At 37.5% G+C, this 121896-nt stretch overlaps 9 protein-coding genes and 1 long non-coding RNA gene across 18 annotated transcripts in view; 7 read left to right on the forward strand and 3 right to left on the reverse strand.

The window, feature by feature from the left end:
* Positions 1-9241, forward strand: part of kcnq1.1 (potassium voltage-gated channel, KQT-like subfamily, member 1.1) — a 38167-nt gene extending 28926 nt beyond the window's left edge. For 2 of the 4 annotated variants that reach the window (XM_051901493.1, XM_051901495.1), the window contains 5 exons: positions 2168-2243; positions 4566-4660; positions 4900-4946; positions 5140-5201; positions 8575-9241. In XM_051901493.1, the coding sequence (XP_051757453.1) occupies positions 2168-2243; positions 4566-4660; positions 4900-4946; positions 5140-5201; positions 8575-8790 (496 nt within the window). In that variant the 3' untranslated portion in view covers positions 8791-9241. The remainder of the gene's footprint in view (positions 1-2167; positions 2244-4565; positions 4661-4899; positions 4947-5139; positions 5202-8574) is intronic. The other 2 variants (XM_051901496.1, XM_051901497.1) reach the window with 2 other exon arrangements.
* A 4885-nt stretch (positions 9242-14126) lies between these two features.
* On the reverse strand, positions 14127-15739 carry cdkn1ca (cyclin-dependent kinase inhibitor 1Ca). Its single transcript, XM_051900062.1, has 3 exons — positions 15048-15739; positions 14825-14936; positions 14127-14602 (listed from the first exon to the last, which is right to left on the reverse strand). Coding segments are annotated over exons 1-3 (648 nt in total). The 5' UTR covers positions 15583-15739; the 3' UTR covers positions 14127-14601.
* Positions 15740-18313: 2574 nt separating this feature from the next.
* trpm5 (transient receptor potential cation channel, subfamily M, member 5) lies at positions 18314-32675 on the forward strand. The gene is made up of 26 exons (XM_051900063.1): positions 18314-18402; positions 19911-19978; positions 20381-20531; positions 20644-20824; positions 20907-21073; positions 22238-22415; positions 22512-22576; positions 22691-22876; positions 22964-23060; positions 23203-23321; positions 23421-23759; positions 24508-24651; positions 25012-25135; positions 26084-26229; positions 26310-26422; positions 26519-26617; positions 26699-26954; positions 28914-29032; positions 29113-29245; positions 29331-29505; positions 29840-30008; positions 30244-30422; positions 30592-30724; positions 31317-31389; positions 31655-31745; positions 31913-32675. Exons 1-26 carry the CDS (start codon positions 18376-18378, stop codon positions 32023-32025), a joined length of 3645 nt encoding a protein of 1214 aa, XP_051756023.1. The 5' UTR covers positions 18314-18375; the 3' UTR covers positions 32026-32675.
* LOC127515906 (proline-rich protein 5-like) lies at positions 32116-40484 on the forward strand. Its single transcript, XM_051900061.1, has 9 exons — positions 32116-33216; positions 34195-34261; positions 34594-34674; positions 34751-34799; positions 34920-34977; positions 35055-35155; positions 37034-37174; positions 37258-37357; positions 39717-40484. The coding sequence occupies exons 1-9, from the start codon at positions 33204-33206 to the stop codon at positions 39977-39979; spliced, it is 873 nt and encodes a 290-aa protein (XP_051756021.1). The 5' UTR covers positions 32116-33203; the 3' UTR covers positions 39980-40484.
* traf6 (TNF receptor-associated factor 6) lies at positions 40227-46439 on the reverse strand. The gene is made up of 7 exons (XM_051900060.1): positions 46288-46439; positions 45078-45376; positions 44648-44798; positions 42980-43138; positions 42597-42668; positions 42397-42474; positions 40227-42027 (listed from the first exon to the last, which is right to left on the reverse strand). The coding sequence occupies exons 2-7, from the start codon at positions 45374-45376 to the stop codon at positions 41158-41160; spliced, it is 1629 nt and encodes a 542-aa protein (XP_051756020.1). The 5' UTR covers positions 46288-46439; the 3' UTR covers positions 40227-41157.
* A 10394-nt stretch (positions 46440-56833) lies between these two features.
* On the forward strand, positions 56834-72163 carry acana (aggrecan a). 2 transcript variants are annotated; one of them, XM_051898994.1, is made up of 19 exons: positions 56834-57230; positions 59972-60054; positions 60181-60564; positions 60665-60839; positions 61171-61298; positions 61377-61670; positions 61839-62186; positions 63033-63207; positions 63643-63770; positions 63990-64283; positions 64409-64507; positions 65177-66781; positions 67399-67512; positions 68278-68391; positions 69437-69595; positions 69690-69772; positions 69923-70067; positions 70152-70334; positions 70819-72163. In XM_051898994.1, exons 2-19 carry the CDS (start codon positions 59979-59981, stop codon positions 70890-70892), a joined length of 4578 nt encoding a protein of 1525 aa, XP_051754954.1. In that variant the 5' UTR covers positions 56834-57230; positions 59972-59978; the 3' UTR covers positions 70893-72163. The 2 variants fall into 2 exon arrangements, with proteins under 2 accessions (XP_051754954.1, XP_051754955.1); XM_051898995.1 differs by lacking the exon at positions 68278-68391 and having other exon boundaries at positions 56835-57230.
* A 987-nt stretch (positions 72164-73150) lies between these two features.
* mfge8a (milk fat globule EGF and factor V/VIII domain containing a) lies at positions 73151-84744 on the reverse strand. Its single transcript, XM_051899003.1, has 10 exons — positions 84585-84744; positions 83116-83241; positions 82536-82667; positions 78193-78306; positions 77802-77983; positions 75982-76137; positions 75749-75893; positions 75439-75641; positions 74976-75131; positions 73151-74195 (listed from the first exon to the last, which is right to left on the reverse strand). Exons 1-10 carry the CDS (start codon positions 84724-84726, stop codon positions 74052-74054), a joined length of 1500 nt encoding a protein of 499 aa, XP_051754963.1. The 5' UTR covers positions 84727-84744; the 3' UTR covers positions 73151-74051.
* Positions 84745-84772: 28 nt separating this feature from the next.
* On the forward strand, positions 84773-96388 carry cpt1aa (carnitine palmitoyltransferase 1Aa (liver)). 5 transcript variants are annotated; one of them, XM_051899000.1, is made up of 21 exons: positions 84836-84880; positions 85080-85177; positions 85473-85507; positions 86121-86282; positions 86399-86541; positions 86680-86851; positions 86958-87062; positions 87518-87655; positions 88111-88188; positions 88392-88499; positions 89257-89341; positions 90655-90850; positions 91039-91227; positions 91343-91448; positions 91888-92004; positions 92130-92294; positions 92408-92539; positions 92652-92804; positions 93372-93485; positions 94862-94954; positions 95478-96388. In XM_051899000.1, the coding sequence occupies exons 4-21, from the start codon at positions 86142-86144 to the stop codon at positions 95565-95567; spliced, it is 2325 nt and encodes a 774-aa protein (XP_051754960.1). In that variant the 5' UTR covers positions 84836-84880; positions 85080-85177; positions 85473-85507; positions 86121-86141; the 3' UTR covers positions 95568-96388. The 5 variants fall into 5 exon arrangements, with proteins under 5 accessions (XP_051754961.1, XP_051754960.1, XP_051754958.1 ...); XM_051899001.1 differs by lacking the exon at positions 85473-85507 and having other exon boundaries at positions 84773-84880; XM_051898999.1 differs by lacking the exon at positions 84836-84880 and having other exon boundaries at positions 85141-85254.
* A 5196-nt stretch (positions 96389-101584) lies between these two features.
* igf2a (insulin-like growth factor 2a) lies at positions 101585-106805 on the forward strand. The gene is made up of 4 exons (XM_051899004.1): positions 101585-101791; positions 102159-102291; positions 103078-103253; positions 105248-106805. Exons 1-4 carry the CDS (start codon positions 101732-101734, stop codon positions 105482-105484), a joined length of 606 nt encoding a protein of 201 aa, XP_051754964.1. The 5' UTR covers positions 101585-101731; the 3' UTR covers positions 105485-106805.
* An 8320-nt stretch (positions 106806-115125) lies between these two features.
* On the forward strand, positions 115126-120846 carry LOC127515949 (uncharacterized). Its single transcript, XR_007930893.1, has 2 exons — positions 115126-115177; positions 119378-120846. It is a non-coding gene; the product is annotated as an uncharacterized LOC127515949 (long non-coding RNA).
* The last annotated feature ends 1050 nt before the right edge of the window (positions 120847-121896 follow it).

Here is a 121896-nt window from a genome sequence, read left to right on the forward strand (position 1 = left end):
CATTTGACATGAGAAAGAAGTTATTTCCTCACAGTTTCCACAAAAATATTAAGCAGCACAACTGCTTTCAACAGTGATGAGAATAAGAAATGTTTCTTGACCACCAAATCATCATTTCTAACAGTTCATGTGACACTGAAGACTAGAGCAATTGCTGCTGCTAATTCAGCTTTGCCATCAGGAATATATTATATTTTAAAATACATTAAAATAGAAAAATTGTCATAATATGTAACAGAATTACTACTTGTGCTGTATTTTTTCTCAAATAAATACAGCCTTGGTGAGCATAAGAGACCTCTATTAAAAGCATAAAAAAGTATGTCTAAAAGTTTGGACGCACCTGCATGAGTGAATGTTTCTCATGGTCTAAAGATTTGTTGAGGTTATTTAAATTTAATATTTAAACATTTACATGCTTGAAATTAGTTCAAATTAGACAAATACAAACTGTGCCAATATTAATTGCTTTACAAAACTTCATTTTATTTTTTTTAAATAGATAAGTTGGACTGGAGAGTGAAGAAAAAGCAGTTTTGATTTAAACATGGTTGAACACTGTTAGTTACAGCATAACTCCTAAACTTCCATTTTTGTTATAGGCCTACTAGTTTTGATTAGTTACATTAATGATAGCTAAGAATGTGTAGCTGTGTCCAAACTTTTGACTATATATGCATGGAAATAAAATATAAACTAAGTCATACTAAGTATGCAAAATAGCTTCCGTTTTTGTTATCTGGAGTTTTCCATAACTACCTTTCCTCCTCTTTTAATGCTAACTTGACAGACATTTGCATTGCTTTGGGTATGATAATGCTCAAAGCTATGAAGGCTATTTAACCATTGGCAATATTACCTAGAGGGATGCTGGTTGAAGTCTAGAGTATGGCACCAAAGAGCAGTAAATTGGCAGTTGCCTGGAGCACGGCATATGCCTTATCCCTCATTTCCCTGTAGCCTGCAGCCAGGGAGAAACCAGAAACTGTCAGCCAGCCATGTCCATTAAGTCAATGAGGCTTGATAGCCTGCAGCCAGTCTACTGCTAATGCATTTTAAAAGAACTTGTGTGAGTGTGCTCCGTCTTTTGTCAGAGTGACATGCAACAGACATGAGCCATAGCATGCTAACATGATACAGGCACGTATCGCATATAGACTGGCACGCGGGAGCCGACGTGCAAGGGAAAGTGTACTTCTCATACTTCGTCTTTCTTTGAGACAATGTCCCGTTCCCTCTAGATAACCTTGGGTCTCCTGGAGTCAGTTCCCTTCCCCCCACCAAATCTCAGTGCTGTGGTTTTTGAAAGCTTTGAAAAGCAGAGAGAGAGCCTTGTATTTTCTCTTAGACACTGTGTCCTGTTCATGACCCTTGTGCTCAATGGCCACTTGCAAAAGTCCTATCCACATAAACAGCATCTGGAGTGGCTCAGGGCTGCACCTGATGGCCTGCCGGAGACTGATAGCATTGTTTTGCAAATGATATTGAAAATGTGTTGGGTCAGTGATTGTGCTATGTTAATTAACGTTGACCGAATCACAATCTCATGGCAGTTCATCACTATTTTACATTTTGGCAAAGTGGTGGCTATTTATGAATTCGTACAATCTCATTCGTACATTTTCGTATGATCTGCTTTCTCTCCAGTGATAGGTATGTTTTTGGGATGGGGTTAGGGGTGACCTTACCCTACCCTAACCTTAACCTGCATACTTTTTTCTAATAATAGTACATTTTTATATGATTCACATCATACAAATTCATACGAAATCACCACCTCGTAACATACTGACGTTTTCCTGTGAGATTAGGTTGATTTTAACAATAATATTATACATTTCTTTGATAATCTTATAATAGTTCATCAAAAAATGACATTTATTTACCCTCATGTCATTCCAAACCTGTATGACGTCATTCCTTCTGTAGAGCAAGAAAAGAGGATATGTTGATGGATATTTTGAACGATATATTGACTTAAATTTTATGGAAAAACACTGACATTTTTTTTTCTTTTTTCTTTTTTGTTTTTACGGGTTTGAAATGATATGAGGGTGTCAGTGATGACAAAATTTTCATGTTTATGTGAACTATCCCTTTAAAATCAAACTGTAATGTAAATGTCAAGTATCTTTCTTAATACTAATCACAGCGCATAAACACACAGGTTGCGGGATTCCCATCGAGCAGCCATTCGTGTGATCCAGAGAATGTACTACTTTGTGGCCAAAAAAAAGTTCCAGGTAAGATTTTCTTTTTCTATTTGCAAGAACAACCAGAATTTAATCGTAATGTTACAGTGCTAAAATGAGCAGAAATGCAGATTTTTCTTCTCTTTATTGTGGTGCAGGGGCTGTTTTGCTAATTTATTTTTGATCATAAAGAAACTTTCAAATTTGCGTTTCCAATCATGAGCATTCCTTGATAAAATCCAGTGTAAGTAGTAAATTAGGTGTCTTTTAACAAATACAGTCAAACCAAAATTTATTCAGACACCTTGAACATTTCATTCATTAATACAGTTTATTCATTATAGTTTAAAAAAAAAATGGTAATAAAATATGACAAGATCTCAGAGTTAAACTGTGTCAGAAAAAAATAATCTTAATTATGTCAGATAACACTTAAGCAAAACATGGTCAGGTCAAAGTGTCTGAATAATTTTTGGTTCCAAATTTTTATCAGTTTTACTGGTAGTCCACTTTATGAACAATTTTTGGGTATAATATGTCACAGTTTACTTTATTTTGCTATTCTCACTTACATAAATGAACTATAGTGTCCTGCACCCACTAGTAAAAATATATCAAAAATATCAAAAATGTAATTTTTGGTTTGACTGTATTAAAAGGTAGACCTTGTGGTGGGCCTCAGTGAGTCACAGCAGATGCTCTGCCTGAGTCCTCAAAAATACATGCTAATGTCAAAGGATTACCTTAATAGCTGTGCTACACACTTTCTCCTCCTTTGTGCGATTGTGCGACACTTGATACTCGTTACTGCACTTTGTTTGTCTTCTCTCTTTACCCTCTCGCCATCCATTCATTTGACCCGCTTGCCTCAGTCATCTCTCAATCCCCTTATTTTCTCCAAGTCCTTCTGCCCTCCTCTCACACACTCTTGCGACACAGAACACACACTTTGGAGTGTTTGTCAGATGCTGCTGGCTAGATTTGCTGTGTCTGATGTCATGACAATGTTTACCCTCCTTTGAACAGCTCTAGCTTCTCCTGAATTGGGTCATTTGTGCCGGAGATGTGTGAATGTTTGGTTATTTCACTGATGCTGATCAAACTGAGCTCAAGTTCTTGGAGCTTGATGCATCTTCCCTATGTTAGTCAGGAAGTTCAAATTAATTTAAATAGCCGTAAGCGTCATCACCTGTGCTTAATCCACCCGAAAGCAAAGACTGAGTGTTTGATCAGGGTGTACTTTTGGTTTCAGCAGATGTGAATCACTTTCCTCAAAGGTGACAATCAGAGGAAATATTTCCCCTCTGGGCTTCTTTGATTTGGGGCTGGTTGTATGAAGTCAAGAGAGTTCACCCTTATGATGAACTGATTCTTTCAGGCTTTATTCATAAAGCTTCACTCAAATACAGAGCCAATTAGTGCCTGTGGGGACCTAGGCAAGATCATATCTTGTATGAGATCAGTGTATGAGAGTATAAGGCAAAGTGTACATTTAACATTCTTTTTTTTTTTTTTTTTAATTCATTTTTTTTTTTTACATATCTTTTGCAGTTCATTGAGTAGTCCTGTTCTGTGAAAATTTAAGTATGAAAAGTATCAACAATTTATATGAATTCATAGAAACGGCCCCATACGTGTGTGTGTGTGTGTGTGTGTGTGTGTGTGTGTGTATTTATTTATTTGTTTTTGGATTATGTATTTTTTAAATATATATATATACATATATATATATATATATATATATATATACATACACACACACACTATCATTCAAAAGTTTGTTGTTTTTTTTAAGAAATTAATACTTTTATTCAGCAAGGATGCATTAATTTGATCAATTTGATAATTTGATCTTGTGACAGTAAAGACAGTAAAGACAATTTCACAAAATGCTGTTCTTTTGAACTTTCTATTCAACATTTTTTCTAATCCTGAAAAAAAGTATCACGGTTTCCACAAAAATATTAACCAGCAACTGTACTATAATAATAAATAAATATAATAACCAGAAATGTTCCTTGAGCATCAAATCAGCATATTAGAATGATTTTTAAAGGATCATGTGACACTGAAAACTGGAGTAATGATGCTGAAAATTCAGCTTTTCCAAACAATATTACTATATTTTTGATCAAACAAATGCAGCCTTGGTGAGCATAAAGAACTTCTTTCAAAAACATAAATAAAATATTTGACCTGAAACTTTCGAACGGCGGTGCATATTTATTATATATTAGTATTTTATTATAATTATTATATGTTTATTTAAAAACAGATCTAACTATATGCACAGACAGAAAAAGCAAATACAGTAAGTGATGAGTACAGATGTTATATCAGCTGGTTTTCAGCTGTATATATGTGTTTTTGCAGCAAGCACGTAAACCGTACGATGTGAGGGATGTTATTGAGCAGTATTCTCAGGGTCATCTCAACCTCATGGTGCGCATCAAGGAGCTTCAGAGAAGGTGAGACGAGGACTCACTTTATCACCTAGCAGCAGCTAAGCATATTGGGAAAAGTGTTTACTTTAACATGGCTATACATGAATTACATTTTATAGAAATAATAGCAATATAAATGACTATTTCATGACCTTTGGATAAATAAAGCTGGGGAGTTAAGAGTACATCCATACCTGTCACTGTTATTCACACTTTTCATCTGCCATTTCTGTGCATTACCATTTCATACTCGGCCCTAACAGACTGGATCAGTCCTTAGGGAAGCTCTCCCTCTTCCAGACAAGTTCAGGTAAAGCTAGGTCATTCATTACACTTTCTGCTCTCACATTCCTCAACCCCACACCATGTTTTGCTATAATTTGACCCCTTCGTTGTTCTTAATGTTGCTGTTAGTTTATTGTTGTCTTGTAGTCTTAGTGCACATGTGTGTTTATAGAGAGTTTGTATTATGTTTTTCTTGGCACCATTCTTGTCTTCTGTAGACCGCATGAAAGACAAAGGCACAAACACTATTGGCTCCAGACTCAACAGGATGGAAGAGAAGGTAAGCACTTGAATATTTGTTCTACATCCCGAGTAGGGTTTAGTTAAACTTAGTAAGAAGGGCATTTATATCATTTTTGTGTTGGAAAACATGCTTTTACTTCATAACTATTGAGGGTTCCAGTATCTGAAGCAAACATTAAAAACTCACAATGCCTAAAAAAGTCTAAAATGTCTTTGTACGTAAGCCACAATAGGCCGAAAGTTATTTTAAAAAAGCCCACAGAATATAAAGGTGAAAAAAAAAAAAAAAAAAGACAACAAAAAAGCCACAGATTTACTGAGCAAAATCTGTGTTTTTTCTCACATTTGCTTGTTTGGATCAGTATCTCTTCAGACAATATCACACGCTCTTAAATTTTAGCAATATGTAGAAACCAAGTGCTTCCAAAAGTTCAATCATTAGTAAAACAATAACAAGTTCCAGGGCTTTAGTTTAAGTGCACAAGTTGGTCCAGCAAGGATTCTACAGATAAAGATCTATAAGCTTCATTCATCAAGCCTTAACCTGGAGGCAGAAGGAACCTCTCTCTCTTTTTCTGCCTTCAGTCAAACTTCACTTTTTGAAGACTTCTCAAACATTCTCCATGAGTGATGGGTGCTGATAAGGGTGTTGTGACTCTAAAAAGAACATCTTGCTTGTGTGTGTGTGTGTGTGTGTGTGTGCGTGTGTAAAAGTGAGAGGTCTATTGGCCTCCAAAAATTACAGGGATTCAGGAGCTCTACAAACACTCACTCTGTTCATTTGCCACTCCAGCCATAAATCCTTTTACAAACAGCTCTCATCCTAGACACAAACTCGAAACAGCATACTTGTTCACATGATCTCTCTCTCTTATACTCGCTTGCTCTCTTTCTCCCTCTCTGTCTCTCATAGAAGTACCAAATTGACTCATTTTATGAAATGCCAGAAAAAAGGCCATGTTTTAAATTCTTTTCTGAGAATGTTTAGAAAAACATTTTAAGAAGAATTCGATCTTTTTTTGCTGTTTTCATAGCTAACATATCTTTAGGGAGCGTGCTGCCTTTTATTCATTTATATAAAAAGTGAAAATTAGTGGACTTCAGGATTGTTTTTGATCTCATTGTCTCATTTTATCGTCTTCAGCATGCTAGCCATATCTTTATGACAATGCTAGCCAAATTACAAGTATTTCCCAGTAGGACACATAAAGAACTGCTTGAAAATGTGCCATTAGCTGTAGAGGCTGTGGACAGGATACCCTGCCCATTACAGTGTCATTCTTCTTCCCATAATTCTGTGATAAGCAGGAAGTACACAGTGTCTGGCATAAACAGGAACAAATAGCCTTAACTTTTATGCAAACACCCATCTGAAGAAACTCATTACTGCATCACTAACACAGTCTTCTAACACAGTCTTCTGTGTCTGTTCTCTTTACATTTAGATCATCCCTTTTTTTAAATATTGAAGATTAAGATTTTATATTTAATCATACACTGTTCAAAAGTTTGTAGTGTGTAAGATATTTTAATGTTTTGGAAAGAAGCCTCTTGTGCTTAAAATAGTATTATTGTGAAATATTATTACAATTTAAAATTACCGTTTTCTATTTTAATATATATTTTAAAATGTAATTTTACATTTTCAGCATCATTACTCCAGTATTCGTCACATGAACTTTAAGAAATCATTCTAATATTTCTTATTATTAACAATGTTGAAACAGTTGTGCTTCTTAATATTTTGTGAAAGATATATTTACATCTGAAATAGAAATCTTTTGTAATATTATAAATGTCTTTACTGTCACTTTTGATCAATTTAATGCACCCTTTCTGAATAAAACTTATTTCTTAAAAAAAAAAAAAAATCTTATTGACCCCAAACTTTTGAACAGTAGATTTTTTTTTTATGGAACAAATATTTAAAATCCATTTAATCTGTTTATATAGACTATGAGGAGCACTGTATGACCAATTATCAATTTCCCAATTATAAATATTTCCCCATCAGATTTATTTGTATGGGTTTCTAGCATTTAATAGAAAATAGAGTAACACTTTGTTTTACTGTCCTTGTTACATGTTACATGTAGTTACTATAGTAATTATAAATCGTGCATAATTATATGCAACTAACCTTAAACCACTAAAGCTATAGTAAATACATGTAGTTCTTCTTATTACTCCGTACTTAATTACATTGTAACACAGCTTAAAATAAAGTGTAACTGAAAATAATTCTATAGTTTGTAAGTACAAACCAGTAAATGTGACCTTTTATGGTATTATGATAAACTTGCACGTGAGTGTGAGTAAATGATGAAAGAATTTTCATTTTTGGGTGAACTATCCCTTTAAGTTTCGACTCAAGATCTTGTTTTTTCTCTGTGGTTAGTAGCGTGCATGTTTGTATTCATGTCTATATGGGGAGCGACTGCATATGTTTACATGCCCGAGTCTCCTGCCGTACGCTATATGTTTGTGCATGTGTCCATATGTTTGTATGTGACTGTGGTGCCACTATCATTGTGTAAACTGTGGTCCAGCATGGAGACACTCGTCTGGTTATTTCTAATGGGGTGTAGACAGCGCTGGCTCCACACGTCACTTAGCTTTAACCCAGGGGAAAGAATCTCATGACATTTGGCTCCCCAACTGTAAAATGAAGAATTACAAATATTTCTCTTGACAGTTTTCTTCCTCTCAAACATGAATCCATTTAAATATCTAACAACAATTCCCACTGGTCTTGAAATATGTAGCTTTTTTTTAGGCGCGTAGACAGTTACATAAACAATACTGTAAAAAAAAAATGTTTCAAAGTTAGAATATTGGACTACGTTTTACAAGATAAGTACCATGTTAGTCTTTCTAATTTAAAATTTTGTGTTTAATTGTATGTTAATTGCCTTTTTTTGTAATTAATTGTGAAATTTATTATTTCTGAGTGAAAATTGCTTTTACACCATTTTTTATTGAGCTCTGACACATTTCAAAATAGTTTATTATAGTTATAATATAAAAATATGGCATGATGTGTCACAGAATTAGTTTTTAAATAAGTGTAGTTCTGACTGGATGATAGTTTTCACTCAGTTCAACCATGTGATTCAGTTATAACAAAATAGCATGGCCTAATCTTTTCATTTAACTGAATATTTTTCAACTATTCATTATCACCTCTTTGATCAAAGTTTAATCTCATTTACAGCATATAGAAGAATGGATTTATTTCTTTTGCTAGACTGTTTATACAGATGGGACCTTTTATCAGTTGCTGGTGGTTTACGGCTTATATGGACACATTGTCTCTTGTTTATGACGCTATTTACACAGACGCTATGACGGCGTTATTTTAGACAGTGTTTTGAAAGATGTGCTGAGGCCACACACTCGTTTCCCCACAGATCACACACATGGACAGGACACTTAACAGCATCGCAGAATCTCTCAACCTCATGTTGGCAAGGGAGAGACGGGGGGATCTGGCCAGAGGGAAGGAACAGCGTAGCAGCTTCCAGCGACAATCAGCCACCCTCAGCCTGTCAGTGCCGGAAAGACAGGACAGCCTGCCCAGTTCTGAGCAACTGTCCACACCAACTGTTATTCATGAGAACAGCTGAGTTGCTAAAGGACCACTACATCACAAAGTGCCTGATATTGGGTCAGTTTTGGCTAGAGTTAATGTAAGATATTAGATCTGGCTCAGGTTCGGCCTCAGCTAATTTGAAGATATCTTCTTGTCTGACTAAGTCTGTTGATCTTTATATTTTGTTAAATTTCTTAGAAAGCAAAACGTAAAGAAATATTAAATATTTTAAGCATACTATTGTCTAAGTGTGACTTTGAGTTTTTTTATATTGATTATTCGGTTGTTTTTCTTTTAAAAGAAGAGTGTTCCATACTTTTTGTGAGCAGTTTGCCCTCTTCCACTCCACACTCTTAAAATAAAGGTTCCAAAAGGGGGTTTTCGCAGCGATGCCATAGATGAAAAATGTTTGGTTTCCCTAAAGAATCTTTCAATAAACAGTTCTTAAAAAAACCTTTTTTTCTTAAAGGATTAGTTCACTTTCAAATGAAAATTACCCCAGGCTTTACTCACCCTCAAGCCATATGACTTTCTTCTTTCTGATGAACACAATCGGAGATATATTATTAAATATCCTGACACATTCAAGCTTTATAATGGCAGTGAGCGAGGATCAACAAGTATGAGCTGAAGAAAGTGCCTCCATCCATCATAAACGTACTTCACACGGCTCCGGGGGGTTAATAAAGGCCTTAAATAATTAAATTTAAATATCCACTTGTTAAATATCCATATTTAACAAGTTATGAAGTAAAATATATAGCTTCCGCCAGACTGCCTTCCGTATTCAAATTACGAAGAAAAAAAAAATGGAACTGGTGTCAGTTAAGCTTTTTCCATAAGTTGAATATGGAAGGCGGTTTGGCGGAAGCTTGATATTTTACTCCATAACTTGTTAAATATGGATATTTTTTTTACACAAACACTTCGCTTCAGAAGGCCTTTATTAACCCCCTGGAGCTGTGTGGAATATGTTTATGATGGATGGATGGATGGATGTGGATGGAAGCACTTTCTTCAGCTCAAACTCGTTGATCCCGCTCACTGCCATTATAAAGCTCGGATGCGTCAGGATATTTATTAAAATATTTATTAAAAATTGTATTCATCTGAAAGAAGAAAGTCATATACACCTAGGATGGCTTGAGGGTGAGTGAAGCTTGGGGTAATTTTCATTTGAAAGTGAACTAATCCTTTAATGTGAAGAACATTTTTACTAATCTAAATAGCCTTTTCCCTCTATTAAGACCTTTTGTGAAATTAAAAGTTTCCATGAATGTTAAAGGTTCTTCGTGGAACCAAAAATGCCAATAAAGAACCTTTATTTTTAGGATTGCAGATGTGAATATTATGATGTTATTTTGGAGTGTCATGAATTGATGAATGTTTATAAATGATTACTGTTGACAGGAACAAAATGTGTGCTCCTTATGTTTATGAATCACTAAGCTTTTTAGAGCCACATATTTGTGAAAACTGTTTAAATTCAGCTGTATAACAACTTTTCACTTAGCTCTGTCTTCTCAATCAGGTTTGTATTTATGTTCATTCACTAATGTGAATGTTCTATTTTTATAAATGTGAAATAAATACTGTATCATTCGATTCTGCTGTAAAAATCCATTACAGCCAAAACTGCCCAAAAGGCCGTAAAACGTGCTAATTACTGAAGAAATTTATAGACAAACAAATAACTTTGGTGCATAAGCTCAAAACCATATCAAAGTTCAACATATACAACACTGATGACGATGTAAATCGAAAACTTTTTTGTCTTTGTATTTGACCTCTAAAAAAGGTTTTATTTTTTAGTTATTTTTATACCAGTCAGTAAAATCCATTTTCATGAAGTGCTATCTCCTAAATAAACATCTTGTTTCTTCTTTCTCATGTTTGCAGTGCTTTAATTTCCACCATGTTTCCGTGGGGTCAAACGTCTTGGCTATTCAAACACAAGTGTGTGGGCAGCCCGGCTTCCCGCTCTTTTCCTTCACCATCAGGCCAGAATGGTGCTATTTATGCCTGTGTGGAGGCATTTATGGCATTCAGGAGCAGTTGTTGTCTTTTTTCTAAAAGTCTTTCAGTGACACTTTCAGAATTCCTTTAGAGCATCCCGACAGATCAATGACTTATGCAGCACACGACCATATGGGGAGCACCGTGACCTCTGATCTTATGACAATACATTTGCTCTCAGGGGTGAGGGGCTTTGTTGCTATGGGGATGACTACATGCGCACCCTTCGACCTTATCCTGGGCAGGAACACGGCTGTCCACTCTGCCATTGTTCGCACACAGCTTCTTGTACGGACCATTGTCACCTGTAATATGTGCAACAAATCAGACATTCCATCACATATGTATTCATGAAAGCATGACAGTTTTGTCTTTATTATCTCGCTAATCGAGGGTTTAGGATTATATCTCAGAAAAGATGAAGTAGCAAACCAGGATGTCAGCTTCATCTTCTCTATTTATGCTGACTTAATCTTAATTTTATAAAACCATATGCCATATAAAGTTCCACAAATAATATCCCAAAGTCCCAAAAGGGCAGAGGAATAAGACACTTTAAAGTATAGGACAACTATGTCAACAACGGAATCGACGGGACAACAGTATTGGCAGACAGCACAGAGAGCAGGCCTGCTACAGAGGGGGTCTGGCCCATATGCCGCCAGATAAATGATAAGCCTTTGTTATTCGTTTAAAAGGACGTACTGCTGTCACTGTCTCTGGGACTGCTGAGCAAACTTTGGGACCAAATGCCATTAATCCAAGCTAGTGAACCCATAGAGGTGTATCCAGCCTTGAAGACACAGCTTGCCAGTGCCTCCGCTTGTTTTATGGGTTTTATTAGTGAAAGAGAAACAGCTCTGCAATGGAGAGGGCTACAACACTGAGATGAATGGTTTGATGGTTTTGCTGCAAATTGCAGATGTTTGTGTCAAAAAGAGTAGCAATGTTTGGAAAGTGATGTCCCTGTTATATAGAAAGAAAAATAAATGTATAGCAATTGAGAGAGGAAACGTGAATTGTTAACTCATCTTTTTTTCATTCTATTACTTTGTTTTCATTAGGCCTAAGTGAACTAAAAAAAAAAAAAAGCTGTGTAGTTTTTGGATAAAAAAAACTTCTAAAGAAATCATCAGTCATAGTATTTACACTTTAATTTTTTAATTTAGATTACTCATATTTTGTAGTTTACTGCGTAGGCTACTGTGCCGTATTTTGTATTCAGGCGCACCGTATTTCCTGTTTTTTTTTTTTTAGGCAAATAAACGAGCATGATTTAAATAATGTTTTAGTCAGAATAAAAGGATTCGAATTGAACTCTTAACTTCATTTAATGATGTACAGACTGCATGGGCTGAATGAATGCGTCTCTGTGGGATTTGCTGATAAAAGTCGAGGTCCCATGAGCCTGAGGAGGTAATCCATCTGGCCAGGAAACCCAGCTGAGCTAGAACGGAACATATTGGAAACCCTGTCAATCTGGACATAATGATTTTAGTGTAAAAGCTCAAATAATGAGGTCCAGTTAAACTCTGGAGGATTCCTCACATTACAATTGCGTTTATTAAAATCATCGTTTTCCATTAAAAATTTTGAAGCACGGTGGTGTAACAATATTAAGACAATTTCATGTCTGTTAGGCTAGATGTTTTAGAGATAGCCTGCATATTCAGCTTTCAGTGGTAGCCTATATCATATTTTAACACGCGAAAGATAAAAATTCGTTCAGTAAAATAGAACAATTTGATCATGATGCTTATTACCGCATAAACCTTCATTCAAAAAACCTACATCGGTACTGAGTAATACAAATTAGCAGGCTACCTCATATAGGTAGGCCTAATTTTGGCCTGCTTGTAAATAAAATAAAACAGCAGCTAATTGTTAATTATTAGTAGCCTATTATTGTTTGCATTATTATTTTTGTTAACTTGCACATTTACACATTAATTTAAAGTGTTCCCAAACAATCTTTATGCAGTTGCATTTCACGTCTCCGAACATTATTCGTTTCTTCATTTGAATGATGGTCAGTCGTTGGCATGACGGACTGGAGTATCTCTGTTTTCTTGCACACGACTAGATACGGACTAGAAACAAAAGCAAACAGGATTTGTGAGCACCGAGTGCTTCTATGAGAGCACAAAGCCTCATTTGCAGGTGAATGCGATGGCACTCGCTTCGCCTTACGCCTTTAGCTGCCTTTGTTCCATTTCGCCTTTTTTTGGTGCCAGATGGTCATGGAAATGGGAAACTTCTTTAGAGAAAGGCTATATCTAGCGAAACACTGGCACTCTTCACCTATGCCAAACGTGAACGTCAGAAATTAAATATGTAAAATTCGTTAATAAGCATATTCCTGAAGATTTATTTGATTTTTCTGATAAAATATGAATTGTTAAAGGCCCAAAGTTGCTCGTTTTTCCGTGTAAAATCCCAAGAGTAGCCTAAACTAATTTTCCTATCGCGAATACATTTCCAGTCTGTATGATCAAAGTTTCAAAGACTATTAGGCCTACTTTAAATACAAATGTAGCCTAGTTGTTCATAACACTTTATTATTCTTCTTATTATTTACATTGATTTATAGGCTATTGCTGTTATTCGTCATTTAAAATACAAGACATTGGTGTAGCCTCATTAAAGAGCTATTAAAATAGAAGTGCATACTCTGAAATTGGTAAAACTGAACGAAAGTTTATCCAAAAATCCAAATGGATACAGCCTATTGCAGTTAAAACTATATAGAAAAGTTTGAGCCTACCTATTTTGCTCACAATTACATTTCGTTTGGTCACTATTTTATCTATACCGTTTTTGTTCTCGTCTTTTTCCATTAGCTTTTCCCCTAACTCAATGACATTATAAAGATCTGGCGTGTGGTGGTATCTATAGTAAATGTTATTCACAGATAGTGTGTAGGTAGGGGGAGGGGAGGCAGGTGGTTGGCGTGTAAATAGAAGGAGCCCATTTTGTTCGAGTCTTGGTAAGTGTTTCATTAGCGGGATAGCTGAGAGGGTGCTGAAAATGAAGGTCTTATGTGGACAAAGCGGGGTTCCAAGGGCACCTGCCTCCTTCATTATGGAAAGAAAATGGCATTTAAATCCTCCCTATAGCACGCAGCTGCCCGCATATCCCTCCCCACAAACACTGAGGGCGGAACAGCTGAGTCCCTCCTGTTTAGAGGCCAAAATGTCCTCTTTTTGTCACAGGCAAAATGTTGACGACTCAAAAGTGCGGCCAATTATTTATTTTTTCTGCCGTTTACCAACATCCCATGATCCACAATAATGAAGTTGAACAGTATAATAGGCATATGTGACTTTCACAAGAACACACGTGAATACGACCAAGTTAGCAAAAATATAATTTAATTTACACTTTGATTCAAAGGTACAACGTGAGCTACAGAATATATTTTAACAAACACGGCTCAGAAACATTCTTTGCATGATGCTGCATACAAAACTTAAATAAAACAACTTAAAATATGGCCGAAATAATTAAAAATAACAATAGCTGTAAATAATAGAGTAACCAACTATTATGAACATAAATAAAATAAGTTAGTATATTTAAAAAAAAAACAAAAAAAAAAGTATTGCTATTTAGAGCAGTATGGCCTAGCCCTCTACACAGTTGAAATACAAGAAATATAAAATTGCACCGTTTAGACATTGTAACACTGCAACAAAGTCTCTGTTGGCGGAGCCATTATTGCTACATATATTCAGAGAGAGAGAGAGAGAGAGTAAAAGTCTCGTCCCCTTGTTTTCTTTCATCCGCTCTGCAGATAAACACAGGTGGACTGCTGCATGAAGTGCAAACATCTGTAAAGCAAAGAATATGACAAAATTAACATTTGTTCCACAGCTAAACAGCAGCTTTACACAGAGGACAGACATTTAAATGAAGGCGAATTAAACTGAATTCGATGTTGCCAATCACTTAGGCTACACGTTTAATGCAATTAGTAATAATAATTATCATTATAATTATAATAACAATAATGCAACGATAGAGACAGTTATAAGGACAGAGTGGATACGTACCATCTTATTGTTTTACGTGGCGTTACTTCAATGCTGGTGGATGTGCCGGCTTGAAGGGAGCTGCGTTCATCCTGTTTGGACTCCAGGGTCCTTTTTCTTTTCGGGAAGAAGTCTGGTGGAAATCAATGTTATATGCCGTTAGACATGTTTCGCTTAAGATCACATTAAAAATTGAGACACGTAAGTTGTCCGTTACTTTTATTTATAGTTTCAGTGCATTTACCTGTAATTTGTGGCGTGCTGTTTCTCGTGGTCTCTGGGAAGAGTGACCTCTTTCGTCTGTTTCTGAGGACTGAAGCGCGAGCTGGTTTTGAGTTGAGTGCACTAGAGAGGTTCTCCTGGTTAAGCTCGGTGGGTCGACTTGGGACGTCCGCGGATTCTTGAACTACCGGACTCCTGGAAATCCCGTGTAACCCACAGTCAACAGTGCTGGATGAGTCCCCTGTTGCATTAACAGACGCCGCGGCGCGAGCTTTCTTATTTTGCACTTTATCCTTGTAGAAAAATGGCATAGTTTCCTCTGAAATCGCCTCCCACTCGTAATCTCCAGGCAGAGGCGAGCTGGTCTCAAAGTTAAAATTCCACCGGCTCTGGTCTCGCTCGGAGATCTCCTGGAGTTTGCGTTTCATTTCACAGTGCAGCTCCTCGTGGTCTACGGGTCCGAAAAGGTTACGGCAGACCTTCGTGCGAGCGAGAAGAGGAAACGTTCTCCGTGCAACATGACGCTCCAGATTGCTTGATACGTCCACGTTTGCCATGATGCCTAAAAGTCAATGCCGTGAACTGACGCTTGTTTAGTTCTTGTTGTTTGTAGTCTGTTTATATCCGTGCCGGTGGTTAAAGGCCAGCGTTTGTACGAGCAAAGGCCTCCTATTGGCTAGATGGACACCACGCCCTGTGTAATAAACCCCCCACCAGTTTTAGCAAAGTCACCTTCCCCCCTCATTTAGAAAACCACAGTCCGAAAATTATGGCCCATGCATGAAGACCATGAAATAAGTGATTTTTTTTTTTTTTTCTTTTCTGAAAACAAAGAAAAAGAAAAAGAAGAATGTTACAATGTTAAAAACGTAGTAATTTCTACCAATGTGTTATAAAATTATATAGTCCTAATAAATAAATGAAAAATATAATAGTCTCTCTATATTATTTATAATAGGCATATATAATAACAATACGATAAAAGTATATGCAACATAAATATTACAACAATATAAAATTATATTATGATATGAAATTAATATAATACAATTATACATTTGATTATTCTGAATATTTGGTCGCCCAGGATTTAACTAGTCTGAGGTATTTGTTACTATTACCTTTATCAACAATGTCTGGCTCAGTAGCCTATAAACTTTATTTACTTCTATGCAAATTATAGCCTAGTTTTGATTCAGTTGAATCCTCCGGGGCGCCGAATGTTAAGGAGCATAGGACTAAATGCTACATTTAGTTTGACTAAATATTTAAAATGGTGTGTTTTTCAGTTTCAAGGCTTAGAGTTAGTTTAGTATAGCAAGGCATTATATAGTAGCCTATGTATATGCTAAATAAGCGTTGCATGTTGAAATGTAATACCGAAATCGAAATGATATACAGATTCCCCCCTTTTCTATGGCGAGCAACTTCTATGTTGGGCTTGTTCACACAGTGACAAGTCAAGAATCTGAAGAAGAACGATTCAGTGTAATTGGCGTTCGCTATTCATGCTGCACTTGAACGCCATTGCAAAACTTTTTTTTCCTGTTGATCTCCCCACACTTTGAGAACCACTGGACTAGAGCATTTCTGACGCCTCTAGGCGGTGTCAACCAATGGCGCGCAAAACTCAACCAATCAGCTGACTCGAGTGTTGACGTCAGGTGCATCCGCAAGATGGCTGCAGCGCGTGCAAAGTCGTCCCTGAACAGACTGAGCGATCTTGAACTGACGACGAGAGCCGCCCCAATGTATTATTACTACTATTATATATTTTATGTGATATGGTGTATTGTTCTGTACGGTTATGCCACTATACACTCTTGGAATGTCCTCTGCAATAAAAACAACAACAACAACGAGATCTGCTTAACGAAATTCAAGGAATAAACCCCTCGGCGAAAAGGCCTAACTCGCAATGCCAACTACACTCACCCACAAACAAAAACATGCTAATTAAGTTTTGCATGAATTATACGTTATCCACAAATGTATTTTAAGTTTCCAAAGATACTGTGAACATAAAAACGATCGCCGCACATCCAGCTTGTTCGCTCTGGGTGAACGTTTGTCTTCACTCTTATTGCAACCATTGCATGTTAGCTGTAACAAGGTTATTTACTTACAATACAGTTATATACTTATTTCACATTTAATAACTTAAATATATGACTTTATTTTTAACGTTTGTTTCTTAAATAATTAGATAAACCCGAATGTTTAAAATTGCGTTTTTAAATGCTTGAGATGGACTGCTGTCTAGTCAGCAAAATGGTGATTTTGTATGGTGATATACCTCTGAGGGAAACTGATTTCAGACCATCAAGGAATCTTGACGCCTTTCTGCTACCATATATGCCTCATGAGTCAGGATTACAACCCGCTGTAGATTTGAACACATTTTAACAATGACCTCGACAACGTCGAGCCTTCGTGCTTAATTTTCCTTGGAGTTGCTGACACCTAGTGGCTGGTTAGAGTAATTGCAGCTGTTCTAAAACGAGCCTGACGTCAGATACACTGGACCTTCAGCTGGTGACGAAATTAATTTTCATGCGCAATGCAAGACACTACAGGCAAAACCATAGTTTGTTTGTTTTTTCATGCGGATTTTGGACTATTTTGCTTTCTACTTTCTTTTTTTCAGATAAGTAGAAAGAAAGAATCCAAAATAGACATTTTGTCTATTTATTTCATTACACTTTATACATTTGCATGTGTAGGCTAGCTAGATTTCATTTACAATACATATCTAATGAAATGCCGCTTTCTCTAAATAAGTTTTTTTTTTTTTTTTGTCATACACTAAGCCAGAAATCTCCTACTTCCTAGCACTTTCCAATTTTATTCCTATCAATATACTGAAAGTTTTTATAGAGGCGTTCATATAATTTGCCTGATTTATTTAACATTTTATTCATAAAAACATGTTTTGTTTTTTTCTGAATTCTGAAAAGTGTCGACAAGCTATTTTTTAAACAAATTAACAACATTGTGTTAATCACTACGTTTAATTTTGGCAAGACCTTAAGGGCATTGTAAACTGCCGAACTGTCAAAGTTTCACAAGTTTCAAAGTCTAAATCAAATGATTCCCCAAATATTTGGGAAAATCTTAGTAAGCATGGAAAAAAATACCCTGGAAGATATTTTCCTGTTGTAATGTTTATGGTGGAGATATTGGGAGGAAGGCAGGTAAGTGGTTGAGCATATAGCAGCGGTTGGTTAGGGAGTGGTTTTGTTATAATAAACCTCCTGATTCACTTCCTGGTGGCACTCTAGAGCTGGTCAAGCTTGTATTGGCCTACAAAATAAGCTCAGAGGATCCAAGAGCAAAGCCAACATCCAGATATGCTGGGGCACCAGGATACTCCTCTGGTAAGTGAACTCTTTCAGCACAAAACCTGGCATCAGATTGCAGGTCATTTCTGTGGAGTTGTTAAATTAAATTGCTGAGCAGATATTTATAGCAAAAGATGTAAAGATGCAGTCAAATGAATAGCAAGTATTTTTAGACATTATCTTTAAGACATTAATTGCGATTGTTAAGTTTAGCATTTGAAATTATTATTCATATACCTCCACAGACTTAGATGCTTCTGAAATTTCAAGGTAATGGTTTCAAGACAGAACTCTGGTTTTATTTTGTGAATTCAGTGAACTGACTTTTTTCAAGTACAACTTGACTCTGAAGAAAATGTTTTGTTCAAAAATAGAGATAAAATCATGTTTTAGTAGAAAAGACAACATTAAATAATGATAGTTAAAAACAAAACATTAATTAACGAACTGCCCCATTCATTGCATTGAAAGTTTTTAGAAGATTTGTTTCCTGATGCATAATGTCATTTCTTTGTGTGAACTTTCATGCAAATAATTGTGTTTTTGTGCTGTGTTGCATACAGCTTTTTCCTCATACACCCCATCCCTTCCCCTAGTCAAATCACGGGCAGCTCCTGCACCTCTCTACAAACCCACACACATCAGTCATGTTTGCATACAAGACTTTTCAATACTTAACACCTGACTATGTCCTCCCTCTAAGAACCAATTATTATTTAAGCCATGTTTAACATAATCTTTTTATTTATAGTTAAACCACAGCTTTACAGCTTTCAATGACTGCTTATTGACTGAGTAATTGCATGTTTATTGATCAAATCAGATCAAAATGTCTCTTGTTTGAAAACAATAAAATTAATGGCAACCATTAGGAAATTGGAGGTTTCACAATAAAAAGGGCTGGCATTAAGCATGCAGGCAAGGTGACATGCATACCTGAACCTGAAAACTAATTGATTGAAAAGACATTAATCAGATCTGATTACATCAATCACATGCTGTTAACCTCCTGAAATGTTTTTATAGCATTACATTTCAGTTCCTGACTGCTTTTACTATGACTCTTTTGGTCCGTGCCTCTTCAACCACATGAGGAGAACTGAGCTCGAATCACTGTTGACCTGGATGCAAATAACTCCAAGTGGTCAAATGCATAGAGAACTTCTGTGGGTGATCAATTTTTCCTGCTATCAGTGAATAATTTTACGAGGGTGTTTTATGATGTTTATGCAATATACTCAAACACCATGCAGTTGCAGTCTGTCCAGTAGTCTTTTTTTCTTTCTTTCTTTCTTTCTTTCTTTCTTGCTTTCTTGCTTTCTTGCTGACACTTACTTTACCTCAGTTTGGTAAAAAGCAGGTCATTTTCCCAATTCATGTGTGGCTCAGTCTTTACCAGGAGGGAGGGCACGTTTGCATGTGTGTAAAGAATGAAAATGAAAATTGCTTCTGTTTTACATAAAGATTTCCTCACTGAGCAGAACAGCAGCTCCTATAGCTGCATTTGATTGGACTATAATACAGCATTTTAATTCTGTCTCTAGGTTGTGTTACGGCAGGGCAGAAGATGTCTGCAATGTGGGGAACTGTTGAATGAGTCCCAAGAACACAGGTGAGACTGGTGGCACGACCGCACATCCTTTTTTTTGCAGAGTTAGATGCGTTCCTGAGTCAACCTATTTTGTTGATCCTGAAAATTTAGTCCTAACCATATCCCTTCCCCTAAACCTAACCCTACCCATAAGTTATCCCTAAAATCAGAGGGAAATGATAGGTGAATAACACTGATGTAGAAGCTATTAACCCTGATTGTAAGCCTAAATTTGACATAAACTGTGAGCTTGTCCCTCAAATCTGATTGATTGATTGATTGGAATGTTGTTCCAGGATCAACGAAGATGTTGATCCAAGAAAATGTTGTACTTAGTGAAATCAGGTTCTGCAGCATGACTTATCACTATTAAATACTTAACACATTTCAAAATGCTTGACCTTTTTTTGTCACTATTTGCAGTTCTTTAGTGGGATGTCGGTGTTACACCCCACTTACCGAGTCTGCTGTTCGTGTTGGAGAGAAGGGCAGTGAGAGATCTGATAAACCCCACTGGACAGCCGGACGTTTGGGAGATATTGATTTTGTCGGTGTCAGTCGGACCAGGGCCAAGGTATATAAGGACAGATATTTACAAAATCATTTTGTTTCAACTCAAAATCATCATTGTTCTTGATGGGTTCAAGCTTGTGCACATTACTCACAGACTTTATTTGTCAGTCCAGTTTGTTAGGGTGACCAGCTCCACAGAACCAGCAGAAATCTATCAGATTTTGACTCAGCAGTGGGGTCTGGCCCCTCCTCATCTGGTGGTGGCACTAATGGGCGGTGATGAAGTAGCTCAGCTGAAGCCCTGGTTGAGGGACACACTTAGGAAAGGCCTTGTAAAGGCGGCACAGAGCACAGGTGGATTATTTATTGTTCATTAAAAACAAAAATTAAAATCTCTTTTTGATTGTCACAGACCTTTGACCCTTGACCTTCTTAGGAGCGTGGATCCTCACCAGTGGTTTGCGTTTTGGCATCACCAAGAACCTGGGTCAGGCCGTAAGGGACCACTCTCTAGCGAGCACTTCCTCTAAGGTGCGAGTGGTGGCCATTGGAATTGCTCCCTGGAACATGATTCAGAACAGAGATCTGCTGCTGTCTGCAAAGGTGGGGACAATCTACTCACATGAATTTATTCTTAGACAGGTCTTCTCAAAAGATTCATCTCAATGGCAAAAAGTGTCCCAATCAACCTGAATTACTCCTACATTTTGATGGTTTCATTTATCTGATGATTTAGTTGCATGGAAAAAGCATGTGGACTTTTTGTTAAGCAATAAAGTGTTGCAGGAATGGGACCTAAAACCTGGGAAAGAGTTAGCATTTTAGCACTTTGGTTCCATTGTCCTGAAGTCAATGAGTTTTTTGAAAGGGCATTTGGTTATATGCCTGAAATAAGGTCTGTGGTAAACAGAAGTTCAAGATATTTTCACGTTGAACATTTATTCTATGACATAAAATACATCAGTAATACCCTACTCCTGCTTTTTACATGTTTTGAACTAGGTTGCTAACAAGTGCCTAAATGGGACTACAACATATTATGCTGGTTAGGTATGTTTTAAAGCATGGCAGCTAGTTTGAGCTGGTATATGCTGGTCCTTAGCTGGTCATGAGCTGGTTTAAGCTGGTCATGTGTTGGTCCTAAGCTGGTCCTAAACAGCTAGCTCCAGCTCAGGACCAGCTTAAACCAGCTCATGACCAACTAAGGACCAGCATAAACCAGCTCAAACCAGCTTCAAAACATACCTAACCAGCATAATATGCTGTTTTTTCAACAGGGAAAAGTTGTCTGGGACATTAAACGTCATCACCGGAACAGGAAATTATATATATATAATATACAGGAAATACTATTTTAACTCAAACTTTCCAACTTGTAGATTTAATAAAGATTGAAAAGATTGCCAGATCCTGAGTGGCGGTTATGTTGAAGTCACTGTGGTGTTTATTGCTTTACTTTAGCTTTTTAATTCTAGACATTGTATTTAGCCTTCAAAATTCACAAAAGTTGTGATGATTATCTTGATGAACAAAATGTGGAAGAATCGTACATTTTTGTTGGTCACAGGGCTTATTTTCTGTATTAATCCAAAAGCCAATGGAAAAATCCTATTGGCTTTTTGTTGAGGGAATCAGAGTGGTGCTTATTTCCGGGTTGGCCTACAACTCCTATTATTAACTTAATTAATAATTTTAATGTTTACTTTTTACATCACTTTTTATAAGAAACACATTGTTTAATTTTTATAAATTGTTATTTTTATTTAGCCTGATCATCCAACAACATACCCATATGAGGATCTTCCCCACGGTGCAGTGTACTCCTTGGACTGCAATCATTCCCATTTGATCCTGGTGGATGAGGACCCCCAGAGACCTGGAACCACTGCTGAGATGAGAGTCAAGATGCTCAAACACATCTCTCTGCAGCGCACAGGATATGGGGGTAAGTTAAGACACAGTTTGTTTTCAACCGCCTTTCTAAATTCTGCAAATTTTTATCTTCTCGTGCTCTGAGATAATGAGTTCATTGTTCTAACAGGCACAGGCAGTATAGAAATCCCTGTTTTGTGTCTTCTGGTTCATGGAGAGCCAAGGATATTACAGGTCACTTTATTAATAAAACATATCTAATGAATTGATACTGAATATTGTAAGTGTTTTATTGTGGCATGTTGTTCTCCCAGATTGGTAATATCCACTTTTATTCCCGTCTTACAGAAAATGTACAAGAATATTCAGAATTCAATACCCTGGCTGATTTTAGCTGGCTCAGGAGGAGTCGCCGATATTTTAGTGACCCTGATGGACAGAGGATGCTGGGATGCTGATATGGTGCAAGAACTGTTGATAAACACCTTCCCTAATGGCCTACACAGCACTGAAATCCCTTCCTGGGTCAAACTGGTAATGGACAACTGATAGTTAGATAGTTAGTTTTTTTTTACAACATATAGCTACTTTTTGTGAAAATTCTCAGATTTTGTCTATTAGATCCAGAGAATATTGGACCATGGTCACCTGCTGACAGTGCATGACCCAGAGCAGGATTCCGAACTGGACACAGTGATTCTCAAAGCACTGGTTAAGGGTGAGTAACCATTATTTTATTACTAACTAAAGCAAACAACTTGAGCAATTATCTTTCTCTTATTTGAATGCTTTTAAGTGATAAATTTCTGTATAATGATGTAGGTGAGTCTATAATCGTTCTTGTCTTTGTCTGGGCTCAGCATGTAAGAGTCAGAGTCAGCAAGCGCAGGACTTCCTGGATGAGTTGAAACTGGCTGTGGCCTGGAATAGGGTAGACATCGCTAAAAGCGAGATCTTCAGTGGAGATGTGGCATGGAGTGTGAGAATTAAACTTAAAACTAAAGTTTTTTTTCTTTGTTTTAAATGATCAATACTTGTTTTGGATTCTTATACACAATATTTCTTTATTCTCTTTTAGGCTCAGGACCTGGAGGAGGTGATGATGGAGGCACTGATGAATGACAAACCTGACTTTGTGCGTCTGTTTATTGATAATGGTGTGAACATAAATGAGTTCCTAACTTATGGCCGTCTTCAGGAGCTCTACTGCTCTGTGTCTGAGAAAAACCTCCTTCACACTCTGCTCCTGAAAAAGCATCAGGAGAAACAGGTTCATTTGGCCAGCAAACGGATGTCAGGGCACCCCCACACTGAACCAGGTGACCGCAGGCCTCGTTTCACCTTCCATGAGGTCTCCAAAGTCCTTAAAGACTTTCTTGATGACACCTGTAAGGGTTTCTACCAAAAACTTCCAGCGGTGAGTGAGCCTTTAAATGGTTAGGTTACCCAAAAAGGACATTTCTGTCATTAGGTACTCACCCTCATGTCATTCCAAACCCGTAAGACCTTAGTTCATCTTCGGAACACAAATTAAGATAATTTTGATGAAATCCGTGAGGTATCTGAACCACACATAGGCAGCAAAGTCATTGCACTTTTAAGGCCCAGAAAGGTAGCAAAGACATCGTTAAAATAGTCCATGTGACTACAGTGGTTCAACCTTAATATTATGAAGCGACGGAAATTTTTTTGTGCGCAAAAACACAAAAAAATTGTTTCTTCCCTGTCATTCTCCTACAGTTTACGTTGTAGAGACAGTGCAGCGTTTCTGGGTTCTACGTCAGAACGCCAACTCAGTATTGGCCGATGTTGTACACGTGAGCAGCTGTTTTGTTTTGTTTTTGCACACAAAAAGTATTCTCGTTGTTTCATAACATTAAGTTTGAACCACTGTAGTTACGTTGACTATTTTAACAATGTTTTTACTAGCTTTCTGGGCCTTGAAAGGCGCAATGACGTTGCTGCCTATGTGTGGTTCAGAAACCTCTCGGATTTAATCAAAAATATCTTAATTTGTGTTCCGAAGATGAATGAAGGTCTTATGGGTTTGAAATGACATGAGAGTGAGTACTTAATGACAGAAATTTCATTTTTGGGTGAACTAACCATTTAACCACATAACACATCATGCTACCATCCTGCTATATTATGTGTATCTGCTGCAGGAAAGGATGGGGAAAGGCCGGCTTTTCCACAGCCAGAAAAACCTCCCAGACATGGACCGACGTTGTGAGCACCCTTGGAGAGACCTCTTCATTTGGGCTATTCTGCAGAATAGGCAGGAAATGGCAAACTACTTCTGGGCCATGGTGGGTCAATAAACCAATATAAGCGATGAGCTAATTTTCATGAACTAAGTCCATTTACATGCTCACAATTTGTTCTTTAGACTGTATCAGAAGCTACTTCCTGAAGTCCCACTGATTACCAGTCAAGTATCACAACTGACCTCAGTAGGGTTTACATATCAAACTTTATAAGGGTCAATAAACATATAGCAATTTGAATGGAAAAAAGTGCTGAGAAGCTGATAATCAACACTGAATGAATTTACTGCTTATGTCTTTGCAGTCTTGCAGTTCATAATTGTGCTTATTTCTACTTTATGTACAGTACTTATTCAATGCATTATTGTACATTCATCTTTAATAACCATTTGTGTGTTTTAGGGCCCGGAGGCTGTGGCAGCTGCTCTGGTGGGCTGTAAGATCATGAAGGAGATGGCCCATCTGGCTACTGAAGCAGAGTCTGCTCGCAGTATGAAGAATGCCAAGTATGAGCAGTTTGCTATGGGTGAGAATCACACCACTACCAACCACAGACTCGCTGCTAGTGAAGAGCCCAAACATTCAAACATTATATTAAATCATTTGAGAGGGGACTAGCTAACCATATTTTAAAGGGATAGTTCATCCAAAAATGATAATTCTGTCATTATTTACTCACCTTCATGTCGTTCCAAACCTGCATGATTTTCTTTCTTCTGCAGAATATAAAAGAAGATATTTTTAGACGTCTCGCTGTTCCTCCATACAATGGTGACCAAAATTGTTTGGTTCCCATCATTCCTCAAAATACCTTCTTTTATGTTCCACAGAAGAAAGAAGGTCATGAATGTTTGGAATGACATGACGGTGAATAAATGACGAAAGAATATTCATTTTTGGGTCATTTACTCACCATCATGTTTTAAGCCTGTATTACTTACTTTTATCTTCGTAACACAAAAGAATATATATTGAAGAATGTTAAGATATTTCTCAAAATGTCTTATTTTATGTTTGGCAGAAGAAAGTCAGTCATACAAGTTTGGAATGGCATATGGGTAAATAAAGTAAATGATGACCAAATTTTAATTTTTGGGTAAATTTTTCAGTATTGCTGGTCACCAGCATAGGTGTGTTTTGCATGCTGGGACCAGCATGGGATGCTGGTTGCTGGTTTGCTGGTTCCCAGCATGGGAAGTTTGAGTTCCTGTGGAGCTACACCAGTTCAGTTGTGCTAGAGAACAGTATGACTATTCTGGTCCACCAGCTAGACCAACGCTATACCAGCATAAACCAGCCTGGACCAACATGGAATTCATCCTTGTTTATGCTGAAGGTTTTTCAGCAGGTTTAATGACAAAGGTTGAGTAAATTACTTATTATTGGGTGAACTATTTTTTTAAGCTGTGCGAAGAGCCTGTATTAAGTGTAACTACCAGAGCGGTCAGTCCTGATACCTGCACTTTTCTGTCAGATCTGTTCAGTGAGTGTTATTCAAACAGTGAAGACCGAGCCTATTCCCTTCTGGTGAGGAAAACACGCTGTTGGAGCAAAGCAACTGTCCTGAATCTCGCCACTGTGGCAGATGCCAAATGCTTTTTTGCTCATGATGGTGTCCAGGTAACAGCTTATGCCTAATTCTTACATTTTCATGCCAGCCTTATCCCTATGACCAACCTTACCTGGATTGTCTTGCACAGGCCCTCCTGACCAAAGTCTGGTGGGGAGCCATGAGGACAGACACTGCCATCTCTAGACTTGTGCTCACGTTCTTCATCCCTCCCCTTATTTGGACCAGTCTCATCAAGTTCAAGTGGGTATATTTGTTGTTATTAATTCCATGTATGACATTTAAACTGATTTTTGATTCATTGAGTGTTATGAGCATATATGTGTGTATGTGTCACAGTGCAATAGAGCAAGTGAGCCAAGGTGAAGGGGAGCCGTTTGATGAGCTGGACAGTTTGGAAACAGAGCGAGCCTTGATGCTCACAGACGAGGACCCGGTGTAAGTCTCTATTTCATACTGGAATAGATACAAACTACAGTGAAGAACTCTACAAAACTGTTTTCATCTTTTTTTCCCCAGTGAAGGTGGCGGTGACCCTACAGTGCAGAGCTGCAGTGCAACCTTCATTCATGTTGTGCTGCGACGGTGGAATCGTTTCTGGAGTGCTCCAGTCACTGTGTTCATGGGGAATGTCATCATGTACTTTGCCTTCCTCATTCTGTTCAGTTACGTGCTCCTCCTGGACTTCCGGCCCCCACCACCGAACGGCCCATCTGCAGCTGAGATCATCCTCTACTTCTGGGTCTTTACCCTGGTGTTGGAGGAAATCCGACAAGTAGGACTAAATGTCTATGGTCTATAATTTAACATATGTGTGTGTGGTTGTTTTTATATTGTGCTTGTGTGTATGTTGTGTCTTGCATGGTTCTCTGTTGATATTGCTTATAGAAGAAGTATGGCATATGTGATTGCTTGATTTATCCAATATGATCAGAAATATAATTCCAGTATTCTAATATTATGATTCTTCAGAATATGTAAAGCAGTGTTGTTATTGTTAACTAAAACTAAAACTGTTTTCGTTAATTGAAATAAAGCTAAAATAAAATAGAAATATTTGATGAGAAAATGTAAACTAATTTTAGAAATGCTGCCTTGGCAACTAACTGAAATAAAATAAGTTTATGTTTACTGAAACTAAAACTGAAATAAAAAGTCAATCCAAATAGAAATATTAAAAAAAATAATAAACATTACATATTCTAAAACTACTAAATATCAAAATTAATAAAACAAACTGAAATTACTAAAAGTAAATTTGTAAAAGCTAATTTAGAATATTAATAAATACAATAATAGTAAGTAAATAATACTAAAGTAGCATTGATTTCAAGTCACGCACCTCCAGAACAGCACAAGTTTTGGCAGATTTTCACACATTTACTCTTACAAGGTTGTGCACCATTAAGATTTGAATTATGAATTACTTATGAATTCAAAATTGTTTTTAATTTAGCCAGCGAACAAGGTGCAGAACTGTAATTTCTGTGCTTTAAGTGTAGATTTTAATAATAATAATACATTTCATTGTCCGGTATAAATTAGCCATAAGTATTTCCTCAAATAGAAATGTGTTAATATTATTTATGAAGTGCCTTTCAAAAGTCTAACAGTCTGAGTTTACAACTTCAAACACCAATACATGACAAAAATACAGTAAAAAATGCAATGCACAAAACATTCATCATACAATACAGTACAATACAAAATGCCATATATATTATAATACAATACAATGCAGGAAAATACACAAAATATATAATACACAATACAATACTAACAATGAACACACACATACAGAGTGGAGTGTAGGGTTCACTTGAAATAACAGGTACAAATGCAGATTGGCAGTAAACTGGCCAGTGTCCCCAAGCAGCTGAACAAACAGTGCCAGCAAAAACGAGAGAAGGGTTAAGGAGCATATCCAATTCAGGGAAGTTGTTCATAACAGTGGCAGCAAAGGGAAATATACTGTGTCTGTTCTTGTTTTGATGGATCTGAAATGATCATTTGAGGTATGAGATTTGGTGACCAGGGTGTAAACTCACATTGATAATCTTACCTACCCATTTTCCAGACTCTTACTCATTGTCTGAGTCCTGGAGGAATGATAAATGTCAGCCAATGATTGATTCTTTCTGCTGGGTGCCTAATGTGCAGAGGTGTGGCTTCTTCATATGTGATGATACAAAATATGCTGTATCAGACAGTTATTATGGATGAGAAGAGTACAGATTCAATGACAGAGATGCAGAACTGGTTGATCAGGGCGTGTGGAGCACTAAACACTGAGCATTTCAATCAGTAAATTCAGTAACACTTTATTTTAGGGTCTTTTAACTAGTTGCTTATTAGCATGCATATTACTAAAATATTGGCTATTTATTAGTACTTATTAAGCACATATTAATGCCTTATTCTGGATGACCTTATTCTACATTCTTAATCCTACCCAATACCTTAACAGCTACCTTACTAACTATTAATAAGCAGTGAATTAGGAGTTTATTGAGGGAAAAGTCATAATTAATAGTTTATATGTGTTCCCTATACTAAAGTGTTACAGTAAATTCTTTACTGAGACCTTTTCTTGGTGTCATATTGGGGAGAAATTAGTTGATGGACCACCTAAAGTCCACAATCTTTTTTTTCTTTTTTGTTGTACAACACAGTACAGTTGTATTGTGCAAAGCTGCTATTCAGTGTATGATTTTTAACACTTTCTGATGCACAGAGTTTCTTCACGGATGAGGACATGAGTATTCTAAAGAAGATGAAGCTATATGTGGAGGATAACTGGAACAAATGTGACATGGTGGCCATCTGTCTGTTCGTGGTGGGATTGTCATGCAGGTATTTTGATCAAATAGTGCTGTTTTATGAGCAGTGTTAGGAGTAGCATTGTGCTTCATTTGAATTCTTTTTGTCTTAAGGATGGCCACAAGCACCTATGATGCTGGCCGAACTGTTCTTGCTTTGGACTTCATGGTTTTCACCTTAAGACTCATCCACATTTTTGCTATTCATAAGCAACTCGGGCCTAAAATCATCATTGTGGAAAGAATGGTAAAAATGATCATTGTCTGATTTAAAATGAAAAACTATAAAGAAACATCTGTTTAACCCCATGTGTTTTTTAATGATTTTACAGATCAAGGACGTGTTCTTCTTCCTCTTCTTCCTCACCGTGTGGCTGGTAGCGTATGGAGTGACGACACAGGCCCTTCTGCACCCCAATGACCCGCGCATCGATTGGGTCTTCCGCAGGGCGCTGTACCGCCCATATCTTCATATATTTGGACAGATTCCTCTGGAGGAAATAGATGGTACACTATATATTCTTTATACAATCTTGCTTTGAGCACATTGTAGCTCACTGTTGGGGCTGAATTTTTATAGCTTTTATTTTTTATTTTTTATTTTCAGTTTTCATTTCAATTTTAGTTTAAATTGTAGTAATTGTTTATATGCTTTTGTCATTTTTGTTATTTTTTTATATTTCTTATGTTTAGGTTTTAGTCATTTTAGTACTTCAACTTGTAGACTTATTGCATCAGCATTTGTTCTTTCATCTAAATGAATTTGTAGTTATTCGACTTGACCTCTAGGTGGAGCTGTTGCAGTTTATTCTTGACTATATTTCTCCACATATCTTCACAGCGGAAAAGATGTCAGATGATAACTGCACTACTGATGTGCAGGAGATCATCTTAGGCACTCTGCCACCCTGCCCAAACATATACGCCAACTGGCTGGTCATTCTGCTGCTCGTCATCTATTTGCTGGTCACAAATGTGTTGCTGCTCAACCTTCTTATTGCCATGTTCAGGTCAGAGTCCACTTTGCAAGTAACTTTGCAAACTCTAACCCAAACTCTAACACCTAACCCTAACCTAAAAGTCTACTAACAGACTACTAATACTCTAATGAGAGTTAGTTGACATGTAGGTGCAAAGTTACTTATAGTTAATAGAATGTCTAAAGGGGACCATCAAAATAAAATGTAACCTACTTTTCCAGGAAACATTGTCATGAATGTAACCAAGCATGTCACCTCTCCACAGCTACACCTTCCAGGTGGTGCAGGAGAATGCAGACATCTTCTGGAAGTTTCAACGCTATAACCTGATTGTTGAATACCACAGCCGCCCGGCACTAGCCCCACCCTTTATCATCATCAGCCACATCTCTCAAGCTCTCCTCAGCCTCGTCAGAACAACAGAAACCAAGCAGGATCTGCTTGGTAAGTCATTCGTCACACTGGTTGTGTACTTCCTGTACAGATTATTTTGATAATTCATAATACTTTTGATGAAGTCAAGCAAGTACCAGTCTAAATAACATGACAGGTCAAAATAGAACAAGTCAGGAAATTTGTGGTCAAATGTTTGTTCCTCTATTCTTGTGGTCAGAGAGGGAACTACCATCTGGCCTGGACCAGAAGCTGATGACATGGGAGACAGTGCAGAAGGAGAACTACCTGGCTAAACTGGAACGAGAGCATAGGGAGAGCAGTGGAGAGAGACTCAGATACACTTCCTCTAAGTGAGTCACATTCAAATGCTATACACATATGAGATGTATTTGTATAGCGCTTTCCACAATTTTGTTTTAAAGCAGCTTTACAAAAAATACTTGTTTCAGTGTTTCAATTTAGGAAGTATTCTGTTATCAGCCAGAGATGAGTGTAGCAAAGTAATGTTTATATGGCAGTAATATAGAGCTATAATATAGTACGCTATGTGGTTAGTTAACTTCATGTGTTTAGTTAAGCTAAAATAACAAGCATGTTAGTTATACTTATGCTTGTAATGCTTGTAATGTTTTATTGAAAGTTTTGCGTGTCAATCCAAAATTGCCGTAATCTGAAATCTTCGCAATTGTCGGTTTTGCCTGAAAATGTTGCAAAAGGCTGAATCCAAACTGGAGCTAGTGCAATCTGTGGTAGAAACCTGAGGTAGAAACAGGGAAGCAAAAGGAGAGGAATTAGCATAGCTGCAGTTCATAGCATTTAAGCAAAGTATGACCATGTGTATTTGGCACTATTTCATCAGATAAGTGTGTTAACTGCAAGTCTATGCAGAATGAGTGTATTAATAACCATTTTAATCTACTTTTTGCGTGTATCATTTCATAGGGTACAGAGTTTGCTGAGGTTGGTTGGGGGTTTCAAGGATCAAGAAAAGCGCATGGCAACAGTGGAGACTGAGGTGAATGAACTTAAAGTCACCATGAAATCAAAATTGACAATTTTACTGCAGTATTTATTATAAATATTCATGTGCTCTCGTAATCTTTTCCACAACAATCCAATTATCCAATCAATTCCCAATGGACAAAATCACGCCCTGCCCTAGATCACAATAGGGATAAAAAGACTATCGTAACTTCCATTTCATGCAGACTTTAATGTCTTTTGAGATTCGTCATTTAAGATGTTAAATGACTTCACTGAACATGTAACTTCATCTGTAGGTGAGGTATTGTGGAGAGGTGTTGTCTTGGATTGCGGAGTGTTTCCACAAAAGTACTCTGAAGTGTGACAGAGACGCGCCTAAAGCCCCACGTGAGGCTTCCTTTACTATTATGCTGCCCTTCTTCATATTGTGTCTTCTTCCTTATCTTTGTATCTTATTTGTTCTCTCTCTATAACTCTGTCTGAGTGTCTTCTTTCCATTGTCACACAGTTTTTGTTCGCTCAAGGTAACACTACACTACCTTTGTGTTTCACAGGGTCCATTGCCAGCAGCTCCAGAAACCTACAACCACAGGAAGCCAAACAACAGCAGCCATCAGGACATTCAGGATATGGTGCCGAAAAGAAACTGCCTTACATTGATCAGTGATCTGGCTATATTATTATGCATTTTTTTATCATTTACTAGAAATAGGATATCAATAGTTATAGTATGTCATTGTAATTGAGAGTCCAGGCAACAAAATGAAAGACAAAATATGTGCAGATTTTGTTTTTATTTTGATTTTGCCGTTATTTCTTGTACAAATTTTCTGTTTTGTGTCTTTTTTGTAGCTATATAGCACTATATAATAATTATCACTATTAACATTTGCTAACATTTTTCTAGGTAGAAGAATATTAGATTTTTCTTTTTCTTCTATCAACACCCAGCCAAACTGTTTCAGTAAAATGAACATTTTAAATTGAATTACCATTTTGAGGAATTGTATGAATGCTACACAGTCTGAGCCCTTGACGTCCTCATTTCAGTTGACTAGACGTACATGTACACACTATCATTCAGAAATTTGGGGTCGGTAAGATTTTTTTATGTTTTTGAAAAAAGCCTCTTATGCTTACCAAGGCTGCATTTATTTGATCAGAAATACAGTTTAAAAAAACAGTGATATTGTAAAATATTAGCACAAGTTAAAATAACTGTTTACTATTTGAATATATATTTTAAAATGTGATTTATTCCTGAGATGGCAAAGCTGAATTTTCAGCATCATTACTCCAGTCTTCAGTGTCACATGATCCTTCAGAAATCATTCTAATATGCTGATTTGCTGCTCAAGAAACATTTTCAAATTATTATGAATTATCATCTATTATTAATTTTGAAAACAGTTGGGCTCCTTAATATTTTTTTGGAAACCATGATACTCTTTTTTTGTTCAGGATATATATATATACTGACCCCAAACTTTTGAACAGTAGTGTATATTCTTAAAATCCTTCACAGTGTAAACGTCACACTGTTTCACACAGGAAGACACTGATTATTCATTATCAAGAATGACCGATACGGTTCTCATAGCTAATGAATCAGTAACCAGTTGACTAGGCAAATTTACCCAGTGTGCACAGGGGATGTCAGAACAAGCCTCAAGGGAAAACAAGGATTTTGAAAAGTCTGTTTTCAGTAAGAATACCAGAACTACGTGAGGACACATTCACTCTGTGTGAACCCACAGTGTTTTTTTTAAGGCAGAACACCTGTTCTAGATTATGTAGTGAAGCTGAAAGGGACTCTGCTAACATCATACTCATTTCTGCACTGTGATGGACAGGCTTGGTATGTACTGTATTACTTTTGTTCCTTTATTACAATATGTGGAACAATGTTTTCTGTTCCAAACATTTAAAGTGAATTTACTTACTACAAAAGTGTGCTACAAAAAAATCTATACTATAAATGATTTCTTACTATTTTTTTGTAATAATTTATATGGTTTGATGTAACAATTGTTGAGAATAAAGAAAAAAAGTTAAATGGGAAACTGTTGGTACAATCTGGTATACATCTGGTATAATTTGCCTTCATTTCATACCAAGTAGAGTGTCACACGTCCTGATTTTGCAGAGTTAGACATGTTCCTGTGTCAACATATTTTGTCCGAAAATTTAATGCTAACCATATCCCTACCCCTAAACCTAACCCTACTCATAAGTTATCCCTAAAATCAGAGGGAAATGATGAAGAACACTGATGCACTTAGAAGCACTTAACCCTAGTTGTAGGCCTAAACGTGAAATAATCTGTAAACCTGTCCCTCAAATCTGATTGATTGGGATGTTGTTCAAGGAGAGTAGGAGAATATGACCAGGACATGACCCAGATCTAACTCAAACCTGGGTATCACTGATCCTTACACATCCTGAGCATGTGCACAGTCCACTGCACCACAACCATAACTTATTTTAGTTGTATTGTATTGTAGTTTTCTGATATTATTTTGCTGTATCCCGCTGTGCTCTTGTCAGTGTGCCAGATCCTCAAATGAACAAGACGCAGTGTTGAGTTGATTTGAGGTTAATGAGTGAACAGATGTAAACAGAACAGGACAGTTAGTAACAGGAAGTTGGTGCACCACAGGAAGTAGATTCTCAAACAGTAATGTGTCAGATCCACCTGTCTACTTTCACACAGCTCTAAAAACCTGGAAATGGCATTGTCGCTGTGAAAATACATAGCAGTCGGTTATGTAACATGTCTGAGCTATGAAAAAGAAACTTCCTTACAGGCTAATTCATTGAACTCTTGCTCTAACAGACCTCCATTCAGCAGCTCCATCCATTGACACCAACCTGCAGGGTCCCAGCATTGCTCTTACAAATAAGTATAGACATTTTCATATTTCTTCTTTTTGCCTCTAAAGGCCGAATTCACACTGCACAGACAAACACAGACAGTCACCAGATTGCATGTCACTTCTCACTCAGACATTCTAATTCTCATTCAGCATGTTCAATTGGTGAAAACAAGCTCCGACAGACACCAACGGACTCCAATGGGTAACACACTGATCTGACAAAACCTGACAAAGTGTCTGTTTCAGTTTATCAGTGCAGTGTGAATTGGCCTTAAAGGTATATCTGTATTTTTTGTATTTCTGTTGTCTTATTTCAGTATTCAAAAACATTCAAATGCATAATGCTGTTTCTTCTTTAGAATCTCTGCTGCTGTTATTAAGGTGTTCAAGGGAGAACAACTACAGCCGAATGAGCTATACGCATTGAATCAAAATACCAGGTATAAACACATGATAAAATCATATTTAAAATGTGTAATAACTACATTAAGCAGATGTTTGCTTTCATCCATGCAGGCAGCTTCTAAGGACAGATATGGGCTTCTTTATCAAAGAGTATTTCCAGGTGCTTTAATTTGTCAGTTCCCAGAGCCATGCTGTTCTTTTCCTGGTTAAAAATTAATAAATAAATGCAATACTGGTAGGAGAAAAACATGCTAATATTGCTTCACTTGATTGTTTGCAGAATCAGATTTTGACCAAAGGTCTATCAATCATTTTGGATGAGATACAAAAGCATCAAGGTGAGACTGGTGGATCTACTGAATGTGTATGAGTGTTTATCATGAAACAGGCCTTTAACATGATCTTTTTTTCTTAGGAGAGTCTGGAGAGAGACAGCTTTTTGTTTTGGCCCAGGTGTGGGACAGATTTTTCTCTGAGATCCTACCTACTTTACAGGCTATTTTATATCCTCTGCAGGTAAATCTGCTTGTGAGCTTGGCGTTCCCTGTCTAGTAAATAGGTTCAAACACTTCGGCGAGGTCTACATTTGAAACATCAGATGTGTCCCAGCAAGGCCAGAGATTGCACATATCAAACACAGACTGACGTGAAATGAATTTCACCTTTTATACTCTAAATCCTGATTCATGAGAAGCTGTAAGGATATTACATACTTTATACAATACCTTTCAAGTGTTTGGGAGCAGTACGATTTTGTAAAATGTTTTTGAAAGAAATCCAGAAATTCCAGGCTGCATTTATTTGGTCAAAAATTTTGTAAAATGCTAAACCCTGCCCATCAAAGTTGTACATATGCATCACTTTTGATCAATATAATGCATCCTTGCTTTATTGTGTGTGCATATACAGTATATATATATATATATATATATATATATATATATATATATATATAGTGTGTGTGTGTGTGTGTGTGTGTGTGTGTACACATTCCAAATCAAATCAGCCTCTCTTCACAAAATGACACAGAATGACACTTACTCTTAGCAATGGTAGCGACAGACAATTCACAGACATTGTGAAATTTAGAAAGTTAGTTAATATGCAAGTGATTTACTCACAATGTAAAAGGTTGTCTGTAGTATTGTATATTGCATGGTGCTGTTATCCAAGGCCATAACCATGTCTTTGATTGACTATCAGTTATTTTGACATTGATGAGCATTGTTAGACTGCTGAGGCAAACCAGTAGTTTGGCCATTTCTAATTATTGGGGGAGACGTGTCCCCCTAAATGTCTATGGTGGGCTTATAGCATTCCACAGACACTGTAAATTGAGCACAATCACCGCTCTGTACTGCACTGCTTCATATTTCTTGATACATGTCTGAGTTGTGCATCTGAAGTTTTGAAGATAGAAATGGAAAGTGTTGTACAGTTCTCCGTTTTGTGGTCCAACGAAGACTACTAGATGTTGTGGAACAAGTAGGATGAAGTGATTGACTGGGGAGATACAATGGCTGATGAAATTTGGGATGAGGATGTTGAATGCAGTATATGGGATGATGGCTGGAAGAAGACAGTCAACAGTCAGAGCCTGCCAGATGTGATCTGTCCAAGATCTCCTGTAACAGCAAAGCATTCTGTTAATGCTGGGACGAGTGGGGTGACACATATTCTCTTTGCTCCTTTAATGATGAAAGGAAGAAGGCAGTGAAGAAACTCCACATCTTTGAGTGCTGGGATGAGTGGGATGACATATATGCTGCTGGCTCCAAGCTGGAAAGCAGTTCAGTAGATAGAAACAAGACAAAGATGAAACCTTGCAGGTTCATAAGGCATCCGACCCCATCTGCACTGATGAACAGTTGACAAAGATGGATACTGCACCTTTCTTTTGCTGCTTCTAATGTCCACCAGCATGCCAAAGTCAACTATGAAAACTGGGATGAGTGGGATGACATCTATCCTTCTGGCTCCTTCAATGAAAAGCTGGAAAACAGGTCAGAAAGAAAGAAGGCAGTGAAGAAACACCGCAGGCTCATAAGGCAGACGGTTACACTTTATTTTGATGGTCCACATTAGACATAACTTTGCAACTACATGTTAACTAACTCTCATTTCAAGTTCTGTCAGGACCACTATCATCAAAAATGATTGACAGTTAGCATACAGTTTGGATTGGTTGTATGGTTCTGTTCTGGGCAAGAACATGAACTCTCACAGCCAGAAAAGCAAAGAAAAGGGAAGTCTTACATCTACTTTAAAGAATGATTTTAAATAGTGTTTAGGCACAATACATGTTTTAAAAACCAACTTCCTGTTTAATTATATAATTGTGGTATATGTTGATTTTGCATAAAATGTATTTAGTTTCTTTCTCATTGTATGCAGGGGCAGGAGTTGACAGTGAGACAGATGGCTCTCCTCGGCTTTAGGGATCTGGTCCTATTGAAGCTCTCTCTAGGTGACCTGCTGCGCAAGAATCTGTCTCTCATCCCAACATCCATCACACAGATGCTCCTTGTGCTACAGGTGAATGTTAACTGCAAACCCATGCTGAATAGCCATCTGTATAACTATCTCTATTATTCATGTCTGTTCTTACGTATGTGTAGGGTATTCAGGAATCCAGAGGCCCTTCAAAGGAATATTGCCAACTTGAGAGTCTGGTGGCGCTAGTGGTCACACCCTATCTATGGAACTGCAGGCACACAAGTAGGAAGACCCACATTGATTCATCATAGTTTAATCTATTCTGTTCTGTTGCCATCTCAAAATGCTTTCACAATAGAGTTCTGCAGGGATGATGTGTTTTTGTAGGCCAAAACCAGGAAACAAGTCAGCATTTTAGTACTTCTGGTTCTATCGCCCCGAAGTCAGTGGGTTCTTTTTTTTAAAATTAGATTTAGGTTTAAAAGCCGGAAATAAGGTCTGTGGTGAACACAAGTTCAAGATATTTATACATTTTATTCCGTGACATAAAACACACCAGTAATATCCCCCTCATGATTTTTAAAGCTTTTACATGTCTTAAAAAAGGCTGTTGCTAACAAGTTGCTAAATGGGACTGCAGACATTGTCTGGGACATTAATGTTATCACACCGAACAGGTAAACTCATCTATGTGCTTTCACGGCCTCATTGTGTTTATAATTGCGCTCTTGCAAACTATTCTAACTCACACTTTCAGGGAATTTTTTTTATAAAGACTTAAAAGAAAAATGGGGGCAGTTATGGCCTAACGGTAAGAGAGTCAGACTGGTAACCCAAAGGTTGCAGGTTCGATTCTCAGTACCGGCAGGAAATGACTGAGGTGCCCTTGAGCTAGGCGCCTAACCCCCATTTGCTCTCCGGAGCCACGGCAAAATGGCTGCCCACTGCTCCAGGTGTGTGTCCACAGTTTGCAGTGTGTGTGTTCAGTACTCCTAATATGCGTGCACTAACTTGGATGGGATAAATGCAGAGGACAAATTCTGAGTATGGGTTACCATACTTGGCCTTCAAAAGTCACTTTCACTGCAAGACGAAATAGTTGTTAGAAGCTTGGTGGTGGTGATGTTGAAGTCGTGCAACTGTAGTGTATTTTGCTTATAGCCTAAGGTTAGCTTTTTATTCCTGGCAATTGTATTTAGGCTTCAAATTTCATAAAAGTTGTATTAATTTGTGAAATGTATCAAAATGTGCATCAAACTTTTGTTGAACACAGACCTTATTTTTTGCGAAAATTCAAAAATGTTCCAAACCCACATGACTGGTCCAAACAACAAATGGTACATTTCAAGTCTTCTGAAGTCATATGCTAACTTTGTATGATGAACAGACACAAATTTATGTTAATTCACTGATAATCATCCTCTCTAGTGGGCTATTAACCATTGTGACTGGATCATTGAGTCGGTGAGTTAAACTCGAGAACTGGATTGGTCTGATCTGTGAATAAATCATTCAGAGTTTGGCTGCATCTGAAATCAAATACTTCCTTACTATATAATAGGCAAAAAACAGCATGTGAAATGAGTAGAAAATCTGAATTCACAATATTCATAAAATGGTAGGTGAAAAGTACTCGGATGAGATTCTGAAGTGCACATTCAGTGGAGCCTTTTAGTATTCCATGAAGCCACAAGAGAGGAGTTGTGAATAGCAGTGAAGCGACACAACTGACACTGGTAGGTCACGAAAAAAACATGGCGAATGTACGTCTGGATTTCATCATGCTACACACAGAACATTTTTTTTTTCACAAATGCACTGTAATTACTAATGAAACTAATAAAATTAATTTAAAAAGTACTTACTAAACAGACCCAGATAGCACACATACGTCTGCAAGATGTCTGTTAAAGATCACTTCATCTGGAAAGCATCTGCTGTTTATAAACATCTGATAGACGTCTTTAAGATGTCAGTTTTACATTCATTCTAACTCATAAACATCTTAAAGACATCTTCTAAACGTCTATTTGACATCTGACAGGAAACATCCTATAGACGTATTGCAGATGAGCAAACACTCTTACGTCTTCCAGAAGTAAACACGCACATCAAATGGACGTCTCAGAGATGTACGTGCGCTATCAGGGTATGAGATTTCAGACAACCATTTGTTTCATTCAGATTTGTAAGCTGAATCAACGATTCACTGAAAAGATATAACGTAACTCAAAAGATTGATTCATTAAATCAGACCAGTGATATTTTAGTATTTATATACTGACTGAATTAGCTTTTATATCTTCAGTTTTCAATTTGAGTTTGTTTTAGTAATGTTATGTGCTTTTGTTATTTTATTTTTATTTCTATTTAGCTTTATTTTTATTTGTTTTAGACATTTTTAGTACTTTAACTTCTTCATTTAATTGCTATGTCAACATTCTAATTTTTTTTCCTCAGACAAAGCTATCTTATGACTTCTGAAGTTGAAAGTCCCAGTCCTCATTCACTTTCATTTTATGGCAAAGTGTCCCATGGTATTCTTAAAAAATTCACCCTTTGTGTTCCATGTTAGAAAATCTTTAGACCGCAACCCCTTTACCTTTGGTTACAAATCTGTGACTTTCTCACATTCCTCTAGGCTGCACTGAACAAAGCACCACAAGAGCACACCAGAGTCATCCTGAGATAAGGATTACTCATTATATCTCTGAAGGCTCTTTGCTGTCCCCTGTAATGGAACAAGAAGGGGAGGTATACCTAGAGCGAGTGGGAAACATACGCCGCCACAGCGTGACAAATGCTCATTCTGACATCCAGCTGCTCACTGTTACTAGCAGAGTATATTCTGGGATGGACGACAGCTGTGAGACCATAGATGTGACTAGAAGAACACACCTCTGAAATCCAGTAGCCCCTGACTGCAGAACACAAGATCCAGGGGGCGGAGATGGGTAGGTTTTAGGGATATGTAAAGTGGGAGGAGTTGGATTCAGATCCAGGGGGTGGAGATGGGTAGGTTTAGATCCAGGGGGCGGAGACAGGCAGGTTTAGGGATATGTAAAGTGGGAGAAGCTGGATCCAACCCCAGCCACTGTACCTTGTGTTCTGCAGTGAAGACCATCTCACTAAAAATGCACAGGAAAGATAGGACATTTAACAATAATTTATAAAGACACATTTGAGCACTATATTTTGATGAAAAAAAGAACATTATATGAAAGGATTGTCAGATTTCCAGTGTCAATACAATCATCAGATTAACTTGCATACATTAGTCCATCAGATTAAAAATACTCCTACTTTGTCAATGTTGTTCAATGAAGCATGTAAAACATTCACACATCTAAGCAATATTGGACACAAATTAAGTAAGATGACATCTGCATTAAAGGTGCAATCACATTGATCTCTGCTTGGTGAATTTTCACATTGCTCCTTTTAATACAAATGAGTCTGAAAGATTTCCCCAGGCAGTTTAAATTGGTCACATGGATTTGCAGCGTTAACCAACAATTTGTGCTTCAGTGATTCACTATTGAAAATAAATTTTTTTTGTCAAAACTTCGCTAATGTGATCACACCTTAAGAATATGGACATTTTGAAGTTGTTAAATGAAGATGATGCACCACATTCAGTACAGTCACAGTAAACAGTGCTGCTGTGTACTAACGATGCTTTAAATGGTAAATTATGTATTTTTTGCAAAAACATTTTAAACTCACAGGACCTACTGTTGAGTTGGTGAGTAAGGCAGCAAACATGAGCAGTTGAATGTAGTATTGTGAAATTAATTTGTGGAACCTAACACTTTTAACATAAGCTAACATAAGCAGCACCATTAAATAATGTTTTTACACCCTTTAGCTTTGACGGGTCATTCAGTGAAATTGTGATGCTAATCATACAGAAGTTTGACCACTGATTGCACTGCACTAAAATGTTTTGGGAAACATCTGTATACATCAGACAGGCATTGCGAGTTATGCAACCATCATTACTAAGCCTGGAGTACCAAAAATAGTCTAAGAAATGTTTAGCTGTCTATGAGAACTTGAGAATGCAGGTGCGACGTAGGAACTCAAAGTGAAGGTTCTGGGCCCCGAGGTTGGACCCCCTCCCTCCTGAGGCTAGCATCGAATCGTGGTGTGACCTCACAGCGCACCAACAGCACGTCCTCTTTCACAAAGCCACGCTGCCGCAACGCCTGTAGGTGCAGGAAAGTAACGTAGCCAAAACCCTTGGGGTTGCGCTGCACGGTGGGCCTCTGGAAGGCCTGTAGGTCCGGCTTGGTCTCCATCACTTCCACATGGTGCTGCCCCTCGACCTGGTCCAACACTGCCAGTCGGATCGTGCCCTGGAAGGGCCAGGAAAGCTGGCTGTCAAACTCACCCTGCATAGTGTGCACGAAAAGCGAGATGTAGTTGGAACAGCGAGGAGCGCTGGGGGTTTGGAGATGCAGTCGGAGGCAGAGTTTGTACCCCGGCCGGCCCGTGTAGAAAGGTGGGCTGTGGAGGACTATGGGCTGACCGGCCTCTTGGTTGCGCAGGTGAAGTGAGAAGTTCTCCAAGCGCCACACGTAGACGCCTTGGTACTGCTGGGCTTCTAGCTCTCGGGTTGCCTCCTCCAGTGAGCTCAGCTTTCGCCGTAGTTCGGTGACTTGGTTTTTCTGTGTCTCGTTGTGGATGCACAGCTCCCGAATCTGCTGATCTTGACGCACCAGCCGACCCTCCAGCTCCAGAACAGTCTCCCTAAGGTTTAACAGCTCCTGTTTACAGTGGCAAGAATCTGCCGCCCGGGAAGAGGCACCACGTTCGTCTGACGATGAATGGGCGGCAACTGATGGCATTAGGCAGCTATTGAGAGACTGGCTGCGCAGAAACTCCGCCATGTAACGCATGTGCATCTGTGTAAATTCCTGCATGTGCTGAGCAAGTTCATTTCTCGGCATCTGTAACACATTTCCAAAGAATTAAAAATGTTTTTATATTATTGTTATTAAAAGTATATTTTAAAACATTTTAAAAGCAAAGCTGAATTTTCAGCAGCCAGTACTCTTCATAAAGAATTCTAATATGCTGATTTATCATGATAAATGTTGTAAACAGTTGTGCTGCTTACTATTTTTGTGGAAACTGCAATACATTTTCAGGCATTTTTGATAAATAGGCAATTCTAAATTTCTGTACTGAAACTTTTGAAAGGTAGTGTACTTTATTATAATGACAACCATGTATGAATAAGCTGAAGTGGTTCTGCCCTTTTTCAGACTGATAAAAAGGAAGTCATATATCTTTAGTGTTATACTCTCATGACCCACCTTTTCACGACAACCAAAAGTGCTGAAAGTACAGGCTACAGGAGCTTTCAAACAGTCTGTGTCACAGTGCAATGCCAACTGAAACCAATAAAAACAGATTCATTCAGCTTTATAGTTCCACAATGTATTATTTTTTTAATCATTTAATTACTGTTGTGCCTCAGGTAAAGTGCATATTAGTGACAAATCCTCTGACACACCTGATCCCGAATTAGCTCCATTTCGCAATATTCACACACTGTATTGGCGAAAGGACAAATCTGTTCATGAATCTACATAAAAGAAAAAAAAAATGTTTTAGACATTAATGTTAGACAGTGATGTTATTGTTAACTTAATTAAATTAATAAAACTAAAACTAAATTACAGCTAAATATAAATATTAAAAAACAAAAACTATTAAATGTCAACTACACATTAATAGTAAATAAATAATACACAACAACGATATTAGGTGAGAAATAGAAGATCAATACTAGTAATACTAACATTTTTTTAATCCCTGCTTATGGATCTACTTTCAAAACAATTTTATGGCAATCTAAAAATATCCAGTATGTAAAGAGGAATCAAAGGTTTTCACCTGTTTCTTAGCATACACAAAACTCCCTGCACAGGCAGGACAGGTCATAAGCCGCTGTAAGCACTGCTGGCTCTTGTGTTCATCCAGATGGCTCTTACGAACAGACTCCAGACACTGAGGGCATGGCACTGTCGCAAACTTACACTGAGACACGTGTCTCTGCGGGAGAAAGAATGTAACAATTAAACAAGTTGCCACCATGATGACTGCTCACTAATGAGTTTGAAATGGCATTCATGAAAGGTGTACAACTATGAGGAGTTGATGCATAACATATCCATGAACTCTTTTAATAAATAACAATATCACAACAGGGGCAGTTGTGGCCTAATGGTTAGAGTCGGACTTGTAACCCAAAGGTCACGGGTTCGAGTCTCAGTACCGGCAGGACATATAGGTGGGGGGAGTAAATGAACAGCGCTCTCTTCCACTCTCATTACCCACAGCTGAGGTGCCCTTGAGCAATAACGAACCCCCAATCGCTCCCTGAGTGCCGCAACAAAAATGGCTGCCCACTGCTCACGGTCTGTTTGTGTACTCACTGCTGTGTGTGTGTGTACTTGGATGGGTGAAATGCAGAGCACAAATTCCAAGTATGGAACATCATACTTAGCTACACGTCACTTTCACTTTCAAGATTTTGGAGAAATCAAAATGTTACAGGGTAGGTCCCGTAACTGTTGACCTGTTTGCTGTAATTTTTTTTTTATTTATTTATTTTTTTTTACCATATTTAAGAACCAGTAACACTGTACAATAAGATTTCATTAGTAACTACTTTAGTTAACATGAACTAAGAATGAACAATACTTCAACAGCATTTAGTAATCTTAGTTAATATTAAATTCAACATTTACTAATGCATTGTTAAAATCAAAAGTTGTATTTGTTAACATTAATTAATGCAATGTGAACTAACATGAACAATGAACAACTGTACTTTTATTAACTAACATTAACAAACATTAATGAATACTGTAAGAAATGTATTGTTCATTGTATATTAACTAATGTTAACAAAAGAGACCTTATTGTAAAGTGTTTCTTAAGAACCTAGGGCCAGTTTCCTAAAATATTCATAAGAAAGACGTTAAGAAATTTAAAATAAATTCTAATAACTTTATAACAATGCAATTCTTGTTCTTGTACTAGCAGTTTATACTATTTTATATCACTTACTATTCAATTCTGTATTTATTCATTTTCAAGAATTATTTATTTGTTTAAATTTATTTGATGTATTATCCTAACCAACCCCTAACCCTAAACACAACCGTTGGTACCAACCACACTTGATATATCTAACCTAATTTGTTTCAGTATATGAGACCCTATATTCTGGCTTTAATTCTTTTATTCAGTTTTCTTGGAAACAAAGACTATTTTCAGTGTATGTGCGAGACCTCAATTCTTTAGCCACAGTGCAGCGTGGCACATCATGTCTGATGTGTGACATGCTTAAAGTGCAGTAAAAAAAAAAAAAAAAAAAAACGCTACAAACTAATCATTTCCGTGGGTCTAGTCTTTGCATCTGTTTGTTCGAAGTTTGAATCAAGTCTCTGTTCGAATAGAAATGGCTGTCACAAAAAACTAAGGTCCTAGAAATGTGGTCCTAAAAAAAACTCTGGTACTGCAGGAATATAGTATTGGTCACACCAGAAAATTTACCTCCAGTTGGCGCAACTCCATTTTATCACTGCATCCTTCATTAGGACATCTGACAGTGAGTGAAAGGATCTCTCTTTTGGCAAAGTTATCAGGGAAGAGCTGTTCCTCGAGCAGCACCTCATTGTCAACTGGACATTTCTGCCCTGTGTCCCTGCCAGGCACAAGGAATAGTGTTATATTTTACATTTTTAATTCTGTAAAGCCTGGCATTTGAGATACTATTTATATTATTATAATATTTATATATCAGATAACATATCTGAAGAGAGAATATGGAGCTCACATCTGAGGAGGCTGGCTCAAACTGAGCAAATATATGTTGCTTAAATACTGACAATTTTGATCACACTGACAATTTAGAGGCCTTAGCAATTTGCTTATCAAATATGATATAGTAGGCTTCACTGGGTGAATTTTCAAATACACCAACCTGATGGACTTCCTGATGCATGAGTTGCAGAATCGATGTCCACACGGTGTCTGGACTGCCGAGCGAAGACCCATTAGACAGATTGGGCACTCATACTTGCTCTCTAGCGGAGGGTCAAACTCTACATCATAGCCTTGCTGGTCTGGGGTGACACTAGAAGAGACACTGATGGTGGAGGGGTTCTCTGTCGGGCTCAGATATGAGTCTCTCTCTTTCTCCATGGCTGCTGCACAACTGGAGAACGCACCATCACAGCAGGCATCATCAAGGCTGGACTTCTCCATGTCGCTGCAAGCCATCTGTAATCACATCGAAAGAGTGTTTTGTTGATGTGTGAAAATAATAGATAATCATCCATACAACACATATAACAGCAACACACAAAATCTGGCCCCCCAAATACATTGTGCTCTTCATATTATCTGGATGCTACACAGAAATTAGCCTCTAGGTTTTCAAGACATCGACATATCGTCACCTTTTTTGTCAAAATTGAGTTATTCACATATTCTTATTCTGTGACAACTTATTTACATTATGTGATTTTTTTTTAAAGTAGTGTACACTTTTTTTTAGAAAACAAAAAGGTTTTATCTACAAAGAAGTATGGAATGCAACAAAACTCTGAAGCTCAATATCTCAAAACCGCTCAGAATGCAGATATAACCTTGTAATTCCAAGGTGGCTATATATATGTTTTCAAAGTCTTAATTGCACAGAAGATGTGGTCACAGAGCAGATATTAGGTTAATTTCCGCTATACTAATGAAGTGAGAAGGCATAGGATGAGAAACTATAGTCCCTAATGATGTATTCATCTTTAAACTAGTACTATTTCCTCACGCGAAATACTGCTGGGCTGGGCGGGGCTGATTTGTGGGAAAACGTTTCTCTCTCGACAAGTGGAAAGTTACTTTTTTAGTCCAAAATACCCACATTGCACATCGTAAAAGTAAAATATAAATTTGTAAAAGGTCAAACTTATCTCCCATCTAAATCTTAAACTAAATTCAAAGTCAATAGGAGTAAAATAGCGAAATTAGCTAGCCAGTCACAACCGACGGTCACATCATCAACTTTTCTTGCCGTCGCATCAAGAAACACACATTCTAACCTGACATTATCGTTGTTATAGTACCACAAACTTCTTTGTATAACATATAATTCGACTATAGATGACAATCTTCCGTAATAGTTTTAATTTACATACCCTGGCTCGGTCCGGCCTCGCTGTCTACTACAGCTTCCTGTATTGACTCCAAACATCAGCGCAACGTCACTGGCTCAAACCTCCCCTCGTGACCCTGATCCCAGACCAGCGCACCCAACCGAATCCTCGCGAGAATTACCGCGATGTCGATTTCTCTGCAGGCCTCAGATCGGTGTGACGGGATTTTACCGTTGTACTCAACTCAACTGAATATCCACGAGATGGTGTGGTTACCTCTGGTTTTAAAGAAAAAAGCAATGCGGTCTCAAATTTGATAGAAAAAAAAAAAAAAACGTTATTTTGCAATGAAAGTTACTTGTTCACCAAGATGACAGCAGAGTCAGTGAAGAATTTGCTTGAGATCTTTACATCACGGCCACTTTGTCTGACCAACCATATGGTATTTTATTGATCAGGTTATCCTCAAATTTGAATATTTGAATTAAAATCATAAATATTTTTCAAACCCTATCAATGTAGTCTACCTAACATAAGCTGTGTCCCAAAGGATGCAGCCTTTTAATTGGGACAATGCTATAGCCTAGTTTACAGTCAGTCAATGAATTGTTGATAGAATACTGTAAAAAAAAATTGAGAGTACACTTACAATAATGTATAAAATGTGTATAAAATGTCCATCACAGAAGAATTATGCTGGTCATACATGTTTTGATAAACCATTTGTAGGGGGCTGTTCGGTTAGTATAGTTGACAGAACAGGCCTATTAAACACTAGCTGAAATTATCCACTGGTCATTCTAATTTTATATATATATATATATATATATATATAAACTAATAAATCAAGACAGCAACAAATAAATTATTAATAAGCTATGCAAAAGTAAACTATGAAAGGCTGAGTGACAGAAGAATAGGAAGCAATAAACAAGGCAGAGTTGTAGGTGCATTAATGGTCACATTCATACGTGCTTATATTCTTGTTTTGTATTTATGTACAGGACATTGTGGCATATCTGTAATCAAAATCATGTTGTGGTTTTCCCAAATTGCACTTACCCACTCAAAACAAAACTGGAAGTCTGTTAAAAGAAAATGCCTGTGTAAACATTTGCACAGATTTCTGTTTGAGCAAGAAGGCGTGCTCTGCATCCTGAGGTTGGTCAATAAGGAGCCTTGTTATATGCAGGTTGTTGACCTTGCTGTTTATAAAATGTGCTTTTCATAAGTGACATAGAAGCTCAGTGTGACCCCCACCTACCCAAACTTTGACATACTATGTGGGCTGTGATCAGGCTACAAACAGACTAGCAAAAATGTACTTACAAGCCAATGCTCAGTCCTCAGAAAAAAAGGGAAAAAACAGAAAGAAAGAAAGAAAAAACTGTGCTGACATCAGTTGAGGTTTTGGTCAGGAATGGCATTCGTGTATCACAGTATACCAGTACCTGTGTGCATCGTCTCAGAATTGGGAGGACTATGTGTGTATAAATGTGGCTCTGGAATATATGGATCAGTGACTATGCTAAATTGAGTAAAGCTGTCTAGCAAAAACTGGACAATTTTTAGCGATTTTATATGGATATACTAAAATGCCTGAGCAATCAAATTAATTAAAAATATTTTTAAAAATGATTGTTTTTATTAAATAGTAAAAATAAAACAAAAAACAACAAATAGCCATTATTCATAGAACGGCAGAACAATCCCTTTGACACAGTGAATCACCAAATCCCCAGGTCCACCTTTTCTGAATTGTGCGTCACAGGAACTGCACATCTCTGACTTGAGTCCTACCTCACTGGCAGGAGTGACTACATTTCATGCCTGGGTGTTTCTTCAGCAACAGGCACTTTTGACATGTGGTGGTATTTTGTCAACCTCTACGTACACATTTCCAATAGAATCGCCATTGGCTTGTAAAAAGTGTGATTTACTCATCAGACTTCTGACACATATGTGTATGTGTGTGTGTGTGTGTGTGTGTGTATATATATATATATATATATATATATATACACACACACACACATACATATTTAGTGGTCCATTTTAATCACAAACCACAAGAATTGCACAAATACTGTAAATCAAGTAACTTAGCATAGCCTTCCCCTTTATTTTCTTTAAATGTTTAAAGGGGTGGTTCATTATGATTTCACTTTTTTTTTTTTAACTTTAGTTAGTGTGTGATGTTGCTGTTAGAGCACAAACAACATTTGCAAAGTTAGGAAAGTTCAAAGCAAAGGGAGATATTTTCTTTTATAAAACGGTTAGTTCCTGTCCTTGATTCTGATTGGTCATGACCACTTCACCCAACGGTTCTGTGTATCACTACACAACACCCTTAGCAACCACTCTTAGCAACGTAAACTGTATGCTTCGCGTCGTGCCTAACAACGCCCTTCAGCCGTGACTTATTCAAAATACAGCACAGCCTCTTGTACCTTATTGCTTAAAGAATTCTCTGTTTAAGGACAGTGCCAATCCTACACTTCCGGGGACCCTAAGCAAAACTTTGTGAAGGGGCCCCTGTCAGTGCATTCTTAAACCCCCCAAAATTTCCATAATCTTTATTACTGCATGAGCCAATAATTACAATGGTTTATGCAAGGTGCACTGCCGGTTTTCTATAGTTAATGGAATTAAAACATCAAGGAAACAAGTTATGAAAAACGCATATAAATTTGTAAAGGGAAACCCATTAAAACACTTTAAATTGGCAGTAAAAACAATTAAGTAAAATTAAAACCAAATTTTCGTTGACAGCTAAATAAATGCTTTTTGATAGTAGTAATGCTCTGGCACCATCTAGCTGTCAGAAAAACTATAACACACAGCCGAATCGGCTTTCTAAATGCGCGATTTACTAACGAATTACAGCATGATAAACAATAATAATAATAATAAAATATGGACAAACCCAATCATTAGGTTATTTTAATTAAATAACCAGCTGTTGGTTTTGTCCATTTTGACCCAAATCAACAACCCAGCATCTTAGAGTGAAGAAGGCTTCGGTAAACATGCGAAAATATATCAATAATTCTCTGTATGAGCTAATTTTAGATTAATGGGCATTGTTTTTAAAGTACCTGAGTCATACAACAGCGTGTAATACTGAACATGAATGTTTATTTCTTATGAACGATGTGTATACCAACACAAACCGAAAGTTACATTTCATCATGGGGCATTTCTGTGGAGACCTGGACTGGAGTTACTGCTTTACGACTTGCTTATGAATTTATTGCTTTGTCAAGACTAAGAAATTAAAATATTTCAAAAATACATACTTTCTTCGTTCTTGGCACTTTATTATCTGTTCCAGAAGCTTCGTTTCACAGCCATAGCCATGTCAATACGCCTGTTACTAGGCCTATCTCCCGCACTGCATGATGTCCGAGTTATTGAATAAATATAAATCATTATTAAAATATTTCCAAATGACTCCACCAATGTTTAGTAGACACCACACATATATTTGCATGTTATAAAGAAATAATCACGTTATGGTAAATTATCGTCATGTTTATTTTATATAGTGATGAGCAAGGGGGCCCCCTGGTGGTTCGGGGGCCCCACGCAACTTGGGAGGATCGGATCTGTTTAAAGACTACAACAAATGGCTGGTAGGGACTACAACAAGTTTCTTCCCGGGTTGGTGACATCACTAACCCTAAAATTTACATAAACCCCACCCTCGAGAACATACAACAAAGAGATGAGGCCATGTTAGTGCAATACAGTACGTAACACAAATGCAATAGCATGTCATAAAAGCAAGATGACAAAATGATAAATTATAACCGTAATTAAACTAAACTATACCTGTTCTATCTTCATGCAGCATATATTCTCTGGCTCTGTAAGCATCTTACAACAGTTCCCACATGAGCGATTATCATGACAGAATATGCTAATCAATGACTTTAAGATATCCCACGTCAGCTACATAAATTCATCAACTAACCATTCAGAAACGTCCTGTTGCATTCTACATGTTGTCACTTCTTGAGTCTCTCCATCATTGTCCGACTCCGGTTTGAACATAAAAGGGTGAACAGTTTCTGACATTTTCAGTGAGTCTTCGTGAGGTAATCGGCACTGCTAACACTAAGTGCTAACACAAGCTCTTGAAACTCCGCCCTCTGCTTAGAAGCAGCAGCTTATTTGCATTTTAAGGGACACATAAAAACAGAGTGTTTTTGCTCACCCTCAAAAACTGACAAATTTAACATGCTATAAAAAAGATCTGTGGGGTATTTTGAGCTAAAACTTCACGTACACACTCTGGGGACATCAGAGACTTATTTTACATCTTGTAAAAATGGCATTATACCACCCCTTTAAGCTGTGTGGGTAAACTTGCAGACAGCTTCTTACAGAAAGAAGACTTGTTGTCAATGTTGGTGGCTTCAAACAGTTCATGAGTAGTTAAAAAAATGTCTCCCAGTTAGTTTGAGTTTAATGTGAGACCAAATATTCACTATAGGGTTGGAGTCTGGACTCTGACCAGGCCAAAACATGAGCCTGATGGACTCAAGCCACTTCTAGGTTGTCTTTGCATTTTCTTGTTGAAAAATAGCATTCCTCTTTAGACAACAACTTTTCATTTGTGGGAAGCAAGCGATTCTGCTATATTCTCCTGTACTCCAAAGCTTTAAATCACTTTCCACAGTGAAGCAGCTCACCAAATACCAGCAGCTAAAAAGGCTCCCCACACAATGACAACTCTTCCTCCATGCTTCACTGTGGTGGTAGAGATACATTTATTATTATATTTCTCAGCATATTTTTGAAGACACAGCTCTGGAGCATCACCATGCAACTCATTCTGTCTTTGATGTTTAAAATGAAAATCCTAATATTTAGCCGCTTGGGGCTTTTCCTTTTTTTCTTTTCTTTTCTTTTCTTTTCTTTTCTTTTCTTTTCTTTTCTTTTCTTTTCTTTTCTTTTCTTTTCGCACAGGAGTCAGTGTATGGCAAGATCGGTAAGATCTTTTTTGTTCAAAAATACAGTTAAACAGTAAAATTGTGAAATAATATTACAATTTAAAATAATAGTTTTCTATTTCAATATATTTAAAAATGTAATTGATGGCAAAGCTGAATTTTCTACAGCCATTACTTCAGTCTTCAGTGTCACATGATCCTTCAGATCCTTTTAGACAGCATGGCTGAGCTCAGTTAGCCTTATTAAAGCACTAAAAAAAAAAAAAAAAAAATCTTTCTTTGTCTTAACAATTTATTGAATAAATAAATGAATGAATGAATGAATATGTTTTCCTCCTTCACTGAGGAGACATTCAAGGGGTCATATGATGCTATTTTAAAAATCATTTTGTCTATTGCGTGTACCAGAATACGTTAACATGCCCTAATGTTCAAAAACTCTATTCCCAGTCTGTCTAAAACTGGTTGCTCCAAAGCCGCTCCTTCCGAAAAGCCCAGCATGCCCTGATTGGCCAGCTGGCCTAGTCCGTTGTGATTGGTCAAACACAACATTTCTGATGTAGGTATACCATAATTTTTTTTCTATTTACCACACATCTGATAAGCTTTGAACAAGCAACAAGCAGCCATTCAAAAAATCAGATCTTAGGCTTTCAACCTTGGCTTAACAGAGGGAAGGATTGTATGTTCAAATGCTACAGTTTGGCGGATTTCATCACTCACCCCTCACATATTTTGACAAAAGCATCTCTGTTGGATAGGGCTTACATATGTTCTTTATTTAGTCCAACCGGGAGTGATGAAGTTGCGCTGCTAATTGAGTGACTATAGAAATGCCATTATAAAAGTTTTCTGTCCTCCTCTTTTGGATAACCACATGACTGATGTAGTACCTTTGTATGTTGATAGTGTTCTGAGATGCATGTATTTATATATAATCTTGATGGTGTTTTCAGCAACTATGACTGGCTTAATTGTCTATATGTCTGTATCTATGCTATGTAGCTTTTGCTTTATGCTTGGAGTCATTTTCTGTCTACAAAACTTTTTACAGCTGTACCATACTCTTTCTTTTTATTAGTTATTGATTTACCTTTATTCCAAGGAATGTTCAATGACTTCTGATATCTTCCTGTATCTATCCCCTACCATGTGCTTTTCAGTTTAGTGTTCTTTTTTCCCCGGTGTTTGTTCTGCCACAATAATGACTGGTGTATTTGAATGTAATGAAAGGTGTATTTTTAGTACACTTTATCAGTTGAATTAAAAAAGTGATCTCGTGGTGAACCATTTATGTGACTGTCAACTGGGATTCAGTGCTGTGAAACATATCATAAAAAGAGGTAGTCATACAATCATGTAAAAGGGATGGATTATGTACCCACCAAATGTCTTGTCTGACTCTTTTCCTGTATAACTCATCTTTATTTGAAGGAACAGACACATTAAAATGCAAGGAATGTCCTCAAGTCATAATCAAAACAAACAGCAGCAACAGTGAACTGGTTTTTAACCTTAAAAGGTGTTTGCATTTTTTAAAATGTTTCTTTTTTTCCCCTTATTCCAAAGGCAGACATTGTACAGAGCATGCACTTACCAGTTTTCTACTTCCCTTCATAAAATAAGTAATATTGCATATGATTTAATAAACAGACAGTAGCTTGTGAGATGTGTAGGTATGTGAAACATGCTAACAGCAATGATCTGAGCTGTGGATAGAGGCTTTAATCAGCTGCTAAACTACAAGAATAATGTCAGGTCTGTTCCTGTGGATAAGGAAATACTGTTCTACGTCTCCCCTTAAACGTTCACACACTTAAGCAAACACACACATGCTTGCAAAGGACCTGCGTCTGCTTCAAATTCCTAATGGGACGCATGGACTGGGGTGAATTCATGCAAAGACTATTTCAATTTGTGAAAATCTATCCTTTAAAAGGTAAGGTGGATGGTGTTCAGAATTTCAGGAATTTTGTTTGCATTATGATGGGGAAAATCTTATAGGAATTTAACTATTTTACATTTGTACTATTCTTTTTTATTTTATTTCATGATTAATAATTATTAATTGTGGATTTTATAGATCTCATTTACATTTTTTGTTTTCTAAAATACAGTAATCAGGATTTTATTCAGGCCTTTTGGATGCAATCGAACAAGATATGCATATGCTTTGCATCTTCTAAAGGATGTAAATAATTTTGTCTATAATATTTAAATGAGTCAATGGTATAACAGTATTTCGATGCACCAAACAGTGACAATTAACAGAGTAAATGAGGGGTGCAGCAGCTTTAAGTGAGGTGTGTAAATGGACACTATTGAGAGAGAGTTGGCGTCCTTCTCTTCAGCTCAGGGACTTACACGGTGCTCTAGAAACCTATGGCGCACAATGCACTGTTCAGTTCCAGCAGGAAAATAAATATGTTCTGCGCTGTCCAAAAATACCATGTGAAGGCGCTCCCTGTGAAAGAAAGCCTATTTCCCGACAGCAGGGAGCCACTGAGTGCAAAACATCTTGGGCCAGGTTATGTTAGATTTAGCAGTAGCAAAAACTTCACAAACTAATTCAGACATTCATCTATCAATCAATTCTGTGGTATGCAAGTCAGTAAAACATATAATTGCACCAGTCAGCGAAAAAAAAAATAAATTGGAGGTGAGGCAGTACTTTACCTCTCTTCATTCTTCTTGGTATGTATAAGGGCAAACAGTCCAGTGCCACCACACAGAATGGCAGAAAGCACCTGGAGTGACAGACTGCCCTGAGGAATTCTGTTTCCTCACACAGGCTTGCGAAGAAGCTTTTGTGTCTCCCCTGAGACCTGAGTTTTCTCTTCCTCTATAGAAACAAGATTGTCAGTGAGGAGAACGCTTGATATCTTTCAAGCGTTTGGCCTTTTTGATGAAAAGAGCCCTTCAGGACAGTGAAATGTCCACAGGTCCCTGAAGGCTTCACTTGGAACTGTGCGTGTTGTCAACGTCAATCACCAAAAGTCAGCTTGATTGCTTAAAAACTGGCAAATAGGTTGTCCCTTACAAGATTGCTTTTCTACTCAAACCAGTATCTTCTAAAGAACAGCCATTTACTATATCAGTGTGAACTGCTGTGTAAGAATTTAAAGGATTAGTTCACTTTTTAAATAAAATTACCCCAAGCTTTACTCACACTCAAGCCATCCTAGGTGTATATGACTTTCTTCTTTCTGATAAACACAATCGGAGATATATTAATAAATATCCTGACGCATCCGAGCTTTATAATGGCAGTGAGCGATACCAATGAGTATGAGCTGAAGAAAGTGATTCCATCCACATCTGTTCATCATAAACGTACTCCACATGGCTCCGGGGGGTTAATAAAGGCCTTCTGAAGCGAAACAATGCACTTGTGTAAAAAAATATGCATATTTACCAAGTTATGAAGCAAAATATTTAGCTTCCGCCAGACTGCTTTCCACATTCAACTTAGAGAAGAAAGTGTAAAACTCTCGCAGTTCAAAAAGCTTACGCTACATCCTGCTCCTTCCCTATTCAACTTACGGAAAAAGATTAACTGACGCGACAACAGTTTACACTTTCTTCGTAAGTTGAATATGGAAGGCGGTCTGGCGAAAGCTAGATATTTTACTTCATAACTACGGATTTTTTTTACACAAACACATCACTTTGCTTCAGTAGGACTTTATTAACTGTGTGAAGTATGTTTATGATGGATGGATGTGGATGGATGCAGTTTCTTCAGCTTCATACTCATTGGTATCGCTCACTGCCTTTATAAACCTCAGCTGCATCAGGATATTTATTAATATATCTCTGATTATGTTCATCAGAAAGAAGAAAGTCATATACACACATAGGATGGCCTGAGGGTGAGTAAAGCTTGGGCTAATTTTCATTTGAAAGTGAACTAATCAAATTCTATTTTTTTTGGAATATTACAGTATTTATTATACATGATTTATCCATGCATTATTTAAAAAAAAATCATTCATAGCTTCCCCTCCCTCTTGCAAGGACGTCCCTTCTTTGATGACATGTTTACCAGCGAGAGGGCGAGACAAGCTCTCAGTCACATGAGATTGCAGAAATAGAAAACGACAACGTTCCATGATCCAATAAATTCCTGATGAATAACATCAAGTCCCTTCCTACATTTTTTCTTGTTCGAGAAGCCATTTCACTCATTTCACTATTTTCTGTTAAAAATGTAAATTTAAATGCTTTGCTTTCACTCTCAGGTACAAAAGTCAAAAGGTACATCTTAGTACCTTGCTTACCCCTAAATGGTACATATCAATACTTTAAAAGTACATATTAGTACCTTAAAGGAACATATTAGTACTTTAAAGGTACATATTAGTAACTTTTTTTCTTTTGTACCTTAGGGTACTGTCCCAGTGACAGCGGTGATACCTTTTTTCTGACAGTTCTGAAAGTAATAAGATATATTAGCACTAAGGCATTGTGTCCCTTTAAAGGTGTAAATGGACACAGAGCAGGTTAACACACCAGGGCAAATTTCAAACATACCTTTGCATCTCATTTCATACACACAAACTGCAGAATAAAAGCACAGAGGATAATGGTCTCACACAAACTCACAGTGGGAACCTCCTCTTTGAAGTCCATTCCAAGCAGTTCAGTTACAGTTTGTAATCACCATCCAAAAGAAACAGAGAGAATGTCCCTCCCATCTAAACCTAAACAGAGTTTAAACGCCGGCTCATGACTGGTTGTCTCTGTGGCTTTGCCGTGTAACAGACAATTTAATAATGGAGAAATGGATGGTCTGGGAGAAGGTGAGATTTAAAAACCCAACATTTTTAAATTAGCACGTAAGTCACAGACTAAAACACCTTCAGGAATGAATGAAAATCAGATCTTAAAATGTCATACTGCAGCTTTTTTCCCCTGAACACTGACACAAAGCACACTGCGTTCTTTATTGGGTACTCTGTATTCTTATGCCTATGTTTTGTGAGACATTGCAAGGTTCTCAAATAGTGACTCTCTTCAATGGGATACGTTGTCATGTTCCTCTGAAAGGCAAGTTTGAGAGGAACAACGGGGTGGGCCAGCCTGCTGAATGAAGCCTTGTGTTTCTGCTTTCCACTCATGTTAATGTTGCAGCTCCAGAACACTAATTAATATGATTAATGTTTGCGACCAGGAGGTACAATATTTGAAAACAGCATTAGGGATTTTGGGAAACTCTGAGAATAGAGAACATGAAATAAAACTTGAAAAAAAAAAAAAAAAAAAAAAAAAATCAATATAAAATGTTTAGCATAGGGCTAGTTGTCACACTTTTTCTCCAGTGAATCATAGGCTGCAAAAAACGACATTTTTATGGTAATGGCCCAGGTAAACAAAAAAAAAAAAAAAAAAAAAAGAACAATAAAAGTCTTTAAAGAATAAAAGAATAAGAATAAAAGTCTTTAAAGAACATATCTGTAGGTAAAACAGTATCAGCTAACAGGGAACGTTTTTACACTAATGCTGAGAGTGCTGTACTGTGTTCATGGCTATAGCAAAAATGAAATTGGAATTGGAAGGGGGAAAAATAATTTAACTGGGTTTGAATTAAAACCAATATCGCGAAAAATGACATCATGTAAATATATTACCCGTCTAAAAGGCTATCATTGTGCCTTCCAATGATGTATTATGACTCAAAAAGTATCAAGAGCACTGTCGACATAAATATCGTCATTATTTGCGCATGTTATATTTGCGCTCTGTGTATAGCCAAATTACATCATGCGTGGAAATTTTATGTGCGCCTTTTCTCCACCTCTCATTCCCTAGCCCCCCTTCCAGCTCCAGTGCAGTTAAACGCGTTTCCCTCCGAAGAGAGTTTCTTTCTGCTTCTCATTCCTCTGCCAGAAGCGCCTCTTAACTTTACAGCACACGCGACACTTTTTATTACGGGTTTGGACTGAGTGACACGCGTGCCATCAGAGAACTTAAACGCATCTGCAATCAAGGACTATAATCGTTTCAGAAGGACACTGCATTATACAGGTGATGTATAGTTTGGCTTTATGTTGTGGTTCCTTTGGCTGTACAGGTGAGCACTGTCATAGCATCTCTGGCTTGATTATGTGTACTGTATCCAAATGTTAAGGGTAGATTTAATGATTCAAGTAATGTGAAATTACAAAATTCAAGCTGAAAGTTGTCAGCCATCACTCATTCTTTCACACTGAGCTGTATTAAATATTCAAATGTCTGACAGTTGCACAGTAAAGTTAATCAGATTTGATAATTTGAAAATGTGAGCAATAGTGTGGAGATATTATGGCTGCTGCAGGATGTTAATAAGAATCGAAATAATCATAATAACTATGAAAAAATATTGACCAGTAATATTTTGAATTATGACTGAAAGTGGTTTTGTAACAGGACACATTTCTGATACTTTGCTTAAATTGGAGTTGATTTAAAAAGTTAATTTAGTTGCTTTTCCATATAAGTTATTATTTCAGAGAAACATGATGTATATTTAAATGTGTTGTTACGATGCCAGTGTTTTTAAATGCAACCTTCCTGACCTTCAGCAAGCTCTGCCTTGGTATAGACACTCCAGAAAGCTCATATACCTCTCATATGTTTGTAGACAGTTCAGGTCTACATCAGCTAGTCAATACTTCTTGTGCCTGTACAGGGATATCCACTTAAACCTTTTTATTTTGTCTGCATTGATGCTTTAAAGTTGACATTGCAGATGGATTAGACCTCAACAACTGACTTTTTCCCTTCTTACTGTCACAACATGTGTGCTGAAAGATGCTGTCTTTCATTTTTATTGACTCTCCCTGCTCCTGTAAGGAATAATATTGCTGGCTATAAAATGGTAAAATAGATTTTCGTGACGGAAATGCATCAAAATGTGCTATTTTTTCAAGTAGGTTTATCTTTATTTAATTTGCTTTACAAACTAGGGTTATTATGTAGGACTTGGTAATTGCAAGACCCTACAGTTTTGTTGACCCATTTTCATCCACATGGGGCCACATGTTGTCCAAGAATTACTTTTAATTCACTGTAGCACGTTTCATGGTCTGTCTGAGGGGATCACACAGAGATTAACTGCTGCAGCATTAAGTGATTAAGTCATTTAACTAACACTTGTATCTTTGTAAGGTTACTTACAGTATACTAATTGTAGGAATACTGTTGTTTTTAATCCCTATCTCACATGCCGTCTTCTGTGTTTGACAAGAACACATACAACTTGTAATGTTTCACTTTTGAGCAGTGATTATAATTTTCATCAACCCTTTATCTTTCCACAGCTTTCTAAATCTTGAATGATGTCCATTTAAGCTTCAACTGGGAGAAACACATTACTTTAAAAAGGACTTAAAAGGAAAAATTAAGACCAACACATAAGCCATTAAGCCTGTTTCCCATGAAACCAACTTTGGCAACTGATTTAATCTTATCGTTCTTTTTCCTTTGCACATTCTCTAAACACAGTCCAGAGCACTCTAACAAAAACACTGCACACATTTTCCAAATAGCTTAATTGTTTTTCTTTTTATATTATGTCATATAAAATGACATAATATTTCTAAATTAGCTTCAACATCATTTTTTTACTATAGTAATTTGAGGGACCTCATACATTGGCTTGTTTAAAGGTCACAGAGTGTATGCATGTATGCACACTTTCTCAGATATTTTTATGTTGTTTGCTTTATAAGATTAGATTTGGACAAGAGGAGAGTGAGGATAAACTCGATATGGAATTGTATATAAAAAGCTCTAGTTATGAATAAGTGTCTCTCTGCTCTTGCAGTATGTGTAGATAAGTCTATGTGTAGGAAGTGCTGTTAAATGCTCTGCAGCAAGTCAAATAAATAGCGTCACTCCTAAAAACAGGCCAAAACTGGCAATGATTTATAAATGTAGTATGTTTGTCAAGAGAGGCAAACCTTTTAAGCGATAGTATTTTCCCATAAAACTTTTTGAACTAGATGAACAGCAATCTTTTATCTATCCATGCATGGCAGGCATTCAGTAATTAACGGCAAGTTAATTCCCAAACTGCCTGGTACAGAGATGACCAGCGTATACTGGCATGAGAACTGTACTGTTACTGTGGTAATTTTGGGAACTGAAAATTACATGTTGGTTTTTCTCTCTCAAAAACCTCTTATTTTACCAAACCTTTGTTATGAACATGGAAATCCACATTGGGTTTATTTTATACAGTATATGCTGTCAGAATAAACCTTAGCAGGGCGCAATATAGAAGTTGTTGATCCCACTTTAAGTGTCTTTAAATACTATTTGTGTTAACATTTAAATTAATTATTTGGTTCAATGCACTTATTGAGTACATAATTTGTTTTGAATTCTACTTCTATATATATATATATATATTTTTTTTTAATTCCTGCCAGTATTTACAGCTGTAATTTCTGTAATTGCATAATATAATATAATTACACTGTTGACCCTTCCCTTGCGACTTCCTTTACCCACAATTAAACTTAATCATGTCACCAAACCTGTCCCTAACCTTACCCGTTGTCGTATCCCACCTCAATAGCAGCAAAAGTGTTTTGCAATTCAACATAAATACAATAAGTAAATTGTACCTAACATGTTTTTTATGTAAGTACATAGTAGTTAAAGACACCTAATATAAAGTGTGACCAAGTTGTCTTCTCATGTACATTAAATGTACATGTACATTAGTTGTTGCTCAATATATGTGCAAACAAGTTGGTGATAACGTTCTCTTAAACCTGTAGGTAAACGATGCTGTCCTTGCTTTTGCTGAGCATGTGTTCCTGGGTCTTCTCAGCCACAGGGTCTTTCGATTACGTTAACACTGGTGCGTATTCATTGTGCAAATTACATAATGAAATTGTTCAATATTCATTCAGCTGTCTTTTTTTGCTATGTCACATTGTTGTGATCCATATCCTTGTATTTTCCATACCCTCATATGTCATCTCAGAGCCTGAAATCCCACTGAGAGTCAGCATACCCAATGAGGTTCCCCTCCGGCCTCTGATGGGTGACACGTTAGTTCTGCCCTGTTACTTCCTGGACAACACAGTCAATGACCCTGGTGCCCCCACCATTGCTCCTTTGTCTTACCGGATCAAATGGAGTCTGGTCACCAAAGAAAAGATTACAAACATTTTAGTGGCATCTGAAGGGATAGTAAGCATTGACAGAAGTTATCTGGATAGAATCACCATGCTGGGATACCCAATGACACCCACAGACGCATCCATTAAGATGACTGAGCTCCATTCCAATGACTCAGGAGTGTATCGCTGTGAGGTCATGCACGGGATAGAGGATAACCATGCTACTGTGGATGTCCAAGTTCAAGGTACTGCTTGTGTGAAGATCCTTACAAAGCAAACTAGTATGACTGGATGTGTGTGCTTTTTCTGTCAGAAATGTGAAATGGATGTACTTCTGTTTCTTAGGTATTGTTTTCCACTATCGTGCAATCACCACACGATACACCCTTACTTTTGAGAAGGCCAAGGCAGCCTGTATTCAAAACAGTGCAGTGATTGCCACTCCAGAGCAACTCCAAGCAGCTTATGATGAGGGATTCCATCAGTGTGATGCTGGCTGGCTTGCAGATCAGACCGTCAGGTCAGTTAACATATCCTGGCAAATTTACGGTAAAAGCAGTTGTGGTGTCTGGAAATTCAATGTTTAAAAATAATGTTTCAGGTATTACAGAATGGCATATTGGAGCATGTATATTTTCCAACTTATAACTGCATATTTCATTAAATAATATAATGTTATTATATCACTATACTTGAACAACTAAAATCTGCTTTTTACCATAAAATGTTTGCATTTTTTACAGTTTTTTATGTAAAAATTATAAACATTTCTTACAATGTATATTTAGTTAAAGCACTATAGTGTTGTTTGAAAATGTGATGGAAATAATGCAATTTCTTTTGGAATAAAGGTACCCTATTCATGATCCTCGTGAGGCTTGCTATGGAGACAAGTACCAATTTCCAGGAGTGAGGACATATGGAGTGAGAGACGTGAATGAGACGTATGATGTGTACTGTTTTGCTGAGAAAATGACAGGTATGTGTTTGTGATGGCAGAAAACTAACCGACCTGCTTGAAAAACTTTGCTAAAAAGCATTCTGTTTCGTCTTACAGGAAAAGTGTTCCACACTACTTCCCCTAACAAATTCACTTTTGAGGAGGCAGAAGATGAGTGTGCAAAGCTGGGTGCCAACTTGGCCACCACAGGACAGCTGTACCTGGCGTGGAAGGGTGGTATGGATGTTTGCGATGCAGGCTGGTTGGCAGACCGGAGTGTCCGCTACCCCATCAACATTGCCCGACCACAGTGTGGGGGTGGCCTATTGGGAGTGCGTACCGTCTATCTGTTTCCCAATCAGACCGGCTACCCCCTCCCAGACTCCCGCTATGATGCTTTTTGCTACTCTGGTACAAAAATCTACTTTATCATTTATGAATGTCTATCCACATACACATATATTTGTAATTGTTTTATCTTTGTTGATCCAGTAATCCAAAATAATATGTGAGTAGCTAGTTGAAGTTAATTGAGTAGGAACTGACAAGTGTGTATTGTTTATATATTCTTTCATTTAGAAATGGGTGAGGAGGGTTCAGGCTTATTTCCATTTGGAATTGAGACGACTACAGAGGCCGGCAGTGATGTCCTGTGGGTTAACACAATCACAGAAAGCCCCCAGGTCTTTTTAAAGCCCACCTCCACAAAAAGTGAACTACAGGGAGAAGTTGTAACATATAAGCCCTCAGTAACCACCAGTGTTGAGTTTCCCTATACTGCACTAAATATTTCCCAGCTGCCCCTTTCACCACCTCCCAGCTCTGTTGAGGTAGTTACGGACATTGTGGAAGGGGTCACTAACAGGACTGATCTCGGCTCTGATTTATCCCATCTGAATGGAAGCGAAGCTATAATGTCTGCCACAGGTATGTGCCAATATTAAAATATACAGTAAAGAGTAATGTGTTAATGTGTTCACCCAAAAATGATCATTTACTCATCCTCATGTTGTTCCAGACCTGTATTCCAGAGATTCTTTCTTCTGTTGAACACAAAAGAAGATATTTTAAAGAATGTTGGTAATCAAACAGTTGACAGTAGCCATTGACTTCCATAGTGGGAAGTCAATGGGTGAACTATCCCTTTAAGGATTATAAATTCTCTGTGATTTGATATATGCATTAATTACTGCGAAAAGACCATAAATTATGGTCAATATTAATCACACCTTATGTATCTCATTCATGGTGGTTTCAGTTACTTCAGTTCCCATTATAGTTTTGGCATAAAGCAAATTTGTCATGACAACGGCATGCAACGAGGACTAGTGAAGTTTATGAGCAGGTTTCTAGTCCTCCTTTTTCTTCCTTATATGGTGCTGAGCATCGGTCCACCTGAATCAATATAAACAAAGATATGGTAACTTGATTGGTCAGAGCATTATCTATGAATAGTTGCTTAGATTTGGACTTGTTCCTCACAAAAAAAGTACTATGGCTTCAGAATAGTTATACAAAGCGTATGGTAATTTTATAGTATATTTTGATCCTTTGGAGCAATTGCGCTGGGGCTAGTGAATCTCTCACAATATTCTAAAAAAACAATGCAGGATTTCTTTATACACCATCCATAGTGAACTCCTGGAGTTATGCATATTAAAATGCACATTAGTATATTAAGCTAGAGTAACACCTTACTGAAAGTTACTGAAATAATATCACAATGAGTTAGATAAATCCGTTGACACCTGTTGTTGCTAATTCCCTGCACAGGGGTGGTCTTCCATTACCGTGCAAGCTCCAGTCGTTATGCCTTTGACTTTGTGGAGGCTCAGCTTGCTTGTAAGAGCATCGGTGCAGTCATTGCCAGCTCCCAGCAGCTGCAGGCAGCCTATGAGGCTGGTTATCATCAATGTGATGCTGGCTGGCTCTTAGATCAGACTGTCAGGTATGACTGGTCAATAAATTGTTTGTATATGTATTTTTTTTGCTAACGTATAATGTTTACATTATACATATAATATACATATTATACATATTATATATATTTATTATGTATAATCTTCAAAATTTAAAAATGCAAAATATTTGTGGCAGGGCAGATGACAAATACTTCTAGTGGAATGATCTGTCTCATACCAGAGACAGGGATAGCTGCAGGTCAGAGTAATGGGGAGTAATGGAGCATGCCGAAAGGTACACAATAATGCTACAACAGAAACTAACCCCTAACACTACCCCACACCCTAAAGGGCAACTTTCACGACCAATTGTAAAGACCTTTCGGCACGACCATTATTCTGACCTGCGGATACCCACACTTGTTATACAGCAGGAACATACTGCATATTTACAAATGTATGTAAATGGCTATTATATGCAGGTATCCCATTGTGTCTCCACGTGAGAAATGCGATGGCAATTTGGAGCATGTACCTGGTGTGAGGTCTTATGGACTGCGTTCTGCCGATGAACGCTATGATGTGTACTGCTATATGGATAAACCAAGGGGTAAGAGACTTTACATAAATATATAAAAACTGCTTTGTGAACAAAGAGTGGGTAAATAAGTAAATAAATAAATTACCTCTGCTTTAAGATTCTGAAAGTGAAACAAAATAGTATTTTTCCCCTAAACATTTCATCATTAATGGGATTCTCTCATGGGATAGATAATCACTCTGAATCACTCAGTGTAGCTTCAGTTTTCATTAAATGTTCACATTTCAGGGGAAGTTTTCCATGCAAGTTCATTCGAGGGATTCACTTACGATGAGGCAGTGGCTTACTGCCAGGACCAGAATGCCTCCCTGGCCTCCACAGGAGACCTGTATGCTGCTTGGAAGCAGGGCTTTGATAAGTGCCGTCCTGGCTGGCTTCTTGACCGCAGCGTACGTTACTCCATCAATAACCCCCGGCAGCAGTGTGGTGGAGGGATGGCTGGAGTTCACACAGTTTACATGTTTCCCAACCAGACGGGCTCTCCTGACCTGCACTCCAAATATGATGCATATTGCTTCAAGGGTAAATATAACATCTATAGTCAAATACAGGCCATAAAGTGTAACTTTGTCTAAATGTAAATTATTAAGTCTGTTGATTGTTTATACAAAATTATTAATTACACATTTGTCCTTTTTTATATATAGTGGATCTAGCTCTATCTCTGAATGAAAGTGAACCGAATAAGACAGTAGAAGAGGAAAAGATAGTGAGCATGACGTCCTTTCCTGCTTTCCACAGACCTGGTAATGTATCTCAGGATACATATATAAATCAGAGACAAATAAGAATAAGAAATATGTCTGAATCATACATAAATATGTATAATTAATAAAAAATATGTTTAAATATAATTTTATATTTATAATATAATATAATATAATATATTATTAAGTTTTTGGTGTGACGTTACAACCTTGCCTTGTCATAAAAAGTGAAAAAAAATCAATGACTTATTGACCTTTTCACATAATTACTGAGGGTCTACATGGTAGATGTCTATTTAAAGGGATAGTTCACCCCCAAAAAAGAAAATTTTGTTAGCTACTTCTGTTTACTACCCTCATGTCATTCCAAACCTGTATGACTTTATTCTGCGAAAAACAAAAGGTGATATTTTGAAGAAGAGACATTTTGAAAAGTTCTGAGACATTTCACAAAATGCATTCTTTATGTTCCACATAAAAAAATAAAGTCATACAGGTTTGGAATGACATGAGGGTGAGTAAATGACGATAGAATGTTCATTTTTGGGTGAACTGTCTCTTTAAGTCATTGTGTGTATGAATTGCATTGTAATGTATATTTGAATAAATGAATAAATAGAACAAAAAACAGGCGACATATGCATCAGGAGTGTTCATTTTGTTTAGGGTGCAGTACCTTAGATTTTGTGTGTGTCTCTGTTTCCTCAGAAAGTACCCTCGTCACTACTTCCATCCCTGTGGAACCCTCTGGATCTGGTGCATCTGGGGCCAGCAGCACCGACGATCTGAGCAGTGGAAGCGGGGATCAGCCAAGTGGGTCATCTGTTTCAAGTGGAGACTCCTCAGGGACCAGTGGCACTGACGATATGTTGAGTAGTGGGAGCGGTTACAAGCCAAGTGGGTCATTTGTTTCGAGTGGAGACTCTTCTGGGGCCAGTGGCACTGACATTATGTTGAGCAGTGGGAGCGGGGATCAGCAGAGTGGATCATTTGGTTGCATTGGAGAGTCTTCTGGGGCAAGTAGCACTGACGATCTGTTGGGCAGTGGGAGCGGGGATCAGCCAAGTGGGTCATTTGTGTCAAGTGGAGACTCTTCTGGAGCCAGTGGGAGCGGAGTTCTGCCAAGCGGGTCTGGAGACTCTTCAGGATTTGGCAGTGGCTTAGATAACCTAGTAATCTTTTCAGAAAGTGACACAGTTTTATCAGGAGTTGGATCAGCTTCAGGGAGACCAGAGGAGGCTGGGAAGGGAGGCACCGAGAGCTTCACCTTCCCTATCGGCCAGAGCTTGGACCTCTTTGGTGTGGACACCTCTGGATCGGGATCAGGCAGTGGGTCAGGGTATAGCTCTGAAGAAAGTGGATCTACCTCAGACTTTTCCAGCAGCTCAGGAGAAAGCGACGAGAGTGGAGATCTTTCTGGCATCTCCTCAGGATCTGGTTCCAGTGAGGAGTCCTCAGTATTCAGTGGCTTCCCATCAGGAATTTTTCCCTCTGGAGGATCCAGTGGGATTTCATTAATTGACGGCAGTGGCATCATCATGGTGGATAACCCATGGGTGAAGGTGTCCACTGCTCCACCTTTAGAACAAGAGTTGGTTGGAAGCCATGTGGATTTCAGCGGATCAGGACACATCTCAGGGTCTGGAATGAGCGGTGATATCTCTGGGATGAATAGTGATATCTCTGGGATGAGTGGTGATATCTCTGGAGTTAGCGGTGTCCACAGCGGCTCTGGGAGTGGTTTAGCATTTTCTGGTCTTACATTTTTGGAGTCTGACTTCACTGATCTCACAGAACAATCTCCTGCACAAGAAGCTTCTGGGCTTTTGTTATTTGGGTCTGGTGAGGGAAGTGAATTTACATCTGGAGGCTATTCCATTGAATCAGGAGAAAGATCAGGAGAATCAGCTAGCGGTGATATCACCTTCTTCACCGATAATGGCATAATGAAAATACCCAACAAGCCCTTACAAGTAATGAAGCAAGGAAGGGGAGAGGTGGAGTATAGTGGCAACGTCAGGCTGTCCTCAGGAAGTGGAGATGACCAAAGTGTCTATGCTAGTGGACAAGAACATGAATTGATCTCAGTCACTGACACACCAATGGAGAACTCCAGTGATGCTCCCTCAGCTGTACTATCTGCTCAAGGGCCATCAGGCCTGTACAGTGATGCTGCAGGACCTCCAGTGCCTTATTCAGAACCAGAGGAAATCATCAGTCAACTTGAGACTGTTACTTCTGCAGCTTTGTCTTCAACCACAGAGCCTGCCTCTTTACAGAGTCCTTCTGTCACCGACGGACCTGTTGTGAATGGTGAGATTCCTTTTGCATAAAATATGCAAAATATAGAATAGAGATGCATGATATATCAGTAGCATATCCGTTATGGCCAGTATATTTTTAATGTATTGTATTGGCCAGTATTGGATACTTAATTTTGCTTTGCTGTCATTTAAATTCAGCATGAAATGAAAATTTTGAAAATGCATGTTTTTGAGAATTATTAATCCATGAATGTTTCATTTTAATTTTCTATTTTTCTTTGTAATGTTTAATCAAAATATCATAACAACTGGTTAAAATGACAGACTTCTCTGTGGTGACATATGCAGGACTTCTCCAATCATTTAGTCCACTTAAACCCCACCCTATCTTAACTGACTCCAAGCTTGCATTCATTTTTTAGTGCAACACACTCTCAAAATCCAGTAAAGAACTGATGGATAGAACCAAGTCCCTTCCCAACACTCTTTCTTTTTTGATAATATGCTACAATCAGCTGATTATCGCCCATAGCATGAAAATAATGATCAGCTTATTTGTGCGTCCTAACATAGAAATCTATTTCTTCTCATCTTTGGAGACAAAAACTGCTCTTTGTCATCATGGTTTCATGTCTTGCTCTCTTTCTTTCTCAAAAAACATAATAGCCTCTCTTAACCCATGTGATCCGAACCCTTGTGGAGCCGGGGTGTGTTCAGTGAAGGATGGTGTGGGCCTCTGTCACTGCCCACCTGGACTACATGGAGAAGAGTGCCAGTATGGTGAGTCAAACTGAATTGAATCAGTTATATCATATGCTCTTATAAAGTCACACATATATATGACATTTTGATAAACATTTTTATTATGAACAGCCTGTTTGCCTTTAACAGCTGTTGTTTCTTATTTTAAGCTGATATATGTGTTCAAATGAATCAAATAATTGTCTCCTATTGTCTCACTGTTTGCATTTCATTTGCAAGTAACTTCTGTTCAGTTTGCTCATGCCTGATTCGTGTCCTCACAGTCCATTTTACAGGTTATGTGGCATGTGTGTGTGGTTAAGTAATTTTCAATTTACTCAGCTCTTTGTGTCCAGATGTCTTTTCAGTGACTGTTCACCTGTGTTGTTTTTGTTCAGCTGTGCCTTTGCTGCAGTCTGGTTTAATCAGCACGCCTGCTAACACCTGGTACATGCTCATACTTCTCGTCCATCTTCACATGAATCTGAACTCTAAAATTCTGCTTCTGTTTCTGAGACTGTAAGCGTGCTGATCTGCTCCTCATGAGAGGCATAAAAACTCATCCCAGGTCAGCGCTCTTACAGTAACCACAACTGACTCTGATCTCTCCTTCAATGAACCACGATTTACTGAGTGTGTCTTCTCAGCTTGTCAAAATATTGATGGTATAATTATTTAAGAGATTGGCTTACAGTGTAGAAGCAGCTCCATGAGTTCTGATTCAATGACGCTCTCTGCTAAGCTTGGCCTACCTCAGGGCATCTTCATAGTAGTCAGCTTTAATTGCTAAACCTTTATTTGCAGAGGTTGATGTTTGCCATTCAAACCCTTGCGCCAATGGAGCCACCTGTGTGGAGGTGGAGGACACTTTCAAATGCTTATGTCTGCCCAGCTACGAAGGAGACCACTGTGAGATTGGTATGAGGCTGCTTCAGCTAATTCTACTAACGGTCTTTCAAAAACAACCTCAAAGGTGACACACAACTCTAGATGTCGCCATGGTGCAATGAGTGTCCCAGAGAAACACAGGACGTATTTGTTTTTCGTGAAAGTTTTCATTGTCCATTTATGGAAACCTGTTGCAGTTTTCGCGGTTAAACCCCATGTCATACAGGATGAAATAACGCATTTGCAGGTACTGTAAAAATATAGCAAGAAACTACAACTACAACCCTTTAGTAACTCAGACAGTAAGGGGCAGACTCTCTGAACTAAGGTAAACAGAAAGTGTCCAGTTCATATTTTCCATCTAAGCAGAGACCAGAAATATCTCATTTCTGCAGGATGTTTCTCTTGGCTTCATTTGGAATTTAATCGTCAGTCCACTGGAATACTTACGATTGTGGAAAAATCACTTTATCTGATAAGCTGATATTATGCCACATAAAAGGCATTTGTCGCTTGCTTAAAACACTGGTTTTAAACACTGAAAGATAAAGTGACTTTATCCAGATCCCTCAGCACATTCCATCATGCATCGGTCATTTGTTTCTTATTTGCATGTACAGTAAGTATTAAAGGGATAGTTCACCCAAAGATGAAAATTCTGTTGTTATTTACTCACCAAGCCCATTTGACTTTTGTTCATTTTCTAAACACAAATGAAGATATTTTTTAATGAAACCAGAGAGATTTCTGTCCCTCTATTAAAAATCAATTCCATTTTCCTACTTTGATGCTTCAAGAAGCGTGAGAATCAATGAGGTTTATTCTCGTATGTCATGCAAGTGCGATTTACCAAATCTCTCAGGTTTCATTAAAAACACCTTCATTTGTGTTTCGGTTATGAATGAAAATCATACAGGTTTGGAACGACATGAGGGTGAGTAAATGATGACAGAATTTTCATTTTTGAGGTGAACTATCCCTTTCATCCTGTGTCAGTGACTATCAATTTTGCGATAGTGGTCTAAGAGGATATCCAGTGAAACGTTGGTAAATTTACCATGTGATGTTGCTTCAGATGTGCACAGCTGTGAGGAGGGCTGGAATAAGTTTCAGGGCAACTGTTACTTGCATTTCTCGGAGAGAGAGACCTGGCTGGATGCTGAGCGACGCTGTCGAGACTTAAACGCTCACCTGGTGAGCGTTATCACCCCAGAGGAGCAAGCCTTCATCAACTGTGAGTGCCATTTGTGCGTCTCTGTATGTGTGTTTATTCTTCTAAGTGTGTGTTGTTTCTCTGATTACAAGTAATCACCCTCTTCTTGTAACAGCATACGCACAAGACTATCAGTGGATTGGACTGAACGATAAAACAGTGGAAAATGACTTCCGTTGGTCAGATGGGAACCCCCTGGTAAGCCTAAATCTTGCTGTGAAGTTATATTTCTAATAATACACTCTTACATATAAAGAACAATAGATGCCAATAAAGAACCTTTATTTTAAAGAGTGTAGAGCTATTTGATTGAGATATAGTGCTTGATTTTTCTCTCCCTCTGCTTAGCAATTTGAGAACTGGAGGCCTAACCAGCCTGACAATTATTTCAACTCTGGTGAAGACTGTGTTGTAATGATCTGGCATGAAAATGGCCAATGGAATGACGTGCCCTGCAACTACCACCTGCCTTTCACATGCAAAACAGGTCCAGGTATGCACACCACCAAACACAAACAAATGTCATCTTTGTGAAAAATCATGATGTGATGTTTGGATTGGACTTCCTCTCTTCCAGTGACATGTGAACAACCTCCTAAAGTGGAGAATGCCAGGATGTTTGGAAACAAGAAAGATCGTTATCAGGTGAATTCTATCGTCAGATACCAGTGCAGTGAAAACTTCACACAGCGCCACCTACCTGTGATCCGCTGCATGGCAGATGGACAGTGGGAGAAGCCACAAGTGCAATGCATATCAAGTAAGCTGTTACTGAAAAACAGTTTTTGTTCAAATCTGTTAAAAAAACTTAAATCATATTTTGATTTTTTATATTTACACTACAGTTCAAAAGTTTGGGGTCAGCAAGATTTTCTCTTAAGAAGTCTCTTATGCTCACCAAAGCTGCATTTATTTGATCAAAATACAGTAAAAACAGTAATATTGTGAAATATTATTACAATTTAAAATGATTGTTTTTTATTTGAATCTATTTTAAAATGTAATTTACTCCCCCCGATTCGTTGATGGATAGAAATTTCAGAAGAACATTTATTTGAAATATATATATTTTAGTAATAATGCAAATGTCTTTACTGCCTCTTTTGATCAATTTAATGCATCCTTACTCATTAAAACAAAAACATACTAACCCCAAACATTTGAACGTTAGTGTAAATCATATTTTTCTATATAATGTTATGTAAAAGGTAATGAAATGATTTATTTTCTTTTTGCATTTATAGAGGTCAAATCCGGACTGCAAAAGGAATCATCTGTTCATAAATCTAGTACAAAAACATTGGAGAAACATCTCTAAGGAGACTTGAAGAGTTATAGTTTGGTTTTTAAAACAGTACAAGTTTTATATTTATTTTCCAAGACACTGAATTAAGAAGCATACATTCCTGATTAAAAAGTGTTATTTTCAAAGATAAGTGCCCATCTTGTATATTGCTGCCCCCTGTACATCTGATATTGGCCATCAGCTATGATGCAGCGATCCTTCATCAAAAGATCAGAGACCAACAGATCAAATACCAGAAGCATTCTTAAAGATGTCTGTGAATATTAGCAAAGGTTTTCCTTTTGGACCAACTGGTGTTTTATGCTAAAAAGGCACTGAGCAAAAAGCTCAGTTCTTCCTCTATGAAGGACCCAAAACCATTTTTGTCTTTATCTGCTAGTAAGCCGAATTTTAGGTACATTCACAATGTAAATGAAGTGATGAAATGTGAAGTATTATTTTCATCTTTATGGAGAGGAGTGGTAAACCTAGAAAAGTTTATAGCCATAAAAGACGTTTACAAAAAATCTTATTTATTTCTAATACCTAACCAGACAGATAAGAAAACAACTTGCACAAGGATGTCATTAATTTGTTATGTCTGAGTTGGACATATAATGTGAAATGAGTTTTGATTTCGCACATGATAACATCCATTTTGACTGGGTGTGTCCATCTTTTTCCACACAAAAGCCATAAATACATCAGACAGAGGTGGTCAAATCCAGTCAGATTACGAATGTAAACCCAACCATGAAAATGTACTTGATTGTTAGATGTTATCTGTCGCCCAAGACTGTGCAGGGCATAGTACTACATGGGGACAAGAATGATCCTGGATCAGCTAACAGCTTTTATTTTCTAATAATAGGTCAGATAGAACTATTAATGACAAGTGCCTTGTGAATATTTTACATTTTGCCTGTTTTAGTGATGAGACTGCTTACTTAGTACAAGAGGCTGTGCCTCTTTCATCCCAAAGGCTCTTTTATGCAGTGTAGCTTTTTATCTGATACAGCTGAAATGACGAATGCAGCATGAACTGCAGAAGATGCACAAACATTTCTTGAAAAGCATTTTTTTTTCCTCTCTCATAAATTACAAGCAGAACAATACTCTATGGCATAGAAGACCCATCATTTCTTTCACTGAGATGGATCAGTAAAATATACTGTCATTGTGATAATCTGTTGTCTTCTAAAGTAAGAGCTTTTAAAATTTTCCAGGAATGTCTTCAACTTTATGTTTGAATAACTGTATTACAGCAAATGCAACGTCTTGCCATTAAAACATTCCATACATCATGTTTATGATTTGTGTGTTGGCCAGTAGTCTGTCACATAGGGAAAAGAGTGCTCAGAGAGGTTATTCACAATGTACAGGTAATGGAAAGAAAACGGTTTTTACCTCACCCAACCCAGTCTAGAAATGTATTTTAAAACCGATGATAATGTTTGCTTAATTGGGTGGAGTGGAAGAAATGAACTCCCCTGTGACTGAATAGACCCTTCATAGCCACCTCGGACCCGTTTCTCCTATGTCACCTAGTGAGCCTTGTTGTAGAGTCTGAAGCGCAATGCCTACTGCCATCTTCTGGTTGATTTAATGTATGACATCTTCTCTTGGTATTTGTGTTGTCTGCAAATGCCAGAATATTTTATTTCCCAAAACAGCACTACACATTAAATATATTTACAAATTATTTATTTCACGTGCATCAACCAATATCTATAATATACTAACTAAACACTATGCATTTCAAATCTATTGATGATAATACTGCTGTTTTATAAAATATCTACTGTTATAATATTGTTTAATATTTTAATATAATTAATATTTAAAAAAAAGATTATTGCTATTACTAGTCCAGGGACATGATATTCATAAATAAATAAAGCTTTATTTAATAAAAAGTACATGCGATCAGTATTATTGCTTTGATAGTCCAGTGATCAGTTGCATAATTTGAATACAAAAAGTAAGACTTGTAACAAAGTAAGTTGGTCAGATTAGTTCTTAACATACTGGCTATGTTTATGCAACTGGCCCCAGAAGTCATAAATCTCACTTTCCTTTGTGATAAACCTTAGCCGATAATGTAGCAATACAGCCCATGCTTTTGACTTAGAGAAGGGAATCCAAAGCTACAGATCTAAAAGTCCAATTATTTTAGTTTTTTTTTTTTTATGAGATTAAAAGACTGATCACCTAGTCTCACACCCATATTTATTTCTGAAAAAGTACATGTTGAATCTCTTCTTCAGTTTGAGCCATAAGCAAGAAGCACAAATATTTAACATATTTATTAATATTGTTAAAGACAACATGTTTTACAAAAGATACTCAATATATGCACAATTGTACAATTCTATTCCAATTTGGTTGTTTACATTGACTCAAATAAAATAGAGTTATAAAATGTATAAAGTGTAGAGCAACTGCAGTGCAAACAATTCAATTGATTTGAGCAGCTTTGCCACTCTTAACATGAAATTTCAACAAAGAAATTTCCCTGGAGTGTTTTCAATTCATTTCTAATTTACAGCACTGTTTCTAACAGACTCATACTGTATATAAATGTACTCCAGACAGTCAAGATTAGTTCAGGAAAAAAAATTGCAGACAGTTTTTGTGTGCTTACAGCAAAAAGACACAGAGTTACAAGTTGACCTTTTTCCTCTGAGTGTTAGAAGGCAGAATAAGAGCAACTATTGGACATCAGCACTAGTGGGCTGTTATATTTAAGACGGGCTGAAGCAGGTAGGCTGCTTCATGAATAGATTTTCTCACCTTGGTGGCCAAAGATGAGTAACAGTAAAAGATATTTATGAGTTTGTATATTTCATTGTAAATTAGGACATACATTTTGAAATACAAGAATGGTCATTGGTTGTGAAGCTAATAATTTTAATAAAGCATTACAATTAGTCTCCGTTTTCCTTTCAGGTTTATGTTTTTCAAATTTTGTAATATTCTCTGAAACTTACTTAAAAGGTGGTTTCATAAAATTGTCACTGTGCCCAAAGGTGTTGAAAATTACATCAACTGAGCCCTTCAAAAGTACATCAAAATAATGACATCAGTTCAATAAAATACAGAGCAACAACTGAAGCTAATGTATATTGAAACAAATCATCACCTACAACAAGCAGACAGACTTCCAACAGCGTTCAGCCTTCAGCACATTCATTAATCATCACAGCCCAGCAGCTCCATGCGTACAGTTATCCGCTCGTGCCACTCCCAGGGCAGAAACCGCACAAATCGGGCAAAGAACGGAGGCTCAAACAAGTTCTTTTTGTATGTGTTGTTGTCACTGTTGCCTTGGAAAATCTGCAGGAAAAAAACCCCAAACATTTTAATTAGTCAAATGAAATGAACATAACTAAATGTAAGACTTATGTGTTTTGAGGCTTTTGTTCAATTTTAGAATTCTGTTAAAATATCAAGACTTGATAAATGAAAAATAACTAAAGCTGAGTAATTAGGTTGAAAATTATTTAATTTTCTCTTGAGTATCCATATCCTAACATGGAAATCTGGGAGTTTATAGAGAGTGTAACCATAATATTCACTGTGCCCAATAAACAAAAAAGTATGACTGGTGGTATGTGATACCTCACCCTACAATAATGATTTAATTTAATTAAACAAAAATACAGTAAAAACATGAATATTGTGAAATATTATTACAATTTAAAGGTACAATTATTTTTAAAATCTAATTCTATGTTTTTAAGTGTCATTTTTTTCCGGTGATATCAAAGCTGAATTTTCAGCATCATTACTCCAGTCTTCAGTGTCACATGATCCTTCAGAAATCATTCTAATATGTTGATTTATTATTATCATCAATGTTGAAAACAGCTGTGCTGTTTAATATTTTTTTACTTTTTAAAAAAAAAAAAAAATTCCAGGATTCTCTAATGAATAGAAAGTTCAAAAGGACAGCATTTGTTTGAAATAGAATTCTTTGTAACATTATAAATGTCTTTACTGTCACTTTTGATCAATTTAATATGTCCTTACTGATTAAACATTTATTTAAAAAAAAAAAAAAATAGAACAGTTTAACAGTAGTGTATATTTAAAAGATATTGTCATCACTGTAACCTTGTCTGTTCTTGTTGTTTGATCCTTCACAATGCTCCATGTTTGTCCGTCATCACTGTAAGCGAGCTTAAATGCTGAAACAAACTGTACAACTCCAAAATCTTTTGCTCCCTGAGTGATGATGCCTGTGATTCTTTTAGGTTTCTCCAAATCCAGCTGTGACATGAGAAAAAAAACAAAAAAAAAACACATTAAACATAAGAGACAAACGTCAGACTATGGTCCACAGTTACTTGCAGAATAATTTATGTTAAATAAAAAAAATAGTGTTATTTACTAATTTAGATAGTTATTATTGTCTTTAGGTAGATCTGTGCATGTCCTTTTATAATTCTTTTATAGAAATTATGATTTCAAGGTATAAATCCTTCACTCCCAGACTTTTTGATGTGAAGGGAAACAACAGCAGATAGAAAATCAAAACAGCTTTGTAAAAACTTGACACGCCATCGCACAATCTCACCTGGAGCCACTCTGAGCGACTGTTGTTCGCTGCCGCCCAAGCGTTAGTCTTGCCTTGCTTGTCCAGACGAGCGTAGTAGGGGTACCAGGTAAAGGCATCTATACCCCATGTACGGAAAGTACTAGATGCTGTAAGCTGCGTGTCAGAGATGAGACGGGACTTCATACCCAGCGGATCAGTGCAACCGATTGTGCTGGACTGCACTGTCATGTTAGGGAAAATAAGAGTGCTAAATGCTAAGAATTAGTAAACACGAAAAAAAGAGATTCATATAAAAATAGTGATTCATAGTTAATTCAACTGAATTTACCATTTAGCTCACAGCCCACAAGTTCCATCCGGAGAGTACAAGCTTTACGGCACACCACAGGAATGATGCGAATATACTGGGCCACAATGGGTGGGTCAAACATGTTTGTCTTTGTTCCATCATTATCTGTATTTCCCACAAACACCTTAAGAAATAAAGAGTCAGAGAGATGATGATAGCTTTAAGCACATAAGGAAGGCTTGTGTTGTATTGATAACATTTGCATTTCTTACTTTGTCTTTTCTCTGACCATCCGCTCTGTACACTGTGTATGTTTTGCCATCAAAGCTGGACGCCACCTTGAAAGCCTTGACAAACTCAGCTGTCCCCATGCGGCTGGCTCCTTGGGTGATGATTCCAGTGAGACGCATCTTCTTCTGCATGTCAATCTAAAATGAGAAAAATCAAGAAATGGAAGTGTAAACATTGTGTATACACAAAAACAAACTGAATCACTTTAATCCCATCTTGTTCCTCTATTGCATGCCATGTTGAATATTTGTCTCAGTAAAAAGACCTGAGGTAGCATTTTCAGAAGGATTTTTTCAGCTGATAAACAGTGAAAACATTGAAAGCTAATCAGAATCTAGTCGTCGTTAAAGAGCTTGAGCAAAACTGCAGCACACGCTTATAATAAACAGAACATTATTGTCTATTGCTGTGGACGGTAAAATAGTTATCATTATAGTTATTACTTTATAGTTATCACTTTTGGTGTGAACAGGCCTCAAAGATACATTTATTTACTTTGCAAGCAAATGATGCATATAGGATGGCTATAAATTAAGTTATTACTTTGAATAAAAGAGTAAAACTACAAAAAAATAAATAAATATTCAAATGTTTTCCTGGTATGGTACACCAGAAATGCATTTTAAAAACATCTAAGACATCCAATCAAAAAATATGGATCGCATTTGTTAGAGAGTAAACATTAAAAAACATTTTTTGTTTGTTTGTTTTATGTTATGAGGAATGTTTTAATTTGTGTTTTAAGGCACTTGAATAGATATGAATTTAGTGAATATAGTTTTTTTCTATTATACTTAATTAATATTATGAGTAAGATTATAAATAAAATTTAATAAAAGGTTTGAGCCAATTCTATCACTTAAAGTCCCCCGTAGTCAATCATTTTATCCCTTAAAACTCATCTTTGATCACCAAAATGACATTTAAACGTTTTTTCCTGTGAAAAAAAAAAAATCTTCATGCCTTAGAATAGCTTGAATGTAACTACACCCTTGCTTCATTTAGTATACGCAGATCTGTGAATATGCTAATTAGCCCCGCCTCCACTCACACGCACAAGCTCAGAGATCCACTCGGTCAACTTACTGAGGTAAACGCTGCACAATGGTATCACTTTACAATGTTGAACACATAACGGTAATTAATATGAGTAGCCTTTTACTTGACTACTTATCAAACAGCTAATTATGTGTTGCTAATGTTAGGCAAACCATGTTCCCGTTCGCGAGTCAGACAGCTGCCTTCTAAAAATCAGTATCCTTAGAAATGCTTTGAACAACTTAGAATGTCAGTGGAGAAAAGAATATAGTTCATCATAACATAATATTGTACATCATACACCAGCTATATTGCTAAATCTACCCGAATTTTCATATCAACAGAAAAATATAACGGGATAACCTTCTCGAGACTTCCAGATCGGTGCTTCAGATCGGTCATAGTTAATGATATGCTAAAGCCTGCTGGCACATTGACGTGATTGGTTACAAGGTAGTTTGTGATGTCATAAACACCAGCGATTTCAAACCACGGTTTTTAAACTGTCTTTAGATCACTGCAGTTTTAAAGAGAATATACTTGGCAATGGTGTTGACTTATGAATTTGCACATGGCTTGTCTTAAAGCATTTTAAAATCACCACACAGACATATAAACAACATTAAAAACTTGATTTTCACCACAGAGGGACTTTAAATAAACAATAAAGTTTTAAAGATTTTTTTTTCTCTAGTTAATCAAGAGGCAAAAAAAAAAAAAAAAAAATCAATCAATCAATCAATCAATGGGCTGATTGGCAAACCTCAATCCAGGGGTTCTTGTCTTGGGGTGCGGAGCTCCAGGCGTTGACAATGCCCCGATTGTTGAGTCGCGCGAGCTCCGGTCCCCAGTGCTGCAGCCCTAGAATGCCAGAGTGTACAGACGAAGCCGAGATCTGGGACTCCACGATTTCTCCTTCCTCCATCCCCAATAAAGATGTACAGCCTGCACCATAAAAGATGGTGTGAGTAACAGGGTTGCACAGCTTATTGCTACCTGACAAATAAGCAGCTATACCTCAAATACTCTGGAATTTGTAAACAAACACTCAAAGCTCAGGGTCAGCAATATGCCACCCTAAAATGTTTATTATTGTACTGAGAATTAAGAGGTTAAACACCAGGAAATCATATAAGGATCATATAAAAACTTACGTAGCAGGCATTGCTTCCCAACGTATGGAGAAGGGCACTGGCAGGTGTAGTCCCCATCCAGATCACGACACAGGCCTCCATTCTTACAAGGTTGGTTTGCACAGTCATTCACATCTGTGTAAGAACACCAAAAATAATACAGCAATGTCAATGTGACGTGTCCAACTTCTACAGTAAGCTGGACATGATGTAATGGGATGCTTCTCTGCAGAGGAAGGGAGCTGTCATGTAACTGCAGCTGAAGTTATGTATAATTATTAGTGCGGGGATTGAGGTGTGTGGTGGCACAAAGCTCAGCCTGTGCGCTCACGCAGGTGGTTGCAGGATCTCGAATTTGACTCTAAGGGGACAGAGAGTTCTGTGTGGAGCATAAGATGGGATGGTCCAAGTCCAGTCTGCATTTCCAGTAAACTGCTGAAGACTGCAGCTACAGCACAACTGCTGAAAGTGAACACTGTGCAAGATGCTGAATCAGACTGACAGACAATAAATGTTGCCAGAAGACATGATGTAACATCAAAGACACAACTTTTTTTTTTTCTTTTGGTATAGCTGTCTAATGAGAGATGTCTAATTGAAGAGGTCAGAGAGTCCGTAGCCATAGCAGATTCCTGCTTTAGGTTCACAACATCTGCCAAATTGCAAAATGATCAAAAGATATTCACATTGAGCTTCTGACTCTCTGTTCTATCATTATGAGGATAATTATTTGGGTGTTGTGTCTGCTAGGTACACATTATGGCACAGGATTATATTCCAAAGTAAACACACTCATGCACCAGTTATAGCCCTATGTTTGACAATATTCCTTGGCTACATCTGAAATCGCATACTTCTCAACTATATAAAAGGTGAAAAACAGTATGTAACAAAAGAAGTATGTCCGAATTCACAGTACTCATAAAAGAGTAGGCAAAATGTACTTGGATGACCTACTTCTTCCGGCGAGATTCTGAAGTGTGCATACGATGGACATCCCATGAGGTCACTGGAGAGGATTTGTGGATGGCAGTGATGCTACACAACTGACACAACTGATAAAGGCAACATGGCAATGTAGTATGTCCAGAACACATTCATACTATTAAAGAACATTCAAAATAATGCCTTCTCGAGAGATTTCGGACACAGAGCTTGTCTATTCTCATAACCTGGCTTATTGCATTTATTATAAATCTCCACTAAGGGGCAAACTTTTCTCAGAAAAACAGCAAATGGTATAAAATGTGAGATGCATAGATTTTTTTGCTGTGTACATTACCGTTTAAAAGTTTAGGGTCAGTGATATTTTTTTAAAGAAATGAATACTTTTTTTCAGCAAGTATGAATTAAATTGATCAAAAGTGACAGTAAAGTATCACAGTAAAATATGTATCACATTTTCCACAAAAATATTAAGCAGCACAACTGTTTTCAATACTGATAATAAATGTTTCTTGAGCAGCAAATCGGCATATTAGAATGATTTCTGAAGGATCATGCGACACTGAAGACTGAAGTATTGATGCTGAAAATTCAGCTTTGATCACAGGAATAAACTATATTAAAAAAATATATTAAAATAGAAAAGATATTTTAAACTGTAATCATATTAACAATTGTATTACAAAACTAACATCCAAGTCATTCTAGCAGAAATACTTTTTGTTTCTTACAATTTTAATCAGAAAATGACACAGAAAGGCTATAATTGGAAAGACAAACACCATATTTTCATCCCAACAACAGAAGTTGTTTTGTTCCTAAACTGTTAAGAGGATTGAACAACACAAAAAAACATCACTCTGACCAAAGCCTGGACAAACATACGGCACACAAGCACAGACACATGCATTCACATAAGCAAACACAACTGTGCAGCCAGACAAGATTCAATCAATCTAGGTCAGACGTGCTGCTGAAGAAGAGGTCTTAAAGACTCAGTTACAGCTTATTTGTTGTGAGCAATGACCAGACTCCCAGAATATTAGAACATAATTTATTCTGAATAGAACTAAAAGAGATTTAATTCATGAGAAAAAAGCAACTTACATTATGACAAATAGTTCAAACAAACAACTTAACAAATGAGTTTAGTGTCTGATTGTTTGAATTTGGCCAGTACATTAGATGGAAATATTTTAGAACCTCCCTAATGCCCAAAAGCTGGACTGCACTGTTCTGCTTAAGTATAAAACCTCTTTGGCTTGATTAAGGCTTGCCTAATTGCACTGAAGCTGCCCCTGTGGTGAATATTCCTGGCTGCATTTGAAGGCCCTTCAGTGCTAATGCTAGTCTAAGTCTACGGCATTTTTCACTTTTCATGCATTTTAACCCTTTGATGCATACTTCTTTTTTTTTCTTATATTAAAGCAACACCATGGAACATTTGCTCACGGTTCCCCCATGTGGTTGATAAGCGCAATTGTCTGTTACCAGTGTCGTAAATACTGCCGATGTATAAGCTTCCCCGTGGGCAGGGCAATACACGAGAATTTGTTGACTAAGCTAACGGAGCCAGCGAATGTAGAAACCGCATTTGGGAACCCGTTGCCTCTTTCAGCTAGCGCCACCGAGTGTAAGCCCGTCCGATACTGATTTGTGTTTGGGCTCATGGCCGATCACTCTCTCTCTTTCTTTTCTTCACTTCCTCCAACAAAACCCTCTTTGGTTTCTTTGCTGGCTCTGCCATGGCATTGGTTTTGAGACTTGCATATTAGATCGTTTCATCTTATAGTTAGCTGTTGGCTAACTCTACCCAGGCTACGAGTAAAATATGTGACGTATGCCGTAAAGCAGGTCGCACTCTTCTGCTGGCAGGGGATGGGCGGGGCTGTGTGTACCGACCCGAACGCGAAACTTGCAGAGTGTGGTTGTAGCCGCTAGGAGGCTGCTCAGGTAGCAGCGGCAGTAGAATTCGTCTGGTGAAGAGTTGTTCTACCACTGAAATAATTTTAGAGACATTATTTTAAGGTCGAAAAACTACATAGTGTTGCTTTAAAACGAGAATATAAACATAACCAATATATATATATATATATATATATATAAATTTTTTTTTTTTTTTTTGCAAAATTATGTATTACGCATTAGCCCACTGCCATTTTGTAGCGGAGGAGTTTAGAAGTATCTGGTAAATCCCTACTTTCATTAAAATCAAAATGTGATATAAAGGGGAAAGTTGAACTACAAATCACAGTCATTATATAAATGCCTTATTTGACAAGAATACAATGCAAGTCAATGGCTACTGTCAACTGTTTGGTTACCAGCATTCTTCAAAATATCTTCATTTGTGCTCAGCAGAAGAAAGAAAACTCATACAGGTTTGGAACAATTTGAAGGTGAGTAAATAATGACAGACTTTTATTTTTTTTTTAGCGAGACATTAGATAATTATTTAACTCTGTGCTAGCTATTTTAAACTGTAATGCATGTCTTTTGTTTATTTTTAGATGATGCTTGCATAAACAATAGTCAATTGTAGGAATTATAAACATTTTTGAGTGTTTCAGCATGATGTTGCAGTGGTCAGGAGGTACAAGTTGCAATTATGATCCTGCGAAGACGTGAACACTTTTTACAAGTCAGAATCCCGTAATTATGGTAATTCTGACATGGCGTGATGGTGGTTTGGATTTATCATTATAATCTAAATGGTTAAAATGGCTTTAAAAGATGTGTCCACTCTAGTGGACACCAGGCAGCAAAGAGTTAACACCAAACATGGAAAGGGACTGGAAAATTTTAACAAAGCCTATTTAAAACTCACTATGGTTACAGCTCTTCCTAACCACCACTGACTGCTCAACATCCTGGGTGTGTCTGGTGTTTACACCAGTGCCATTGTATGTACAGTACCTTTATAAGAATTATACCAATAAAACAATGTGAAACAAATGATACATCATGCAGTAACCGAACTCTGCTGTGGACCTGCAGCCACAAGAATATTCGGAATGTAGGAGAAAAGTCTTAACACGAATGAACCACCAAATGCATCATAGGAACTCCATGTATTGCATAACAAAGCATAAATGAGTCTTAATCAGCCTTACTCATGAGACATGAACAGAACAAATCAATCATCAATCAATTTGTGTTTAAGTTGTCCCTTTAAATATACTGCTATTATTATGTATTTACACAGAAATTTGTATGAATAAGTCCCAATGTGTGTGATCATATAGTTTTAGTAATTGTTTCGTTCAGTAATTGAAGTTTTTTCCTTTTAAAGTTTTATACAAACATTCTTCTAAACCATTTCTTTAGCACATTGGAGTGATCATCATAGAGTTTTTAATTAGTGCAACAGATACTGACAAAGCTTGTTGTAAATCTGAAATAAGTGGTACAAAACTTACTGATTTGGCAGTGAGCACCTTCGAACCCAGGTTGGCATTTGCACACATACTCATTAAAAACGTCTCCTCTTCTGGAGTTAGCGATCACCTCACATGTGCCATCGTTTTTACATGGGTTTGGGTTACAAGGACCTGTGGAGAAAAGCAGGAGTAAGTTCTGATGTTGGTCTCACAATATGGACAAACCCATAGAAAAAGAAAAAAAGTGATGTTTTGAATTGTTTCTCCTAGACAGCAATGAGATTTTAAGAAGAGCAAATTAAGACTTATGCCCATGTCTCTCATATTTTCCATCTGAGTACCGAAGCAATCTGATGTGTCTCTTGTTTCAGTAGAGATCTCAAAAATGTTTCAAACTTATAACAAAGTGTGCAATCAGAAAACATTCACAAAATTCCATTTGAAATTTGATGACATCTACAGCTTCTGAGACAAAGTTGATACTCAAATGAAAAACAACTGAAAATGTTGAGCAACCTCTAAGCAAGAAGGCAATAGGGTGACCCATGTAAACCTAATCTGAAATTTAAATGAGGATTGAGCCAGTAAAACTCAGATAAACAACATTTCAAATTCGGACCATTCTCTGTGGCATTGCAAGTATCTCCGGCAAATCCCTCAGCACAGATGCAGAAGAAGGGATCTTCTCCAATGCCAGTCACACATGTCCCTCCGTTGTGACACAGGTTCACCTTGCAGTAATCTCCTATAGAGACACACATAAGCAGGAGTGAATGGAATTACAAAGATTAGACTGGAATTAGTTCTTATTTTATAATTTGGCAATGGACAGAGTGGTCCTGCATATTAAGCTTCGAGAGATACAAAGGAGTAAGAAGCGCTTTTCACGCTTCTGAACAGGATCAGGAGAGTACAAAAGATAAGAGATGTGAGCAGCATAGCCAATGTGTATGTTGAATGAACTTTCGAAAGCTGATGTATACTTTTCAAGGATGGGAAAGATTCTATGATATAAGTGAATTTATGAAAAAGAGCTTGAATTGTGATAACTGTGTGCGTATGAGTGCACAAAATATATCGGAAGCAGTCATAATAAAACAAAACAGACACCTAATTAAATGCTGCTCATGTTCTGTTTAGGAAGCCTCAGCATTCATTGTGCTTTATTCTGGCTGAACAACATGTTAGGATCAAAAAGAGGCATGAACAGAACGCAAGAACATGAAATGCTCTAAGGCACAAGTTGATGTGTGAAACGTTACACAACATGCTTCCTGAGAAGCTGGGAGATTTGCCCTCTGAGCTCATTAAGATTACATGTAGAGGTTAAGACGGGCTTCTTTGAATATGCTTGAGCAAGAAATTAAAGGCACTTTTCTTAAGCAACTTTGCACTGATTTACTTTCCAGAATTTTGTAGTTGTGAGTCATATTATCCAGTGGAGTGCATATCCCTTTCCACCTCCCTGTAGTGGATTTGTTCTTTCCCCCAATGGCCCGACATCTCAGTATCATCTGGGTGGTTAACACTTATTGAGATACACTCTGTATGAAATTCATCTTTATTCCATTTAACAAGAAAATATAATAATTTGGATAGAATAAACAGTATATAATGAATAAGATAAATAAAGAGAGATCATGCAACAGACGTTTGAACAAAATGTTAATTTAAATGTTAACTGATGGCTTTTGTTACTTGATCAAAACTCTCTCCTACTTATATGGCCAGTAAGAGAAATACAAGATTGTCTCAAATGGATTGAAGGCAAATCTGTGAAATGTTCAGTAACCACAGATAAACTCCTTCCCACAATAAGAAACATTCACTATTAAAGTACTGTAATACTTTTGTTTGCTGAATCATATATAGGCCCATGTAACAGATTAAAGGATGTACTAACTACTGCAAAAAAGTAAACCTAGGTAAAATTATTTAAATGACTAATTTTAAGCTCAAACTCTTTTAACTACAGTAAAGCAATGACACTTTAGTAATGACACTGATGTATTTAGTAGGGTTGGACTGGAAAAAGAGCATTAAATAAAAAGCACTAAAAATGTACTAAGAATATAAGATGTTACTCACCATTCACAGTACAAATGCTGCAAATGACTAAACTGACAAAAACTATTATACAGGACCGAGTAAGGTTCCGGGTCTTCATATTGGTACTCTGTTTCTCAAGTACCGGAGCGTTTTCTTTACCGCTAGCTGCTCCTGACGTCATCCTCAAACGTGGAGCAGCTAGACGCGCTCAAGCACAGGGCACGCGCACCGTTTACGCGCACGGATCAGCTATTGCAAGATCTGTTGTATTGTCAGATTATAACGACTCGATACAATTGAAAGTATGCGATTAAAACAGAACTGTCAAAGTAAAGGTATTATGTAGACGTGTTTTCCGGATGTTGTGTTGAACTGTTAAAATAATCTGTATTTTGTGGAAATTTTCTATTACATTAGAAACTCCCGAAATTTGGCCAGTTTAGCAATCCTATTATCCCCTACTAAAAGTCCTTAGTAAGCATCCCCTATGTGTTGTTAAAAACATGCCATGTTTTTGTGTGTATATCTTCTCAGCGTGACTGAAGAAATTTTTGCAGCAGGCAGAACGTCCACTCAGCATTCACTTCCGTGTTGGGTACCCGGTAAAGCACGCGATCCTTTAATGCAACCAGGTTGGTTACTTCCGACATTTCATGATCTGTTTGGATGATGAAGGTCAACCCCTAATCTCCATTAATAACAATCAAAGGTATCTGATATTATTATCATATTTAAGTAACCCCATTTGCGCGCAGTTTCGCTATGTAAGCCATTTTGTAACCGCGACGTTTTAGTAGTATATGGTTAATGGAGAGTGGACGGGCTATATTTGTGTACTGCTCAGTTGTTAAAGTAATAGTCAGGACTCATCGTGCTATTTAATCGAATGCATGTCCGACTGTACAGTTAATGTGATCACGTTTACAGGTCTGGCCAGGAGAATAAGTAATCATCAAAAGACGGTAAGTGTGGCACATGGCAGTTTGACATAGATAAATTCGTCATCATGGACATAAATAACAGTACACTGGGTTAGCTCACTAAGCTCACATAGCTCACTAAGTAAACAAACGCACATGTGAATAACAACTCTAGATCGGATTTGTATGCAGTAGGGCTATATTCAAAGGTGTTTGCGATTCATTGTGTTGTCTGTTTTCCTGCATTGAATCACGTGATTTAGTTGTGTTTGACGGCCACATCATCGGGTCTGTAAGCAGCTATCTGCACTTAGATCTTCCTATTCTTTTCTTTTTTTTAACCTTTCTAGATATAAATAGTTGTTTTTAAAAACTCTGCAAGATCGAAAATAATATGTAGTATGCCTGTGTGATTTAAATATGAACTATTTTAAACTATATTAACTATTATTTATTATAATTCAGAAAGTTAAATGTGAGTTACATGTGAAGTAAATGAGTAATAGTTACTGGTTTGTCAATTTGTTAGCAGGTGAAAAAGAAAAACAATCATTGGAGTAACAATTTTTGTAAATAACAATATGAAGGCACATTGCTATAATTTGTACCTAGTCACCTATTATATCCTGTACTGAAGAATTTTGTTCTTTTGCAGAATTGTTAGCAGCGATCCAGTATGGCAGAAGCTCATCAGGCTGTGGCCTTTCAGTTCACCGTTGGCCCTGATGGCATTGACCTTCAGCTCAGTCATGAGGCTCTTCGGCAGGTCTACCTCTCTGGACTTCACTCCTGGAAGAAGAAATTCATTCGCTTTAAGGTACTAGGATTGTGTTTCTTACATGTTCTACCAATGAAAGTCTTGCCTAACTTTTCAAGACAATTTGGAGATTTAAAACTGGTCTTGGAGAATAAAGTTTTTCATTGTGCTCACAGAATGGGATTTTGAATGGGGTGTACCCAGGGAGCGCACCAGGGTTCATGCTGGTGTTGGCAGGGTACTTGGGAAGAGCGCATTACTTAAAAGTGGACCCTTCCTTAGGCCTGTTCGTCAAACTTGGCAAACATGTCCCAGTCAGGTATGTCTGTTTCGTTTGGGCTTTTTGTTACTCCACAACACAATAAAGTGACTGTGGAAATGATGGGTTTTAAATTGCTTTAGTGAACATTAGAGGTTATTCTCAATCAGACTCCTCTTATGTCTCTTGTTTCTGCAGTAGGTACATGTCTGCACAAAAGCAAATGATAGTTGGGGGTGTCATGGTGGGCATGGGTCTGTGGATTGCCATCATATTTAGCATGAGGACTGTCCTGAAGGGTCTTCTGTCCTGGCATGGCTGGATGTATGGTCCCCGTGGCAAAATGACCTGGAAACTTCGACTATGGCTTGTAAATATTGAGGATTTTTAATTTGTGTTAACTGTTTTCTGGAACAGTTTATGCTGATCCATTTTTGGTTGTTTTGAACTCTGCCATTTGTTCTTTGACCTTGCAGGTGCTAGTGAAGATTTTTTCTGGGATGCAAACACCAATGCTATACAGCTTCCAGACCTCTCTCCCTCAGTTACCTGTACCATCTGTGAAGGACACCATGAGAAGAGTAAGTTATTCATCTTTTAAACAACCAGATCAAAACTCTTCTTCATTTTAATGTATTTATTTGAGATGTTTTATTCCGTTAAATGTCAGAGTCAGACTGGTAAACCAGGAATAGCTACACTTCAATGTGGATTTTCGGTCACTTGTTTTCAGAGATAACTTGCTCAGGTGATTATCTACTGTTGTTGGAGGTAGGTTGCATAGCGTGGATGAAGTGAGTTAACTTACTAAAACATGCACGCTGTTTAAAACGGTACTAGAAAAAAAACTAGCTCAGATTTATGTGAACTTAAAAAGCATCATTTGTTCAGACTCATAAGGAACGTGCTTGGATTTAAGTTAATACTATTTTATTTTTTTTTTATTTTTTTTTTACAACCCTGACAGTGAGATATTGATTATAAGTGTGTTCTTTTAACTGTGCTTTCTTGTTTACTTGAAATTTTGCACCTGTAGTATCTTGAATCAGTCCGGCCACTGCTGAGCGATGAGGAACACCAAAGAATGCAGAGTCTTGCACTTGACTTTGAGAAAAACCTTGGACCAAAACTTCAGTGGTACCTCAAACTGAAGTCTTGGTGGGCCACCAATTATGTAAGTATAACACATTGCTCAACATATCAGTTACTGCTTAATGAAGAACTGCAGCAGCAGTTTAAGTTCTTGCATTATGTTGTTGTGTTATATTTTCTCCTTTATGTGTCGCAGGGATGCAAACAACTTGCCTTTTGGCAACAATTGTTTTGGGTCACTTTGAGAAATATTTAATGTGATTTGTGCATTCTTTTACACACAAACATTTCCACAGTTTTCTCACAAAAATATTGAGCAGAACAACTGTTTTTAATTGTGATTATGAGAAATTCCTGGGCACCAAATCAGTATATTAGACTGATTTCTGAAAGATCATGTGACTGAAGACTGGAGTAATGGCTGCTGAAAATTCAGCTTTGCCATCAAAAAAATCATACTGACCCCATGTTGGGGACCTAGAAAATTCCTGCATAACAGAACAGATGAGTTTGCATCGCTGTGTGTGTGTGTTTCAGGTCAGTGACTGGTGGGAAGAATATATCTACTTGAGAAGTCGTGGGCCAATCATGGTTAACAGCAACTATTATGTAATGGTAAATAGTACTCACCAGCCTCACATGCATATGTAGCTACAAGGTTCAGTATAGTACCTAGATATATTATTGTCTGCTAGATAAGCTTAGGTCATAGATTTTACAGAGTTTGGCTAACTCATTTTTTAAAATTTATATCAATTAGATTATACGTGCATTCTTGGTATTTAAAACTCCTTGTTTCTTTATTGCCCTCTGAACAGGACTTTCTTTATGCCTTTCCCACACATCTACAAGCAGCAAGAGCCGGCAACGTCATTCATGCAATCATGCTTTACAGGAGGAAGCTGGACCGGGCTCAAATCAAGCCGGTTAGACAATCAACCATATTTTGTACCTCATCTTTACTGTAAACAAATCACTGTTTTCATTTAATAAACTACTTTTGTTGACTAAACAGGTAGATTAGTGAGCTTATTTACCATTTTGCATTATGATAAAGAAGGGTCAAATTTGTTAGAGTTTTAGATTTTCATGGCCGTGTAACCAGTAAGTAATGCCCTCTATCACAGATGATCAATTGTCCTAACTAACCTTAGGCCTGCCACTATGGAGATTGATCTCTTTATTTAATGCAATAAATATTTGTATGTTTCATGCCTCCTGATCATATGGTCATAATGGTGCAGCTTTTTGCACTATTGAACAGCGTTCCACTCTGTTCTGCCCAATGGGAACGGCTATTTAATACATGCCGTATCCCAGGCCAGGAAAGCGGTAAGAATAGCCAGTCTGTGCATCATAGCCCAGCTTTTGCCTACTACCCTGGTCATGTGTCATCAGTTATTTTTGATTAGCAGAGTAATAGATATGTTATTGTATATGTTCATTGGCAGCTCTATTGTCAGTTTGTTCTTAAGCACAATAATATAACGACTTTATGACAAGCTGGTGACACAGGACTGTGCTGCTTAAAATCTCTCTCCATTCATACCATTCCGTTGCATTTTTTTAATTATTTATTTTTCCAACTAGGGAACCAATTAGTCTTCTTGTGCCCTAATGATTGCATAGTTCTGTCTCTGATCTGCCCAACAGTGATTTGTGGCCATTTTCTCTGCTTCGCAGCTAATGCTTCAAAACACCATCCCCATGTGTTCGTCTCAGTATGAGCGCATGTTCAACACCAGTCGCATCCCAGGCATAGAATCAGGTACTGAACACTGATACAGTTGTCTTTGCAGCAAATTCAAATTATAGGACAACTTCCAGTCCTGCTTTCCTTTGCGCACATAATTAAATCTGCAACTGGGAAAGATAACAAGCTTATGATAACAAGCTTATGATTGCTGATGGAAATACTCCAAAGGTGTGGATTAGTTGTTTTGTAAATATATTACTGTTGCGTAATATTTTAGGTGAAAGGTGTAATATGCCATACTACATTTTCCAGTTGACCAAAACAAGCACCTTTAGAGCCCCTTTATTTCTAGAAATTGTTGTCACAAAACACTCCCTTAGAAATTCAATAACGAATTGCTTTTTTGTCACAGATAACCATTCAACTTCATCTGAATGTTGTAAAACTTATGTATTATTGTACTATTGTGTGTATTGTACTGTTAACTAAGAAATCAGATGGACATGAGATGCAGGTCCTGATCTAATACCCACCCTTATTCCTGCACTGTTGCTTTGGATAGAAGACCATTCTTAGAGGTGATATGTGTAATTTCTTGATCCAGTTTAATAAGCAAAGAGAGACAGTTATACATAAGTCGTTTGTCGGTTTTTCCCCCAAAAAAAAAAAAAAAAAAACTATAAACACATGGATGGGACTGTTTGGCTGACCAATGGCACACATGCGTTCAGGAAACCGGGTTTGATTTTACGACTCTAGTGGTGCAGAAATTACACACTTCACCTTTAAATTTCACCTTAGTTCCTCCCTTGATCATTTGCACCCTTTGCTTTATTTTTTTAATTTTCTAATTGTTTTATATGTTTGCACTTCTGTGTAGAAGTTTGGAGTCGCTAGGTTTTTTTATGGTTTGGAAAGTCTCTTATAATCACCCAGGCTGCAGTCACAACAGTAATGTTGTGAAAAATTATTACAATTTAAAATAACTATTTTCTATTTGAATATGTTAAAATGTAATTTACTCCTATGGTGGCAAAGCTGAATTTTCAGCAGCCTTTACTGCAGTCTTCAGTGTCACATGATCCTTCAGAAATCATTCTAATATGCTGATTTGCTGCTCAAGAAACGTTTCTTATTATTATCAATGCAGTTGTGCTGCTTAATATTTTTGTGTCTCTACTGTCACTTTAAATCGATCAGTTTAGTGCATCATTGCTAAATAAAAGTAATAATTTCAATCTTACTGACTCCAAACATTTAAACAGTTTTGTTTATATATATATATATATATACACACACATACATTTTTAATCGATAATCATTATAACATTGTAAATGTTTAATGTAAATTGCTCTTCGTTCTTTTCTTCTCTTTCTTTCTGTAGACTCAGTTAAGCATATGTCTGATAGCCGGCATATTGTGGTGTATCATCGGGGCCGTTACTTTAAAGTGTGGATGTTTTATGATGGCCGGTTACTGTTGCCACGGGAGATAGAGCAGCAGATGGAGAGGATCCTGGCCGACACGTCAGAGCCGCAGCCTGGAGAGGAAACCCTCGCCGCCCTCACCGCAGGGGACAGGTATTCACAACACACCCTAACAGCAGGAGTTGCTTCCGTTTCCCTGTCATTCACTTGTCTGATCTCTTGTAACCGCTATAAAGTTTCAGTGGGATGTCAGTTTGAAATGAGGTCCTTGTTACTTGTCACTGGTTTTTTACAAACAGCCTAAACCATTTTAAAATTGAGTAAAATCTTTTCTGTTTCAGAGTGCCTTGGGCATGTGCCCGTAATGCCTACCTCAGACACGGCAAGAACAAGAAATCTCTGGATGCTGTGGAGAAGGCTGCTTTCTTTGTTACACTGGATGACACAGAGCAGCGCTATGATCCTGAAAACCCTGTGGAGTCCCTGGACCGTTACGCTAAGTCGCTGCTCCATGGGAAGTGTTATGACAGGTGAGAAAAAACCATAGCATGTGTTAAGAGAGACCATCTCCTTTAGGAACCACTACTGTACCTCCGAATAGCTTTTATTTAACATATGTACATTTTAATGGTCATTTTTCCTTAGGTGGTTTGACAAGTCCATAAACTTCATTGTCTTCAAGAATGGAACTATGGGCCTTAATGCAGAACACAGTTGGGCTGATGCTCCCGTCGTTGGCCACCTTTGGGAGGTACATATGCACATATACACTACTGTTTGGGTCTACTACTGTCTGTCAGTCAGAAATTAATACTTTTATTCAGGAAGCATGCATTAAACTTGTTTCTTGATCACCAAAACATCGTATTAGAATGATTTCTGAAGGATCATGTGACACTGAAGACTGAAGTAATGGCTGCTGAAAATATAGCTTTGCCATCACAGGAAAGAATTACATTTGAAAACATTTTAAAATAGAAAACAGTTCTTTTAAATTTTAATAATATTTCACAATAGTAGTTTTTTTTTTTTTTTTTTTTTAGTTAAAGAGTTAAAGAGCATAAGAGACTTTAGAAATTCTTGCAGACCACATACTCAGTTGTGTTTCACTTTTATTTCCTATTTATCATGCATGAAATGTTATACTGTATCTGCTTCTAATGTAAACCTTGATTATGTTTTTCATAAAGCATGCGCTCTCGATGGACCCTGTTAAGCTGGGCTACAGAGAAGATGGCCACTGTAAAGGAGAACCCCATCCTAATCTGCCTGGACCTCAGAGACTCCAGTGGAATATCCCACCTGAGGTCTGTGTATGATGCACTTCATAGTAAAAACACAGATAACTCTTTCTTCACATCTTGCTTGAATGGATATATTAAGGAGCCATTTGTTTGACGTTCTTTCTCTTTTGATTCGTATTTCATGGCAGTGCCAAACTATGATCGCCAACTCTCTGTCTGTGGCCAAGGCTTTGGCTGATGATGTGGACTCTCACATCATCCCCTTTAGTGACTTTGGAAAGGGCCTGATCAAGAAGTGCAAGATCAGTCCAGATGCCTTCATCCAGCTCGCACTGCAGCTGGCCCATTATAGGGTGAACTGTCCTATTAGTGAACATCTGAAATATAAAAAGTTGCAGCAAAATATTCCTCATTATTGCTCATTTGAAAATGTGAAATGTGATGTCAATGTTCTTTCATTGTACAGGACAAAGGAAAATTCTGCTTGACTTATGAGGCATCCATGACACGTTTATTCAGAGAAGGCCGTACAGAAACTGTTCGCTCCTGCACTGTGGAGTCCTGTGCTTTTGTCCGTGCCATGACCAACAATGAGACGGTACCATGTCAAATATACCCCTTAAAACCCATGGGGAAGTGGGGTGCACTATACCAGTGCAGATAGCGGAAATAGGGTAACACAGTAATTTTTTTATTTATTTTTTTTTAAGAGAGAAGAGAAACTTCATTTACTGATCCAGGCCTCTGAGAAACACCAGCAGATGTACAGACTAGCAATGACTGGTCATGGCATTGACCGCCATCTCTTTTGCCTCTACGTAGTGTCTAAGTACCTTGGACAGGACTCCCCTTTCCTACAAGAGGTGTGTTTCAGAAAATAAAAAATGTAAGAATATAAGAAATTAAAAAGTATATACACTACCATTAAAAAGTTAACACTTAATGATAATAATAAGAAATGTTTCTTGAGCAGCAAATCAGTATATTAGAATGATTTCTGAATGTTTATGTGACAGTAAAGCGATTTCAGAGAAACACTGTTGATATTTGAAATCAACCCAGTTTCAGAAATCGCTTACTGCACCTTTAAAAAAAAAAAAAAAAAATTTTAAACTGTAGTAATGTTTCATAATATTACTGCTTTACTGTATCTTTAAGTAAACACAGTCTTGGTAAGCATTAGACCTCTTTTAAAAACATTTAAAAATCTTACTGACCCCAACCTTTTGAACAGTAGTGTATAGTGTGTGTATATATATATATATATATAAAAAAAAATGCCTAGTGAGAATTAAGTGTCCTGATGACCCTCATGTTTCATGATAAATTAAAGATAAAAGACATTTGTGCCTTTAAAGACAAGTAGCTGATATTCTTTAACAAAATTCAATGCAACTGAATGCAAAATTTCCTACTTGATGTCCCTGCAGGTGCTGTCAGAGCCTTGGAAACTCTCCACCAGTCAGACTCCTCTTCAGCAGGTGGATCTGTTTGACCTGGCGAGACACCCAGAGTATGTGACCAGTGGGGGAGGCTTTGGACCGGTGAGTCTTTCAAAAATTACAGGTAACACTTTATTTTAAGGTGGCGCAGTTACACATTACTAAATGTACTTACTATAGTAATAACTGTAAATTATGCATAATTACAAGTAACTAACCCTAAACCAAACCCAAAACCTAACCATAACTCTATAGTATGGACATGTTGTTAATAAATATTACTAGGGCTGCCCCCTAATAGTCGACTAAACATTAGTCGACTAGAAGAGGCTTAGTCGACCAAGATTGTATTAGTTGGTTAGTCGCAGAAAAATAAAACTCCACAGGAATGGCAAAGTCACGCAGTCCGTGAGGGACAGATCTTTAACGACGGGTCCTTGTGGTAACTACAGTAATCCAAATGTTTGCCTATCATCCATCAACCTCAAATATGGCTTATCATTTGAAACATGTAAGTAGTAGCAACTTTACATGGCTGCTCACTGTAGCATTAACCTAGATGAATGTGCGCTATTATATATCAAAGTGTTCATGTGAAAGGCAGCTAAAGTAGGCTATAGCACGTTTTACTGCATGACATGGAGGGGCCGGTGTGATCACTTGCATTTTTTTCAACTTAAAATGCTCCATCTTTTTTGTCATACATATAAGAGTAATGCATCATTCCGAACTGTAAAGGGTCTACTTTTATTTGTGTACACGCATAATAACAACAAAACATTGTGCTTTTGTGAAATAAAGAAAACAGACAGGATGCGCTTTCTGCTGTCTCAGTCTCCCCGAACTGCAGCGCGTCACATAAATTAACTGAAACTCAGCGTGTAGGATACTTGCCTCACAGACATGAGAAATAGAAATTCTATAGAAAGCTTGAAATGCCTACTTTTAAACTAACCAGTTCAAAATGAAAACAAATACTCTCTGCTTATGTAATCCATATGAAAGGTGCATTTCTCTAGGTGCGTTAACTGCAGAGATGACGAGTCAGCATCGTCAACTTAATCTTTGCAGCTGACAGAAAACACTACTTTATTAATAAACAATTAAAATGTTATTTTAAAATAATACATTTATATGAACTTGCTATTTTTTCGGACACATTCATAATTATCACTTTTGCCAGTGCTTTGCGGCAAGCTCTATGTGTGCGCTTGAGCATGAGGCATATATTCCGCCCCCCCAGTATATTTAAGTAATTAAATTAATATAAACGTGCGATTAGTCGACTAATGGCTTAAATGAACGACTACTAGTCGACTAGAAAAATCTTTAGTCAGGAGGCAGCCCTAAATATTACTCAGTACTTACTTGAGTAACTACAATGTCACCTTAAAATATAGTGTAACCAAATGACATAATCTAGTAATCTTATAATTCTTGGTGAAAAGATCAGATTTAACTTCTTTTTTTTCCGGTAGGTTGCAGATGATGGTTATGGTGTGGCCTATGTGATCATTGGAGAAAATCTAATCAATTTCCACATCTCCTCCAAGCATTCCAGTCCAGAGACCGTGAGTACACGCATAATCAAAGAATCAGTCACAAAATCAGTTTTCCAGTGTGGCTCGCTGGATAGTCTATTATAATCTCATTAGACACCATCTCCAATGTGAAGTCATTCTGAAATGCCTGAGCCAAAGTCTGTAATCAAAATGATTTGTTTAATTACCTCCCAGAAATATCTTGCTTGCGTTCTCAAATATCAGGCATCTGCCACTGAAGGCAAGATAACATAACAGCATCTCTGTCGTCTCTGAGGCGCGAGAAATTTATTATGTTGGAAAAAAGAGCCACAGTGGCTTTCCCGGATGCAGCAACTTCCAATTTTATACTTTGTGCCAGTTTTCCAGGAAATGACCATTTTGATCTCTTGAACACATATTATTCGCAAATATTTTTTTGTGATGTTCCAATTTTTTGCACAAGTTAAATTCACAGCTTTGGATGTATACATGGCTATGGCTAACATTGTTTTTGAATTATTGGGTGGTTTCTCTCATAGTCTTTTGTATTTTCTCCCCCATCTTTCTTCAGGACTCTCATCGCTTTGGAAACAATATCAGACAAGCCATGCTTGATATGCTGGATCTGTTTCAACTCGACAAGAGACCCAAAGTGATTTGACTGGTGAAAGGATTATGCATATAATGACTCACCTTAATTATGTATCAGCACTGTTGAAAAAAGCTTTAAAGGGTGTTTTTTTTTTTTTTTTTTTTTTTTCGTTTTTTGCTTTACTTTGCTTGTGTTGTGTTGTCTTGTTTGTTTGCATGTGTCTGTGAGATGCAGCATATGAAGGAGAGAATTAGGGAGGCAGTGTGAGAATCTCATTCTGTTGTTATATGTGCTGGTGCCTTAACATGTGTCTTAACTGAACAGTTCAGTGCAGGTGAACTGAATTTCATTACCAGGACATGCTTTCACTTTCCTCTCCTAGTATACTTTACTGAGATGTACAGATTCTTAGTCTGACTCTTCAAGAGATGACATTCTCTTGACATGTTGTCAAGGAGCATAGTACTTTGCTTGGCTGAAGTGTTAAGCTTATAAATCAAGCAAATCGCAGCTCACCATTTGTGCTTTTGCTTTGCAAAATGATATTTGAAGTTTTTTAACTTCAGTATTAAGTAATGAAAGGAAAGATGAGATTATGCAGATAATAAGTTTCGTATATAAAAGTGTGCGCTCATTTATAATGGATTTTGCTCTCTTACACCACCCTGTTTTTATTGGTTGGAATTGTGTTGATTTAGCATTGAAAGGTCTGTTTTAATGTGTTGATGCTTATCAGAGGCTTTATCACAATAACTACTTTTATTTTAATTTGATTTCATTTATTTTACTTTCATCATATTTTAAGTTCCCTTCTAAATGTGGTATATACTGTAATAATTTTGGAATCAGAATAAATTCAGAATAAGCATTAAACATACCATAAACATTAATGATGAGAGGGTTTTTTTTTTTTCATTATTTACAATTCTTCATGTCTGGTTTGTAATAATCTTGTCAGGACAAAAAAAGTCAATACTATTTTATTTTCATAAGATTAAACGTAAACAACATTTTAAAGCGTAATTACTCTCACGTTACAATTTTATCGTTAACTTCAGTGTCTGAACACAAAGCACAGCTTTTCTCAATTTTCTGTTTTCTGTGGATTGTGGTGTTTTTATATTGGCCAGAGTCCAGTCATTGACCTATTAAATCCATCTCTTCTAAGTAGGCTGCATAAATTGAACTGTGTTCCTGTGTAAACTGTCTGGCATTGGTCTACAACGTAGAGAGAAATGTGGTTGATCCTTTACTTTTCCTGTAAAAAAGTCAGTGAAACCTTAGAACAGTACAATTTAAAAATGTGTGTACACAATAAGCGCACTGAATCAAATTATCAATTTAAATGTTAGTAGTATTAAGACACTTAATATAAAGGTGGCCTAATTTTTAAGTTTTTAAATGCACAAAGCTTAAATATGAAGCAGCACAACTGTTTTCAGTTGTTGCAGTTGTTCTCCAACGAGCTTGAGAAGATCCAATTAGGATCCCAGGGTATGTTAACATGACAACAATGTACTAAAAACAGAAAGGTTTTTCCTTTGCATTCACAAGAATCACAAGGTTTTTAATTGTTTTAAAAAAAACGCTGTTTTAATTGTTTTTTGTTTTTTTTTTTTGTTTTTTTTTGTTTGTTTTTTTAAGGATTAATAAAATGCTGCATAATGCATGCCAGGCCAGTAGTTGGCAATTGTCACTTTGTGAAGAAATATTACACGCCTATAGACTGAACATGTAACGAGATGGTCCTCACTGCAGAGCACAAGATCCAGGGGGTGAGGTTGGATCCAGATCCAACTCCTCCCACTTTACATATCCCTAAACCTACCTGTCTCCACCCCCTGGATCTTGTGTTCTGCAGTGAGGGGCTACTGCACATAATAGGTATGCAAGACGTCACCATTTTCACAAATTCACTTTTTTTGTAGTTTTCACAGAGTTGATAACGGTATCGTTTTCGAAAACTGTGTTGTGTAAACGGCCCCTCAGATCCAAACCCCGATCTTCTGGGCTAATCCATCAGAAGAGCCTGTAGATCAGGGTTCCTCAAATCTAGCCCTGAGGGCCACTGCCCTGCAAAATTTGGCTCCAACCCTAATCAAAGACACGTGAGCAAGCTAATCAACCTCTTGAGAGTTACATGTAGGTGAGTTTGACCAAGGTTTGACCTAAACTCTACAAGGCAGCGACCCTGATAGGCTGTTTATTGACCTCCACTCATGAGTGTACTTCAAGAGAAGAGGGATGTAAGACCTTTTGAGATATCTAGACAACCAAAGGTTAGGTCAATTAAAAATGTGTTACTGTTATCATTTGATTCACCTGCCGTTTAATACTCAGTGTAAACAAGTTCAATATAATATGTGGAGGCGAATATGAATGTTTTAGCTAAAATTAGTTGCATGCTAATCTGTTTAAAATTAAGATCACAGAATTTTGTCTCTTCATCAAGATTTATGCTTGATGTTATATTGGCATGGTGTGAGTTGTGGTTTTAAGTTCTCCAATAAAACTTAGTGTAGATGAGGGCCATGGCTCAAGTGACTGGTGACTGACTCTAGATTGATTGGTAGGAAGTGGAGTAAAAGAGCCAGAGGAGATGCTGGAGGACACTTTATAGTATTTCTTGAGGAAGGCCACAAACCTCCCACCCTTCTCGTGCGATGTAATTGCTGGCATAAAAACTATTTGAAGGCTTCAGATGCAAAAAAGTCAGTCTGTCATTTTTTTTCTATATAAGCGTTATGTTTTTAATTGTATTTTTATCAGTGACATTTTTGTAAATAAGGCATTTAAATAACTGACTAATAACATTTTTATTGCCATTAAAGTGAAATTACCAAACCTAAACATAGGAGCCTGATAAAAATGCTCATTTAAAAGAAAATGTAAGATGGACTTAAGAGGTTTTTGCATCTGAAGTCTTCATTTATACTATCAGGGCCGTCACTTGGGTTTCCGGGGCCCAGTGCAGGTTGTGCTGTGAAATTTCTTTCTGGGGGTCGACAGCCATGGCTATTGGATTTGTGATGACTGCATTTATTCAAATTAATTTATTAATTATGTTGTGACATCCTTCAAAATAAAGGTGATTACACAAATGTAGTTTTTTTTAAACTTCCATTCTGCCGACTGGAGAACATTCTCCGCTCTTTGTCCAGCTTTACTCCAGAGTCCGTGTTTACTAGTATTTTCCAGAAAGGTCAACTGTATAATAGAAAAAAAATACTGGAGGACTTTCACAGCTTTGGTCTGGTCATGTAGGCTATATTAGTCTTTCCCATTTAGAGTAAACTGCTTTCTCCACTATAATTTTGTTTTGGCTTGTACAGTGTGTATGAGACATAATAGGTGGGAAAAAAAAAGAATGATTCCGTATTAGATTCTGAAATTTAATATACAGTATTGCATTATGAGAGGGTCTACATATGTCAGAGGGTGAAGAGATTAGATATGAAAAGCTGATTGTCATCCAACTGTAGTTTAACAAATTTACTTTAGCATTAAACCATCTGTTAAATTTACATCAGATGACAGCAACATTAGAGTAGGTAACCAGAGCAAAAGTGGCTTTTCATTTCAGATCATTATCAAAGCATAAATACTTAAGTTATTTATCACTATAAATTTAAATATGACAAATATTATTACAAAAAAAAAAGGAAACAATACTTGCCACATCATATAATGTCTTGGGCGAAGGAGAATCGCCAAAGCGAATAGTTGTCGTGAGACCTACAGGAGCATCAGCTTTTACAGAATCAGCTCAGCCTCTAAGAATTACCCCTTTTATATTGACTTACAGTATAATAAAGAAACAGTCACATTTGATATTTTATCTCAATATAAATAAATATAATATAATTTCATTTTATCACATGGGAAATTTTTATCTGGCAGGCTTATTCCTTTTACACAGTATAAACCTACAAAGACCTTGGCAATAGAGTGAGGCTTTTCCACTGTACTTTTTTGAAAATCAACTTTTTTTTTAAGTTTCATGTCTACAACATTAACATGCATTAGAGTGTATTACAAATTCCTAGGCAAAGTAGGGTAATGTTTTATTGCACAGGTAAACGTTGCTGTTACTACTATTAATAGGCTTGCGAGTGTAAGAGGTGTTTGGTGTAAGGATTAGGGTGACTGGGTTACATGGGGAATGCAAATAGAGGCCTGAGCACTTTCATGCTAGCAGAGAGTGCCAAACATATCAAAAACAACATGGAGTCCCAAACTGACCAATGGTTCACTGTATCGGATTGATTTGGAATGACAAGATTTGTTTATTTAATCTATCCATTTATTCATCTGCTACCTGACTTTAACCAGTTTAAGCTAAAATCTCACTCATGTAGTCATTTTACACTGGACCACTAGAGAGTGCCATAGTGAACTTATCATGATGTCACAAGATGATTCATACACTATATTTAACACTAATATTAAGTTTACAGAAGTCTTTTTCCTTAGTGGACGCTGTCTCTTATCTAATACATTATCACAAGCTGTTTAATGAGTGGTGTTGGGCCTGTCTATTTGCAAAAAAAATTACATCTTGAGTGTACAACTGATAGTAATAAAATTATACCCTACATGCTTGTTTTTGTCATAATATCACTGATTGGTGTCCAATTCATGCCATTTCCACTTTTAGAGGAAGCTAAAATGAGCGCATTTTGCATGACACTGGCTGCTGTTTTCGGGCAGATAATGATTTGTTTTTACTAAAGTTCCAATATGTCCCGTTTTAGGCGTGTCAGGACATGTTGATTGTTCATTCATTTCCATGTAGCCTATCACTAGCCTATTTATTAACCTACTTCTAGACTGGTATTTATTTTTTGTACAAATAGTCTGCTAAATAGTAGGCTATAGTTGTTTCATTGCGTCGTGAACGGCTTATAAAACGGATTTATTTGCTTTTTAAAGAAAAGATAAATGCTTTTAAGGTTTCGCGTGAGATGGAGCGCACGCGCACAAAGGGTCAACACTGTTGTGTGAGAGTGAAATTTCAGCACGGTGTCTGTCTGCATTCACTGGAATGCGATTGCAACCCCCTTTGTTATGGTGAGAAGCTGGAAGAATGTTCCGTCAATTAAAATTCCTCGGGCTGACCTGTTGCCAAAAGGCATTTTAAAGCGGGGGCTATTTGACTAAGAATGCGCATCGTCATTGGTGAGCAGGTATACACTCCCATTAGCTGAGTGTGCATTCAAACATAAACCAGTAGTGAGCGCTGTACTTTCACAATATTCTTGCATCAACACATCCTAAATCAAAATGGGTAAAAATATTACTTTCCCCTCTGTTTTAGGATTCTCGAATCAGACGAGCAAAAAACGTAGGCTATATGACGATATGTTATAGCGTGGCAACAAGTCATTAGAAAATAAAGAGCCTATTTGGAAAAATGCTAAATATGAAGTTTGAACATATTTTCCTAAGTGGAACAAGGACAAATGTTGGTTAAAATCGGAATAGTCTACATATTGTCAAATTAAATTTGATTAAGAGAGTAGCATTCGAGTTCTCAAAAGCAGTTTGCGGACTGGCTGTAGTGACTGGAAAATAATTTCCGCGAATCGGATCAATTGAGCAATTCGTTTCAAAGAATGAGTTCAAAATAGGTTCTTTAACGTTATATCATCACGTAAAACGTTCCAAAAGCGTCCCAATAAAGCACTTATATTACTGTTTATATGTGTTTTCTTAATAAGGGGGGATTAGTTTATATGTCCCAGACCCAATTCCGTTTGTTGCAGCAATCAACTCATAAAACAAGTCTTTTATAATCAAAATATAACTTGTAGACACAAGAAACAAGAGTAAAATCAACTCATATTTTGGTTGAAATGTTATTTATTTATTAATTTATAAAACTGTCATAGAACAAGTTTTTGTTCAATGAGTCGGCGAGTTGTTGACTCGCGAACCGATTCATTCTACTGATTCTGTTCCTGTTTTTTTAACGGTTCAACTAGTTCATTAAAAAAAAAAGAGGATCCGACTCAAAAGAACCATTCGTTCACGAATCGGACATCGCTACTGGGCTGGGGGTGCGAGGGGCGGGTGTTCGTATAAATTGCCTCTCACTACATATTCCTTGCCTGTCCTCTGAACTTTGAGACAGCCACAAGCATCACTCAAAGAGATGCAACAGACTGGAAATTAAACAAAGCAACTTTTTAGTACAACAACTAGTAAACGTCGCTTTCCACAAACCGCCTACCATGGATGATCACCATCTATTCTGTGCATCGTGTCGAAAAACGGGGAAAAGACAAACAACGGTAAGAGAAAGTGATAATGACATGCAAGTAGTAGCCTACTGTCCTTATGCATGTTTATATTTGCACATTTCCAACATAATTATTTATAAATGTATATGAGTATTAATGACGATATTTAAAACTTTAAGAAAAGTTTGGATAATCATCATCATTTGAGGGTTTGAGGATTTTTGTTTTGTTTTAGCCTTTGCGTGATTGTATCACTGATACGGATAATAGCGTCTCCACAGTTACTTTGATCTTTGTGGAAATACTATTTGCTCGTGTGACTGAAAACCAGACAATCACATCAGTAACCTCTGTTAAACGATACAGTTTGACCACGGATTTATGAATTGACTCAATCAAATCTGTTTTCATTTTACAGATGTGCTCACTGACACTCTTCATTCTGTCATTGTTCATGTTCGCATCCCCCGTAGCAACGGCGGAGACTCTTTGCGGTGGAGAACTAGTGGATACTCTGCAGTTCGTGTGCGGAGAAAATGGGTTTTATATCAGTAAGTGTAACTCTTACAGTGCTGTGTGATGGTTGCCAGGAAATCTAAACCTTTACATAGCTATTTGTCTTATAGAAGTAAATCATTTAAATCAAGTTTGTGGTCATAGTAAATGACATAATAATGTGTCTTGTCTTTCAAATTGCTGGTTGTACATTTACACGAGTGCTAATGACTGTCACAATGAGAGTGTTTATTAATGAGGAGACACCGAGTGTTTTCAATGCAAGCCATTAGTGCTGTTAATTGCTGTTAAATGTAAGTGTTTTGGGGACAAACAGAATTTGTGTTTGCAGGTATTTATTTGCTTTCAAAAGATCTCTCTCTCTCTCTCCCTCTCTCTCTCTCTCTCTCTCTCTCTCTCTCTCTTCCTCTGTATTCCTATCAGATGACGGTGGACTTCCCCCTTTTGTACCTCTCCTGCTGTTCTTTATCTTTTATCTCTGTTTAGTAGGCAAATGGCAAGGTTAAAGGATCCATTTTGCTAGCTATTCACACATCCCTGGGAACATAGAACAATATTTGTTTTTCTGTGCACTGTTCTTTGTGATATTTTAAAGACATTATCATATTGGTTAGTGTCAAAAATAAAAAGGGAGTCACAAAGAACAGGAAATAAAGAAAGGATCTGTTGATGCTGTCTCCAGTTTCAGAAATCCTAAAAACATGCCAGTAGCCACATGTGGGATTTGGTGAAATATAAACAATAGGGTGTGAATTGGTAGCGTTGGTCGCTTTCCAGGGGAACCCCGGAGTTGATCGCTTACTTTCTCTTCCCCCACCCAGGCAGGCCGAACAGATCAAACAGCCGCCGTCCTCAGACAGGAATAGTGGAAGAATGCTGCTTTCGGAGCTGTGAGCTGCGTCTGTTGGAGCAGTACTGCGCGAAACCCGTGAAGTCCGAGCGAGATGTTTCCTCCACATCGCTGCAGGTCTTCCCAGTGTCGCAGGCTCTTCACAAGGTATATGAAGCTGCTTATCTCCCCCTCCCCCCGTCAAAAGCCTAGCACAATGATTTTGCTGAACCCACAAACACAGACTCAGACTAGACAGGCTAGTCAGACACGCAGCCTGTTTTTATCATGCCAAAATCAGTATTAACCATGTCTCCTCTCTCAGTATCGCTGAGCAATGTGGAAAACGGCACAGATTATCAGAAATCCGTAGACTACATTAAAGATGATGTACGAACAACACTGAGGGAGATAGTTGCACAAACAAAAGTCCATGGTAACACCATGAAACTCTATTGGACAGCATGTGCAATGATGTCATTATTCCAAGAACCAAAACAAGTACAAGTGTTGTGCCGCATTCTGGCAAATTTTTGTGCCATGTGCTCTTGGCATGGAAATATGTTAAGCGTTGGCAAGACAGTTGGCCAGCTGGCCATGGCTTGGATTTGAAAATAACAAAAACAAACAACCCAACAACACAATAGTCAGTCCCACTTGAGAACAGTACATTCGCACTATGGCTATGATCACACTGTCAGTCCAAATCCGATAATTTGTGTATCTGACTGAAATCTGATCTAAATTATTGACTGTCCACATTGTGTATTGCAACTGTTCAGATCCGATTTGTGTGTCCCATGCCGCTCTTTCGTTTTCCAGAATATCTGCATCGGTTTCTATGGCAGTGACGTTGCGTTGGTAGGTATACGCCAAAAACAATAACAAGAACCGCAACATGGATGGGTTTGCAATACAGATGTTGTCTTATTTACAACATGACAGTGTGTAGCCGCTGCGCCGGACTACTGCGTCTTATGAGGCAGCGGCAAAAATGCATGGAGGCTAGTATGTGCGGCTTTATTCCGTGCTGTCATCTCCGCCGGTTTCAAAACATATCTCCGTTATATTGTCATTTTTTGCTCGTCTGGCTTTGCAACAACGCAACCTTGTTTCTGAAGCGACTTTCATGTGTGTTTCCTATAACGTCTGTCGGTTACGTTTTACGTGGCCTGAGAAAGTCACATAAACCACGCAAAATCTGATCAAAGTGGTCAGACAGAAACAGATTTCTAGAAATGCAATTTGAATAGGATTTCAAACCACATGAATTTAGCTTGAAACGGATTTGTTAAAATCGCATTTCATTTGATGTTTTGCCGTTCACACTTTCTAAATCTCATCCGATTTCAATCTGATATGCACAAAAATCGGATTTGGACTGACAGTCTGAACGTAGCCTATGAGTTGATGAGGACATTGTTTCTGTCACGCTGGAGAGGTTATTCAACGAATGATCAGTTTTCCTATAGAGTCAATCTATAGTCAGGATATGTTTACTGTACCAGGGTAAGAGCACAGTAAAGAGCAGTCTATGTACGTGACACATATATTAGATTTGAAGCTACCGTTTTCCTTTGTTCATAATCATATGGAAGTTTAAATGTATGCATTTGGCGAATGCTTAAACAACTTGCATTGCATTCAATGTAAACATCTCATCAGTTCATGCATTCTAATGACCAACGCTTCAAAAACATGTTGTAAATAGACTTCTATTTACCGTCAGAGATAGACACCGTCTATCAGCAGATCCCTAATATATCTGCTGATAGACAGATCCACTGATAGACGCCTGCTTTCGCTCCCGTGTGTATCTGTGTAAGTGCTTGGTGAAGATGTCTGTTTACAACATGTTTTTGAAGCATTGATCATTGTAGCCAATCACAGACATATCTGTTGAGCATGTGAACACAATGGCCAATCAATCCACTCAACAGCGCTCGAAATGCTAGGGGGAAATGCTGGTATTGTCACATTTTTAAAATAGTACTTCAGTACAGACTTGGTACTGAAGTCGGTACTTTTGACAGCACTACCTTGGTGTTGTTAGCACCATGCTCTGCTGTTTGAGCTAGTGTTGCAAAACTTTGAAATCTGTTGATAATATGACAACAAATCAATAGTATTCAGAAACTTCAGCAAGTTCTTCTGTTTTGCAGGACATCTCAGGAGGGCCTCTTGGTGTGAAGTATTCCAAATATGAAGTATGGCAAAGAAAGCCTGTCCAGAGGTTAAGGAGAGGGGTTCCATCCATCCTGCTTGCCCAAAAGTTTAGGAGGCAGGTGGAGAAAATCCAAGATGAGGAGCAAGCCAGATTCCACCGTCCTCTCATAACCCTCCCCAACAGACACCCTGTCATCCTTCCATACATCCAGATCAACACATCCCACAAATGATGGCCAGCCTTCCTAAATTGCAAAAAACATGGGATTATAGCCAAGTCTTGGTCAGTAGAGGCACTTTTTTCATGAATCATACCACTCGCCCACTGTCTTTGTCAATTCCAGATTATGAACACTCTGTGTGTTATCAGCCTTCAAAATGCAAGAAGTTAACGTTGAAAGTGAATGTAATGCGACAGGAGAGATGAATGCAGTCTTGGTGAATATCATGGGGATGCCCAGAACTGATGCTGAGGAAGTTGCCAGAACGCAAATGTCAAAAGTCTGCCATCTGCAAAAGCATTTATGGTTCTGTCTTGCTTTGCACCATATTTTGAATGTCATATTTTAAGGAATGAAATTATCGAGTTTAGAGTCCTTTACCTGCACCTTTAAAGTGCCACAACTGTGGCATATAGACAAGAAAAGGAAAGAAAATGTTGGCTGGCTGTGCGAAGCCAAGGACTGATGTTAACAGCACTATTTTTTTATGGACTGCTAAATATGAGAACATTGTGGTGCTAACTTTGCAAAAGGACTCAAAAGGACTTTGCTAAGGAGTTTTTCCGTTTTAGGAAAAAAACAAGATTGTATTCAAAAGACATTTCAGTAACTCTGGTTGTTTGGAGATGATCCCTACCAGATAAAACTGTTTTTTCCATGCTTGGCTGTTCAAGATCCATATTCTGTGCCCTGGAGAATGAAGGTGAAGCCTTCTCTATTAAACGATATAGCTTTGCAATGGGAAAGCAGGAAACATCACAAATTATTGAAGCTGAGGACATCTGCAATCAAGTTCTCTTGGACTTTGGGCAAGAGCAGTCTTGCATGTTTCGAGGTGTCACATATTTTACCATAACATTCCTGTTTCCAGTCTGAGTTTCTGCCATTTTATCTTTGCGAATTGTCTTCACTGTTATTTAGACAGTATTTTACACATATAAACAAAAAAAATGGAACAGTCTTTTTAAAAGGAAATTCAGCAATAACCTCTTGCATATTTTCAACATACACTTGTAGTATTCCAGTGCTTTTGCTCGAAAAAAAAAAAAAATACTTGAATATGTATGAATAGTCTCATAAGATGTTGGCATTGACCCTAGTATGACCAGTCTTGCAAATTGAGCCACCAAACATTTTCTTTAAGTAATGGCACTGTATCAAGGCATTATTTATTTTGATATGAAACCCATAAAAATCAGTCCCAATGAGCGATTACGTGCACAACCGGCAGTTTTTGTATATTATCTTTTTTAGTTGTTCTGCTTATGTATGTAGATGCTATGTACCAAAAAATGTGTCTCTTTTTTAAGTAAAGTCAATGGAAGCTTCTAAAGTTGTCCTGACTCACTTTTTTTAATCGCTTATCTTACTGCATGTTGCCTAATCTAAAATATTTGGATGAGTCGATAGCTTTTGGAATGCATTTGGAAAGGCAAAACAAGTGCATACATTCACAGGCTGTGACCTGGCTGCCCTAAGGGAAGGGTGAAGGCTGGGGAACACTTATTTGTGATGATTTGCTGACTAACCTTGACGAAATGCCATAGGTCAGCTCAGAAGCATGCAGACTCCATATAAGCTGTGCACCATGAAAAGTTATGCCTCATAGGTGTCCTCACCAAATTAAGTCTTCTTGTCTCAGCATACAGATGGTGCAACCAGAATGGGAATGGTCTCTTACAAATGGGAAGAACATGGTTAAAGAGTGCAGAAGCAGTGACGGTTTATAGACAAGGTGTCTAAAAGTATCATTTACCAATACAGAATTTGCATTGAAGGGATAGTTAACCCAAAAATAAAATCGTCATCATTCAGTCACCCTTATGTTGTTCCAAACCTGTATGACTTATAAGAAGATATTTTAAAAATGTTTCAATTGTTTGTTTGTTTTTTCTTTGTTTGTTTTTTGTCCATAAAATGAAAATCAATGGGTTCCAAAACAACATTGGATATGGACATTAAAAATAAATAAATAAATAAAATAATAATAATCAAATAAGATGTCTTCTTTATACAGAGCCCAATACATGACAAGGTATCATGGCCATGAATTAAAAATTTGTTCCCACAAAACGAAGGAAAAATTAATACAGCATGGCCACGATATAACTAACACCTGGAAACAAATGAATAAAAAGTGGCCACAAATTTGTTGGGAAGTTGTGGGAACAATATTGATTTATTTTCTTCATGTCATATGCAAGGCAACATGAGGGTGAGTAAATGATGACAAAATTTCATTTTGGGGTGAACTATCCTTTTAACAATATTTACCAATAGTCTGCTTATATTTGGTCATCAGGTGATCAAATATTAAAACACTCCTACGAAAACAGTTTAATCATTTGAATGTTCAGGCGTCATACAGAAGCAGCAGCACTTTCAGTAGTTACCCCATTCATCTACACTTCATCCAGTCTCATTCCTCCCCAAACCCAAGGAAACTCTACAGGCCCAGACCTGCTCCTAACAAACTACTTCATAGTTCATACCGTATGAATCTAATCGCAAAAGCCAAATGCCAGATATTAATTTGCCTGACTTTGTGCCTTGGGGATGTTTATGTAAGACTTGGAGGGGTTGAGATGTGATTTAAGGACAGGGCTGTTTACTCTAAAGCCTGAGGTTTGTGGAGCTATTAACAATACGGGGAAATAACAGGAATGATACCTGAAGGATGAGCTTCAAAGGCTCTGACGTCTTTTTAGTTTACTCTCTGGCAGCTGAAACTATCCTTCAATCTATCAGCTATCCACTTTGTGATTTATCTGTTGTGCTACTCTTGTTCGTGTACATGTTGTATCATGGGAACTGGTGTTTTGTGTACATAAGCAAGATGATTTATACTCTTTGTGGTTGTTCTGTATAAAAACTGTATACAAAATCAGGTTAATGGTGAAGTGGATGATGGTACTTGTGTCTGAGATCATCACAAGCTTCTGTTCAAAAGATGTCTGGAAGAACAGATTCACACTGACACAGTGTGCCTGTTCAGTCTATTGTGTGAAGTGAAGGCTGCAACTATCGATGCCCCACTGAGTAAGATATCTGCTCTCAAATGTGTAGACAAAGCCTGAAATCAGTCATAAGCAAACAAATGACCACCGAAGAGCTGTGAACGGTTTTACAAGAGCACAAAATGATAAATATAGCTACTCCAGAAATATATTATAAACATTAGTCATTTACCTTTCATCAGTTCCCATCACCATCTGTTGATTGGTTGTGGTGTTGTACTGTCTGTACTGTCAAATATGTCAGTATGATCCAATATATTTAATGTATGGCCAAAATATACAGTATGAATATATACTGTATATACTACTGTATACTGTATACTACTAAATGTTTGGGGTTTAAAAAGAAATTAATACTTTTATTCAGCAATTATACATTGACCAAAAGTGACAGTAAAATATTTGTTACAAAAGATTCCCATTTCAAATAAATTCTGTTCTTTTGAACTTTATATTCATCAAGGAATCATGAAAGAATATTTCCACAAAAATATTAAGCAGCACAGTTATTTCAACATTGATAATAAGAAGAAATGTTTTCTGAGCACCAAATCTCCATATTAGAATGATTTCTGAAAGATCATGTGACACTGAAGAGTGGAGTTATGATGCTGAAAATTTTCAAATGTTTGTACGGTAGTGTATATGCATAAAAACAAATCACAAACTTACTATATACAAAGTATCCATGAAACATTTTAAAAGTAGACTGATTTAATTTTTCTTGGGCCAATACATCTATGCAAAAACCACAGGGCCACAGTGTTGTTTACTATTTATGACGATTCCCAGCAAATTCTGTGTAAACAAATGTAAAGTCATTCCCTCATACAAATTCCCTTTTTTGTTCTTTTTTTTTTTTTTTTTTGAGGCATATAGTCTTTTGTCTTACAGGGCTTGATCCTGCAATGAATGAAGTTGCTTATTGACAGCATATGTTATCAAAGGCATGACACAAATACAACGCTTTTGTATTTGATTGAATTGGTCATGTGAACCTTTCTTGTGAATGATTGTTGTTACTCCAAATGATATTCTGTAACAAAGAGAATCTTTGTATTGCGTATACACAGATCTCTCGATTACAGCACCGGGATGAGTGTGTTTACCTTCGTCATCATCTTGCGTAACCCTATTATGCAAAAAGGCCAAATATGTTCAAAAGCATGCGGGACATTCAATGTGACATCCTGTCTACTCAAACAGGTGGAGATCTCAGCAGCACGAGGCAAACTGCCATGATGCCGTGTGCATGAGAAATGTGCATAGAGTAGACAGGGATAGAAAAGGGCAGGTTATGAACTTTAACATACAAATGTGCACACTTGTATACAGGCATGGACATTCATAAAAGCACACAAACACGCCCTCACTCCATAATGATCTCTCTGGGGGTAGTTACACATGGTCACTTCATCCATTAATATTGATGGGATAGCTATCCAATCATAAAAAGAGCAAGTGCCCAATCATTGCATGTGCTGCATGTTGGCAGTGATAGGGTGGCCTACCTGCCCATCTATATATTTTGCATACTTCTGCGCACCCTTCTTGCACAGACATCACACATCATCAGCGTTTTCCATGAGGCAATGCAGAGTTGTAGACCGAGGCTGCATCCAAAATCACATACTTCTCTACTATATAGTAGGCAAAAAACAGTATGTGACAAAAGCAGTGCGTCCAAATTCACACTATTCATAAAAGAGTAGGTAAAAAGTACCTGGATGACCTACTTCAGTGAGATTCTGAACACTGACACTTTACTATCCCCATGAGGTCACAGGAGAGGATTTGTGAATGGCAGTGAAGTGACGCAACTGACACTGGTACACTGTAAAACTCGATAAGTTCAGAATACTCAAAACATTTAAGGAAACTAACTCATTTTTTTAAGTTAGTATAACTTAAAATTTTTGTGAGGAGTGGGGCGGGGCCGAGAGCCGTGGAAGCGGAGCAAGGCCAGTGTGGTGCACTGGTGTCTCTCATTAACAATCACATCACAGGCATCCTTTCGCTCCCACAGTCCTCAGCCTCGCCCCACTCATCCACATACAGTTCATTTACATAAACATCACATTCAGATCTTGGTTAAATGTTAGATAGCAAATAAAACATGCTATTATAACTATCAAAGAGCATACAACATAATCAAACAACATACAGTATATATGGTCTTAAAAGTTTTGCAGCCCATCCTTAACTTAACCACAGGCTCTACTTTTCACCACAATGGTAACCCTACAAAACTAACATAATAGAACCCCCTGTAAATCCCAACATAACACAACATTAAACATTAACATCTCCCTGTTAATCCATGTTAATCTTGTGCAAAGACACACAAAATAACACTTAATTTCAACATTTATTTATACAGTCTGACACAAAGCATGCTGGGAATTAGAAATCTGCTGCAACTCAACTCACCGACGCCACATGACTGTGATGTATGGCATCGACGTACTGCGAGAGCGATTTGAGAGCAGTCGGCTGAGTCAGACTGCGCAGCTTCTCCAGAGCGGCTGCACAAGCTCTGATGACAACACAGCTGTTTCACGATTGGCCGGATTCACAGCACATGTGTTTTTTCATGTTTATTCTGAAAACTTCAGTTCTACTAATGCTCACAAATCTGTATTTTTATAACAGTAAAAGCTCTATTCATGTTTTTGTGATGTTATATTTTGTCATATTTATCAAAATAAAACTGATAAAAACATAGACCCCACTTCTTTGGTATTTAAATAGTATAACATAAAGTACTGAATGAAAATGCCTCTGAAACATCTGTGTATTTGACAAATATTGCATTCATTTCACTGAAGCTGTGATAAAGTATGCAAACGCAGCGCGAGTGTCACTACGGGAAGCAAAAAGTTTCTGACTTCACGTCTCCGTTTTCAGCTCCTCCCGAACTGCACGTGGCAACTCTCGTCAATCGGTTGCATCCAGCTGCAGCTGATGTCGAACACACCTTATGCGATTTCGGATGCAGCTTGAGTCTCCGAGCAAGAATGGCAGACAAACAACAGCCACTTTTTTTGGTGAATAAGACATGAGGTCATTTGAAAGAGTTGCGTTCCATTGTGCTACCAACGGGACGCCCCTCAGGACGCTTTGCAGACTCTGCTCTGGTTGTGCACGTTCATGTGTTTAGGAGGAGGCGTGGCATTTGAATAAAGGGCTATGAAAGGGAGGGTGGGATCTAGCTATTGCTAGCCTTTACAAAGCTGCACACCATAGCTTTAATTCCCTCATTTTGGTTAAAGCTAGCATGTAATCCTCTAGCGGTTAAAAAAAAAAAAAAAAAAAAAACTACAGGCACAGATTTATGCGCAGTCATCTGCTTCTCTGCATGGATGAATGTGGTTGGAGGCACCAATGTACATAGATAGCCTACAGAACATAGAATGGAGAAATAACTGGTTTCTTTGTTTGTTTAACGATTCCCTGGAGGTTCGCTGTTTAGAATAATCCATGGTCGATTTTTCTCGTTTGGTGACAACTTTAAGCTTTGAAAGACCATCTCTGGCGCTATTCTATTCCCACACCATACAAGCCACTGTAGCCAGAGCTAAATTTCTATGTGTATGGTTATGACGTACGTTGATAGGTTTATCAAACGCCATGTTGTACTAATTCATTCCCTTTAAATTGTGGCCATGATTTAACTAAAATGAGGGAACAGACTAATAAGTTGCCACGATATCTTGTTTTTTTCCCCCTGTATATCATGTGCGTGGCTCCATATACATGCATCGGGTCGTTTAGGCCACATACTTAAACTTTTCCCTCCCAAACAGAACTACATCAGCATACAAAGTTTGGGAGCTCTGTAATCTACATGAGTGATCAATCATGAGTGAGACGTATGGGCTGTCCAAAAGCAGAAAAATGCTGCCTTCCTAGGCATTACACAGAAGTAGTAAGGCAACAAGGTATGTCCAAACACAACACAATCTACACTTCTACTAAAATGATATCCCACAATCTGCAAGTGTAGTTTGGCAGTTGATTTTCACTTTTTTTTTTTTCAGTTTATTTCAACCATTTCTACTGAGGAACAAGCACTGTAGCATGATTTTTGCAAATGCTCTCTTCTATTTGTTCTTGATCATTAGATGTGACCTTGAAAGTCTGTCTGAAAAAGTGTACTTTGGAAGTACCTTCACACAATTCATACAAAGTCTGCCTGGGAAGTCATTGATTGACAGGGCATAGCACACACTGCCACAGAGAGAGCAACTTTGAAACATTAACTGCTATTTGGGACGAAAAGATCATTCAAATTTTCTGCTTGGCATTAGCATCACCATGAAAGTGAACTCTATATCTGTACATTGCATAGGTGTAGTACAGCAGATCTACGTTTATCTGCTGAATCTATGCAAAACGCAGTTATATTGCAGAGTGTTAATGTAATGAGCATACCTAATCATATAGCAACTGAATGATCAGGAAGCACAAGTCAAGCGACTAAATAGCCCATCTGATAAGTTCAAAGTTCAGTAACATAGAATCATTTCAGCTTAGCTCAGAATTGATGCAGAGCCAGTTCTGCCAGATAATTTTCTGCCCTTAGCAAAACAACAAAACTACACACATACTGGGCACAGTAAAACATTAATCATCTTTTCTGTTCCAGGTGTGTAGTCTTGAACTTTGAAATGAAAACGTAAGGCATTGTTTAGAGGTTTGTTTTTTTTTGGTTTTGTTTTAAGTGCCCCAGTGGAAACCACATAAGTTTGTTGATTAAGGTGGCTCTAGTGTCAAAGCCCATTTGAATGCATATTACCAAACAAAAAGTATGTCTACCAAACTGTTTACACTGAAGTGCATCTGCATTACATCTAGTTTGTTTACACCATGTTTTGTGAGGATCCACCTCTCTTTAACATCTCACTTTATTGTAGTTTATATTTTATCCTGCTGCATATGATATATTGTAACTGTACAGTTCAGAAACAGACTTGGTTACATTAACATCCATCATTATCTCACAAACCCAAGAGGCTGTTACATTCTGTGAATTGTTACATCCCACAGTCACACAGACTATTTCATACAGTACTATTCAAAAGTTTAGGGTCGGTGAGACCCTTTTTATTATTATTATTATTTTTTTTTTTTACTTTAATACTCAAAAAAAAAAAAAAAAATATATATATATATATTTAATTTAGCAAGGATGCATTAAATTAATCAAAAGTAACAACTTTGCTCATTTTCTTTTCTCCCTGGTATCTCTCAGAAAACAACTTGTGTGCTGTCCATGGTCCTGAAAAATGCCTCGTTGAGGTCTTATAATGGAAGTTCCCTTAACAAGCCTAAGTAATGACTTGATTACCCTTAACACGAAGAATGCACTAAGCTTTTAAAGTGGTCAAAGAAGTGGTCTTTATATCTTCCTGACATTTATTTATGAACAAACACGCTAACCTTGCAGAACGCACCAGAATATACTAGTCAGTGGAAGGAAAGTTTTAGTTTTCAAATGGGAAGATATACTTGTGAGGCAACACAGATGAATGAAAGGCAATCAAATTTCTCAACAAGTAAAGCAGAACCTATATACACAATATACAGAGTTGTTATGAGATGATCGTAGAAAGTGGCTGATCGTGATCACAATTCTAATACATTATAATTCTATTAATGTACTGTATATCTATTAATAATATATGTATAATGATAATGATCTACAATCATCTCATAACAACTCTGTATTTGTGTATATTAGGTTCTGCTCCACGGAAAAAAAAAAAAAAATGTTAATAGGTTAAGTTCCCGTGCAATATACAGGGAAAAACTGTAAAAGCGCTAACCAAACATTTAATGTAATTTTACAGTAAAATGCTGTTCATTTTTACAGTTTTAGAAGTAAAAAAGAGCAAATCAACATATAATTTACGGTCAAAAACTGTAAACTGATATTCTCAGAATTCCCTGTGTGACACTCCACATTTGAAAGTATTTTGTTTAAATAATCATGTTTCTTAATATTTTTTGTTATCAGTTATGTACATTTTGTAAACTGCATGTACACAGTTTTATTCTGTAATTTACAGACAAGAAAATGTGAATGTAAACCAGTAAATTCAACAATGCACACTGCTACTATTTACAGTTTGTTCTGTAATGTGTTTAGTTTTTCTGTATTTTTTACAAAATTATTCTGGCAACCACAGCTGCCAAAATATTTATTTTTGTAAACTACAGAATCTTTATACAATGTACGTCACATTATTTTTAAGTATTATTGAAATATAAGCCAAGCCCCCCCACCCCACCCTCCCAAAAAAAGACAGACAGCACTAACAAGACAAATTCAAATATTGACTTGTCCTTTTCAAACACCCCAGTTCCCAGGCCTCCTCTGCTTTTTGGCAGCATTTTCCAGCAACGCAGGGTTCATCTTTCTACATTAGTTAATGTTTAACTTAGTTTAACATACAGTCCAAACTGACACAGATGAAAGTCAAAGAGTAAGAGGCACAATTTGTGTATTTTAAATCAGATTTATGAAGGGAAGTGATACAACAAAAAGCAACCATCCCCCCCAACCCAAATGAGATAAGTCATGCCCTATGCAAACATACTTCTATGAGGCTCTAGGCCACATATGTAGTTTGCACAGAAACAGGATGTAGTCAGTCTATAGTTTACTGGAGAGAATTCAGCTGCTGTAAGTGGATTTGTGTTTATAGGATCAGTATCTGGTTCTGTACGTATTTTACAGTATGTGCACTTATACTTACAGAAAATACTAGGTAATATAAGGTAACTACATGGGTTAAGGTTAGGTTTAGGGGTAGGTTCAGGGTTAGTACCTAGTGATTACCCAGTTATTGCAATTACTATAGTAGTAGTACATAGTATGTACATGGGGAACAGGACTGTAAAATAAAGTGCTACTGAATTTCCAACAACAAATTATTTATTGGAACAAAGGGCACCTAATTGGCTTGTCTTTAACCTGTTAACTGTCTTCCTCTTTTTGAGCATAGATCTGAACTCACATTTTTTTTAATTCATGAATGCTTTGGTGTACAGATCTAAGGTCAGTCTCTTTCTATAGAAGACACTCAGCAGATTATTACAGAAGTGAAAGCACTTTAAAAAATGAAAGTTTAAATTTAGTGTAAAGCAAATGTACTGAACTAAGGAGTTTTTATTTTATACAAAATATATATTTTATAATTTGGACTAAAAGCTGTATATCCAACCAAGTTGTGTTCCAATTTTGAAGTTGATATCATAAAAATTGAGCTCACTAAATAAGGTTTTAAAATACTCTTTCCATGGTAACAATGTCCAGTTTCAAAACAGTTTGACATGAATTTTGAGTGTTTAAGATTTCGAATGACACCTAACTTATGATAATTACTAAAATATGTGAAAAAAGGCAATAAATATATAATTGCTGGGACACTGACAGTTAACAGTGTCAACTGTTTTTGATTACAGCATACACAGAATTACTCTAAAGCCTACAGTGATACAAATCTACCAAATATGTTTATCACGTTTAGTTTTTTTTTTGCACTTACAAAAAATGTTTAGTTGTTTTTTTTTTTTTTTGCATTTTTAATGCACTTACAGTTGACACCATGGTGCAATAAGATTAACTTTTTATCCAGTTTTTGTCCAGTACATAATTCTGTAAATTCTCTTAAATCTAAACCATTTTTAGCATTCAAATGCACTCTGCAACTTGATTTGGCTTGTTAACACTTTTCCATTGCAGGCACAAAATATTCCACTTCTACATAACCATCTAGATGATATTTGCATAGAATTTTGTTTCCCGCTCCTCCTATTTTGTTACCTTTATATATTTAATTATTTGTTTGTTTGTTTTAATTATTACCTCCCTTTAATCAAAATTGTTTATTATATGCATGATTTTTCCTTCTGTTTTTGCCCTGTATGTATCATAATAAATATAAATAAATAATTAATAGGCCTCCTGAAGAAAGCTGATTGATCCTTTTCAGACATTTTGTCAGATGTTCACCTAAGAGAGACAGATACCAGGTAAAATGACAACTTTCACAATATTTATGGGCTAGAATGTCAAAGTGTCTTTTTTTGAACTATACACAGAATTCAGACAGGATGATCAAGAGCAGATTAGACTTTGGTATTATTGCAGCACTTTTAAGCAGAACACAGAAGTCAGGTCATACATTTTCTGTGAAATTTTGGTTACAATATGTCAATATAGGACTAGTGCATCAAAGGTACCTGGATATCGATTAATATTATTTTGTTTTTAATCTTCATCTTCACTGTAAAGTTGCACAAGGACTAGAAATCAAGAAATAATTACACAAGTAAAAAATAACACAATTTTTACAATTTTGAATATTAAAGGTATAAAAAAAATATAAAAAAAAAAATAAGTGCATGCATTTTGCGGAAGAACATTGTTTTGGTTGTGCTTCGGCTCTGTGTGAATATGAATATGACCCTTCACAACACATAATGATTTACAATGAACTCTGTTGGTAATGGCAATTTATCTGTCCAATAAAATTCCTTACTCACCTGTTGAGTAATATTTACATTTACATTTAATCATTTAGCAGACGCTTTTCTCCAAAGCGAATTACAAATGAGAATAGTAGAAGCAATCAAATCAACATGAGTACAACAATATGTAAGTGCCGTGTCAAGACACAGTTTCATCAGCAAAGTGCTCGTAGCAAGGTTTTTTTTTTTTTATAGAAATAGATGGAGAAAGAGAATTGAAATCGAAAAAAGAAAAGTAAAAATATAAATAGTGCTAATATTACTGGGTTAAGTGTTGGTGAAAAAGATATGTCTAGCAGGTTTTAAAAATTCATTCCACCAGTCGGGAACAGACTAGGAGAAGGTCCGTGAGAGTGATCTTGTGCCCCTTTGGGATGGCACCACAAGGCGCCGTTCACTTGCAGAACGCAAGTTTCTGGAGGGTGCATAAGTCTGAAGTAGTGAGTTTAGGTATAGTGGTGCAGAGCCAGTGGTTGTTCTGTAGGCAAACATTAGAGCCTTGAATTGGATGCAAGCAGCTATTGGCAGCCAATGCAAACTGATGAAGAGAGGTGTAACATGCACTCTATTTGGCTCGTTAAAGGCCAGTCTTGCTGCAGCATTCTGAATCAGTTGTAGAGGCTTGACAGTGCATGTTGGAAGGCCTGCCAAGAGAGCATTACAATAGCCCAGTCTGGATAGAACAAGAGCTTGGACAAGAAATTGTATGGAATGCTCCGATAGGAAGGGTCTAATCTTCCTAATGTTGTACAAGGCAAATCTGCAGGACTGGGCCGTTGTAGCGATATGATCTGTGAAGCTTAAACAATCATCCATCACCACTCCAAGGTTCCTGGCTGTCCTGGAAGGAGTAACAGTTGACAACCCAAGTTGAATGGAAAGGTTATGATGAAGTGTTGGGTTGGCACTGACAACAAGCAGTTCCGTTTTTGCAAGGTTGAGTTGAAGGTGGTGGTCCTTCATCCAGGCAGAAATGGCTGTCAGGCAGGCTGCGATGCGACCAGCAACCGTCGGATCATCTGGTTGGAATTAGAGGTAGAGTTGTGTGTCATCAGCATAGCAGTGATAGGAAAAACCATGTTCCTGAATAACAGATCCTAGTGATGACATGTAGATGGAAAAGAGAAGTGGTCCAAGCACTGAGCCCTGAGGTACCCCAGTAGCAAGATGATGTGACTTGGACACCTCGCCTCTCCAAGATACCCTGAAAGACCTACCTGAGAGGTAAGACTTGAACCACTGGAGTGCAGTTCCTGAGATGCCCTTCGACATGAGGGTTGACAGGAGGATCTGGTGGTTAACTGTGTCAAAAGCAGCAGACAGATCCAGCAAGATGAGTACTGATGATTTTGAAGTTGCTCGTGCCAGTCTCAGGGCTTCAGTAACTGAGAGCAGGGCAGTCTCAGTTGAGTGGCCACTCTTGAAGCCAGACTGGTTGTTGTCAAGGAGGTTGTTCTGTGTGAGATAAGTAGACAGTTGGTTGAACACAACTCTCTCAAGTGTTTTTGCAATGAATGGAAGAAGGGATATCGGTCTGTAGTTTTCTAAAAGTGCTGGATTCAGAATGGGTTTCTTAAGCAGTGGGGTAATCCTAGCTTGCTTAAAAGCTGTGGGAAATGTACCAGTGCGAAGAGAAGAATTGATAATGTGAGTGAGTGCAGGTACAATTGAGGAGGAGATGGCCTGAAGAAGATGAGTGAGGATAGGGTCAAGCTAACAGGTAGTAGGATGACTGGAAAGGATGAGTTTGGAAACATCTGCCTCACAGAGCATAGAGATTAGGGGAGAATTTGTGTGTTTTCTGTTAAGATGTTATTGTCAGTATGTGGTGTGGAGAATTGGCCGCTGATGGTTGTTATTTTATGTGTGAAGAATGAGGCAAAGTCATCAGCTGTAAGAGCTGATGTGGGAGGGAGGAGAGGGGAGGAGGGCAAAGAAGAGAAGAGAAGGTTTTGAAAAGTGTGCGGGAATCAGTAGAATTGTTAATATAAATGTCACCTCTGTGTCACTTTTACAACATTTCAAATCCCTCAGTTCTCTCGGCATCTCTGAAAAGCCAAGCCAGTGTTGATTATCACTTTATTATGAACTCATTCCAGAGTTCTCGCATTCTGCCAGCAGATTCTCCTCTGTTCTGTGTTTTTTTTTTTTTTAAACCGGAGATTCCCCGGGTGTTTGAGATCTATTATATCATATTATTTTATATTATGCAGAAAATCATATCTTTAAAGATATAGCATGGCTATCACTATTATGTTCATTATGTTTGTGTCTGTGGGACTTTTAGTATGTTTTCATTAGTTTCCCTACCTTTGTTCAGTTTTTCCACTTCTCATTTGTCTACATTTAGTTCAGCACTCATGTGAGACTCCTGCAGATGGAAAGCTACCACCCACCACGATGCGTCAGCCAGAGCCTGAGAGAAAGAGGACAGAGCCCACCCTTGCCCCGGAAGTGGAGCTCCAACATGAGTCTGACCAGGGGTGTGAGCCCACGACATCAGTGGACAAGGGAGAAGTAACTATGGATGATAAGGACTGGCTGATAAACTTCAACGAGGAAGTATCAACTCCCACCCTATCCCACCCAGTACTTTCATCATTGCTGTTTTCAGACAGTACCAATGACATTATGGACCATGATCTCCTCTTCTCATTAACCTGTGTGAACTGTACTATTCTTACCGTTTTTCAGTCAGGTTGTGTGGCAGGGCCTCCAGCCCTGCAGCTGCTGGATGTCCATAGCCCTGCGCCATCTCCAGGGAGTCCCTGTGACGTCAGACCGCAGGTCGTGCATCCACCTGCAGCTCCTTTGCTAGAGGATCATGTGGCTCCCCTTCCCACCTTTGATCTCTTCGCTCCATCTTGGCCTGTCGATCTGTCGGCTTCGCCTTGGTTTCTCCCACCTTTGGCTCCACCGGAGACCCTCAGACCTGCGGCTCCACCAGGTTCCCTTGTCTTGCCGGCTCCACCTTGGTCAGTCATCACACCACTTCTGCCACGTCCCTCTACCCCTACGGCTGCAGCAGGTTCCTCCTTCCCCTTGGCGTCACCTCTGTCCTCCATCACACCTGCTCCACCTCAACCCTCCGCCATGGGCTGTTGGCACTAGCAAGCTCTGGGTCTGTGCCAGTGGACATTCTCCACCATTGCTGCCAGGGGATTGTCATCATCCTCCAATCACCATCCCTTTGCCTCATCCTGCCATCATCCCCACACTTCTGCCTCTCACCATCCCTTTGTCATCTCTTCGTCCACCTCCAAAACTCCCTCCATCCCTCCCTCTGTTTCTTCTGTTACGGCGTGAGGCCGCGCCTTGCCAGAGGGGGGAGTAATGTCACCATTATGTTCAGTGTGTTTGTGTCTTTGGGACTTTTAGTATGTTTTCATTAGTTTCCTGTTTCCTTTGTTCAGTTTTTCCTCTTCTCATTTCGTCCTCTTGGAACTATAAGGTTCTATCTGATATTTTTGTCAAAATTGAGTAATTCACATATTCTTATTCTGTGACAACTTATTTACATTATGTGATGTTTTTGGTAATTTTGAGCACATTTAGAGACTTTTTATTTAGAAAACAAAAAGGTTATATCTACAAAGTCCAATGGTATGCTCAATTTCTCAGAACTGCTCAGAATGCAGATAGAACCTTATAATTCCAAGGGGATGATGTCTACATTTGGTTCAGCTGTGTTTGATTAATCATCTTGTTTGAATTGTTCTATAAGTTGTTCCTTCGGATATACAGTGCATAAAAACGGGAAACTGGGCAGAAAATAAAGCTCCAGTATCAAAATATACAAAAGTAAATAACAAAATTCCACACATTGCTTTCCTTTTCATTCCATCAAAATATGTGGTCAAAATAATATGCACCCTTTTTTTTTTTTTTTTTTTTTTTTTTTTTTAATATTTATAACAGTATTTTAACAGTCTTTTGCAATGACACAAGGCAAACACATTCTTTGCACAGTGTGGAAGATCACAAACATGAGCATTAAAAGAAATCTGCTCTCTTTGAATAATATAATATTTTGACTCACTGTCAATGCAAACAACAAAGTCCTTATACTAAAAGAGTAAATAAACATGGCAGAATAATGAAGGCCCTCAAAACATGGGTAGACAGTAGGGGTTAGATGTAAAGCTGCACAGAACTGGCACAAGTTATAAAAGTGCAACATGTGCATAAGAGGGGTCAGCCAGATGTCTGATAGCACGTACAGTTTTTGGTTCTAGGCAACGAATTACCCACAGCATTGAGTTAGGAAATGTTATCCAAAGTGATAAAACATCGCAGTCATGAGCATCTTTACTCTCAGCAAATACATGTAAATCCACATTCGGGGGTGTTTATTTTAGCTGTTCAAAGAAACATGCTTAGCAGTAATATGCACAGAGTAAAAGGGAAGAAACTTTGCTCTGAAATTGGCCTTGAAAAGATAGGACTATTTAATCATGTGGTGCACAGACCTGACGGACAGTGGTGAAACATGGGTCACATGGGAAAACAATGAGGCGGTGTTGTCACTGATCTGGCAAATAGCTTCAGTCTTTGAGGACCTTTCCTTTAAACCATCCTTCAAAACGAATCACTTATTCACACATTGAGTTCAGTCATAAACCATATGCCATAAGTGTTATGTTATGGTTACGTTTCAACCAAAACATTATTATATGTTTTTATAGTGGTTGAGACAGCGGTTGAAACAAGTTGGCATTTCATATGCTTTTTCCCCACCACTTCATTTGTTTTTTTGTCTTATGATGGTGCACACGTTCTGAATAGAGGCCCCATATTATTTTGTGGTGTAACACATTTGCTAATTGTCTGCAACCTTTTCATCGTTCGGCACAATGCTCTAAAAAGAGC

This window comes from Ctenopharyngodon idella, chromosome 7 (assembly GCF_019924925.1).
Source record: "Ctenopharyngodon idella isolate HZGC_01 chromosome 7, HZGC01, whole genome shotgun sequence".
NCBI classification, from domain to species: Eukaryota; Metazoa; Chordata; class Actinopteri; order Cypriniformes; family Xenocyprididae; genus Ctenopharyngodon; species Ctenopharyngodon idella.

What these genes read in the sequence shown, in the direction of transcription:
- cdkn1ca (XM_051900062.1), bottom strand. Translation starts at nt 15,582, where the DNA reads ATGGCAAACGTGGACGTATCAAGCAATCTGGAGCGTCATGTTGCACGG. An exon ending in CAGCACGCCACAAATTACAG is followed by an intron (nt 14,937 to 15,047) that starts GTAAATGCACTG and finishes GATTTCCACCAG; the next exon opens with ACTTCTTCCCGAAAAGAAAA.
- trpm5 (XM_051900063.1), top strand. Translation starts at nt 18,376, where the DNA reads ATGCTGGGGCACCAGGATACTCCTCTG. An exon ending in AATGAGTCCCAAGAACACAG is followed by an intron (nt 19,979 to 20,380) that starts GTGAGACTGGTG and finishes CACTATTTGCAG; the next exon opens with TTCTTTAGTGGGATGTCGGT. An exon ending in TGTTGGAGGAAATCCGACAA is followed by an intron (nt 26,955 to 28,913) that starts GTAGGACTAAAT and finishes TCTGATGCACAG; the next exon opens with AGTTTCTTCACGGATGAGGA.
- LOC127515906 (XM_051900061.1), top strand. An exon ending in GCATTGAATCAAAATACCAG is followed by an intron (nt 34,675 to 34,750) that starts GTATAAACACAT and finishes TCATCCATGCAG; the next exon opens with GCAGCTTCTAAGGACAGATA. An exon ending in ATGGAACTGCAGGCACACAA is followed by an intron (nt 37,358 to 39,716) that starts GTAGGAAGACCC and finishes ACATTCCTCTAG; the next exon opens with GCTGCACTGAACAAAGCACC.
- traf6 (XM_051900060.1), bottom strand. Translation starts at nt 45,376, where the DNA reads ATGGCTTGCAGCGACATGGAGAAGTCCAGCCTTGATGATGCCTGCTGT. An exon ending in TTGTGTATGCTAAGAAACAG is followed by an intron (nt 42,669 to 42,979) that starts GTGAAAACCTTT and finishes TCTTTTATGTAG; the next exon opens with ATTCATGAACAGATTTGTCC. An exon ending in CTTTTGGTTGTCGTGAAAAG is followed by an intron (nt 42,028 to 42,396) that starts GTGGGTCATGAG and finishes AATGTGTTACAG; the next exon opens with ATGCCGAGAAATGAACTTGC.
- acana (XM_051898994.1), top strand. Translation starts at nt 59,979, where the DNA reads ATGCTGTCCTTGCTTTTGCTGAGCATGTGTTCCTGGGTCTTCTCAGCC. An exon ending in CTATATGGATAAACCAAGGG is followed by an intron (nt 63,771 to 63,989) that starts GTAAGAGACTTT and finishes TTCACATTTCAG; the next exon opens with GGGAAGTTTTCCATGCAAGT. An exon ending in CACATGCAAAACAGGTCCAG is followed by an intron (nt 70,068 to 70,151) that starts GTATGCACACCA and finishes CCTCTCTTCCAG; the next exon opens with TGACATGTGAACAACCTCCT.
- mfge8a (XM_051899003.1), bottom strand. Translation starts at nt 84,726, where the DNA reads ATGACGTCAGGAGCAGCTAGCGGTAAAGAAAACGCTCCGGTACTTGAG. An exon ending in CAGCATTTGTACTGTGAATG is followed by an intron (nt 83,242 to 84,584) that starts GTGAGTAACATC and finishes GTGTCTCTATAG; the next exon opens with GAGATTACTGCAAGGTGAAC. An exon ending in TTGCAATGCCACAGAGAATG is followed by an intron (nt 82,668 to 83,115) that starts GTCCGAATTTGA and finishes TTTTCTCCACAG; the next exon opens with GTCCTTGTAACCCAAACCCA.
- cpt1aa (XM_051899001.1), top strand. Translation starts at nt 86,142, where the DNA reads ATGGCAGAAGCTCATCAGGCTGTGGCCTTTCAGTTCACCGTTGGCCCT. An exon ending in GGAAACTTCGACTATGGCTT is followed by an intron (nt 86,852 to 86,957) that starts GTAAATATTGAG and finishes TTGACCTTGCAG; the next exon opens with GTGCTAGTGAAGATTTTTTC. An exon ending in GTGGGGGAGGCTTTGGACCG is followed by an intron (nt 93,486 to 94,861) that starts GTGAGTCTTTCA and finishes TTTTTCCGGTAG; the next exon opens with GTTGCAGATGATGGTTATGG.
- igf2a (XM_051899004.1), top strand. Translation starts at nt 101,732, where the DNA reads ATGGATGATCACCATCTATTCTGTGCATCGTGTCGAAAAACGGGGAAA. An exon ending in AGAAAATGGGTTTTATATCA is followed by an intron (nt 102,292 to 103,077) that starts GTAAGTGTAACT and finishes TCCCCCACCCAG; the next exon opens with GCAGGCCGAACAGATCAAAC. An exon ending in TGTCGCAGGCTCTTCACAAG is followed by an intron (nt 103,254 to 105,247) that starts GTATATGAAGCT and finishes TCTGTTTTGCAG; the next exon opens with GACATCTCAGGAGGGCCTCT.